The following is a 142,502-nucleotide window of genomic DNA, read 5'->3' as shown; positions in this document are numbered from 1 at the left end:
ATAAATGCAGAGTAGCAATGGCAGCTTGAGTCATCAGTCTAGTGAAGTGCTGATTCTGAGGACCAGCTTGTTCTCTGGGTCTGTTCATAGTAAGAGTGGTAACTTCTGGCAGATCCAAGGCACTTCCTTTGTGGGGAATCGGGCTAGGTTAGGGCAGGCTGCTTCCATCCGCAGGAGGTTGTTGAATGGAAGACATCCCTGGAGCCAGATGGGCTTCCCTTGGGCTTCCCCTGGATCTCTCTTCCTTCCAAGTGCAGACGCTTGATTGATTGAGGACCCAGAGGAACGGAGCTCCTGTCTCTTGAATGACCCATCATTTTCAGCTCTCCCCAGCACCTCTGGCAAAAGATATCCTCTCCCTACATCCACCTGAAGCTCTCCACTCTCAGGAAAACCAAATGCCGTCCTATCCAGCCCTGTTCCCAACATCCTTACAAAAGGATGCCAGTCTTGGCATTGGCCTCGTATGGCTTGCAGCAGTGCCACCCCTGCCCACTGAGTCACTGAGCCTGTCCTTTGGGCACACCTGTTGGGGCTCAAGAAAGCTGTCTCTTTTCCATGGTCTCTTACCACATCTTCTGTTGTTGTTGTTGTTGTTGTTATTCTGGCTATGCATCAGAGAATATGCTGTGAATGAAGTGGTGGCAGGCATCAAAGAATACTTCAACGTTATGCTGGGGACCCAACTGTTGTATAAATTTGAGCGGCCACAATACGCAGAAATCTTAGCGGATCATCCAGACGCACCCATGTCCCAGGTCTATGGAGCACCGCACCTCCTCCGGTTGTTCGGTATGGCACACATTTTATGCACAAGAGCATAAACCGTCTTTATGGAGAAATCTGTTCTGGCTTGTGCATATTTTCTACACATGCCATTGCCTCTGTCAAGATCTTACCTCCCCCTATTTGCATTACTTTTAAGCCTCCTTTAAAGCTGTCCATGTTGCAAAGCTGTAAGGCCAATTGAAGGCCTGTGGTAGCAAGATGGGAATATCCGGTAATCCTGAGAGGGGCTGTTTCCTAATCAAGCTTTCTTCATTCCCCTAGATGGAAAACCAAAGGGGGTTTCCGGCAAAGGAAAGTTCCTTTTCTACTGCCTAAGAAGTTCTGACTTCTGCTAATTACTGCTTTCCCCTAATTTCTTCCGTATTTTCCTACTCTCAGGAAATAGATGGGTATAAGTTAGATAGGATAGATAGTTGGCATAGGTAGTGCCATTGGCAGGGTGCAGATAGTTGGCATGACTGAGACGCTAAAAACTATTTTTTTTAGCACTCAAGGTCCTTTTTGGGAAGAAAGGTTCCTCATCTCATTGCCAGGCAACTTCAATCTAGCTGACAGTTGATAGAAAGTTAGAGGCAGTTCTATAAGATGGGCAGGACTAGGGGGCTGGGGACAGGAAAGAAGGAAGTGGTTGGGGCTGGCTGATCTCTCACACAGCATCTCTGGCCCTCTCAGCTGGAGAAAGTCTGCCTGTTAGACAAAGCAGGGCATCAGCCACTTTCCCGCAAGCACTCCCCCTATTTCTGGATCCCCCCCAAAAAAAAAAATTCAGCAGGTACTGAACTACCTCACCTCAAGTTCAGGTGAAGCCTTAGGGTTGGAATGGTTGCTGCCAAGAAGCCTGTAAACTTGTTTTCCTTGATGCATCTTTTTCTTGTGTGTTTGAAACAGTCAGGATTGGAGCAATGCTTGCTTACACACCTCTTGATGAGAAGAGCTTGGCTTTGCTGTTGAATTATTTGCACGACTTCCTAAAGTACGTATAAAGATTACTTTTAACCTCTCAAGAGCGAAGTATGTTGGTACTCATGGTTTGCAAAGACAGCACCAAGATCCAGGCAAAGCTACCACACCAGCATGTGATGTTAGGACTGGCCTGTCTTGGTCCTGGATGGTCTGCCTTGTGAGACATGGCCATTAATTTAGAAAATCTCTTCAGTGGTTGCTATTTTCCAGTGAGAGGAGATGGGCGGGGGGGGGGGTAGGAAACCCCAGAGTTCCCTAGCTCATTTGTAGCATCAAAACGGTGTTTTTTTCACATAAAAAGTTTTTATTTTCCATTTTCATAGCATATAATCACATGTATACTATTACATAGTCATTATCAAGTTGTATTATTAAGTACTTACATCAATTCATCTTACCATCAACTACCAAAGGGGAAAAAAAAGAAAAACCCAGTTATTGGCTCTTCTGCTCTCCATACACCATATTTATACCTTATCCGACATTTTCTTCCCCCCTTCTCCTCCCCCTTTCTACATCCTGTCTTCCCTCCATCATTTTCTACTCTACTTCCCCTTCCTTTCTCCTTCTACTCTCTCCCCTTACCACTCCTCCTTATAAACCTCATCTTCCCCCTTCACCCTCTCTCCTATCCCTCTCTTCCTGTCTTCTCTCCTCTGCTTCCCATTCTTCCTCTAATTCACTTGGTGTATTTCAGCTTCTGAGCAAACTCACTTTTGTGTTGATGGTATTTATAATTCTATTTCAATATACATAAAAAAGAAAAAAATAGCAGTATACATGTAAAATCATCCAGCACCCCTCCTCCAACTTAGTAAACTCCACTCCCTCCCACCCTCCCCCCCCCAACCTTCCCCCACCCTGACTTTCTAGAACCAATACAAGGTATAAATCTTTAACAAAAACAGTTTAAAATATACTTAAAGAGAAAGTAGAAAGTTAATAACATCTTTGAATTGAGCTTAGCTCCATCAAATCGGTGTTTTAAACGGTGATGTGACCAGGGGAGTCTTCCCGTTGGTGTTCGTACTTGGCAATTGCCTGGACTAGTCCCTGCAGTTTTCTTTTTTTTTATTAAAAGTTTTTTTATTTTAAATTTTCAAAACAAACACAACACAAAACAAAGAATCCTCCTTCTTTACATACTGTTTTTGTCCTTTCAATCTTCTTCCTAAGGGTCCATCAGGTGCTGGATTAGGGCAGCAATTTCCACTGCTTATCAGGCAAAGGGCGTTCAGGTGCCAGCTGGCATCACTGCTCACTCGATGAGTGTGGCGACCTCAGCAGGCTCCGTTTGAAGACATCTGTCGAGTGGCTGCCTGGGCATTGCCCATGCCATTCATCAAACACTGCCGTCTTGATACCTACCTGCTTTGACTGAAGCTTTATTTGGGCACAGGGTTTTGCAGACGGTCTTGGAAGCTGCCTTCTTATGCTTCTTAATTTCCCTCCCTTGGGGGGTAGCTTTGGCATCTCCCAATCCTGGAGATTTCCCCATTCCCTATGGAGAATGACAGTTGGACTTACCTGAACTGTATTCTCGTAGCATGGGGAAGCCTCCAGGTCCCGCCCTTTAGGTTGTTTCGGCAAGGATGGAGTGTAGCACTTAGACCTGAGGAGGTGGGTGCCTTTCCCGTCTGCCTTGTTTGCAGGTTTTCCATGGAGCCACAATTTTGTTGAAAGTGGAGTCACACAGAGGAAGCAGAGAGGCGTGGCTTCAAAACTAGGGTCTCTAACCACAAGGCGCGCATGCCATTGGCAGCCCCGGATAGATCTGCCAAGCGCAAAGATAGGGCCATTGGTGGCTGAACGCCATTCTCCTGCTCTCTCGCTTCCTCCAACAGGGATTCAAGGTTGGTCCCCCGATCTTCCCACACTCTGGGAATAGCTGCAGAGGAAGGGTGTTTAGGGCCCCGATCTACCCCAGAACTTCCTGCGGTCAGCCAGGCCACAATTCAGGCATCGTCGCGCTCAGAGCCCACGACCACCTTCACGCCCATGGCTGCAGGCCTCAGGCCCGAGGATGGGCCTGACTTTAACTTACCCCCAGAACTTCACAATATGATTTCTGCTGCCATTTCCCAGGGGATGGAAGCGGAATTGCAGCGCAGAGCCCAGCGCCTGCATCTGCCAGCCTTGCTAGAGGCCTCTCTGTTTCCCAGGCTGATCCTCCCTCACCACCAATTTAAAGACGTAAATATACAAGATCTCTTTAGATCTTGACAGGTAGCTGATGTAAAGAGATCTTACATATTTTCATTATATTTAAAGTAATTATTTATTTTTTCCTTATTGGAAAAGAACTCCCAAGATAGTTAATATAGAAATATTATATTTTTGTGTAAATAAAAACCAAACATACATTTCAGATACAAAATGATAATTGTTTAATGATTCAGTGAAGCCATTTTTACCTACTGTCTTGAGTTCCAACTTGAATATCCTGTTTCCTCAAACACATTTATCAGTCCAGCAAAGTTGGAACTGACTCATAAAATGCAGCCCTAATGAAGGTACACATTGATTTTATCTAGTAGTAGAATAATAGTAGTCTAAAGAACTATGTCAACCATGAATGTGGTAATGGTTGAAGTTCCAACAGGTGCTTTAAGGCGGAGGTTCATTTGTGCCTCGTGCCTTTCTAAAGTGGTTTCAGATAATGTTAAGTTTCACTTTGAATGTAGGAGGCGAATATATAAAGTGGATCCAATTTTCAGGAAATTCAATCAGAAATCAGAATGCGCAGAAATAAATGGATTGAAAAAAAATTATATTGTTCTTCAGGAAGTCCATCAAGACGCCTGCCTTGCCAGTCCTCATCACCCAGGCCACCCTTGTTTTAGTCCACCAGCAGCCAGGGCACCAGTTCTTGCTCTGAGAAGTCTAACTGTGGATTAGAACAATGGGCTTCTCTTGATGGGGGGGGGAGGGGGGAGCGACATTGCACCAGGTCCTTTTCACCTGAAGCTCTGCCTGGCATGCCCTCCCCTGTCCCAGGCACCTGGTTTTGGTTTTGCTACCTAGCTGAAGGAGGGCTTTGCAGTGCTTCCTCTGACAGGCTTGTCTTCTGCCCCTCTTTACAATGGGAGTGAGGTTTGCCCTTCTCTGATCATAATTCTCTGGTGCTCTTCCAATCCTCCCTGGTTTCTCTAGAGATCCAAAGAAGGGACAGGCCCTGTGTCTTTTAGGCCTGTCATAAACATTGGCTTTAAGAGGCAGGAGAGGGAGGCCACTGTAGCAAAGCTGCCTGAGCCTACAGAGGTGGCTGCTTAGACATTTGGCACTGATCTTTCCAGGACAGATCTGTAGGAAAGCAAGCTGGGCTGTCTCAGACCCTTTTCTCTCTGCAGAGGCAGCCAGAAGATGACAGGGCAACAGTGGGTTTTCCTTCAGTCACAATCTCAGCCATCATTTTTCTGTCTCCTACAGATTAACTAGATTAAAACCTGTGCTTGGATTTCCTCTCCCCAGCTTGGATGAGATGCTTGTTTGATTTCACAATAAGTATCAAATACTATTCCACAGGTCCTTGCGTGGCTTAAAGCTTGATTTAGACTTCAAGGATATAGGCCTCTTGTCATTTGGAGATGGTTGCTAAGTGTTGCATTTATACTTCTGCAAATATCAAGCTGGCCAGGGGCTGCTCACACCACAGTGTGCCTTGCCTTCCATCTTCCTCCCAACAGGAAGTCAGATTAACCAATTAACATGCAGGACGCAGACCTCCACCTTGTGTATTGTTGAGATTTGGGAGATGTGCACCTTAGCCCGTGTGCAACTTACCCATAGCCATCAATCCCTTTGCATGGAGATATGCCAGTGCCTCTGCACAGTTGCAGACAAGTCTAAATTGAACTTTAGTATAGGTGGATGCAAGAGTGCCATCCATCTTGCTCCTTCTAAGTTTGGACAAAGCCTTTTCGTTTGGGGAGCCGAGCTGGAGCCCCTTGAAGTACTGTTTCAGCTCACCTCAAGCCAAAGGAGTTGTCTGCTGATTCCTTGTCTTCAGCAGGCATCCTGCTTTTTCTTGATCACTATTTTTTGGAGAGTAATAAGCAGCATTTGGCACCTGTCCAAGCAAGTCTGATGGGCTGGAAGGTGGGGGTGAGGAGTGGGCAAGGAAGCCGCATTCCCCAGATGAGCTGCAGAGCCCCTTAGGGAAAAGGGCGGCATACAAATAAAGGCAAAAGTAAAAAGTAAAAGAGCCACAAATGGCATGGCCAGAAAGAACAGAACATTTCTAGATTGCTTGACTTCGAACAAATATTTAGGTGGAAATAGAAGTAGGAGCTGAATTGTTTCCATTTCCCCTCTTCATACTTTCTCCTCCCTCAGCACCACCCTTTGTTGTGGAAAATTGTATGTTGCCACTGCAGCAGCATTGTGTTGAAGGACTTGAAATGGTTTGTGTGGGGCCCTTCTCCCTGCCCCATTTCCACTGCTCCAGAGAGATCCTTAGCAGAGGTGGCCCTTGGTCTCAGTTCGGAGGAGGGATGTGGGTACAGCAGTGACCCAGGGAAATGCTGAGTGGGGTTGCTGTGAAGGTGATGATGGAGACCAGGTCCCCAAAGCCGGGCCTCTTTGGGGGTCAGTGTTAGAGTCACACTGGTCTTTTCCTTTCTTCGCAGGTATTTAGCCAAGAATTCTCCAGCACTGTTCAGTGCAAGCGACTATGAGGTGGCACCTCCAGAATATCACCGGAAAGCCGTGTGAGCCGCGTGCTGTAACAGCACACAGAAGATGGCAGATTACTGGAAGAGATCCTTTGGTCTCTGCAGCTGCCCACTAAGTTCCACGTTTGTCCACAGTCCCTTCCTTGCACATGCATCTCTGCACAAATGGCAAAAGTGTTTGTGTCATCAGTTGGAACTGCCACCATCTGAGTCCCAAGGCTGTTTCTTCAGTCCTGAAGGAAGGAAAACCGGCTCCTGGGATGCTTTACTGCAGCGGTTTGATGTCACTGGAAATGCACGGTGGTTTCATAGCCCAAACTCCTGCATGCTTCTTGGTCCGTTTTCTTTGGAGCAAAGCCTTACCTGCTGCTGGCGGTTTGATGTTGTGTTGTCAACCTTTCCCACAAACAAACTCTGGCCGCCAGTATTGGGGGGAGGGGGATCAAGCACAGATTGTGGGGGAGGGAAGGGTCCTTGTGTGCTTTCTTGGTGTTGGGAGGGTAAAATGTTAACGTGTCTGTTCTTTGCATAGCTGAAGAATTGTGGGATTAGTACGTGGGGCTGAATGCACCTTCTAGCATAGGAGGAATTTGCCATGGACCCTCCAGGTGTGGTGATACGATGTTCTCTGCAGGAGATAGGTACAAGTCTCCAAATAAAATTTTCTACTTCAGCTGTTAAAGGCTTAAGTCTGTTTGTACTTTTCTGCAAAACCACTTTTATCTTTAAATGTTAAAGGGTAACTGATTCTTGCCGTAGTTCATGGTAAATGATTTCATCAAACGCAAATTTAAGGCCAAGTGTCCGATAATCCAACAACCAGGTCCACGCTGGGGCAACCAAGCCAGAAGAAGAGGTTGCCACCAAATTGGACTTCCTGTCACCCCACTTCGATTCTCATTGTATTAGCCCAGTGGTTCCCAAACTTGGCAACTTTAAGACTTGTGGACTTCAACTCCCAGAATTCTCCAGCTAGCTCTTCTGTCTTAAAAGTTGCCAAGTTTGGGAACCACTGGGCTAATACATTAGCCTGATAATGACGGGATTCCACAGCTATGTTGTGCACCCCATATTCTTTTTTTAAAAAATATTTTTTATTGAACAGTTTTTTTCCAGTTTTATAACACAATTGTCATTTTCCCCTTTATTTCCATACATGTATACATATACTACTTTTACACATTAATCTACTAGTGTACTAATTTATATACATCTTAACATTTTGTATCATGTCCAGTTATATGGCTTTGTAACTATTTTCTAACTCCTTAATCTTTCTTGCCTTGTTGCTTTCCTAATTTTTACATCTTTCCTCTAACCATTTATACCATACCAAGTAATACTCCGATTCTCCTTTATCTTTTATTTCTTTTGTAAGTCTATCCCTCTCGGTGCACTCATATTTTCCTCTGATGGTATATTTTTATTCTTCCAATTTTGTGCATAAGTAATTCTAGCTGCAGTTATGACATGTAATATTAAATATTGCACTCCATATTCTAATACCCCCCCCCCCAGCACAGAGCAGAGAGATTGGAGAGGAAGAAATTTCAAGAGAGTAAGCTGTTTGTTCTTCTACACTTCAGAGCAATCCAATTGTGCTGGCAGTGGGGAATAGCGAAACAAAGGGGAGATTACTTACAGAAATTGCTTGGGTTCCCCCACCCACCCAGAACAAAGATTGGAGAGGAGGAGATTGCAAGAGTGTACTGTAAGTGAGGGGTCCACCAACGTCCAGGTCGTGGACTGATACCGGTCTGTGGCCTATTAGGAACCAGCCATGCAAGTGGCAGATGGGCAAAGCTTCATCTGTGCATGTGCAGGTTCTAGGTAGCATATGAAACTATCCTGGTCTGTGGAAAAATTGTCTTCCATGAAACTCTTTCCTGGTGCCAGAAAGGTTGGGTCCTGCTGCTGTCAGCTGTTTGTATGGCTCACCTGCAGCTCCGTTTTCTGGTGATGTTGCTTTTGATGTGCAGAAGAACAAAACTGCTTTCGTGCAATCCCTTCCTCTCCAACTGCTGCCCTTCAAAGTGGGGGGGAACCACGGTTCAGGCAAGATCAGTGCTATTGATTGTACTGTAATAGTGATCCCATGGCTGAGGGAAGCTGAGAAGATCAGAAATAGGCTGTAACATTATTTTTCCAATACCCTAAGGGAGGACTTTCCATATAGTATCTAAGCTCTTCAAAGAGGGGTCACTGGGAATCCACCCAGAACCATTCTTTGACCCTAAAATAGCCACTTCTCCCAGAGACCTGGGTGCCCTGAGCTTCAGATCGCTGCTGGCAGACTGCTTTTTAGGGGACTCCCTGGCTGGCCCCTGTGAACAAGAGGCTCAGACCTTTGCTCCCGTTGGCCCCAGCATTCACAAACACTCTAAAGGACCTGGTTCCTCTCCCTGCAGTTGCTTCAATCTGTGAAGGCCTGCCCCCAGGAAAAGCCCACTCTCCCAGATGCAACGGCAACAGCTACAACTTGCCACCCCAAACATGCCGTCACTGATCGTCTTGGCTCCAAACCAGTCCCCCCTCTTCACTTCCCTTGCTGGTCTTCTCAGCTCACGTCTGTCTTTCGGGCTACTGTTCTCCCAATCAAGCAACTTTTTCCACTGGTCCAGTTGGTCTTCCAGACCAAATCCTCTCCACCTTCCTTTAACCATACAACTATGAAAGTTCCATCATTAATCACAAAATGAATATTTAAGCTACAGCCCCTCTTCCAAAACTCCAACCTTGCATATGTGAACTGTTTGTCCCTCTAATACCATCTCGGAGTAAAATCTTATTTCACTATCCCCTTATCTGCACAGCCATTGTTGCTCCAATGGAGAAGTCGGATCTCCAGCAACAGCATAACTGGAGTTTCTGTGACAATCCTAGTCACGCTTGGGTGGCACTGTCAACTAAGGGACGTTAGCATAGTGGCAACACACTGTGCCACTGATGGCTAACCTTTTTCTAAAGGTGTGCCAAAAATGTGTGTGCGTACGCATGCCCACTCACCTGCACATGCGCAAATGACTACCCCACCTGTGTATGTGCGCTGTGGGGGGTACAGGGGCCCCTGCATAGAGGGGTTTTGCCCTCCCCAGGCTCCGTAGGATTTCCTGAAGCCTGGGGAGGATGAAAAACTCCCCCCCCCCCCGCTGGCCCTCCAGAAGGCTGAAAATCAGCTGGCTGGTGCATGCATGTGTGCCGGAGCTGAGGGCTGCCGTGCTGACAAATATGGCTCCGTGTGCCACCTGTGGCATGCCTGCCATAAGTTCGCCATCACCGCTCTATGCCAATGAATGACATTTTCTAATTAAATAACATAAGGGAAAACAGTATGCTATGATTATGTCATAAAATTGAATTCAGGCCACTCAAAATATTTTGTTATTCAGACAAAAAGCAAAGCAAGTATGCAACTAAGCTCCTTTATATTTGTACATATACTTGTCTAATTTCAAAGTTATCTTACTACAATAAGTTATGCCCAACAAGGCTACTCAAGTTGCTCTAGGTATTGTTGACCAACTAGGCTACCCATTCACACAATATTTACGTACACTCTCAATGCAGGTGATTAGGCTGTGTTAGAGTGGGCTGGGAAGCAGATGTCAACAAGAGTCATCTCTTCAGGGTTCTGGGTTCATTCGAGTCTTCTCTTCATACCCAGCTCGTTTACTCTGAATCCATGGGTATGGTACATATTATCCAGTCTTGTTAGGAACGTCACATTCTAACTCCCTGTTCAATGACTCTATAAAAACTGCAATGTAATGACATTCCGTATGCCCACTGATGTAATACCTAGTATCACCAACAATAAATCCTTCGTACAGGCACTCAGAATCTTTCCTTATCGGTAGTACACATATTCCAGCAATGCGAGTTTCCCAGTGAGATCATGAAAAGGCTAACTGTGGTTGTATTACAAACAACCCTTCTATATTCATATTTGTGATATTTTAATCACATATAGCATAAAATATACTGGAGTAACCAAGGGTTTAAATAATCCACCTCTTCTCCAACTACAGTCTAGAACTAGCCACACAAATTGGAGTGAAATCATAAGAATACAAGTGCCTCCAACTCCTGATCCTTATACTTCATCCAGCAAGATACCATATGGTAGTTGATGGTATCAGAACTGCCACTAGATCTAAGAGAAATTAGGAGGACCACCGTCTTCTACCCTGCAAAAACCATCAAATCATTTTTGTCCTTTGACCATGAACCCTGACAGAAAGAACTCTCTGTCTTCTGGGGTTTTCTGTAGCTTAAGTCACTACCAACATTACAACATCCTTTCCTAAATCGTATTGAGGAGGAGGAAACGGCAACAGATATTAATGAGAGTAGAAAATTTGGAATAAGCTACAAGGACAAATGGCTGATTTACTTTAGGATCAAGTAGAATGTCCAGATAATTTCTGAGAGTATCTGAAAATACTGAAGGTTTTTTGGGGAAGTGGGGGGGAATGTTATTGTGAAGTTTGCCTCCTACTTGAGTTAAAGGGTGTGTGTGTTTGGATCTTCAGTCTGGTGGGCATCCAGAGTTTTCTTCTGGCAACTCTGAGCAGTTTGGAGGCTAAGAGGCTTTAGGTCTGCCACTTGCACATGACATAATGGGGTAGAGGATGGCAGGATGGAAAAGTTAAAGGATGGGGGTTTAAGTGTCCCCTTCCCTGCTTAGAGGAAGATGAGCAGGCTGGAAATGTAACCCAGATGTCTGTGGACTGGGTTATATTAGCTGGAGACAGGCTTCCTCTGCCCTGAAGTATTTGGAAAAGTGATCCGGCAGCTGCTGCCTGAATGGCCAGAAGGCCTGGAAGCTCAAAACAGGCTTTGGTTTCAGTCCTCCTGACTTTCTCTGGATGAGGAATTGTCAGGAACATGAGAGGTTCCACTGGTCTGACAAATGTTCTAAGTCGGATACAAAAAAGATGCTTTTTATTCTGGAGTGTTTTATTCTCAGTTCAAATCTTTCTGAATTGCCAGCACTACCTGACTGCATGTCATTGAAATAAAAATAATGCTGCCTGTCCATGTATTCAGTTGTGCCTGAAATAGCCTCTGCTTGTGACCCAGAGCCGCCTGTCTGCCGGACTAAGTGATGTATGTGCTACCCAATAGCAAGGTTTCCTGGATAATCTGCAATAAAAATGTAAACCACAGTTAAAATCTAAAAACTACAAAAAGAAATATTTAACACCAAATATTAGTGGATGATCCATGACACAGGATGAATAGGAAAGCTCTTCAGATGATTACTGCAAAGGAGCACATGGCTGGGCATGTCTGTGTAGTCCATCACTGGAGGTTCTTACAAGGAGATTGGACAGTCATTTCTCCTGAAGGGAATAGGACAGTCTTGGCGAACCTTTTCGGCACCGAGTGCGAGCATATGCTAGAAACCAGAAGAGCAGCCGCCCGGCATGCATATGCGCGCTGGGAAGACTATCTTCTGGTTTCTGGCATGCATATGTGCATCGGCCACCTGGTCGTCTGGTTTCAGCCACACATGCACGGGTGAAGACTAGCTGGCCAGCGTGCATGCGTGCTCTGGAAACTGGAAGATCATCTTCCTGGTGTGCACATGCGCACCGTGCGGCTGCTCTTCCAGTTTCCGGTGCTCCTGCACGCGTGAAGACCAGCTGGTCTGCACACTGGAACCTGGAAGAGCAACGGGAGATGGCTTGTGTGTCACTTCTGACATGTGTGCCATAGGTTCGCCATCACAGGTCTAGGAGGTCTCCTGCTGGGGCGGGGATGGGACTAGAACAGTGGTGGCTAACCTTTTTCTAAAGGTGCGCCAAAAATGTGGAGCCTCCCATTCTGCAGGGGCTTGGTGGGCTAAAGAAGTCTCCAAGTAGGACACTGTCAAGATATTCTGCAGTTGTTGGGTCTAATGTTCTGCCTTTGCTGGAAAAATTGGGACACATTCCTCTGCTTTGAAAATAATTCCATATGATTCAGATCATTCATTTTGGAAAATATTATTATCAAATTTATATCCTTCAGTTAACCCCTCTCCCCAGCTGTAACCTCCTGGCTGCTGCCCCCAGTTCAAGGCTATTTGAGTCATTGTCCAGCATCTGTGACTTCTTGGAAGTGTGGTGGTAAAGGGTACCCTCCCCCCTCCCACACAGACACCTGCCCTGCTGTGGTGGTAAAGGGTACCCTCCCACCTCCCACACAGACACCTGCTTAAAATCCTGTAAGAAAACATTCACAACAAGCTGGTTTGACTCTGAATGGCAGCCAGGAGAGCAGGCTCTTTGCTCTCAGCTAAAGGTGCTGTGGTTGAGCTGAGCTTTTCTGAAGCCCAGTAGGTGTATCCTGTTTATTGAGTGCATGTACCTTGGGATTTGGCTACTTTAAGTGAGCCAAGTTTTGGTCACACCAGAACATTCCTGTTAGAATACCTGAGACCACAAGTTGCTTTCAGAGGTGCAGAATTTTGAAAGTCCATGTTGATTTGACTAACAATAAATAGTCCTCTAAATTCAAATTTGCTAGTTCTGTTCTGAACGAAGGAATAAATTGGATTTAGATTGTTTAAGAAGATGAATACTGAAATCTGAGGGTAAAATTTATTTGTCTTCTGTTTTACTGTTACACCCCTAGTCCTCATTTAGGGTTTCGGGTGCCTCCCTTTTCTAAAAAAAATCTCTAAATTCAATTTATTCCTTAGTTCAGAACAGAACTAACAAATTTGAATTTAGACTGCACATGTTAAACATGTTAAAAATGATTATAGGAGGCTGGAGGTTAAAACATATGAAGAACGGTTACAGGAATTGGGTTTGTCTAGTCTGGTGAAAAGAAGAATTATGGGGGACATTATAGCAGTATTCCAATACCCGAGGGGCTGCCAGAAAGACGAGGGCATCAACCTATTTTCCAATGCACCAAAAGGAAAGATGAGAAACAAAGGATGGAAACTAACCAAGGAGAAATTTCCTAACAGAGAGCAATCATCCAATGGAAGTTGTGGCTCCTGAGGCTTTCAAACAGAGACTTTTCTCTGGAATGCAGAGGTGGGTTGCTACTGGTTTGCTTGAACCAGTGCAAACCAATAGTGGAAATTGCGACTGTGTTGCCGAACTGGTAGCAACGGCAGGCGCATCACGCCCCCAAACGGGTTCCCTGGTCACTGCAGCATGGTTTTTGAAAATTTTAATATTCTGCACATGCACAAACCTATTTCCAGACAATTGCGCATGCATGCAGACTGCACATCAGGTGCGCGCATGCACCAAACCAGCAGTAATGCCAGCAGCAACCCACCTCTGCTGGAATGGTATAGCTCTGCTTGAGCAGTGGGTTGGAGCAGAAGACCCAATTCTATTATTCTATGTTCTAAAATATTCAGAAGAAGAAAGGGCACAAAAAGAAATACAAATCAGCTTAGGAAATTTGGATTATGTCACAAAGTACTTTATGGTAATTTTTATGTCATAAAATGTTTTATAAAATTTCCCATACTTTCCCACTCCCCCCTTGGGAGTGAAAGCAAACTAAGAAACTATATTGTTAAATATTCAGAGGAAGAAAGGGCACAAAAAGAAATACAAATCAGCTTAGGAAATTGATAAGTTTAGTAATTAATAATTTTTAACTGGCTTCATGATTCAGTGAACTAAACTCGACATGCTATCACCAAATGTTGTGCTAAGTGTTCTATTCATTGAACCAAAGGCAGATTTTTCTATTGCTTGCTTTTATTGCAGAATTCAGAACCCATCCCTCCAGCCGGACTGCAAGAATTATAAGCTAGATAGCCAAAGGTAAATATATGGCAGGAACCAAGTATGAGCTTGCTTAATCACTGTAATATTAGTAATACATTAGTAAATACTTTTCCCTGCTAAGATAAAATCCATATTACGCTGGCATCTATGGAGAGTGATGAAATGGAGTAAGGAAATGGATTCCCAGAGGGAGAGTGCATTCCAGAGGAGGAAGAGGCAACTCGGTCAGAATAAGATGTGCAAGAGAAAGCGAGTGAAGAGAAGACAACCCTCATGAATGCTCCTCAGAGTACAGCAGTGGTGGGATTCACATTTTTTTACTACCGGTTCTCAGCTGGGACTCGGGAGGCAGAGAATAGATGGGGGCAGGGGCAGTCAGAGGTGGTATTTACCGGTTCTCCAAACTACTCAAAATTTCCGCTCCTGGTTCTCCAGAACTGGTCAGAACCTGCTGAGTACCACCTCTAGTACAGGGTGCTGTACGGTAGAGTCCTCCATCCAGCAAGATTTTGTCTATGGATTTGAAACTTTAAATAAAGCTTGGAATCACCACATGTTCTTGGTTTGTGACTCAACAGGAGTAACCTGATTGCATGTCTGGCTATTTAAAAGGTAGGTGCTACTGGTGGTAACTCAAGAATTACACCTGAGTCTCCAACCAAATGAATTGCTTCTTTTTACAACTCTTGCCTTGTGTTGTTATGAGTGATCGCTACTGGCAAGAAAAAGAACTTGGTTCTTTCTTTGATCGTCCTCCATTGCTGAGGGTGTGATGTGAAAGCTCTCAGGCATTCCCTTCAACATTTGATGAATAATGCCATATAATGAGGCAGCCCAAGCCAATTTCATTGTAACTTATGGATTATAATTGGGACCTCTGGTCTGAAATCACCATTTTCTTAGCTTCTGTGAAAGCTGCTTCATCCTGATTTTCTGCAGCCATTGTGTCGCCCTTGCAGGGTATACAAACATACCACTGTAATAGAGCCTGTCCATTATGGTCATGAGTGGTGATCATTGTTAAGCCAGGCATTCACATGATTGTCTCACTTAATGACTTCCATCTGTGCTGCCCCCAGTGCAGTTGTTAAGTAGCCACATGGGTTGTTAAGCAGAGCATGAGGTACCTCAGGCATGGGAGGCCTAACACAGGCCAAGGCCTGCCAGTTCTGGACCCCAGGACCTCTGATTGCCACAGGCCTTGCACCTGCTTTCCTGGGTCCCAACAAACCGTCGGCCTGCTCCCCACCTTGCCGGACCCCACAAGCTCCTCCTCAACTGGCCACTTAGCTTACTGTGCATCTTCTGGAAGCAGCCACTGACCTGTGCAGCTTTTCTCCCAGTGGAGGCTTGTTTTATAATTTGCAAGTTGCCTAGAATCACCTTGTAGGGGAAATGGGCAGAATAAAAATTTAATAAATAAAAAAATAGAGTAGTTTGTTGGAACATAGCTGCGACATCCTGAATATGCATTCTGGTAATAATGATATAATTATCGGCCAAAAAGAGGCACATGAAATGGGAGCTGTCAATATGTTTTAAGTTAGCCATGGAGATACTTGCCGTGGTATCATGATACCATATGTTTGCTCTGAATATAGATGGTTTTCCCCAAAGTAAAATATTTGTGAAGGAGAAATTGGAAGAGACAGGTGCGCAAATCAGCTTCAGCATCCTGGTGATGATATTGTCAATGAATTAAAATCCATTGTTATAGGAAGTTGTTATAGAGAATATCAACATCCACGGCAATATGAAACTGCTGATGGATTGCAATTTCTTCAGAAGAAATCCTGTATAATACCTGGACTATTGGTTACATTAAGTGTGTCAATGAGCCCATATAAACCACCAGGCAACCCAATTATGATGATATTAATTTCAAGAACAAAAGACTCTCTAAGGCCATCTGGTCTCTCTCTCTCTCTCTCTTTTGAGTGGTAAAGATTGATGTTGAAGAGGATCCCAAGCTCTCTATAGCTGAGTGTGGAGGTTTCCTCTTGGCTTCCCGTATGTTGTCCAACTTGTTCAGAAGGACAATCATTCCGCTTTTGTGTGCTGCTTTAATTATGGTATCAGTGTTATTTTTGAGACTCTGGATGGCATTACATTTACTATGGGTGTGACTGGGGGGGGGGGGATCAGACTCTGCTGCTTATCTGCACCTGGGTGTGGCAACAGCAGCAAGGTGCGGCTGGTAGGTAGACCTGCTGTGGGAGAACGTCCTTTGACATTGCAAGGAGCACTTGTCTCTGAGTGTCAGAGTGGTTTTCCAAAGGAGTTGTGCACACCTGGCACTCTGATAATGTGCCAGGTGTGCACAACTCCTTTGGAAAACCACTTTAATTGCTCTAAAGGCTGAGCTCCTTTAGAGCAATTAAAGCCTCCCTTACATAAAGACGCCTGAAGTTGGCCAGAGCTCTTGGACTAGATCTAGGCTAAGGGCTTGCTTTTGCTTCCTGCCAAATGGATGTTTGAAGTAGGACCAGAGCAGCTGCTTCCATTCTGATTCAAGGACTCCCATCCTCGGAAGAATAGAGTCAATCATGGGAGAAATTAATAAAAAATAAATGTTTATGATAGCAGGCTTTAAGATGAGCTGGGCTAAATTAAAAGCAAAATACTTAATTGTGTTAACACACAATTTTCTCTCCCACCCCATTTTATCTGTTGAATATACACTATATTCTGGGACTCTTTCTGATCTGTGGACTCCACAAGCTGTGTTCCAAATTATATTATTATTTTGGAAACTGGGCCCTGTTCTGTGGTAATAAAGGTTAGGTTAAGCACTATTAAGTGATAAAAATATGTTTTGAAAAACAAAGGGTTATTTCAGGAAATCCTAAATGAATTTTGTTTATATGAGCAAGTTTAAAATAAATATGTTTTTACCTCTGATAACCCTTAATGTTGTTTTGACTGAAGGACTAAACTGATGAGGCTTCATGAATTTGTTTCAGTATACTGTAGACAAGAGATGATATATGGGAAGAAGGCATCATTACTTTATTTTAAGAAAAGGTGGTAAGTTACTAAAAATATTTATTACAGAATTAGAGAATGACAAGAGTTGGAAACAACCTTGGAGGTCTTCTACTCCAACCTACTTCCACCTATATAATTTCAGATAAAAAGCCTATCCAGTCTCTCTTCTTAAAAACCTTCAATGTTAAAGAACTCACAACTTCTGGAGGAAAGCTGTTCCACTGATTCATTGTTCTATCAGGAAATGTCTCCTTATTTCTAGGTTGGATCTCAAGGAGAGATACCAACCCTTCATATCTTATATCACTGCCTAGTTCCATGATGGAGAACCTATGACACGCATGCAACAGGTGGAGCCATATTTGCTGGCACGACAGTCGTTGCCGAAGTTTATTCCTGAACTTCCGGTTGGCCCGTTGGGGGCGTTTTTCACCCTCCCCAGGTTTCAGGAAAGCCTCCGGAGCCTGGGGGATGGCACATGCATGTGCAGGTGAGCGGGGAGGATTGAATTGGTGTGAGCACATGTGCACGTGCGATAGCACACAATTGTGGCACTCCATAAGAAAAAGGTTCACCATCATTGCCCTAGTTGTTCCTTTTGTTAGACCAGACAGTTCAGGGGTGGAGCACGGAGGGGGCCGTCTGCTTGCCAACAGCCTTGGTGTGAGGAGCCAGTCTCGGCTTCCAAGCTGCTGGGGCGAATGTTTGCCCTAATCCTTCTGGGAGAAGGGAAGAGACCGGCTAGTGCACAGAGCTGTTCTTTTCCCAGCCCAAACTGTAGGGGCAGAGGAGGAGGAGGAGGGCCTCCTCTTCCAACTCTTCCTGACTTTTCCCCTTCAACAGAGGCCGGCTGGGTGGCCCTCCAGTTGAAAGGAAGCCTCGAGGCAGTGCAGAAGCTTTGACCCCAAAGAAGGATGCCTGGGATGGTTGTGGCTGTGTGTCACCCGCAGGATAGGTTGCAGCATTTAACAGACTGCCTTATTTGTATTCTCCCCATCCTGGATCAGCATATCAGGAGAGGAAAAATAAACAACCCGAGAGACTGCAGGAGGCTGTCTGGTATGCCCCATTCTGGCTCCCCCACTACAAATAGCCCACAAGGCATATCAGCTACCAGCAGGATGCTACTTTTAAAACGATAAATATCACGTCTGTAACCTGCTATAATTTTAGGTCATTCACAAGCATAGCCGGAATGCCTCGCCTGAAGGCATCACTGCAGGTATAAAATTAGAGGCATTATATTTCAAGTCCTTTGGGGCTGTAGAATATGGTTTTACTCTTAATGGATACTGCTCAACTGGCAAAATTCTTAAGAATCTATTTGTAACCAAGACATTTTCTGAGAGAGAGAGGGAGGGAGAGACTTGCACATAGTAGTTTGCAGGAAAGGGGATAGAAATCTGGGCCTCCCAGGCCAAAGCCTTCTTTCCCCAAGTGAACACGGCAAATGAGAGAGATAGAAGGACCTTAAGAGGTTACACCTAACCTCTTGCTCATTCTGGAAGATGACTGTGGCTTGGGGACAGAGCAGGCAGAGGCATCATGATGATGGTGGTGATATCAGTGATGGGATTCAAAAATATTTTACTACTGGTTCTGTGAGTGTGGTTTGGTGAGCATGGCCATATGGCCATGTGACTGGGTGGGTGTAGCCAGGTTGTCATGTGACTGGGTGGGTATGGCCAATTTAGCAGTCCATTTTTACCAGGGAGCAGCAGTTGGACTAGATGACCTCGAAGGTCCTTCGGCCCTGGATTGCTGTGCTGTTTCAAAGAATCCCCTGAAGCTGCATCTAGTGCCAGCCAGGTTTGTGGTCCTTCCTTCCTCTCTCTTTCTTTCTCCCTTCCCTCTGTGGGAAGCACCCCCACCCCCAAATAAAATATTACTCATAAGAAAAGCAAGGAAAATCAAGCTGCTAACAAAGAAACTGCCTTAGGCTCATTCCACATTCCTGCCAGATAGAGATAATGAGCCTATAGAAAGTGGAAGCCTGATGTTTGGCTCCATTCACAGAAAACCCATTCAAGACAGGATATTTTGAAATTTCCCCATGGCAAGATTTGGCAGCTAACAAAACAGAGTAGTAGAATCAGAATAAGCAGCCCCACACTCAAGACCCAATATAGGACAAAAGTCATTTAACCACAATGGGAATCACCCAAACCCTTTTAGAAACACACAGCCCATATTGCATAACGGCCAAACTTAAAAAACATAGAACTATATAAGAATCCTTCCTTTTATCCAGTTTGTTGCTTAGCTAACCCAGAAACTAACTGCTGAATGTCACTTCTGCCATTAAAAACCTCCTTTCGAAGGCTTTTCAATTTAAAGCAGGCGTCTCCAAAGTTTGCAACATTAAGACTTGTGGACTTCCAGAAATGAGAAGAGAAAGAGAAATGAACATCTTCTAATTCAACCAAAGCTTGGGAAAATGTTTTCAACACTGGCGAACTGCAAGAAAAGAGGAGTGATCTTCTATTTTAAAGGCAATATTCCAGCAAAATGAATCTACGCAGAGGAAGAGGGAAGAATTTTGAACTGAAGGAGTTAAATGATAACACAATCATGCTGTGAAATAAATTAATAATGATACAATGGAAAACTAATATATCTATGAATTGAATACTCTAGAACTTTTTGCTTTAAATCATTATTTAAAATAATGATTTTATGTATATTCAATAAGAGGACTGGTGATATAATGTATAACGTTAAGAATGTACTACAATGATATCTTGTTATTGATAATAATTCTAACTGTTATCAAATAGATAATGAAGAATGTATGGAAAGCATGATTTTTTGAAAAAAATAATACTAATGGTAACTGAATATATAATGTCCAATGAAAGGGAGGTATTGAGTTATACTAGATGGAAAATCTGAGATGGTAAATATTATTTGAGAATATGGATGCTAAAATACCTGTAACCAAACAACATGCTATATGTGGTGATGATTTTTTTTCTTTTTGTGTTTTTTTTTGTTTTTATTGTGTGTACCAAATATATAAGTATATATACAACAGAGAAATACAATATGTGTGTGTGTGGGGGGGAAGTATAGTTAGGACAGGTTAGCAAAAGTAAGGGAATACGAAATGATACTAAATTATGTCTGGGTTGGCGGAAATACCATCCCAAGGAAACATAAACTGAGATTTAAAATAGACACACCAACAACAATAGAAAAAAAAAGGGAGAGAGGAGAAGAGAATGAAAGAAAGACGGGGGAAAGAAGAAAGAGGTAAGGAGAGGAGGATGGAAAGGAGAGAAAGAGGAGGAGAGAGGGAAGAAAGGGGAAGAGGAAGAGCAGGAGTAGGAGAAAGGTATGGGAAGAAGGAAGGGGAAGGAGAGGAGGAAGGAGGAAAGTAGAGAAGGGAGGGAGGGAGAAAGAGGGGAAAGAAAAGGAGGATGGAAGGGAGAGAAAAGGAAGGAGAAAGGGTAGGAAGGGAAAGAGGAAGAGGGGGAGCAAAGGAGAGGTAAGGGAAGAAGGAAGGGGAAGGAGAGGAGGAAGGAAGAAAGTAGAGAAGGGAGAGAGGGTGAAAAGAAAGAGGTAAGGAGAGGAGGATGGAAAGGAGGAGGAGAGAGGGTAGAAAGGGGAAGAGGAAGAGCGGGAGTAGGAGAAAGGTACAGGAAGAAGGGAAAGGAGAGGAGGAAGAAAGAAAGTAGAGAAGGGAGGGAGGGAGAAAAGAAAGGGAAAATAAGGTGGTGTTACAATAGGAGGAAAGGATGGTAAATAAAGCAACCCAAACAGTATATTATAACCTATTAAATGAAATAATACATGTATAAGAATGATAAATGTTAAAACACCTGTAACCAAACAACATGCTGTATGTGATGATGGTTTTTTTTTTGTCTGTCTGTTTTTTTTTCCTTATTTTATTATTGTGTGTATGTGTGATTTATGTAATAAAAAATTAAAAAAAATTTTTTAAAAAAGACTTGTGGACTTCAACTCCCAGAATTCCCCAGCCAGCCATGCTGCTAAGTTTGGAGACTTCTGATTTAAAGTGAGGGCATTTCTTCTTTGCCAAATGATCTCCCATCTGAAAAGTGAGCCCTGATTTTTTCCTTCTAACACCTCCCTCTTTATTTCTTTCCTTCCTTCTTTCTTTCTTTCTTTCACCTGATGAAAGAAATGTCCTTCTGGGTTCGGCTCCAAGTGTGGAAAAAGACACTGGAGACATGGAGGCTGCTTGGAAAGATGGTTTATTGTTGGACAGGACCACATGGCTTGAGTCCTGAACAGAAAAGCTGATCATATGCTTCAATGTTGGTGGAGAAGAAGGCCCGAGGGAGGGGCTTGCTAGGCTTTTTATAACCTGTTCAGTCCCACCTCTCTGTTTCCTGTTCCTGTGTAAGAAATGTATTCTGATTGGTTGTCAGATTCCCATGGGGCCATGCAGGGGCAACTCTCTAGGCTGTGTTTTGAATCCAGGTTTGGTTGAGTTCTCAGATGCCATGTGGTCAGTTGGGGCCAATATTATCATGCTTTCCTGTAGCTGAAGTGGAGAAGTCTTTATTATGTAAAGTGGACTAGCTTGGTCTTCTTAATGGCCCATTAACAAAGTGGGGATGGGCAGGAAGCTACAGGCAGCTATTCTGTCTTTTAAAACATGTTTCTTTCTTTTCACATCCAGAGAAATATTCTGCCTTTTCAATATTTCCTAGGATATTTCATTTTTCTGGGAGAGGGCTGGATGATAACTTCCTACACACCCTTTCCTTCCTTCCTTTCCCCCCTCCCTCCTTCCTTTTTCTCATTCTTTCTTTCTCCCTTTAAGGCTTACTTTCTCCCTTGAAGCCTCCACCACCCACCGCACCCAAGGGGCTGCAAGGAGGCTTGCTAGGCACACCCACCCCGCATGCCCCATTTTGCTAGCAGGTGTCCCTGCAGCTCCCTGGGAGCCAAAATGGGGTGGGGGACTCCACAACCCTCCCCCACACCCCATTTTGGGCCTAGCAAGCCTCCCTGCACTTACCTGGGAGCCAAAGCATGGGGACTCCCGGAAGGGGCGGGGTGGGATGGGCAGAGCCAGCCAAAGGTGGTATTTACCAGTTCTCTGAACCAGGCAAAATTTCTGCTACCGGTTCGCAAGAACCGGTTAGAACTGTCTGAATACCACCTCTGGGAGATACGATGGGAGAGGAGGGTGGTTCCCTCTCAGGTTCCCTCCCTTGGCTTCAGCGTTAAGCAGCAATCCTGCTTTCCTGAGTCCTGTGCTCAGACCCAAGGCCCAGTCTGCAGAGTTTCAGTAATCTTACTCCCTGTCTGCTGCTACTGGATGCAAGTCCGGCCTGTAATAGAGTCACCTCCTCTATGGTCTAATCATGGATATTCTGCACTATTGAAACCTGGTTGGGGACAGTTGGAGGGAGACTCTCCTCTTGGAAATGTACCCACTTGGCTTTCAAGCATGATGTCAGCCCTGATCCAAGCTCCAGAGAGGAGGTATAAGCAGGTGTCATCCAGAGAGTTCTAGTGGCTCTCAGAGCTGCTGTGCTGGACATAGCTAGATGTAAAGCCATTTGTAGCTAAGAGTGGCACAAAGAGCTATGGGAAGATACATGTTCGGCATCACAAGACAAGATAAAAAGACCTGCACATGGATTAGAGAACAAGCAAGCATACGAGGCCATCAAAAGAGTCAAAGAATCTCACACCAAAAAAATTGAGGGAAGGTGGACCAAAGCAGTCATAGAATGGATCCCACTTGATAAAAAGCATCACAAGAGAGACTTAAAACCAATGGTTGGATTCAAATTTTTTTACTGCCGGTTCTGTGGGCGTGGCTTGGTGGGCATGTAACTGGGTGAGCATGGCTTGGTGATCAAAAGAGCCAAGGTGGTGCAGTGGTTAGAGTGCAGTACTACAGGTTACTTCAGCTGACTGCTAGCTGCAGTTTGGCAGTTCAAATCTCACCGGCTCAAGGTTGACTTAACCTTCCATCCTTCCGAGGTGGGTAAAATGAGGAGCCAGATTGTTGGAACAATATGCTGACTCTGTAAAACCACTTAGAAAGGGCTATAAAAGCACTATGAAGCAGTATATAAGTCTAAGTGCTCTTGCTATCATGTTACTGAGTGGGCGTGGCCCTTGACTCACGTCAGGGAGGCCTTGCCTGGCCTCTCCTCACCTCAAAGGCCTCAACGAGATACAATTTCACTGTCTATTTATTTACTATTACTGAATATCCAAAATATACTATTTAATATATATAGGGTGACCAGACGTCCCGCATTTGGCGGGACAGGCACGCTTCCTTATAATTTTCCCCGCATCCCGGGCCGTTCCCAAAAGATCCCGCTTAATTTTGGCGCCTTATTCAATGGCTCGCTCCCCCGCCCATCCACTGCACTCGAATGGGCGGGGTAGCGTAGCGAGTGAGCGGGCGGATGGCTGTGGGATGGCCGCCTGGAAGCCGCCAGAAACCTTCCTGCCCACCACTGGCTGCACTGCAGCTGACTCGCCCCAGGCGGGCTGGGAGGCTTTGGGCGTCCGGGCGGGAAGAGCCGCGAGCGGATGGTGGTGGGATCGCCGCCCGGGAGCCACCAGAAGCCGATCCCGGCCGCGGGCCCCTGCCCTGCCGCATCCAGCGTGTCTTCAACAGCAAGCGGGTTGCCCGCCCGGCTCGCTGCCGCTGCCCCTCCCTGGCCGGGTCATCCCAAATGTGCACGACCCGGAGCTCCCCGCGCCTAGCTGCGTGGCACACACGGGCGGGCATTCAAGGAATCCGGCCGGATACCTTGAATCCCCATGCGTGTGCGCAACGCAGCTAGGGGGGGGGGAGCTTCGCTTGAGATGACCAGGCTATGCCCTCCATAGCCTGGTCATCCCAAGCAGAGCCCGCCTAGCTGCGTTGCCCACACGTGCGGGGATTCAAGGAATCCGGCCGGATACATTGAATCCCCGCCCGTGTGCGCAACGCAGCTATGCGGGGGGGGGGAGCTTCACTTGAGATGACTAGGCTATGCCCTCCATAGCCTGGTCATCCCAAGCGGAGCCCACCTAGCTGCGTTGCCCACACGCACAGGGATTCAAGGAATCCGGCTGGATACCTTGAATCCCTGCGCGTGTGCGCAATGCAGCTAGGCGAGGGGGGGAACTCCGCTTGGGATGCCGGGTCATGCTGTTGAAGACACGCTGGATGTGGCAGGTCAGGGGCCCGCGGCCAGGAGCAGAGCCAGCCACTGCTGCAGGGATCGGGTGCCGCAGCAGCAGTAGTTCCCAGTTGGGATCGGGCGCCCTTAACGTAGCAACCCTGCATTGCTCGTAATCTTGAGGCTCCACGCAATACGCGGAGGAAAGGAAGGTGCGTCGGGCATCCAGATCGCAGCGAGGAGAAGGAGAAGGAAGGTATTTATTATACTTGTATTTATTATACTGTGGATTTGGTCTGCATCAACCTGCCCCTTCCCCTCACCAGGCAAATCACAGTAAAAACTCTGGGTGAGTCTCCGCGGAGAGCTTGGCGGGCAGCTGGCTGGACTTCTAAGAGGTGGGGGGGAGGGGGAGGTGGTGGAAGAAGCGCCAGCTCCTTGAAATGGGGGAGCAGGCCTTTCTCCATTCAACAGATCCAATATACAGAGTTTTATTTTTTGGCCCTAAAAATATTGTCACTGAGGATGACAGAAATTTCTTCATCATTGCTATTGGCCTCAAGTAGCAAATAATTAAACATGGTATTTAGTTTACTTAGTTAGCCATCTGCTTTTTAACATTACATGGTATCAGTTTCAAGAATGCATGCATTCCTGAAAACTTGTAACAAACTTGTTGAAGGGCCTATGAAATATTTTCTAGTTTAATGTAGAATAAGTATTCTTAATAAAAGAAAAAGTTATTTTTATTTAATCAATTGCATTCCTTTTTATAATGACATTAATTAACTAAACTGGAAATAAATCTATGTTTTGCTAGAGTTTTAAAATTAAAAAACCTTACATTTTGTTGCTATTATTTTAATCAGAGTTTTGCCAAGTGAAATTATATAATGGTTCCTCATGTCTCTGTAATTTTCTAAATCTCATCCAGAAGTACCACAGAATCTGGCATTTTCAGCAGAATGATGCTGATGCTAATAAAACATCCTGATTTTTGGTGAAAGGATGGAAAGAGGAAGGAAGGAGGAAGAGAGATCTAAAGAGCAGAAAGACAGAAGGCAGATAGGCAAGAGGAAGGAAGGAGAAAGAATGGAAAGGAAGGAAGGCTAAAAGGAAGAAAGTGGGAGGGAGGGAAGGAGGGAAGGAAGGAAGGAAGGAAGGAAGGAAGGAAGGAAGGAAGGAAGGAAGGAAGGTGAAAGGAGGAAGGAAGGAAGGAAGGGGTACTTCCACTTGTAGGCCTGGGACTGAATGCAGGAGGAGACTCTCCATAGGATCAGCTGCTCCTCTGATCATGGTCTATGAAAATGTTACTGCCTGCCTGATGCAAATTTAGACAGATGGTGCTTTGGGCTGCCCCTCAAATCCCCCCTTTACTCCTCCCCCTGTAGAATTCAGCCCCCTGAGTTTTGCCTTTGAGGGGCATGTGTGGTTATGGCGGATGGCAGAGTCAGCTGGAGGTTGAGAGGGGATTGGGGGCTTTTGTCCGCCTGTGGAGTTCTCCCCATGGACAGGATGGGATGTTGGCATGAAAGGGATGCGGGCACAATCTCACCTGTTCCAAGTAAAGTTGCCTTTTGCAATTGGCTACCGGTAATCCTCGACTTACGACCAGGATTGATCCCCCAATTTCTGTTGCTAAGGGAGACGTTTGTTAAATGATTTTTGCCTCATTTTGCGACCTTTTATTGCCATGTTAAGTGAATCATGGTGGTTGTTAAGTCAGGAACATGGCTGTTTAGTGACCAAAGTTACAATGGCATTGAAAAAAGTGACTGATGACCATTTTTCACACTTAGTGACCATTTTCACACTTAGCGACTGTTGCAGCATCCTCATGGTCACGCGATCAAAATTTTGATGTTTGGCAACAGATTCATATTTATGATGGTTTCAGTGTCCTGGGGTCATGTAATTGCTTTTTGTGACCTTTTGACAAAGTCAAATGGGGAAACCAGATTCACTTATGTTACTAACTCTTTACCAATCTGAAAATCTGGCCACCTTAAATATATACCATAAAGGTTAATTGGGATGTGGTTGCTCAGTGGCTCAGACGCTGAGCTTGTCCATCAGAAAGGTCAGCTGTTTGGCGGTTCAAATCCCTTGTGCCGCATAACGGAGTGAACTGTTACTTATCCCAGCTTCTGCCAACCTAGCAGTTCGAAAGCTTGTAAAAATGCAAGTAGAAAAATAGGGACCACCTTTGGTGGGACGGTAACAGCGTTCCGTGTGGTTCGGCATTTAGTCATGCTGGCCACATGACCACGGAAAGAAAGCGCTGGGCTCTTCGGCTTTGTAACGGAGATGAACACCACCCCCTAGATTTGGGAACGACTAGCACACATGTGCGAAGGGAACCTTTACCTTTATATATCATATGTGTACATATACATATTACATAGTATAGAGTAGGTATAGGCACACAAAAAGATACATCTACTACACACACAAACACACACACACGCACACACACACACACAACCTCTCTTCTAAAACTATACACATTCAACTTCACACTTACTGCATTTGGAAAAACACACCCAGAGTCCACTTTCTGCCACACATTTAACTATAACTTCTGTATATTAGAACATTACACATGCCTTCAGATGTTCTTCCCTAGTCCGCATATGACTGTTAGAGTCAGGAGATGTCATCTTTAAGAGATCGAGGCAGGAACGACGCGAGAGCCAGGACTTCAACAAGAACAGATTTATTGGAAGCAAGCAGGAGCTGACAGCGATTCAAAATGTCAAAATCCGCGCCAAGGTATTTATACAACATTTGTTCAATGGGAAACCAATGGGAGGCCGGGTAGCGTCCAGCAACTGCTGACGCAGTACCCTGGCCAATCAGAACGGCTTGGCTGGCTAGCAACAGTCTATTCTGCGCCTCAGCCAATCAGGGCTCAGCATAGACTGTTGCTGGCCTCCCGGTCGTAAGTGGAGGATTTTATTAATCCTCAACACCATCGATTGAGTAAAATGTGGTGAAACACACTTAACAACGCTCTTGCTTAGCAAGCAAAATTATGGGCTCAATTGTGGTCATATGTCAAGGACTACCTCTGCCTTCCTCTGCATGGCAGCCTTGTCCTAGTAAACTTCTTCTTCTTTCTGGCAATTTTCTTCTGTGTTAGAGGCACCAAAATAATTCTGACGATATAAAGTTTCCTGCTGGAGCAGGGAGTGGAACTAGATGACCTCCAAGGTCCTTTCTGACCCTGCTATCCTATGATTCTGTAAGGATTTCTGGGCAAGGAGCATTGACCCTCTTTTCCCACCTCACCATCTCACCTCTCCCCAACAATCACTGCGTGTGCATGTCAGTCACTCATCCCCCTAATGGACTCCCTCACTCGCTCTTCCCCTCTATCATGCACACTCTCCCACTGCCCCACGCTACCGGCTTCTAGGCGAACTCCAGCTAACCTCAACTCAGGCAGCAACTCAATTGACGTGGCAACTCTGGGAGGACAGTACGTGGCTTCTCCTTTGGTAGTGAAATCTCCTTCATTGCACCGCCTCACTTTGTACCCTCACGAGATGGGAAAATGATATATGCCCGTCCACCCAGGGTCACACATGTCTGGAATTGTTTTTGGTTTTTGTATATTTGGCACATTGCTTCCCTGTTTCTTTGTTTTCTCCCATTTATGAAGATGAGTTTTCTAAATCTCCCCCCCCCGCCCCTCCCCACCCCATGCAGCACAGCAACATTTACTTTAGCAACCAGGAGTTGCCGTTTTGGGTCCTCCTGTTAAGTCTTAGTCCAGAAAAAGCTGTGGGTGGCAGAGAGAAACAGCAAAATTTAGCTTTGGGTTCAACCTCACTCCCATCGGGAAAGTGCTGTGAGTGGCAGAGAAAAACAGCCAGGTTGAATGCAGTTTCTCTCTGCCACCCAGAGCATTTTCTGGATGGGACCCAAAGTGGCAACTCCTGGTTGCTAAGATAAATTTTACTGTAAATTTCACTTCGCTGCACAAGACAGCACAGCAAGAGCAGCAGGGAAGAGAATTGCAAACAGGTCACTGGTGACTACGTGGAGCAGCTCCATGTGCTCTCCGGGTCAGCAGCTGCTTTTCTCCGCTGCAGCGCTTTACAGATGGGACAGTAAGGTAAGAGCCTTACCCAAACCGCTTCAGCCACCTGTGCTCTTGCCACCCCCACCTGCACTGACCCCATCTACAGCCCTTTGGCCAAGTGCGGCAGACCACAGGCCAGGTAAATTATTTTGGCCTGGGGGGGGAGGATGTAGTTTGAGGACTGCCTGGGTTCTCTAGGCAAGCGTGGGCAATGGACCTGGCCACAGGGACCGCTGGGAAGGCAGGGAAGCATGGTGGGGCCACGGGCCATGTGGAAGAAGGCAGGAGAAGGCAGGCGTGAACAGTGGGGGAAGGAAGCTAGCTAAGTCACAGCCAGTGCCACCACCTGAGACGGGGCTCTGCTGGCGGCTTAGCTAGCCAAATGAGCCCAGGGACAGTGGAGGGGGGGACCGCAAGCTCTGGAGACAGTGGGGGGATAGCGCGACTCACAGACTTACCTGTAACAGGCAGATCAGGGCAGCTGATACAGATATCATGGTGCAGGCACCGCATGGTAAGGCAGCTTAGAAAGGCAAACTGCAGAGCAAAGACACTGCGTATGGACAAGCGAGGACCCAGTGTGCCCCATAGGAGGTGAGGACTGACTGGGTGGGGCAAGCAGGTGAGGAAGGCAAGCGGTGAGCAGGCGGGTGGAGAGAGTGGGTAACCGGCGACTTGGCTGGCAGGGGCCAGGTCAAATTTCTGCTTCTGGTTTGCCTGAACTGGTCCGAACCGGTTGAATACTACCTCCGCCTAAAACAAGATGGATTGAGGACACCAACGAGTATTGTGGGCCAAATTGCAAAAGAAAGCTCAGGACTGTATTGGTTGGAAACAGTGGAAGAGGCCTTCATTCTGCCATGGATAGACAATGGCTAAGGTGATGATGATGAAAGCCATTCATGAAACTGTTCCATAATCAGTTGGGATTACTGCTACACTCTCTCTGCGGCACACTGGCTTCCCTGCTTGTGCTCATTGTCTGTGGGCTCCTTGACACGGAGTTTCCCTGGCTTATCATTCTGGCACACTTCTACCTGCCTTCTGTGGCCCCAGAGCAGAGGTGGTTTGAGAGCTCATGATCACCATGGACCTGCTTCGCAATACTGCCCCCCCCCCCTCATGGGGTGCATGTTTGGCATGCTCTTGATGTAGCTTTTGTTTTGGTCACCAGAGCTGTTTGCTTAAGGTCACAAATTATTTTCTAATTTTCTAAATAAATAAATAAATGGACTAAAACCTATATTCACTCAAGGAAGTTTTCTATCAAGTGTGTATTGTCCCTCTCTATTTAAATTCAATTGTCCCCCCTGTTAATATTGCCTCCTGTTTTTGTGTCAAATTCTCTTAAAGATGTTAAGATGGTCTGGAATCTCACCTGGCCTATAAGAAAGCAATTGGTGACTAACTGGGCCTTTTTGTCAGCTCAGTAGCTCCCAGTCGGTTTCTAGTCTGTTGCCCAGCTTTAAAGACATTAATAGTTGGATGTAAAAACATTTATATCTGAGCAGATCCTTAGATCATATTGGAGTCCATCTAGAAGTCCAGACTGAGATTAAGAGATGGTCCACCACTGGCAAAGTGCTCTTTTTCCCAGAGTCCCTTGCTTCTCTCAGTACCTGTTGTCCCGACCTTTAGAACAGCCTGCCTCGACATGAAAGCCTCAGGCTTGTCAGACTGCAACACCCATAATTTCAGTCAATATAGCCTTAGAGACACCAGCTGGAGGACAGCTGCCTTATGAGACCATTTCTCAACCTCTGCAAAAGGCTTTGCTTTAAAATCACCTGGCTCAGATACCACATAGGTAAGACAGACAGGCTCCATAAATGAGCCAGGTTAATGACTCCAAGTGCATTTTAACAGCTCCTAGCCAATTAATTCTTATTTGTCAGCTGCTGCAACTTCTAGAATAATTGAAAAAGAGGAAGAGCAGGTGGATAAAAGTTCTTCTTTCTGCTCAACCCTTTTTCTGCTGGTGCTTCTGCAGCTTGGAGAAGGTTAACTTGCTTTTCTCGGGAAACTGTCTTAATGTGAAAGACCATCCTGGCATGCAGAAAAAAAGATCCCGCACTGTGAATATTTGCTTGATCTGGGATAGGTCCCTGATTGCCCCACTCCCCAGCTGAAGAAAGTGCTCCTATCTAGAGAACGTTACTAGCATGCCTTTCTCAGAGAGATAAACACCATAAATCAGATAATCATATTTTAACCCATGGTGTTGTACAAATCCAGTGCATATGTTTAAGTGTATGGTTAAATCAGGCATCAATTTAATTATGCATGGAGGATTAGTTCAATGTATACAACACACAGAGTATGTGGAGATAAATTTTGCAAAAATCCTATTGGGGTCATATACCACACCAAGCAATAATATGTTCTGTCTTTGGCTCTTTTCTCTCACCTACCACTATCCAAAATTGAACCTTTGCCTGATGAAGGCCACATTTCTTTGAATTATAGAATTGGAGGAGACCTTGGAGGTCTTCAAGTCCCTGCTCACAGCAGGAATTCCCCTACCATTCTGGACTAATGGTATTGTTTTTTTTTCTTGGAAAGCCCCTGTGATTAGAAATAAGCTGCTCCATTGCTTCATAACTCTCTGTTAGAAATTTTCTCCTTATTTTAAACCACTCTCTTTAAAGTTGCCAATCATTTGTTCTTAGACAATCCACATCATCTTAATCTGTGGCCATTGGGGACAAGATCTATCTAACAATCTATCCAATGATGCAGTTCAATAGTGAGTAAAGTCAACAGCAACAGGTGGAAACTTGTTAAAGAGAGATACAACCTAGAAGTAAAAAGGAAATGAGAACAATTAATCAGTGGAATAGTTTGCTTCCTAGAATTGTGAGTGCTCCTTCACCATAGGTTTTCAAAAATAGACTGGACAACCATTTGATTAGGATTAAATGAGGCTCCTGCTATGAATAGGGAGTTGGACTAGAACAACACCATGGGCCCTTCCAGCCCTATGATAAGTGTGTTCTGTGACACCCATTCCTTTTCACAAGGACTTTGTGAGATTGGTGTAATCAAATGGTGTATCCCTCATGTTGATTTCACTCCTAAGCTACAAAGCATATTGCAAATCCAGTGACAGTGGAGCTTAAGTTGCCGAAAAGCCTCAGACGGGATCATCCAGTATTTCATTCAAACCTTTTCAGGAGCCTGGGTTGAGATCAGTTAGAGAACTACCTCCTCCATCCATCCTAGTCAAGGGAGAGGAGCACTATGAGGTCAAAAAGATTCTTGATTCCAGGTATCTCAAGGGAAAGTTACGATATCTAGTATGGTGGAGGGGCTATCATTTAGCAGGTGGGTGGCTGTTCCAGATGTTAGATAGCAAGGTTAGTTATGGTTTTATACTAAGTACCCTCAGCAGCCCCAATAGGAATTAGGCGTTGTAATTATTGTTTCATGTCTGTAGATGTGCTGCACAAACATCTTGGCTTGGACATGGGCTGAGGGATTCTTTGGACATGCCACAAAGTATGCTTGCTTCAAGAACAGGTCAATCACAGTCCAGATTAATGTATTCCCAGCACTCTCAGGCAACTCCACAATAAAGTCCATGGATATCTTCTCTCACGGGTTAGCAGAGTTGGCTACTGACTGTAGCAAACCTGGAAGCTTCCCAGGAAGGTGCTTCATAGAGGCACACACATGGCAACTGGCCACATAGGCTTCTATGTCCTTTTTCATTTTTGGCCACCAAAACTGTCTCTTTACCAAATGGTCTTCACAGAGGCAAAATGCCCTGCGATTTTCGTGTCATGGCTCCCCTGCAGGACTAAGGTTGGCTGGGATGTACAACTTACTCCCCTTCCATGCCAAGCCATTATTTACCATATGTCTTTGGAACCACTTGTTCCCTCTCCCCCAAGGCATCTTTTAGCAGCTGCATCAAGTCTCTACCTGACTGCAGGCAGACCATTCTCTGCTGTCTCATAAGCACTGGTGCTGTGAGCTGCCTGAATGGGATGATGACTTTTACTACTTCCTCTTGGGCATTTCTGTACTGGAGCATCTGCTAAGAACTCCCCCCCCCCAATTGAAGCTGTTAAAATACTGAGCCCATCATACCTGCTTAGCGGATAGCTTCCTTGGGGTGTTTAATGTCTTTAGGTTCTTGTGGTCTGTCCACACCTCAAATGGGAACTGTTCTGACCCAGCCTTAGCAGAAGCAAGAAATAGACTCATCATGGAAAAAACCCTTTATTTACCTCTTGTGAATTAATTGCATTCACCCACCTAAAAATCCAGGCAATAGTCCTTCAAGGAATTAATTGTAGTTTCATACCTTATCAGTTACTTGGGATAATTGCTATGAGCTCCCAGCCGAAAGGCTGCAAATTAAGTTCTGGCAAGGAGTCTCTGGCACAAAACACAATGAACAAATCTTCAGAAATACAAACTATTGCCTCCTACGATAACCATTCCTTCTATTTATTCCCCAGGCAGGAAGGAGCACCCACATGTGCTTTGCTTCCCGAGTTGACTCCTTGTCCTCTGTTGTTCACCTCTCCTAACTGCTCTGCGCATACATCTATCTGGAACATGCCCCAGCTGTTCTCCCTCATATAAGCCTCTAAAGACAGCCCCCTCTCCGGTGGCTGGGAAATGTCAGACAGCCCTGGCTCTATCTCTGTGTCTGACACAGAGCATCCATCAGAGCCTTCCCCAGGCTCCAGAACTGGCCCATGTTCCTCCCCAACCTCATCGTCTGAGTCTGATGGACCACAACAGAAACTTATTAACTTCTAAAACTGCCCCACCCCCAATCTGTTATTGTCAAGCTACAAGTGAAGGAAAAATGTAGGTAAAAGTGAGAATCAGTCTTGATACAGATCTGGTGATTTATCTGAACTCACTATAAAACAACTTATCTCTATGGATCAAAAATGACTCTAGCAGATGTTAGTAAGTTTTAATCAAAGACATCATAAAACCAGAACTCTGGTGCATTGGTCCAGCACAGCCACAGGTAAAAATGATGGAATGGGTTCTCATGACACCTCATGGGCAATAAAGATTTTTATGCAGGCTTCAGTTGAAACACCCAGAGATGCCATCCACTGATCCAAATGATGTTCATGCAGAGGGAGATGTCACCATTGGTTAAGTAGGTGGTGATTTACTCCTTCTGCAAGAAGACATGATTGGATCCACCACATTAGAGAATGTCTGTCCTGTCTCCAATTTTTCCTTTTTGGGAAGGATGTTGAAAAAGTGGCTGCACTGCCATTTAGAGAACCCTGGAAGAAGCAGATTATTCAGAACCCTTTCGTCGGGCGTCAGGTCTGGATATGGGCCTCAAGCAGCATTGATCTCACATGTATTGACCTCTGGTAGGAGCTGGGTTTGGCCTCTCTATCCTGGCCCTCCTTGATCTCGCAATGACCCTTGATATCCTTAACCATGATATCTTCCTGGGCCAGGTTTGGGAGTTAAGAATGGAGACGTGGTGCTGTGCTGTTATCTTTTTTCCTTTGGAGTCAGTTCCAGGTGGTGCTGATTGCAGAGAAGACTTTAGGCTTTAGCATTCCCTGGATCTAATGACTTTCCACCCATAGTTTGGATTGGCATTATCGCTAACAGAACCAGCAAGCAAACTGGGGAGCCCGCCCTGAACTCCTGTTCCATTAACACATGGTAGCTGCGGTCAAGAGGACTTCTGCAGACTCACTAGGTGTGCCGATTGCTCCTTTTGATAGATTGGGAGGCAGCGTTCATGGGCAAGCACGCGTTGGCCAGCTTCACCGAGGATGACTGCAAGGCTGGTAGACGGGCTTCCCTTGAAGAAAACCCTGCAGCTGCAATTGGACGAGGGGACCAAGCCGTTGGCACATGAGGCTGCTCTGTGAGCTCCAATAGTTCCCTGTGGAAATTAGGGTGTCGGCTGCCACAAGCCCTTCCGCGCATGGAGCTGCAAGGCCACCACTCGCAGGCTGATTCTCCCCGTCTCACCAGCCGTGAGAGGAGCGGGGAGCTCCAGGTCCCCCCTATTAGTGTCAGCAGGTGGGACTCGGCAAGCAGGCCCTTCCGGTCGCGCTCCGGACCCCCCCCCCCCCGCTTGGTCGCTCCTCATCCTGCCGGCTTCCGGTTTAGGAGCTGGGAGAATCCCTGGGCTCTTTGCCGTTGTACGAGGCCGAGGAGGCGCTTCCCAGCCCCGTTTTCCCCAAGGACCGCTCGCGGGGAGGGAAGGAGAGAGATAGAGGGAGGAGGGAGGGAGCGGCCCTTCGAAGGCCCCGCCGGCTCCGCCCAGAGGCCAGGCAAGGAAGTCCCGCCCCCCTCGCGGCCCGATTGGCCGGGGCTGTCTGACACGGCGCCTGCGCTCCTCCCGCGCGGCTGAGGAAAGTGGTGGTGCTCCGTCCCGCCGGGCGGCGGCGGCTCCGGTACCGGCACCATGAAGAGCCTCAAGTCGCGTCTGAGGAAGCCGGAGGCCTCGCCCGCCGGGAGCGGCCTCGGAGGGGTGAGCGGGGAAGCGCGGACGGGGTCGTTCTCGGCGGCCGCCGGCGTTCCCGGTGCGGCTCGGCCGCCGGAGCTCCCTGGACAGGCGGAGGGGGGTCTCCGTGGCTGCCCAGAAGCCGCTCGCTCGCTTAGCCCTCTGCGCCGGAGGCCAGGCCTCCCTCCTCCCCCCCGAAAGTCCGGGCGGGCTGGCGCCAAGGGGTACGGCCGGCTCCTGCGGGTAGGGCAAAGCGTCCGGGATCGCGACGGCGGCGGCCGAGGGGAGGCGGGGAGGGGAGGCGAGGAAGCGCGCCGGGGAAAACCCGGCTCTCTTGGCAGCGGCGCAACCTCTTCAGCCCGTCCCAGAGGAGGTTCCCGGAGGCCGCGGCGGGAAGGCCGGGTCGGGGGAGGCGCCTTCTTTCCCCGGACTTTCCCACCTCCCGGAGCCCACTCGGTCTGCAGCCCGCAGGTCCCGCCTTTCACGGAAGGGGGGCCGGGAAAGCGCCCTGCAGGGCGGCAGTGAAGCCGCTTGTTCGTCTGGAGAAACGGTTCCTGTGAAAGCGATGCAGGGGCCTCTTCTCAGCGGGGAGGTTTTGCTGCCGCCTGAAGTGGCGTTTCTGCAGTTTCTGAACTTTGGACCGACCGCTCAACAGTTTTTATTTCTTAACTGTTGTCCGGTCAAGGCTGGATTTTAAAGTATGGATTCTGTCTGTTGAAAAATGGAGTTTGAGGCCGTTTTTGTACCTTTTTTTCTTAGAGAGGATCTCTCTTGGTGTATGAGCTTTTTCTGTTCTTACTGATCAAAGTAGCTCTGGGGGTGTTACCTTTGCCCTAATATTATCCATTATCTTGCATGCCAATTGAAGGGAATCCAAAATCAAACTTGCAGCTTTTACAATAGGCTTCTTTGGAATGCCTGTTTTTCATCCTACATTCTCTGTGCTTTACCAGATTAGGGCTACATCTCAAGATGCCACTTTGACAGATGTGGATTAGAATGTTGCATGTGAATGTTGAGTCTTCTCTAAGCAATACCAAACAACTGTTGTAAGCTGCCCATGGGATACAGCAGAATACGAACTCTGGTCACATATGTTTCTTCCATGTAGAACTCTGGCCCATGAAGTCGAATTAGGCTGCAAGGTCCTCAGCACAATGAAGGCAGTATTTTTGTTTTGTGTTCAGTAACCACCTGAATATTGCTGATGCTTGACATACTGAATGAACAGAACAGGTACACCTTGGATGCATACTCAAAATCGGATGTAAAGAGAGCAAAGACAAGATTAACTGTCCTGCAAAATACTTGGCCAAGTGTTGCAATTTGTCGTAATCTACATTTGGTTAGCAGATGGCTGTACTGCCAGTGTGTGGTTTTAATATTCTCGGAAGGTGCTGAGGTGCGTTTGTTGAGGAGTTTTAGATCTTGTGCAGTAGATTCATCACTATACTCAGTAATCTTTGTCACAACTGATAGTGGGGTTTTTTCCCCATGGCATTTAGGTTAGTAATGTTGAAGTAGAAGAGAGGTTTATAAAATTTGTTAAATAACACTAATGTAGGGAAATTGGCTAATGCCTTAAAGGACAAAATCACAATTCAAATTACCTTACAAATGTTTGAACATTACGGCCAGTACACTTTCACCTGTGTAAAGTGTGGGGCCTTGCATCTGAATAGGAAAAACCAAATACATAGAGACCCCGGAAAAGTGGTTTGATAACGCATGTGAGACGGATCAAAGAGTCCATGCAAACTAGTGGATGAACTTTTTCCAACTGATACATTCCATGTATTCTGTAAAAAGAGTATCCCAGCAAAGACATTGAACTTTTTGTTGTTGATGTTGATATAAAATTGCTTATTTTATTGGAATAACTATCTCAAAGGTGTAATCTTGCAAGGATATTCTACTATTCTTGTAGAATAATATTTGCACCCATGTTTATTCTTTTAGTCTCTACTGTGCACATTGTGTAATAGATTGTCTTGTATTGTTTGAAATGGTGCATGAAGTCATATTTTAAGTTATGCTGCTTTTTGTGCATAAAACATGCTTCTTGTATACTTTTGAAGTACTATCTGGAATCTAGTGACTAGCCTGTAAATTATTGTAGATTTTCTGGAATTATATAATGCCAAGAAAAAAACAATATAGGAAAAGTGAACTATAGGTGGCTCTGTTTTTAATGACCAACAGTTATTCAGCAATTGAACAAAAGGTAATTGTGACGACTCCTTATATCCTTATGGAATATCCCACCTCATATGTGATCTCAATTTGCCATAAATTGAGTGGGGAAGCCATCAGAAGGTTGCAAATCACATAATGCCCCAGTTGCCATCATTATTTGATGATAACATGTAATTATGATTAATGATTACATTAAATTTCCTTTGAAATGTTTCTGTTCAGTTTGGGGACATAGTACTTCTGTACTATGTGGTTATATGCTAGTTATGCCACAATTTGGGTCTGGTTCTGAATGTGGCCAAACTGACTCTAATTCCAAATTCTGTAATATTCTGGGGGGAATGAATTTAGCAATTCATGAGAAAGATTAGAATTTTAGTTTAAGATGAACCGAAGGTGTGTCCATTTAATCAGCACAACAATATCTTGGTTGAGGATTATTTGTTGGAGAGTGCAATTGAATACATAGCAAGCTCATTTTTTCAAGGGATTTTGGCTATAGGTGTTACGGCTTTGAAATAGCTTCAAAGACTCTTCTGTGAATAATTAGTTTGTTTTCAGGAGGCAGTCTTACTGGGTTGTTTACTTTTTTAAAATACAAAGAGTACATGTTTATCCACTAATTTATCCACTAATAATACTTCATAGTAGGTGTTCAGCTTTCCAACACAGTTGCATAATTAGTGGATAAATGAGTTAAGACTTGTCTGTATTAATTATAGGGTGTAAAGGAGGCTCATTCTAAAACCTGCTGTTCTAGAGTTCAAGAATTCAAAATTTTCTCCTTCCCCAGAAGAAGAGCTGTATTCCATGAGGAGAAACCCTTTGCATCAGGAAGACTTAATCCTTTAAAAGCTGTAGGCAATGGGGGGCCCATTATTTCAGTCTGGGGTTTAGCACGGGAGTGAAGACATTTGTTGGGGGTAGGGGGAGGCTTTAAGTCTATACCTCTCAACAGTCTCAGTGAAGCAAGATGTGGACAGTTGTTTTCTTGATTCCAAAAGGCAGGAAAAGAAACAATGGCTTATTCGACATGATCCTTTTAGCCATTGTCTATCCATTGCAGGATGAAGACCTCTTCCGTTGTTTCCAACCAATACAGTCCTGAGCTTTCTTTTGCAATTGGGCTCGCAATACTTGTTGGTGTCCTCCATCCATCTTGTTTTAGGTCTCTCTTGTGGATGCTTTTTATCAAGTGGGATCCATTCTATGGCTGCCTTGGTCCACCTGCCCTCAGTTCTTCTTGCTATGTGACCAGGCCATTTCCATTGCAATTCCTTGACTCTCTTGATGGCCTCGTATGCTTTGCGTTTGTTCTCTTTCTGTCTTATCTTGTAAGAAAGGAAATTTCACTTGGACTTCAGAAAAGATGGTTTACTACTAAGTGCTATTCAGTAATGGACAAGGAGGTAGTACACTATCCTTTGCAAAGAGGTTTAAAGAGAGGTTGTCTTGACTGGCTATTGTGGTCAATTCCTATCCTGCACAGGGGCTCAGGACAATTCTCTGTGGCCAGCTTGTCACCACTAACTCACCTCTGCCAAGTCACCGCAGGACAATTCCTCATGGCCAACTTGCCACAGGCAGGTGGAGAGAGAGCCAGGTGGTTGAGCAAGCAGGTGGGCAGAGCACAAGGCGGAGTGGACGATGGGGAGGTCACCGGGGGCTTCCCCTTTTCACACCCATCACCGCTGCTGCCACACTAAGCTGCAAGGGGAAGAGGCCAGGATGGTGGTGATGGCAGTCATGGTGGGCAGCAGGGAGACAATGGAGACTGGGGGCTTCCCATTTGCACACCCACTGTCACTGCTTCTGCGGAGCCACTGCTTCATTGAACTCACACAGGGCATTGGTGGCAGCTTTGAGCCTGGCACAGTGCCTGGTGCGGCATTACCAGCAGCTCTGAGCCTGGCATGGCTGTAGTATCAGCAGTGGTTCTGAGCCCTTCAGCTGCCTATGGTGAGTTGTCCCTGTGGCAAGTTGGCTGCATGGAGTTGTCCTGTGGTGACTTAGCGGCAGTGACTTGGTGTGGCAATGGTGCTATCCGCGGTGAGTTATGCCATTCTGTTGGTCAATGGGTTGGACTACCGTAGCTGATACCCCAAATCTCTTCTAACCTTCAGAATCAATAGATAATAACCAGGAATCGATAATTAGAACAGGGTATAAAGCTTTCCCCCCACACCATTTTTAATGAAAGTTATATGGGAAAAATTAGGTTACAAGGAAACCTTTGATTTTGATTGTTTGCATAGAAGGTTCAGTTCTATCAAGTGAGACTGGGAAGCAGGATTAGTTGCCTTTGACTGGCAGAAAACTTCTTCAGTTGGGCAAAACACACACTTCCAAGTCCATTTGCCAGTAATCATCTTCTTAAAGGAGTGTCTCCATTTGTATTTTGATTTATAACGCAAAGGGAAGTTTTCCTATAATCACAAGTGATGGTGTATAGCTATCAACTGGATTTAGTTTTTCTTGTTCCTCAGAGTCAATGGGTGTGTTATCTGGTATGTGTTTGGAGGGAGTGTCGTTGCTTTTGGAAATAGATTGTAACTTTTCCGGTATACAGAATTGCCTAACTTCTAACTCCCTTTTCCTGAAGAAGTATGTAAAGCTATTTAGGCTCATAGGAGTGCATCTCAAGCCATCTTTAATTGGCATCATTTTTTTTGTATAAAATAACTATACTTTCCTTGTTCATAAACTTTTTTCTCAGTGGCAAAGTTATGAAATTGACAAAGCACATGCTTAAAAGAGTCAAATAATAAATGGAAAAAACTAGCAACAGGCTAGTATGTATTGATTGCTCTCGATCCCTTCTTTTCCTTACATGAGACAGGAATAATATTTATGTGTTAGCGATGCTTCTAGCATTGGAAAGTAGTTCACTGAAAAAATGACACAGTGCCAGGCGTGACAAGTCAAAGTGTTCACTTAAGTGGAGCAAACTTTGCCATCCTTCCAGAATATTCTCTCCCATCTCTACTTTTGATTTTTTTTCTGGATATACCATTACATCTCTAAATCTGATTATCTGGATACATTTCAATCGGGTTCATCTGGGAAATGATCCTGAGACTGTTTTGTTCACTTGGTGGATGATCTACATTGGAAAGTCGATGATAGGAATGCATGCCAAGGCCCAGCCCAAGAATGCCAGCAATACAGCCAAGCTTCCGTTTTTATTTGCTCACACCCAATAGAAGACTAAATCTTTCCTACTCTCAGCCTAATGGATAAGTCCTTTGAGATTCTTAGGGAGTGGCTATCCTAACACACTTCCTCTCCAGATCCAGACTGTGTTGTGTCTTGTCTGTGCCCTGCCTTGGATTGTGCTCTGTCTTTCCTAGGAAATGGCTGCTTCACTGTACTCCATCACAGTGCAGCTCTGTTAGTTTTGGACCTCTTCACTGCTTTTCATCTCATCAACTATGGTGACCTTCTACTGTAGGTTGTCTGGTGGAGTTGAAGCGGGGAGATATTTCTGCAGTGATTCCATCCACTCCTAGAAGATGGTGCTGTGGGGGACTCATGTTCATCCCCTTGATCATTGATTGGTGCTGCTCCACAGACCTCTGTCGTGTCCCTGGGCTGACATCTGTCCAAAACAATCTCAACAACTGCAATAGGGCTTCCTTTGTAAAGTGGCCAAAATTGCATTTGGTGCAAAAGGCAGTGACCAGATTGGTACAAGAAGCAGGGATCATATAGCACCTATCCTGAGAGATTGGCAGAGGTTACTGGCTGCTAACCAGGCATGATTTAAGATGCTGTATGGCCACATGGCTTCCCATGAACCTCTCCCTTTACTTGGATCAGCAGAAGAGGCCCTTCTGCCTCTTGATGACCCCATTGCCAGAAGCTCTTCTCCCGCCAATGAGAAGAAGATCCTCTCCTGTGTGGCTCCCAGACTGTGCAATCATTCCTCAAAGAAGTATGTTTGGAAGCTCTCTTTGACTATTCAGGATGGAGACTGCAAAATCAAGTCTTAACTGATAACTGAACAATATGATGAGACTGATTTTAATGGTTCCACCACAAAACCGCGATGCCCTTATCCGCGCCGACAAAAGTGCAGAGGCAAATCCGCGGCATCCGAAGCGCTAAGAAAAAAACGACCCTACCGCCGCGACAACAGCGCGGTGACAGAAGGGCGTTCTACATGCTTCGTTCTTTGCCTCCAAAGGTAGCCCTCCTCCTCCAGCTGACAGCGGCAGCGGGCATGGGGCAAAGCGGGTTGCCCAGCAGCAGCAGCTCAGCCGCGGGGGGGCAGCAGGAAGCGGAGGAGGACGCGGCAGCGGCGGCGGCTGAGGCTCTCCCGGGCCGGCGAAGCGGGCTTGCCCGGCGGAGGCAGGCTGCCCTCTTCTTCCTCAACAACATCTCCTTGGACGGGCGGCCTCCGCCGCCGGTGCCTCCCCCGGAGGAAGAGGCAGGGCGGGCGGCGGCGGCGGCTGAGGCTCTCCCGGGGCCGGCGAAGCGGGCTTGCCTGGTGGCGGCGGCCGCCCATCCAAGGAGATGTTGTTGAGGAAGAAGAGGGCAGCCTGCCTCTGCCAGGCAAGCCCGCTTCGCCGGCCCCGGGAGAGCCTCAGCCGCCACCGCTGCTGCGTCCTCCTCCGCCGCCAGCGTCGGCGGCCCTGCTCGGGCCCCCCGCGGGCTTCCTGCTGCCCCCCGTGGCTGTGCTGGACCCTTCCCGCAGGCTGCTGCTGGGCAGCTCGCTTTGCCCCGTGCCCGCTGCCGCTGTCAGCTGGAGGAGGAGGGCTACCTTTGGAGGCAAAGAACGCCCTTCTGTCGCTGCGCTGTTGTCCCTGCGGTGATGACGCGCGGTGATGACGTCGCGACTTTAGCGACGTGATTTAATCTCCGCTATTTTGCGTAGCGCGGTTTTGTCGTGCCACGGATTTTAATTGCATTTTTGGCTTGCATTTTTGGATTCTTGTAAGGCCCTTTTGAGAACTAGAATGGTGCAATTGTTAAGACATCAGGCTAGAAGCTGGAAGACTGGGAGTTCTAGTCCCACTTGAGACACAAAACCAGTTGGTGATTCTGCACCAGTCCTGTTTTCTACAATCTCTTCTCTCCTCTCTGTCTTTTTGTTATCTGCAAATGGTGATTGGGTTCTCCCATTGTGTAAGGCTGTTGTGTACTTAATTCAGCCATTGACTCTGGCTCAGTCTTTTCTTAAGTTCATCATTCCTAAAGTGTATTTTACTTTACATGTAATTTTTTGACTCACAGTTACTGAAAGGAAAGGTAAAAAGATGAGAGGAAGTAGGATAGGATGCTCTTAAACTTCTGAAGAAAAGCAAAGAGCACAGAACCGTTCCAAATGCAGAAAGTGAGAAGCAGGGTGCCCTCAGTAATAAGATCATGGATAAAGTCTGGAGTTTTCTAATTCTCAAGCTCTTCATTGAGTCCATTTTTTCATTCTGCAGATCTCCGAATCTGTGTATTAAATTTTGACCACAAATAGCTATTTTCATTCCAAGAAAAGTAATAGTACATCCTATTTCTGTGATGGTGAACTATGGCACACGTGCCAAAAGTGGCACGCGAATCCATGTTGCCCAGCACATGCAGCTTTGCCTGTTTGTCTTCCGAGTTTCTGGGCCACATGCACCGGTGATGATCAGCTGTCCTTCGCGTGAGGGACAGTGCCGAAAATCAGTGCGCACATGCCCGCCAGCCAGCTGATTGTTGGGTGCGCGTGCATGCCAGAACCCGGAAGTTCAACTTTTCCGGAATGCGGTCCCTTCACGCGCATGGCAGTGCCAAAAACCAGTATGCGCATGCATGCTGGCTAGATGATTGTCGAGCGTGAATGCAGGCTAGAACCCAGAAGCTTGGCTTTTCCAGAGTGCGGACCTGATGAGTGCATGCACCATTTCTACACGACCTTTTCGGCAGTCGATGTTGAATAGGTTCGCCATCAATGCCCTATTTTGTAATATGTAGCCCTCTTCAGCTATCAATACAGCTGCCACTGGCTGATCAGAGGACAATCAGAGATCATCTATCTGCAGATCCCTGAAAAATCCTAGAGAACAAGTGACAGCTGATCTGACAAGAACTTTTTTTTAAAGACAGAAAAGAGGAGAGACCAATCAGTCTGACATAAGCACCTAGGAAGACGAGAACAGATAATAAAGCTATTTGATCCTATAAATAATGCAGTCATTCCAATAATCAGTAAACATTTACCAGTAACAAATCTCAGATTAACGTTATTCATTTTTGACTGCTAATTTCCTAAGTAAATTGTGGGGATTGTGTGGACATTATATATTTCAATTTTAGCAAAGCACTTCTTGAAATATTCCATGCTAATTGAGTTACAAGCCATTTCATATAGATGGCACATCTATTAGGTGGATGTTCACCATTATGAGAGAGAGGAGAGAGAGAGTGCATATTTTTCATTGAGTATTTTCACAAGCCTTTTCAACAAGCCTATAGAAAACCAACAAAGTTTAGCTGAACCTTTCTTTCTGAATGGAAACTTCTTTTTATTTTTTAAAAGGCAAAAGCATTTTCTAAGTTAACTTCTGAGAAGTTTTTTCCAAAATAGATTTGTAGATTCCTTCTGTTAGACTAGAGGTGTCAAACGCAAGGCCCGTGGGGCCGACCTGGAAACAGTGAAGGACCAGCCCGTGGTGCTTCTGCCAGTGAAAAGATACTCTGGAGGGTTGTGGGCAGCCTCCCAAGCTCCGTTTTCGCTGGCAGAAGGTTGCAGGAGGCAGTTGCAGCCAAAAATGAAGCTTGGGAGCCTGTTTTCGCAGGCAAAACCCTCGGACCACCACAGGTGCCCCCAACACGAGTGATGTCAAGCTGGCCACACTCACCTGGTCACACCCGGCCCGCCAAAGTCAAGACATAGCTCTGATGCAGCCCTCAATGAAATTGAATTTGACACCTTTGTGTTAGATAGTCATCATTCACTTTTTTCAGTGCTGTTGCAATTTGGTCACTAAACGGACGGTTGTAAGGGCTACGTGTACCCGAAGGCCGTGCTGTGCCAGTCCATCTGGCTAGTATCTTGAAAGCCAGTGGCTTCCCTTGGAGCTGCTCTTGTTCAAAGCCGCTCAAAGGACTGACACAGCGTCCCCTGTTTTTGGAGAATGTTGCCTACTTGTGGCGGTAGCAACATATGCATTCTTGCCTTACTAGTTGACACATTACTCACTGGTTGAGCATGCACTGATTGTATTATTAGCCCTTTTTTCCCTATCACCCTGCTATCAAGTACCAAGAGAATCAGAAAATAGCTCTGGACCCATGTGAGACTGTCTGCGTATTGTTTACAGGATATTTTGGACCTAGGTAATACTTACTATGTCAGAATTGCTGCAGTAATACTTGGTGCCACTGCAAAATACAGCCAGAGCCTCCGCGTAGGTTCCTTCCCAGGGCAGGCAGGACATGCTGGGGAGACTGTTGGGCTTGGCAAAGTTCTGGAGTCCTTTCAGTCATGAGGTCTGAAGAAGGAGCCGGGGCTGAAGAGAGCCTGGCTGAGGATCCAAGCTAAGGAAAGCAGGGCCAAGATGCTCACAGCAGGGCAGCAGAGTCCCAGATGACATCGTGTCTCCTCCTTGGACTCAGGCGGGCTCTTGGGTTCTGTAGCGGCTGCATTGTTTGTGCTTGGATTCAAGGATTTGGAATTCTAGGATGAGTTGCTGGTTTTCATGTGCTCTTAAAAACATAGTAGGTACCATGTATTTGATAATAAACCAAGCAATTTTTGGCATGCAATCTTAAATTTGTTCCAATAAACCTTATCCCTTTTTAATTTTGGTTGACTTACACCGTTGTAAATATTTGTTTATAATTTTTTTCAATTATTGCTTAATTTACAACTACTTTTACATGAAAGATTCTGGATAAATTTTCATAATAAGCTATTTAGTGTAGAAAAAAATTGATTTTACAGACATATGCTTCCAAGTATTTGTAGAATGTGTAATTTTTAAATGTATTCTAACTATAAGCAGTTACTGTTACAAGCCCAACAGAATTTTTTTTTAATGTTACTTTTGACATAATTGCAATTTACAGAAAAGCTTAGATCATTTTGGAACACTTATGAACTGTTGCAAAGTTAACTAAAGGAAGCATTTATTGCCCTAGGATTGGAACTTCAAGACATGTTTTTGGAAGAAGCTAATATATGTGTTTAAATCTGGAATATGTAGATAATGCGAAGAGGAAAGTGGCTGAAATAACATCTTTCTTAGATTCAAAATGTCCCTACCTTGCTCCTGTAGATGCTTGGTTTATTTGAATGTTTGGTTTAAGAATCTGGCTGCAGTTTGAAAGGAATGGAAGACAATCTGCTGGACATTTTGGGAAGGCTCATTAGTGCTGTGTTTTCCATCATTTCCTTAGTGCTTTGAGGAATTGCGCGAGACTTCCAGTCTCATGTTTGTGAAGCTCTTGCAGTATCTGATTTGGTTTTGAAAGGGTTATTTCAGATAACAGATTAACAGAGTTGGAAGGGATCTTGTAGGTCATCTAGTCCAACCCCTTGCCCAAGGAGGACCATTTGATTTGATTTGATTTGATTTGATTTGGCTTGGAAAGGATACAAATGGATCTGAATGGGGTTATGAAGTCTGTTTGGCAAGCGGGAGACCCTTTGAAAAGTGCTAGAAGGAGAAGGTTTAGAGAGCAAGAGGGCCGGGAGATGGAGTGACCCCAGGCCACCCATGTCCAATAAAGGCCACCAATAGTTGTGGGATCATGAACTAAAATGCCTGCATCAATTTTGCTCATGGATTTTGAGCAGAGGAAATTGAGCAGGCTCTTGCCTGAGTCTAAAGGCACTTGGCACACAGACAGATGATGGCCTCGTCCTATTTTGTTTAAGCCATTTAGACAACAAATGCAGGTGTTTGTTTTTAAATTGGATTGTGGAGATGGGAAAGATGCATGTATAATTGTGTACATCTCATTTTAATTGCTCTCTCCTCCCACAAAGGAGGTTCTTCTTCACAAAGAAAGTTCTGTTACATATGAGGAAACCAGAAGAATAGTTTGTAAATGGTGGCTGCAGTACAGATTGGACAATACTTCTTCCTTGATGCATGGATGTGAATGCACTTGCTTCAAAAAATGTCACTTACTCTATTCCTCCTCTGGCAGCTCCTGTCCTCTTCAGCTTTTCTTTTTATGTAGTGCTTTCCGCAGTATTGGCTGAAGAAAACAGACACATTGAATGGAGACTATGGTGCTTATGCCTTTTGTTTCTGTATCATCTACTAGATGAGACAGATTCTCTGCTATTCAGATGGTTATTTTTTCCTTGAGGTTTAATTTCCAAGGAGTCTGGAGAACAGGAGGAATCTCATGAACAATATTAGTTTGAATTGCAGTTCAGGTGCTGTTACTATCATGTAAGAAGCTGTGGTTTCACACACAGATATTACTCTTTCATCAGAGCTGGGGAGGATGAGAATATTTTGAGGGGGGAAAAGACTGATTAAAAACCAAATAATACACTGTGTGCACAATTATTAGGCAAGTTCTATTTTGAAGGATTAATTTCATTATTGAATAACTGCAGTGATCTTGCTCAATCCAAAATGTTAATAAACCACAAACCTGAATATTGAAGAAAGTAAAAGTGAGGTTTTGGCTGTTTTAGGAGAATATCTATGTGTCTACAATTGTGAGGCAACTATTAGTGTGCAGAATTATTATGCAAATAAATGCAAAATGAAAAATTACCCATCTCATTTGTTTATTTGCATCTGTTAAAGTGAACAATAAACAAACACTTCAAAATGTACAAATAAACATTTCTGACATTTCAAAATGTTGATCTGTTGACAATCAACTTTTTGTGCAGCAGCAACCACAGCCTCCCAGACACCATTCAGAGAGAGGTACTGTTTTCCTTCACCATAAATCTCCCATTTAAGAAGAGCCCTCAAGTTCTCAATAGGGTTTAGGTCAGGTCATTATTCTGTCACCTTTAAGGCCTTTACTGGCTAGTCACACAGTGGAGTACCTTGATGCCCGCAATGGAGCATTGCCCTGCATAAAAATCATGGTCTTCTTGAAAGATGGAGACTTTTCCTGTTCCACTGCTTGAAGAAAGTGTCTTCTAAAAACTGGCAGTAGGTTTGGGAGTTGATTTTGAGTCCATCTTCAACCCGAAAAGGTCCAGCTAGCTCACCTTCAATAATACCAGCCCATACCAGTCCCCCACCTCCACCTTGCTGGCGTCTTGAGTAGCTCTGTGCCCATCACTGATCCAGCCACAGGCCCTTCCATCTGGTCCGTCAAGAGTCACTCTCATCTCATCAGTCCCTAAAACCGTTGGAAAATATTCAGCTATGTCTTGGCCCAGTCTTGCCGTTTCAACCTGTGTGTCTTGTTCAGTGGTGGTTAGGTTTCAGCCTTCCTCACCTTGGCCATGTCTCTGAGCGCTCAACACCTTGTACCTCTGAGCACTCCAGGTGGGTTGCAGTTCTGGAAGATGACAGCCCTGGAGGAGGATGGGTATCCTGGCAGTCTCACATTTGATTCTTCTCAAATCTTTGGCAGTTAATTTGCGTTTTTTTCTCAACACATTTCTTGCGGCAACAAAACATTGGATGGTTCTGTGATCCCACTCCAATATCTTAACAAGAGTGCTGCATCCCCCTGAAAGACTTTTTACAACTTTTGACTTATCAGAGTCAGTTAAATCTCTTTTTTCACCCATTTTGCCTGAGGAAAAGAAGTTATAAATAATACTAAATAGTACTAAAAGAAATAATACTAATAAACTAAAATAATAATCAGTTTAAGGTGGCTGCTAAAAATGTAATTGAGTACATTTATTTCTTGTATTTTTAGACCAGAGTAACACTTCCTCCAGGGCGTTTGCCTGCGAAACAAGTCAGGTTGTTTCGCCTTTTAGCAATGTGCCGGATGAGAAACAATTCTTTTAGCTCATTGATTTTTATTGGAGACGCTCACTACTTGCTTAGAACAAATATTTTCTGGAATTCTTGCTAGATTTTCCAATACTGATGTTTATTATATTTTTTCTGCATTTTTCAAACAGTTGTCTGCAGATTGGAACAAATATGATGATCGTTTGATGAAAGCAGCTGAAAGGGGTGATTTGGAGAAGATCTTGTCTGTCCTTGCTAAAAAAGGGGTGAACCCTACAAAACTGGATCTGGAAGGGAGATCTGCGTAAGTAGAAGGATAAGTTTGATAGCAACTATCCCCCCCCACCTCTGTGCAATTTGGGGGGAAACTTGCATGGGCCACTCTTCATCTAAACTAGATTTTCCAGAGGGATATTGTTCCTTAATATACCATATTTTTCAGAGTATAAGATGCTCCAAGATTTTGAAGAGGTAATTTGTTTTTTAAAAAAGTTTTGCACTCTGCAGGCCTCCCAAACCCTCTTCACACTTCGTTTTTTTGCAAAAACAAAACGGGCATGCAGAGCTTTGGGAGACCTGTAAAGTGCTCTGGGGGGCTGGGGGGGGGCAAAAACTAGCAAAAAATGGCCTGTTTTTTGCAAAAAGGCGCATTCAGAGCTTTGGGAGGCTTGAAGAAGTGCTTCTGGGGGCTGGGAGGGGGGCAAAATCGAGCAAAAATGGCCTATTTTTTGCTCATTTTTGCCCTCTCCAGCCCCCAGGAGCACTTTGCGAGCCTTCTAAACATTCTGCATGGCCATTTTTGCAAAGGGGATGGGATTTCGGTTGGCCAAAAATGCTGTATTCAGTGTATAAGATGCACCCAGATTTTCACCCTCTTTTTGGGGGGGAAAAAGGTGTGTCTTATACTCTGAAAAATACAGTAGATTTGATTTAGTATTTATTTCTTAGGAAACCTCCTTAACCCTTACAAAAAATGTAATTTTTTTAAAAAAACAAAATAGACATTAGGGCTTTTATCCTGGGAAAAGAATCCCATATTTATAACTTGTTTTGTGTTTTGGAATAAACAGCCTTATTTGAAATTCTGAAATTTAGAAATATTTAGACAAGCAATGGAGGAACCATTTTTGCAAACATTCTATTACATGCTGACAAAATTGCTTAGCCTTAAACCTTTTTCTTCAAGCAACATCTGGAAATTCAAATGTTTTTTTATTTAAGCTAAACTATTTCACAATATGAAAAGTTCTCTGAAAAAAACTCAGATGTATAGTTATGCAGTGAAGGATACCTGACATGATATTGTGCATGAAAAGAATTTCATGTTGTAATGAAGCAGGAAATGAGTGAAATGTAGTCCTCAGATAATCCTCAGTTTGTGTTCATTTGTTCAACCATGGCAGACCTGAAAACAGGAATGTATGACCGGCTGTGAGATTCCAGCTGTTGCAGCACCCCCACAAATGCATGATCCTGATCTGGGCGCCTAGCTCATGATTACGACGTCATAGGAGCCACAGTAACCTTTGCAAGCCATTACCAGGGAAGGAGGGTCCGCTACATCACAGCGATCCCGTCTTCCGGCCCTATTAGTTCCACTCCAAGGCCAGATGGCTTGAGTAGTCAGGGCCCTGGTCTCAGGCTGCTGTTGCTAAATGCCAGGTCTGTGGTTCACAAGGCTCCCCTCGTCCGGGACCTAATATTAGACGAGAGGGCAAACCTGGCATGTATTACTGAAACCTGGCTGGGCCCGGAGGGAGGAGTCCCCCTCACTGAAATGTGCCCAGAGGGTTTTCAGGTGCTTCATCAGCCGCGACCCCAGAGAAGGGGTGGGGGAGTGGCTATCATTATCCAAGTGCCTTTAGTTCCTTGTAGGATCCCTGCTCCGGAGCTTGTCGGGTGTGAGTCCTTGCTGGTGAAGTTGGACCTTGCGGGTCAAGTGGGCCTGTTGCTAACGTACCTGCCTCCCAACAGCGTTGCAACAACCCTCCCCTCGCTCCTCGAGTCAGTAGCCGAGCTGGCAGTTGAGTTCCCCAGGCTTATGATACTGGGGGATTTCAATCTGCCTTCGCTAGGTGATCACGCTGATGGAGCGCAGGAGTTCATGGCTTCCATGACAGCCATGGACTTGACCCAAGTAATCCAGGGCCCGACTCACTCAGCAGGTCACGCACTTGACCTCGTATTTCTCTCGGAGCAGTGGAGACGTGATCTGGATTTGAGGGGTACTGAGATCTTGCCCCTGTCATGGTCAGATCACTTCCTACTGAGGCTTGACTTTCGGAGGCCAATCCCCCACTGTAGGGAGGAGGAACCGATTAGGTGGTTCCACCCCAGGCACCTGATGGACCCTATCAGTTTTCAGACGGTGCTTGGTGTTATACCTGACGCTCTCGTCCACAGTCCGGTGGAGACCTTGGTTGCTGCTTGGAACTCAGCAGCGGCGAGGGCTCTAAACCGGATTGCGCCTTTACGGCCTCTCCGAGGTAGCGGATCCAGGAGAGCTCCTTGGTTCACCGAGGAACTCCGGGAGATGAAGCGCCAAAAGAGACGCCTAGAGCGCCGCTGGAGGGCCAGTAAGTCTGAGTCAGACCGAGCACTGATGAGAGCCTCTATCAGAGCCTATCTCATGGCAATACGGGTGTCGAAATGTGCTTATTTTGCCGCTCTTATTGCGTCCGCTGAATCGCGCCCAGCCGCCTTGCTTAGAATAACCCGCTCCCTCTTGAAAGGGAGGGATCCGGATGACCCTTTACAAGGTAGAGCTGAGGAGTTTGTTCAGTTTCTAGCAGATAAAGTCGCTCGGATTCGGACAGATGTGGACTCCAATTGCTCAGAGCCAGCCGAGGTACCGGGGGAAGGTCTTGAGCGAAATTTATGGACTGAGTTTCAACTTGTCACGCCTGAGGAAGTGGACAAGGCCATGGGAGCTGTGAGCGCCTCCACTTGTATACTGGACCCATGTCCCTCCTGGCTGGTCGCGAACAGCAGGGAGGTGACACGTGGCTGGATCCAGACGATAGTTAGCACCTCTCTCCGGGAGGGATCCTTCCCACCCCTCCTAAAGGCAGCGGTGGTGAGACCCCTCCTGAAGAAGCCGTCTTTGGATCCAGCCATCTTGAGTAACTATCGTCCAGTTTCCAACCTCCCCTTTGTTGGGAAGGTTGTTGAGAAAGTGGTGGCCTTTCAGCTCCGGCAGTCCTTGGATGAAACCGATTATCTGGATTCCTTTCAGTCCGGTTTCAGGCCTGGCTACAGCACGGAAACTGCTTTGGCCGCGCTGATCAATCTCTGGAGAGCCAGGGATGGGGGCCATGCCTCCATCCTAGTGCGCCTTGACCTCTCAGCGGCTTTCGATACCATCAACCATGGTATCCTTCTGCGACGGTTGCGGGAGGTGGGGGTGGGAGGCACCGTTCTTCGGTGGTTCTCCTCCTACCTCTCGGGCAGGTCGCAGTCGGTGTTGGTCGGAGGGCAGAGATCGACCCCTAGGCCCCTTAACTATGGGGTGCCGCAGGATTCGGTCCTGTCCCCCCTCCTGTTTAATATCTACATGAAGCCACTGGGTGAGATCATTTGACGGCACGGGATAAAATACCACCAATATGCGGACAATACACAGTTGTATCTGTCCGCCCCGTGCCAACTCAGTGAAGCGGTTGAAGTGATGTGTCAGTGCCTGGAGGCTGTCAGGATCTGGATGGGGATGAACAAGCTTGTACTCAATCCCGACAAGACCGAGTAGCTATTACTGTTCCCTCCCAAAGATTGGCCTTGTACTCCATCTCTCAGGCTGGGGGGTGAAATTATACACCCCTCAGACAGGGTTCGCAATTTGGGAGTCCTCCTGGACCCACAGCTGTCTTTAGAACATCATTTGTCGGCTGTGACCAGGGAGGCATTTGCCCAGGTTCGACTGGTACACCAATTGCGACCCTACCTGAACCGGGAGGCCCTTAGAACAGTCACTCACACCCTTGTGACCTCAAGGCTGGACTACTGTAACATGCTCTACATGGGGCTGCCCTTGAAGAGACTTCATTCGGAGACTTCAGCTTGTCCAGACTGCAGCCGCGCGAGCGATTGTTGTTGAACCTCGGTACACCCACATCACACCTATCCTCCACGAGCTGCACTGGCTGCCTGTTGGTCTCCGGACGCGCTTCAAGGTGCTAGTCGTTACTTTTAAAGCCCTACATGGTATTGGACCTGGGTACTTGAGAGACCGCCTCCTGCCAATCACCTCCCTACGACCAATTAGACCCCACAGATTAGGCCTCCTCCGAATACCATCCACTAGCCAATGTCGACTGTCGAGCCCTTGGGGGAGGGCCTTCTCTGTGGCTGCTCTGGCCCTCTGGAACGATCTCCCCGTGGAGATCCGGACCCTCACCACCCTTCCGGCTTTCCGTAAAGCCACTAAGACCTGGCTGTTCCGGCAGGCCTGGGGCTGATGAGTTCCTGGCCCCACTTAAACTGTTGTGACTGTTGCTCTGTTTTAACTTGCCTGTTTTGTCTTTTGTTTGTATTCCCCTTCCCCCATTGCTTGTTAGCCGCCCTGAGTCTCTCGGGATAGGGCGGCATACAAATGAAATAAACATTTCAAACATTTCAACCTTCCCTGCTGACTCTCCACAGCCAAAGACAATGGGGAAGTCAGCAAGAAGTTTGCAAGTCCCTCCAGATTTTTCTCCCACCTGTTCTCCATCCTCCGCCCTCCCCCAGGATTTCCAGGCGGACCTTCCGACGCGCCCTAAAAAGTTGGCTTTTCCAGCAAGCCAGCCTGGCCTGAACAAAACGAAATAAATTATTGATCATTGTTAATTTTAATTGAATTTTTAAAAAAATGTTATTGTTAATTCGAATTGGGTTTGTTTGGGATATTCTATTTAATTCTTTTTAACTTTTGTAATATGTGTTTTTTTAATGTTGTACACTGCCCTGGCGTACAACATTAGTACAGCATATAGGGAGAGAAGGGAGAAGGGCAGCATATAAATTCAATAAACCTAAACCTAAACCAGACGACCTGTGCCAGCCCTGCAGGCCCTTCCCTGAGGCACTCACTAAAAAGGAAAGATGTTGGTAATTTCCAAATCTTCTAACATCCAAAGAATATCAGCTGTAAATGACTCCACATAATGACTTTCTCTCTGAGGTTGAAAAGGGTGAGAATGATGATTGCTTGGAATATTCTGTATAAGGTTTCTTGAATCCTTTGTGGCAAGTGAGCCTAGGAACAGAGCTAGTGGAATGGACTTCAGGTTAGCATCTCTTGGCAATATCAAGCCTTAGGGGGCTCAAGGGCCATGGCAGCTATTCAAAACTAAACAAGGTAGGAAAGGTAGTAAAATGTGCCCACACTGCTCTGGGGGGATTCTTTGTCTATGTGAGGAGTCTGGCACACCTTTTGCCCCCTGGCAGCATCTCACAGGGCCACTTCCTGGTTGGGATTGCACACTTCAGTAAGATTCCCCTCCTTAATCTATTGGGGTTGATCATTCAATCCTAACAACACCATAAGCTTTACAGGCATGTTGTTGCATATATTAATGGGTTATAAAAAGTGCAGGATTTCATTCTACTTTAGCTGGAGCTCAGGAAGGTCATGTTCTAAAGTCCAGCAGCTACTGGAACGTTATTTATTTGGATATTTTTCTTATATAATGTTTATTTCTTCCAACTCACATATTGGAATAATTTCAGCTCTAGAACTGGGAGCAAATTATCTTGGACTCGGTAGGATTTACTTGTACAGAATGAAATTGTGCAGGTGATCAAGACATTAATTCTCCCCCTTTTGTTTCAATCAGATTCCATGTTGTAGCCTCAAAGGGTAACCTCGATTGTCTGAATGCTCTTCTTGTTCATGGAGTTGACATAGTTGCCACTGATATAGCAGGTATGATTTCCTTGTTTAAAAAGAACAATTGCATGTTGTTAGTTAAACAGCTTTGAAAGGCCAACTAATGTATTGTGTGTAAGCCTGTTGGGTTCTATGGTGCTTGTTTTATTGCTTTGAACTATAGTATCTTATTGACACCCCCCCCCCCAAACCCCACCAAAACAGGGGTGTGGTAGTATTTATTCTGCACTACAAATCAATTTAAATTAATTTTAAAAAACCCAGTTTTCTCTCTTTTCCTTGAGGTATATAATGCAGTTAAAATACAGCAATCAATTTAACCTGCAATTGGAGTTACACAGGGTTATCTATATATGTATAAATCTCTGGGTGTTTGGGGAGGGGGAATAGGCATTTCTTTGCTTATGTATGTAGCATATATATTCTGGTTATGTTCAGAATTTATTTGTTAATTCTTCTCTTCAGGAAGGACTGCTCTACATTTAGCAGCAAAATATGGACATGCGCTTTGTCTGCAAAAACTGTTGCAGGTATTAAATAGTTGACAAATTGTTAAATGTTATGTCGAAAAGAAAGCATGATAGGGAATTTTATTTCTTTGCATGGGGAAAATTTAGGATCTTTATTAGCTATATATAGTAGTTATCAAAGGTCCAGTGGGATTTCAAAAAAATGTAAAATAATTAAGCAGAAGCTGAGTAACTTTGCATGATAGAGGTGATTTCTCTGCATATGCAGGGTCCTTTTTCTTTGAGGAGGTCAGTGGAGGTCAATGCAGGTTTTGTGTGTAGCAAATCTCTCCATGGGGCAGGTGGGAAAACACCTGGAAAGGAAGTCTTACAGATCCATGTGGAGCTCATGGACTGATTTCGTAGGTAGGATGTTACATAATGACATCTTAAATGAGTGTTCCTGATCCATGCATGTAACATTTTTGAATGAAAATGTATTTGAAATGTCGCTTGACGTGTCGCCAGGTTTAGATTTTGTTATTATTAAACTGTAATGGTAAATATTGAAGGTATTGAATCTCAACACAATGGTAATAAGATACTCTTGGCTCTTCTACAGTACAACTGCTCAACAGAAAATGTGGATCTGCAAGGACGGACTGCTCTTCATGATGCGGGTAAGGGACAGGCTGTATATGCAACCAGGATTCCTAATTTAATGAGAAAACTAGCAGAGCTACTAACAACATGGAAAAGCCAATGATTAATGCAGATGCTGCTTGTGTTTCACCAAAAGATGGATGATAATTGTTAAGGAACTTTTTAAATTACCTCAGTACTTTGAAACAGGTGCATTCTGATTGAGAAATTGACTATTAGATATTAGTAGGTATTATTAAAACAGTCCAGAGACTTGTTCCATGGATCCTGCAGCCAATAAATAACCTACCAGCAGTTAAACCTTGAATTTTCCACCAGTAATATCTGTTGTTTTGCTTCCCAAAGCAATGTCGGACTGTACATCCAGCATACAGTTGCTATGTGACCATGGAGCCTTGGTGAATGCCAAAGATGCTGTAAGTTCTTTCAGAATCTTCTTTCAGGAATAGCCAAGTTCCTGGTGCTTTTTCTTTCTTAGTAAATAAAATTTTATTAAACAGTACAATTACAGTGGTACTCATCCTTATATGGTTCTTGGAGGTGCAATGAGTACCAAACATTTTTTCCTATAAGGAATAATTTAGTGAGTCATAAGGCAGCCGACATTAACAAGTTTGTGCATTGAGTACCAAACGAACAATGAATACTGGGACAGGATTTTCATGTCAACATGCATCAAGTACCAAATTTGATGAGTTTCAAAGCAGTTGAGTACCAAGGTACCACTGTACATCAATAAAAACAAATACAAGCCAAAAGAAAAAAAAGGAAAATATTAGGACGTGTGGAAAAGAAAAAAAAATAGAACAGAAAGAAATAAGAATATAATAAAGAATGAAGTAAATGAAAAAGAGACTCCTGCATTATCTACAAATTTAGTAGCTTAAATACAACAAATGATCTTTTCTTCCTGTATTCCTTCTTTTGTCTAAACAAATCCATAAAACCTCATTTCAGTCCTGATGTCAGCAAAAGTCCATTAAGGATTATTGGAGATAACAACTTGCCTATTTAACTTTGATCAAATAAACCAAATTATATTTCTTCCTTTTACTTCTAACAGTCTTAATCTTTAGTGCTTTCAAATAATGTTGCTAAACTTGATTTCTTTTCATTTTTTCTTTGGCCCTGCTCACAAAATTCTTCAAAATGTTAACAAGCTTATTTTGTAAATCCAATATAAGAAAATTTAAATCACTTTCTTGATTTGTTACTTGTATATCTTATTTTTAAAGAAATTCAAAACAAAAACATTTTCTCATGGGAAGGATTGTTTTATAATGAATAAAATCTTATTTCAAATTTATCTGGACCCTAAATCCATTTGCAACTTTCTAAAATTGACGCTTGCTTTTGCTGTTTGTTCCCAAAAGTCTTTTTAAAAAAGTTCTTAAACTTGCAGTTAAAACTTTTTTCATTAAAGATTGAAGGAAAATCATAGCTGAAAAACAGTTAGCAAACAGTTTCTGAAGGAAGTGTTGTATGTGTACTTAATGACGTTTCAAAGGCACCAATTGTGCTTCGAGCAAGATGGCTTTCACTTTTCTCCTGGAGCTCTAAACACACTGAAGATGGCTGTCCTGCATTCTCTTTGTGAGCTTTCTGGAGCACTTGTGGGTGATCTCAAGTCCACCACTTGTCTGCGGAGGAATTCTCGAAGAACAGGTCTACTTATCAGTACTTCATTCTGCACAGGCATTAGCTCTCCTTTTCATGATGCTGCCTGCCATTTCTTTCCCAGAAGTTCAAGTTTCTTGTTCTTTTGCCAGGATGGAAGGACACCACTTGTGCTGGCCACTCAGATGTGCCGTCCAACTATATGCCAGTTTCTGCTGGATAGAGGTGCTGAACTTAATGCAAGAGATAAGCAAAATCGGTAAGATATCTTCCTGCAAGTCATCTGCAGATAATCTACCTATATGCTTCTGGAAGACATTAGAGTTAGTTTCTCTGTAGTAAAACCCTACTGAGACCAAGAAATTGTGAGTTTTGGACCCTGTGGATTCTGTAACTGGAAATATTTATACTTGACTCAGAAAGATCTTGACTTGCCTTCCTTGAATTTGGTATCCAATTTGGAGGTTCTCCTGGATTTACAGCTCCTACTAGAAGAGCAAGCTGCCAACTTTGGCAGAGCAGTCTTTGTGTACTCCATAATATGTGCCACTTCTGCCTATTTCTGGGATGTTCTTAGCCATTAATGTCTCATTCACTTCCTTGTGGGTTATTCAACACTTTGTGGACTGCCCTTGAAGACTGTGTGGAAGCTATAATTGGTTCAAAATGCAATGAGGTGGATAGTTTTAGGTATCTTTTGTAATAGCCATGTGGCATCTGTATTATGTGACCTGCACTGGCTGTCAGTGGGCTTCTGAGAACAGTCCAAGGTGCTAGTTACACCTCTAAAGCCCTGTATGTCATATAAGTAGGGCATTTGTGGGACCACATGCCCAGAAGCATATCTGAATGTCCCACACAATCCTTCCATGAATCAGGACCACCTTACAGGACCCAGGAGGAGTGTCTTCTTGCTGGAAGCTTCTGCCTTGACCTATTAGCAGACGGTCAAGATCTGGCTTGTTCCTTGGCCCTGTGGGGCAGGAGAAACAGAATTTCTGTGTTTCTATAAGTCCCTTCTGTAAGTCACCTTGAGCAGCCACATAGATTTTCTTAATAAATAAATAATACATCAATGATGCGCGTGTTGGGAGCCTTTGGATTTGGGTTGACCAGGCTGAGCTCCCAACTCCCACAGTTGCTGCCTTTCCCTTTTTCCTTTCAGGCTCCTCCGGCTCCCCAAGTGGGGAAGGGAGGAGAAGCAGCAGCGGCACTTGAGGACCCCAGGTGCCAGGCGTTCCTCCACCCCCCCATCCCGCCTACAGGGAACTAAGCCCAAAGGGTATCAGAGGGGCATCTGCCTTTGGAGCACTCCCCCCCCCCATTACAATATTGAATTTTTCTTTCATAGTTTTTTCATAATTCTGTTTGTTCCAGTTCTGTTTGTTTAGCAACCACTCAAAGCTACAAGGGCACTGAAAAAAGTGATTTACAGGTGATCCTCACTCTTAGGACTATCATAGCAACCTCATGGTCCCATGTTCAAAATTCAGGGACTTGGCAACCGGCATGAACTGTATTTGCATGCTTTCTCCTTTCTCCTGCAGGACCGCTTTGATGTTGGGCTGTGAATATGGCTGTAAGGATGCTGTAGAGGTTTTGCTCAAAAATGGGGCCGATGTTTCTCTGGTTGATGCGCTAGGGCATGATGGTTTTTATTATGCACGAATTGGGGACAATGCTGAAATCCTGTCTCTGATTAAGGCTGCCTTTGAAGAATCCAGCAAAGGTACATCAGCTTTCTTTTATATTGTCAGGGGAAATTTCTTCTTCACTCATGATACTGCCATCTCCTCGTTGTTTCTGCCCATCTGATAAGATCTGGTGGAATTTGATCCTTTTGTTCATTGTCAGAGGCTCAGAAGGGTTTTTTTTTAGTCGTTGCCCTCCTTCTTTGGAAGTGCCTTTGCCCTAAGATCCCAAAAGCCACCAAAACTGTTTTTTTTCCCTAGATGACAAAACTTGGTGACTCTTGTAATTTGGGGGGGGTGTTAATTGATATGGAGCTTGTCAAGATTGAAAAACACTTAAGCTTCCTGTGACTATTATTGCTTTTCATTCTGCCAAAGAACTGGGGGGAGGGAAGGGTTAGATGGAATGCAGAGGTCACAGTCTTCAGCTGTGAGAGCCAAGGACACTTCTTCAGGTGTTGGCCAAGATGTGGAACAAAAGGCTGATTCCTAACTGGACAAGGTGACCTGTTCCATGGGAGGAGGGGATGAAACTCATTTTTAACTATGCAGGGTTGTGCAGGAAAATTTAGAGTTGGTTTTGCTTTCTTCAGTGCTGAAATGATGTACTCAATAAAGTTTTGCTTTTGGGATTTTAAAGTTCCTGAAAATGCCTGCTTTTATTGGGTTTGTTAGTTGGACAGTTGACAGAGCTATTTTCTTCCTTTCTGCCATGAAACTTTGTAATTGTTTACTTAATGATTCTGCGTTTTATGGTTCTATCATTTTATTGTTACTCTGAGCCGCCGAGATTTTAAGATGGGCAGCTACACAAATATAATCAATCAATAAATAAAGCAAGCAAGCTGGTGGTTTATTTATGAAAACAGGGTTTGTAAGCTGCTCATAGGGCACCTTCAAGGAAGCAGGAATTAACTGGTATGGTTTTAATGCAAAGTTTAGAGGTTAGGTACGGAATCTTGAAAAATTTATAGGAGGTTCCAGTTGTCTTTGATTAGTGAGTTCCTCAAGGCAGAATGTCTTCTTAGACTCATTGTAAGCCAGACTCTTCTGATACTTTTGAGATGAACCACTAATTAACTTCTTTTTCATTTGTACATTGTTTATGTCTAGTATTACTCCTGTTCCTCCTGAGCCTCAGAGGCTTTGTTGATGTAAGAGGCACATAAGCTCTTTAAATAAACCAGCTATGTTCTTTTCTTGTTTGCCAGGTGTTGTTAGAGTTTTTATCAATTTCCCTTCAGGCTTTACCCTCAACATATCGAGCTCATGTGATTAGTGGGTTTGTAATCCATTGAATCCGAAAGGGTGTCAGCTTGAGGCGGCTATTCTAAATCATCTTTGGAATTGATGTTCTGTATTGTTGGATATAAAACATTAATGAAGATGCAGACTAGTAGCTTTTAAAGAATAAGTTTGTTTTTCTTCACATTCTCCCTGAGCTTGGACGGAATATCTAAACAGAATCTTTGTTTTTAAGCAGGTTACGAAGTAATGAAGAAAGGGCAGCAACTATTGAAGGTAAGGATTCTAGGTGATGTCCAATGTATGCCTCTAATTTCTGCCCCTTGGAGGTGGTTTGGAGGAAGATCTGCCCTCTGGGGAAGATATTATATTTTTGACATCACCAATGATTGTGGCCTTTCTCAATGTGATCAGCTCTCTTTATCAGTATCTGTGGTCAAACCTGTCATCTCTGTCCAGTCTGCAGTTGCTTAATGTGACTGTAAGGAATGGGGGACTTGTGCAGATGAAGTAATTAGTATTTCTGAAATATTTCCTTACTGAAGATGAACTTCAACATTCTTTTCAGGTGCCCAGTATGCTACCCAAATGGACTCAACCTAATATCTTAGACGAAGTGAGCAATAAACCATTTCTGAAGGAGCACCAGAATGTACAGGTGAAGGAAGTGCCTTTGAAAAGAATATGACACTTAATCTATCAGCTCTTGAAAACTCTCATTTTGTTCCTAACCTACTACTCAGAATCCTGTGGTGTCTGGTGCAAACGTTAGTTGCTCGCCTTGGCAGGATATTTGCGCAGCTCTGCAAAAGGAACGCATACAAACGAACCACCAAAAGAGAAAGATAATAATGGTCTTTGCAAACATGTCTAACTTGCACAAATGTCTCATTGATGGACATAAAAGAACAGGATAACATCTTTTGAATTCTTGGAGTGGCATGGTGCTTTCTGGGCCATGGCAGGCCAATTACATACAAGCAGAAACTCGTTAGGTAGCCGACATTTTTCCACATGGGGTGTGATGGTGGTGATACCAGAACACCATTTTAGGAATATCATTGGTACAATTTCTTTATGGAGCCATCATTGGTCCTTAGTCCAGCTGAAGGTCCTTTAACAAACAAAGCTCTTTAGAGCAGGTTTACAATTGCTTAGATGTATCACAAATGCTTCTTTGTCATTGAAGGTTGGTCATCAGAGAGTGAGAACAAGAGTTTGGTTAGCAATTGGCAACTGATGAGTGAAAATACATGATTTCCACTAGGTCAGGTCTTACATGTATTTTTTTCCAATTTTTTTTAAATTAACAAACATAAAATACACACACACAAGACGTACACCACATTTACACAATACAATACGAACAGGAGCTTCCTGTTCTTTCCAATAGCAATTATCAATCGATACCGCTCACCTTATATTATTTCCCCTTCTATTGTATTTCATTTGGATTTCACCATTCTTAACCCTCTTATTTTCTTCATAACTATTATTTTTGAGTTTTGTTATATTCCTTCATTAATTCTTATTTCTTTCCTCCATCCACTTATACCATTTATCTCATATCTGGTAGAATTCTGATTCTTCTTTTCCCTGAATTTCTTTAGTTAGTTTGTCAATTTAAGCACAATCTTTTCTTATTATTTCATCTTTGCTTGGAGTTAATTTGTTTTTCCATTTCTGGGCAAAGGCAATCCTTGCCGCCATAATTATGTGTAGTATTAAATACTGGATTTCTTTTTTGTATTTCGCAGACATTATTCCTAATAAAAAAACTTCCATTCTATTTTAACCCCTGTTATTGCCTCCAGCCAATTTTTGATCCTTTTCCAAAAAAATTTAGCCTCCTCACAGGTCCGTGTAATATGTTCCGTGTATTAATTCGCATTTCCAACATTTTGGGGAGGTATTTGTTACGATTTTAGCTAACCTTGTTGGTGCCAGGTGCCATCTGTAAAACATTTTGTACTGGTTTTCCTTGTATGCAACTGATAGTGTCATTTTTAATTTTGTTCCCCCAAATTTTTCCCATTTGTCTAATTCAATATTATAGCCAAAGTTCTGTGCCCATTTTATCATTTGTTCTTTCACAATTTCCTCTTCCATTTTATACTTCAGGAGAAATTTATATATTCTCCCTATCATCTTTCTATCTGAGCTTTGAATAATTTTATCCAATTCATGTGGTTCTGTTTCGATGTCATATAATTTAGTATCATTATTGTATTTAGTTTTGATTTGGAGATAAGTTACCCAGTCAAGTTTCATGTTTCGTTCTGCCAATTCTTCACTTGTTTTTAAATTTCCCTGTCTATCAATTAAGTCTCTCTATCTTAGCATTTTGTTCAAATCTATAAAATTTGGATGGTTCGTCCTTTCTGTCGGTGATAGATAATTTGGGATTTTCACATAGTGAAAAAATAGTGGATTTTTTTTTTTGAGCCATTTTTGCATTAATGCTCTTCTAATTAAATGATTTTGAAAGTATTTGTGCATTTTATTTTTATCATCCCATAGGAATGTATGCCAGCCTGCTTACAAATCATGGCCTTCTTAGGTCAAAAGTCTTTTATTCTTAGCTCTATCCAATCCTTCACCCATGTTGTTACTGCAGATGCATATAAATCCCAATTTGGTAATGCTAAACCTCCCCTCTCTTTGCTGTCTTGCATTGACTTTAGTTTAATCCTCGCTTTTCGTCCCTGCCAAATGAACCTAGTGATTATTTTATTTAATTCTTGAAAGAATTTTTTACCCGGATTAATAGGTGCGGCTTGCAACAAGAATAAGATTCTTTGTAAAATATTCATTTTAATTGTCGCTATACGTCCCATGAGTGATTGCTGAATATTTTCCCAATTTTCTACATCTTTATTTGTATCACTAATTTATTATAATTATCATCTTTAATTGTGGAACATTTTGCCAACACCCAGATCCCCAAGTATTTCACTTTCTTAGTTATTTGCATTCTGGTGGCTACTTCCAGTTCCTCTTCTTGCTTTTTTGTCATGTTCTTGGTTATCATTTTTGTTTTGCCTTTATTGACCTTTAGTCCTGCCACTTCGCCATATTCTTCTAATGTTTGAATTAATTTCAGGCTGGATTCTAATGGAACCTCTAGAACAAATACTAAGTCATCGGCATAGGCTTGGGCCTTATATTCTTCATTTTTGAGAAGCCTTTTATTAAATTTCATTTAATAAAATTTCCAAATTTAATATAAACAGCAAAGGAGAGAGGGGGCATCCCTGTCTGACTCCTTTTTTTATTTCAATCTTCTCTGTTAGATCTCCATTCATCAGAACTTTGGCTGTCTGACTGTTATAAAATCCTTCTATCATTTTTATAAATTTTTCTCCAAATTTCATCTTGTCCAATAGTGTTATTATAAATTTCCAGATTACGTTGTCAAATGCTTTTTGTGCATCAAGGAAAACCAGTACCATTTGTTTTTTGGGGATGCGCCTCGTAATACTCTATTATGTCTGGGATGACTGTTGTATTATTTTTAATGTGTCTGTGAGGTAAAAATCCGTTTTGGTCCGGGTGTATTCGTTCATTTAAAACCTGTTTAATTCTTCCTGACATAATTGCTGCAAATATTTTATAATCAGAGTTTAGTAATGAAATTGGCCTGTAATTTTGAATTTCTTGTAGGTTGATTTCTTCATTTGGCATTAGCGATATTATTGCTTCTGTCCATGACTCAGGTATCTTGGCTTTTCCTAAAACTTTGTTAAACATTTCCACTCCTAGCTCTTCCAATATTATTTTATTATATTTGTATAGCTCCACCGGAATTCCATCTGGTCCTGGGGTTTTATTATTTTTCTGATTTTTCAGGACTAATTCCACTTCGGCTAAGGTTATTGGCCTGTTTATCGCCTCCCTTTGTTCTTTTGAGATTGGTATTATCTTTTCTGTGTTTAAATCATGTTTTATTTTGATTTCCTCCATACTATCGTGCGCGTATAGTTTTGCGAAGTATTTATGAATAATATGCTTCTTTTCTTCCGCTTTGTATTGAATTCTTCCCTCATCATCTTTTAATTGATATATCATCCTTTTTTCTCTTTCATTCTTCAATCTGTATCCCAGCCATCGTCCAGGTATGTTGGCTTGTTCAGAGTAATTTTGTCTAGCCGCTTTAATTTTCTGTGCTAATTCCTTTTGAGTTATTAAGTTGATCTTATGTTTTATCATCTCTCTTTTTTCTTTTTTAATTTTATTATTTGGGTCTTTCTGTAGTTCATCTTTGGCTTCCCTAAGTTCTTTTTACATACATTCTTGTTGCTCTTTTTGTTTTCTAGTTTTTCTCACCATGTCGGCAATTGTAAGACCTCTTGTGTATGCTTTCATAGTGTCCCAGAGATTTTCAATTGAGGTATCTTCTTGTTTCCAGAGTGAGGTGTGGGAGGAGTAACCATTGGGTATTAACCCAGCCTTCTTGCCCTTGGAGTCTGAGGATAATCTTTTGAAGCCATGCCTCTGATCCTCCTCTTGCTCTCCCAGATTAACCTCAGACTCCAGCCCAGAAGGAGTGTTTTCCAGACTCTCCCTCACCTGGAAGTTTAGAGTTTTTTTCCTTCAGGTTTTTCTAGGATTGCATCATCTAAGAATCCCCCAGGATTCTTCAGGCTGCATCACCTTGCCTTAGGATTAAGGCCTTTTTTCCTTACAGCATTTTTTTCTCCTAAGAAGATTTCTGTGGATTACTCACCCCACCTGCTGTGCTCTCAGTGCTAGACAGCCGCGCTGCCGGCTAGCACGATCCCCAGCAACCGGGCGGTTGCGTAAGAGGGCGAAAGGAGCCGCGTGGGCCGTTTGGAGGCCCCTTCGCACCCAGGAGCCCAGCGGAGGACCAGGAAGCCGACGAATCAGCATTTAAGTGTATTCTATTTCATTTACAATATTTGAATTCATCATCCATCTTTTTCTTCTTCTTTGACCTTTCCATCTTAATTTTATTGGATTATGATCTGCCCACTCATTTGCTTCTATTTCAATTTTGTCTAATTGATTACATAGACCACATGAAATCTAAGCCATGTCACTTCTTGATAGAGACAGGGGTTCGAATAAAAAGGTATATTGCTTTCTTGTTTTGTCCCTTTCTCTCCAAATATCATGTAATTTATATTCCATTGGCATCTCAAAAAAAGATTTGGGTAATGTATGTTTTTTTGTTTTATTTTTCTTTTTGCTTTCATAGTCCATTTTTTTTATCCACTATTGCATTATAATCCCCAATTAAGAAAATATTTTTATTTTCTAATTCGTTTATTTTGTTGTGTAATTTCCTATAGAATTCCTCTTGTTTCTGATTTTGGTGCATATATATTACTATTAATAATATCGGTTTTTTTGTTGTCTCTAATTCATTCATTAGCATCCTGCCTTCTTCATCAGAGTAGACTTCTTTGGAATCTATTTTTTCCTTTATATAGGTTGCTATCCCTCTTCTTTTTTTTAATCTGCCAGTGCTGTATATAATTTCCCTAGTTTTTTGTTTTCCAGAAAGTTCCTATGTTCCTTTTTAATATGCACTTCCTGTATACAGGTTATATCTACCTTCAGTTTCTTAAGTTTATTAAACATCTACGCTCTTTTTTTTGTGTGCATTCAGTCCATTCAAGTTTATCGAAATAATTGTTATTTCCTGGTCCATCTGTAGATGGGGTGTTTTTTGTTGCTTCTGGTTTGTATCTGACTTTTCCCTCTCACGCCTTCCTTTTCTGCTCTCTCTCTTTCTTGCCTCTGTTCTTCTTTCCTGTTTATTTCCTTGTCTTCTGATGTTTCTTCCTCTTGACTTCTACTTTCTAGGTCTTCTTTACTTCCTTGTTCTTCTTCCCCTGTGCAGTATTTTTCATAGAATTCCTGCGCTTCTTCTATATTCTCTATCTTATATCTTTTTCCTTGCCAAGATACCAGTACCCCTTCTGGTACCAATCACCTGTACATTATTCTGTTTTTATTTAACTGATTTGTTAAAAATTGGTATTGTCTACGTTGTTCACGAATTCTCCGTGGAATCTGTTTAAGCATGACCAACTCTTTTCCCTGGAATGTAATCATCCCTTCTCTGGTTTTTTTGTACACTTCATCTCTAATTGTTTTTTTGGCAAATGTTACGTGCACTTCTCTCGGGAGCCTATGTCTTCTGGCATAATTAGTATGCACACGGTAAGCTTCATCGATGTCCCCTCTCAACTCTTGTTCTTTTCTCTGTAGAATTTTGGTGAAGATTTCGATCATTTTTCCTTTCAGGTCTTCCTCCTTCTCTTCCGGTATGTTTTGGAATTGTCAGGTGCTGCTTCATATAATAATCAGGAAAGAAACCACTCAACTCCATTCTTGAAATTAAGTGTACTTTTACTAATTACAAACGATAAGGAGCAAAGCAAAGCTGAGTCTGGATAAATTGGCGCGAAAGCAATGGATATCATGTATAGTTCAATCCCCTCCCCTTGGCACCCCATTTCATAGTCCAATAATAATTCATCCAACTGTCAGGTGGGAGATATTTTCAAAAAGCATCATCAGAGTGGAATGCTGGACAGTTAGCCTTGGCGGGAAACTCCCTTTCTCCACATGCGCAAAGAGATGGTCAGGACAGCTTCTAGAACACTCCTCCAGCACATAATGATTCCCCTCCCAAATACCATGCTTTATCAGAAATATCAATGGTATCAATAATTATATATCTCAGTATTTAACAATAATTAACTTTCCTTAATATCACATTTCAATATCTAAACATTCCTACGTATTATTTTATTCTGTTTTTGATCCTTAATTATTATATATCATAGAGTTATATATCACAATGTTATCTTATACAAATAGATGTCTCTCAATTGTATCATTTATACAGGTATTCAATTCTAGTAATTAGTTTTTCTCTATGTATATATATATATCAGCTTATATCACCGTTGGTTTTCTTGCATCAGACTTCACGGTTCAAATTTATAATCCACTAGGTGTCACCCTCTCCTCAGTATCACTGTTAGTGTCAATCAGTTAATACAACAAGTCCAGCGACAAAGGAAAATAAAGTGGGGTGAGTAAAGAAGCCCTCTAATCGTTCCAAATCAGTTCTCTCTCTACTGTCTCTGGTACCGTTCCAAGTTCTGAGGAGAATAAATACCATATACTTGTAAGTTCAACTCTTCTTTGGAAAAACAAAACAGTAGAAGGACGAGCAAGAAAAAAAAAGTAAACAACCAACTCGACTGTTAAACAATCCTTTCTATGCTTTCCAAGTCTTCTCAGCAGTTACTATGTCCTACTCCTGTTGTCCATGCCGGGTTTTCGTTCTCACTGTGGTCACTTTCTTTCAAGTTATTCACCCTGTCAATTTCAACTCAGTGTCTCTGCTCTCACTACTTTTCGGCAAAAATCTGAACTGCAAAAACAGTCTCCTTCCCAGAGCCTCTTTCTTTCCAGCTCACCTTCTCTGCCAATTTTGCGTTGTCCTCCTTTTCTTTGGGTTGTCAATAATAGTAACAGATGTCTCAATTTCAACTGCTTTCTCTCTCTGCTTCCTTCTTATGTGGTTGCCATTGCTCCGGTCCTGACCAAGTGGCAGGATAGATCCTCGTCCGTTTAGTGAGTTTCTGCTACCTGCTGGGGGATTTACCTTATCACCCCAGCGTCTTCAGAGTTTCCCCCTTAATCTTCTGGTCCCTTCAAGATCCACAGCACTCGGAAATAAGCTCAAACGAAGAAGTTAGAGTTAGAGGTTAGGAGAACTCCCGTTCCTCAGCTCCAAGCACGATGATGTCACCACAGGAAGACCCTGACATGTATTTTTAGTAACTATATTACAGTTAGTCTAGGTCAGTTTTTGTGAAGTGTTTCGTTCTAGGACTCCTCTAAGACCCTCTCAAGGGACCTTCAAATCAAAATTAAGTATCTAATTAATATTAAAATTTGATCAAACAATCATGAGAAAAAGTAATGGCAGCAAATGCATCAATTTTCATTTGGAGGGTTCCATTTTTTTATTAGTTTATTAACATATAAAATACAAAGCCATATAAAAATAATGAGAAACTAAGGGAAGGGAGAAGTGTGGGGAAAAGGGGGAAAAGAATCAAGCATCAAAATACAATTTGAAATTGTTAGAATCAACCCCTTCTCAGTTTAGCATCATGCAAAAGTTTATATCTAATTCTTGGTGTTTTCGCTTGCTATGTGGAAATAGACTTCTGTCATTGTTTAAACGGAGTATCAGTTGCAAGTATTGGTAACGTCTGAAAGAAATTTTTTTTTGGGTAAAATATCTTCTGCATCTTTCCCTGGGATTTTTTCTTCTTCTCTAGGTGATAGCATTGTATAAAATAACCCCTCATAACTGCTTTGCTGGCATCCCACACAATCATTAAATTTGTTCCTTTACCCAAATTATTATCAAAATATTCATTCAGCTTCTTTTTACAGTCCTTTACAATCTCCTTTTAAAAATTAAATGAGTATTTTTAAATACTCCATTTAGAGTTCAAATTCTTTTTTCTAAGTACCAGAAGAACTGGATTATGATCAGAAAAGATTTAGGTAAAATATCAACTTTTAGGATTTTATTTGCAAGAATTTTAGGAATCTGCATCATATCAATCCCTGATAAATACTTGTATTATTCTGAAAAAAAAGTACATGCTCTAGCAGAGCCATTTCTTTGTGTCTGTTAATGCTAAATTAATCATCATCTCAAAAAATGTCTTTGGTAGTTTACCATGGGAGAATTTAAACCTTTATAGATGTTCTATCCAAAACTGGGGAAATCATCCCATTCCAATCTCCCAGAATAAGCCAATTTTCACACATAAAAGGTAGTAATTGAGCCATAAGATATTCAAAAAAATAACTTTTATCACCATTTGATAAAATCCACCTATTGCTTTTATTCCATTAAACTCAATTTCCATTTCTGCAAATTTACCATGTTCATCTGTAACAGTTTTAAATCAGGGTTTTATATATAAAGCAATTCCATTAATCTTTTTTATACCAGCAGATATAAATTCCTCCCGATGTCTTTTATTTATTAAATACTTTTTGTTTTGTTTCTTAATAGAAACATTAAGTTTCCTTCAGTAATGAAATATTTTAATGCTTAGATGGGGCATTTTTCCCATTAATATTCCATGTTGTAAACCTAATATCCATGCTTGGATAAAGTAGTAAGTTCCTGTATGGACATATCAGCCATATCTTCTTCCGTGTCGACTTTTTGAGGTCGATCTACTTCTAGTTGCTTGTCTGTATCAATTTCTCCAGCTGGGTCCAAAATTAGTTTATGATCAAGAAGTCTTTAGCTTTTTCTGTACAATTCAATCTGAATCTTTGCTTTTGATAAGTAATCACTCCTTCAAGTTTATCCCAGCAGAAGGGAATTTTTCTCTTCAGGATATCAATAAAGAAGAAATAAGCTTTCCTTTTTCTCAAGATTCTGACAGGAATTTCCTTCAAAAAAATATATCCACATTTTCCATTCTTAATTTAGATTTGAAGTGGCAATCCAAAATAGGATCCATTTTAGTTCTTAAAAAATGGACTAAGACTCTTCTTGATAATTTTCTTGTAGTAGCAAATCTGGAATTTACTCTATAAATTTTATCTATTTCAAAGTCGCGGGTCTTTTCTTCCCAATGAATTAACCGGGCCAAGGCTTTAATCATACTTTCTCTAATATCCTTTCCAGACCGTTCAGGATCCATTCAAAATCTTAATTGGAGTTGTTTGCTGCTTCTGTCTATGGAAACTTTACTTTTCCTGCTCCATAGATCAATTGAGGATGTATTGAAGTAACCAGAGCCAGCTTCCCAATCGGTTTACATGTTCCTGAGGAAAGCCCACCAACCCTATTTCCCCTTCTTTTTCTCAAAGAGCATTTATTAAAGAAAAATGAGTGCAAAGACCTTCCTTCCGCAGTTATTCAGGATTGATTCCAAAACATTCCCTGTAAGAACAGCACCTCCTCTTCTGGATTGGGAATTACAGGCAATCCCAGCCTTGTTTATTCCACTGGCCTCCTGTAGAGATGCGCTGGGTTCATCACAGTCTTCTTGTTGCATTAGCCAAACCAACCAGAATAATTCTATGTGTCTCTGCTGCTTTCAGAATAAAAAAATATATTACTTACAGTGCTGCAAAGTTTTCTGCAATAGCATGTAGGGTTTTTTTTACTATAATTATTAAGAATTTTAATTACAATAGTAAAAAATTAATACAAATAAAAGTTAAAGAAAATGGAAAGAAAGAATAAAAAGGGCAGGAAAATATATAAATATGAATATAAAGAAATGACTTCCAGTATTTTGGGGGATGGGGATGAATCAGCCAGCAGACTGAAATCACTGGCTGCTTTCTGCCAGTGAGGAGGTGGGGGAAGTGTCCTGTTTTCCTCTGCTCAGATGTAGCTTCAGGGAGAAGTCAGGTCTTTTGCCCTTGGCAAGTGGTCAATGGGAAAACAGGAAAGAGAAGATCTCACTTGGGGAGGGAGCTAAGATTAGCTGCAATGTCCGATGACATCCTCACTTTAAGATTTTTTTGTTCCCAGGAATTAGAAAGAGAAAACGAAGACTTGAAAGGAAGAATGAGGGAAATCCAACAGGAACAGCGAATCTTACTAGACAGAATAAGTGGATTGCAGTTGCAGCTAAATGAGGTAACAAGCCCCAGTTTGTGCCACAAACATGTAATTGAGATTGCTGGTATAAAATACCAAGCCTCAATCCCCAGATTTACCTTTCTTTTTTTCTTTTTACCTACCATCCCTTTCTGAAGAATGGTTAGAATAAAGGTGATGACATTTTTTTTACTCTGAGGCATGTTCTCTGACAGAAGAGTTCCCAGTCTGCCCTTTGAAGTGGAGTCCCCATTGCTGGAATCTGGCACCACTTTCAGCAGCAGGGACAAAGCTGCAGCAGTGGCCAATGTGCCCAAGGGGAAGCTTTGCTTCATCTGGAGAGGAATGATAAATTAGCAGTTGAGGCCAGGAGACATTGCTATGGTCTCACCCTGGCAGCCCTCTGCAGCATGCTTCTCGTGATGATTAGATTGAGGGATGTATTCATTTCTCCTGGTTTTTCATTTTAAACAGAGTGCTCTACAAGTTTAAATGCTAATCTGCATTTGGGGATCAAGCCATATTGTTGTTACCAAATAGTTGTTCTTCTGGCTTTGATTGATTGTTCTACCTCTTGTGTCAGAACAGTATTTTTAAAAAGAAGCAGTACTGGCATGGCTTCCAAGTCAATTGATGTGCTTTATTAAGCTTTTCTTTATTATGTGGAAGGAAGGAAGGTAATTTCAGGAGAGGCTGATCTCTTTCTTGCTTTCTCTCTTTGGCAACTTTGGCCTCAGAATTGTGGCTTCTTTAAACTGTCAGAAAATTTGCTAGGAGTTGGCATTGTAAAGGACAGGATTTGTCCTTTGTCTAAAATTCTAGTTCTTGTGGTTATTTTTGTGGGGGCATGAATGCAAGGCAGAAGAAGTCTCTGTAGAGAATATTTTTGCCAAATCTGGGACAATATATGAAATACAGAAGAAAAGTATCCTTTGCCAGGTGAATTATAGCACTAACCATTCATGAATGATAGAAGAAACAATAATTTCAAATATCTGAATATGTGTGCTGTTTTGTTTTTAGGAGCAAATGGTTGCTGATGATCTTGAAACTGAGGTAAAAAAGGAAATTCTTTCTTTTGTTCATTCTCATTAACTTGAAAGGAAAACATTTTTCCATCTCCTTGGATGGAGATGGAATTGCCCAATAGATCTAAAATAATAAAATAATGGGAAGGGGTGCTTTAAAAACATTTTGGGTTAATTGTGCCAACACACCAGGATTTATGTAATGGCAGCATATGTTAAGTCTCAAATAACTTTAGCTATACACTGCGGGATATTTGTGTACATCAAATCTATAAAGGTATATTATCCCAGAAAGAGAATCAGATATTTCTGGCTCCCCATAGCAGTGACTGTTGCTCTCTTCTAGAAAGATGAGCTGAGGAGGCTTCTGGCCACAAAGGAAAAGCAACAAGAAGAGAGTCTGCGGATGCTTGAAGCTCTGAAGTCAAAACTCAGGTTCCATGAGGTAATGTCCCTTTCTTCAGTTCTAGCAGTCCTTTGCAGAACCAGAAAGTGTTTGTGTGTGTGTGTGTGTGTGTGTGTGTGTGTGTGTGAGAGAGAGAGAGAGAGAGAGAGAGAGAGAGAGAGAGAAGGAAGAAATAATTGGGTGTGAGATAATCACAGACTGTATCTAATCTGATCCTCTGCAGAGATCCACAATTACAACATCCTCAGCAGATGACACATGAACAGTGTCATCTGTTGATGAACAGGGACGTGGTGGCTCAGTGACTAAGACTCTGAGCTTGTTGATCAGAAGGTCAGCAGTTCGAATCCCTAGTGCCATGTAACAGAGTGAGCCCCCGTTACTTGTCCCAGCTTCTGTCAACCTAGCAGTTCGAAAGCACGTAAAAAATGCAAGTAGAAAAATAGGGACCATTTTGGTGGGAAGGTAACAGTGCTCCATGTGCCTTTGGTATTTAGTCATGCCAGCTACGTGACCACGGAGATGTCTTTGGACAGCACTGGCTCTTCAGCTTTGAAAGGGAGATGAGCACCGCCCCCTAGAGCCGGGAACGACTAGCACGCATGTGCGGGGAAACCTTTACCTTTACAACAGATGACTTTGGTTTCAGTACTTGCAGTGAAGAAGAGTCCATCCCACCTCCTGCCCCAACAAAGCATTCTGTTTCATGGCTGAATGGCTCTTGCCGTTACAGATTTTTTCCATGATAAATCTACTTCTTGTATTTTAAACCATTGTTTCTTGCCTATTTTCTGGGTCAGTTCTACCCAGTTGCCTGTATGACAGCCCTTCAGAAAGAAATTGGCCTTTTCTTTCTGCAGTCTCCTCTGTCCAGGCTAAAAGCAGCTAATGCTTTCCACTGTTCCTCACCCTGAGCCTCTTGGCTGTTATCCTCTAGGTGTGTGCCAGTTTGTAAATATCCATCCCCAAATGCAGAGCCCGGAACTGGGCATACTAATCTGGCTTTAGTCTGATCAGTGCAGAATAGGGTGAAATTGTAGCTTCTCGAGCGCTAGTTAAAGAGCTCGGTTGTGTGCTACTATCTTGTGCATCCATTTTGTTGATATGAATGAAACTTCTGTACATTTTACCTTGAATTTTATCATTGGTAATTCTGAAGGAATTTAAGGAAGGAAAGAAGTCTCATTTAAAAAAAAGAGCCGAGGTGGCGCAGTGGTTAAATGCAATACTGCAGGCTACTTCAGCTGACTGCAGTTCTGCAGTTCGGCTGTTCAAATCTCACCGGCTCAGGGTTGACTCAGCCTTCCATCCTTCCGAGGTGGGTAAAATGAGGACCCGGATTGTTGTTGGGGGCAATATGCTGACTCTGTAAACCGCTTAGAGAGGGCTGAAAGCCCTATGAAGCGGTATATAAGTCTAACTGCTATTGCTATTGCTATTGCTAAAGTTCCTGATTGGCAACCAATTAGCTATGTGAAACCATGTCTGTTTTTTGTGATTTCAGAGTGACCATGCAGGATCTGGAAGCAACCTTAATAACAGTAGGTAGCTTTTGATATCTTCTTCAGCATGCCAGGCAGCCTTTCTGTACAGTTTTGCAGTTGCTTATTTCTGCAGCCTGTAATTGTGTTTGTCTTCCAGGAAGCAGATGAATTCCTAGCAGACTTCTTCCAAAACAATGTGTGGGTTTTTTTCAGTGGGCAGGCAGTGGGAGGCAAGTTGAGGAAATGTGGGTTTGGTAGGCTTCTCAGTAGAATTGCGTCCATGTGCAGAAGGAATAGGGATGTGCCCATTGCAGTCAGATGCTGGTGAAGCCTCTCAAGGGATGGACAACAGGAGGATGCTAGATAGCCCAGGGTGGGACATTTTGTACCTTTCAGAGTAGGCTGGTTCTTCTAACACCACATGACATTCTGCCCTCCTTGTCTCTCCTTTATCTTCTACTCTCTGCCTCTTTTCTGGAGGAACGTTTTACCCTCAATGTTGATGTTCATGAGTCTTCTGACATAGTTTTTAGATTTGTATATGTGGAGGTAAACAAGGCTTCCATTTCAGACAAGTGACTGTCCAGTCTCTTCTTAAAAACCTCCAGTGATGAAACACCCAAAACTCCTGGTGGCAAGTTGTTAATTGTTCTAACTGTCAGGAAATTTTTCCTTAATTCCAGGTTGCCTCTCTTCTTAATTAGTTTCCATCCATTGTTTCTTGTCTTGCCTTCTGTTACTTTGGAAAATAAGTTGACCTCCTCTTCTTTGTGGCAGCCTCTCAAATGCTGGAATACTGCTATCATGTCACCTCTAGTCCTTCTTTTCTCACGACTGGCCATAAACAAATCCTGCAACCGTTCTGTCAAGCCTGCCTCCATTCAAAACTCAAGAAAGAAAACCCCCAACTCCAGCGATTTAGGGAAGAGGTACTTTTACTAAGTTTGAAAAGTTAGCAGCGAAAGCGAGGAAGTTCTAATTCAAAACACTCGAAGGTTACAGATTGAAAGTCACCCAAATCCCTCCTCCCAGGGTCCAGCACTGGAAATCCAATCAACATCCACTATGATATTGTGAAAAAAACTGTCTTCAGGTATTTCTCCCATCTGGAATCTTAGGACAGTTTGCCTTGATGGAGTGTAAACAATTCCACTCAGCAGTGCCGTAATGCATGAGTGCAAACCTCCCTTTCAGTTCTCATGGGACTACACCAGCTCCCAAATACCCAAGGGCCCCTGTCCCCGTTTTTATGGCAGCTAAAGTAAGCACACTGAAGAAACCCATGCTGGAGATCCAGCTGACACATTCGTCTTATATTTTAGTCTCCAGGGCCTTAATCAACTTAGTTGTTGTTCTTTGCACTTTTTCCAAGTCTCAACATCTTTTTCATAATGTGGTGACCAAAACTGGATGTAATATTCCAGCTGTGGTCTTACTAAGGAGACAAAAACCTGGACTTCCATGGCAGCTTTCTAATAGGGATTCTTTTTTAAAATATTTTTTTATTTTTTATTTTCAAAACAAACACAACACATCCTTCTTTACATGCTGTAGAAAGTGTATCAGTTGGTTACAAAAAGACTTTCGTGCATTTTTTTAATTAACCCTTATATATAATCCAAAGGGATTTCTAATCTTCCTTTCATGGGTACCATTCAATATTCATATCCAATTATTACTCATCATGACATTATATATAATAGTAACATTATCAAATATTTATTTGACTATATCTCTTATCACTAAATTTCATTAAGTTTAACTAGTTTTAAATTATACTCTTCCATCTATCAACCTGTATCTTTCCAGTGACAAAACAGTCTCATGTCTTTTGCCATTTGTGGTATTAATCTAAACATCTTCTTGATCAGCTTTGTATAGACTTCTCTTAGCAACTCCTTGCTTGTAAGATCTCTCATATAATCTTGATGCCCTATTTCTGTTTCTTTATTCTGCTTATCTTTGATTGTCAGCAGTGTTATCAATATTTTTGCTGATAAGGTTTCATACTCCATAAATTCTTTAATTTTTCATTCTTCTTCTACATCTTGCCCTTTGAGATAGATTTCCTCTCCATTTATTTCCTCTTTCAATATTCCATTCTTTGCATTTTCAAAAACAAACCAATTGCCATAAATATCAGCAAGTTTAATCCCTTTATATTCATTTTCCACTTCAATTTTTTGGGTTTCAATCCCCTCATTTTGCATTTGATAAACATCTTCAATTTTTTCATCATATTTTACTGTTAGCTGCTCCAAATATTCCAGTTTTTGTTCTATTTTTTTCATATGTATTTGATAATTTAAGTAATTCTAAAAATATTGTCTGCAAGCTTACGGTCTCTATATTTTGACATTGTGCCATCTTAACAAGCACAGCTGCTCTCGCTTGGAAGATTATTAAAGTTAAAACATGAATTCACAAAAGCTGTTTTTTCCCCTCTTCTCTGGTTGAAAACACACTTCAAAGGGACATCTGGCTTACCCCTTTCGCTCTGTAATGAGCAGTCAAAACAAACCGTGAAGAACAGAAAAGGTTCCGCTTGAATACACAAAGCTCCAATCAACAAAACCTCCCAGCATTCGAGCAGCGTAGCACTGTTAAGATGTTTCTTTTTTATATCTATTTTATATTTCAAATTATAAAAAGAGGTGCATTTTTAAATGGTTTTTTTAAAAAAATACCCACGGCAATGAAAGAGGAAAACTTTGGTCTTTAAATCACAGAGAGTCACAGAGAGAAAGTAGAAAAAGAAGACTAAATCTATCCATTTTAAAAGGCTTGTAAAGATTCCATCCATAAAGATAGTATTTAAAAAAGTGAGATAACCACTGTCCAGAACCATTAGAAGTTTAATTTCCCCGCTTGATTCTTCTTCAATTTAAATCGATTTTTAAGTTTTTATAGGCAGTCTCTCTTTTAAAACGATAAAAATTCCTCACCAGCTGGAAACACTTTCACTTTCCATTCCTTCCGTTTTGGGGCCACCCCGACCTCATTAACCTTGGCTGGAATTTTCATCACCGGCTTGAAGAACCTCTCTTGCTTTTTTCGGGGATTTTGCGATATCCCCAAGATAAGCAAGACATATTCTTCCTGTTCACTGTCTATTCGGGACAGTTTAGATCCGTTTGGACCCCCCAGTGGCAAAAGTGTCGACTGCGATCTCAGAGCATTGAGATCGCACGTTGTGTTGTCGTGACTTTAGTCATGCCCAGCCACTTCTGAGTAATGAAAAGATACAGATTCCAGCACAGGGAGAATGAATGGTTATGCCTTTGTTATCATGGCAATATTCAGAATTTGAAAATGACATTTCATAGAACATAGTGTAACAAGGTTGGAAGTGACTTGGAAGTCTTCTAGTCCAACCTCCTGCTCAAGACAGAAGACCTAATACCACACTAGACAAATGGCCAACCAGTCTCCTCTTGAAAAACCTCCAGTGATGGAGCATCCACAACTTCTGGAGGCAAGCCATTTCACCGATTGTTCTCACTGTCAGAAAATTTCTCCTTAATTCTGGTTGGATCTCTCTTTAATGATGTTCCACCTGTTAATTCTTGTTCTGCTCTCAAGTACTTTGCAGAATATGTTGACTCCCCTCTTCTCTGTGTTAGCTCCTCAGATATTGGAGGACTGCTATCATGTGGATAATCTTTCTCTTCGTTGGACTCGGTTTAACCTGCAGACTTCTTCTTGTCTTTATTATACTTTATATCTTTCTAGGCTCTCAACATCTTTTTTGTATCATGGGGACCAGAACTTTATGTAGAATGCCAAGTGTAATCTTATCAGTGCAGTATCAAGTGGCACTTTCACTTCTCGTGATCTTGATACTATTCCTCTGTTGATGTATCCTAGGATTGCATTGGCTTTTTTGGCAGTTGCAGCACATTGATGGCTCATACTTAATTGATTGTTCTCCAGGTCCCTTTCACAAATACTGCTGTTAAGCCATGTACTACCTATTCGATACCTATGCATTTGATTTTTCTTGCCTAAGTGTAAAACCTTACATTTCTCACCACTTAATTGAATTTTGTTGTATAGGGCCCAGTCTTCAAGTCTGTCAAAATTCTTCTGGATCTCAAATCTACTTTTAAAATGTTAGCTGTTCCTCCCCAGCTTGGTGTCATCTGCAAATTTGATGAGACCCCTTTCTATCCCCTTATTTACGTAATTTATGACGATATTGAAGAGCACTGGGCCCAAGACAGAACCTTGGGGTACCCCACTACATGCTTCCCTCCATGCAGATGTAGTTCCATTTTGGACTATATGCTGAGTGTGGTTGATCAGTCAACTTGAATCCATCTGGTTGTGATTCTGTCTAACAAATATTATGACCAAGAAGTAGACTATGTTCTACTTTGTCAAATGCCTTGTTGAAGTAAACTCTGTCCACAGCATTTCCTTGATCCACTAATTTAGTCACTTTGTTGAAGAAAGAATAAGGTTTCTCTGGCAAATTTTGTTTTTTAAAACCCATGTTGGCTTCTAGTAATTGCCTTGATAGTTTCTAGGATTTCACCCAGGTATCAGTGTCAAGTTGATTGGTCAGTAGTTTCCTGGATCCACACCTTTTCCCTTTTTGAAGTTTGAAACCACATTAACTCTTTTCCAGTCCTCTAATAGTTCCACAGTGCTCCAGTAGCATTGTCGGCCTATCGTTTCTCGGCCTTTTGGCTAAGATCAAGTGTAGTATCCAATGCTCCAGGAGCTCTGAAAGATATGGTCCAGTTGTTCTGAGAGCACATCTGGCAGCTCTTTCAAAACCCTGGGATGTAATCCATCTGGTTTCAGCTGCTAACTTTAAAGTAGCCATTAATATTTGGAGTCTCAGAGGAGATTCCACTCTGGAACTGCTAAACTATCTTGATTTTCAGATCTATCACTTGCAGCTGAAATAAAATAATATTTTATATCTCACAATAGTAATAGCTTACTATTGCCAGGATGTTTGTGGTAACAACTCTTCTGTATAAAGCCAGTGCTAGATTATTAATATTGCTTTAATAAGCTTAATATAAGTACTGTGTAAGTACTGTGTTTTTCACCTCCCAAATGTATATGGAAATACTTTGTGCATCTGAAGAGATGGAATACCATTTCAAAATTGTTGTGCAACCAATGTGTGCATTTGATTTTCTTTTCTTTTTGAAAATATAATATGTGGACATTTGTTTCAAATTAAAGAAGGAACGTGTTCTGTTTTTCTTAAGGAAAAGAAAATGTACTAATGATGGACCCAGGCTATTCTGCAGGATCCCAGGTACCTACCTGAATGTTCTTGGTTCCAATGCAACTCGAGTTTGCTTTTCAAATGCGATCCATGTATTATTTGGCATCTAAGTCTGTTATTGGGCAACCCCTGGAGATGCCGCATTCCTCAGCAGAGCTTCCTGTAGCTCCACCTGTGAGGAGGCTGGGGCTTTGAGAAGTGAGAACATGCCCACAAAATTGCCCTCTCCCCCCTGCCTTTTTTTGCTGTCAGTACCCCCCTGCAACTGTGGCTGTCGGCAGTTGGCTTTTTCTGCCCTTTTGAGGTGAGAAATTCATAAAACTATAAATTCACCACAAAAATAGCGATGAAATGTTGGTTTAATGCTATTTAAAAACAAGGCCTTTCAAAAAAAGGGAACATAATCTAGGCCAGGGGTGTCAAATGATTTCATTGACAACCACATCAGGGCTGTGTTTGACCTCAGGGAGCTGGGGGGGGGGGAGGGGGGGCATGACCACCTCGGCATCAGTCATTGAGGCTCCGTTTTTGGCCGCATTGGCTTTCTGCGGCCCTCTGGCAGTGAAAGGTTTTCACTGGTAGAGGCACCATGGGCTGGTCCTTTCCAGGGCACCCCCACGGGCCAGATCTAAGCATCCTGTGGGCCAGATCCAACCCACGGGCCTTGAGTTTGACAACCCTGATCTCGGCTATCTCTTTTTCTTTGTTGCCCCACTTGCTGCAGCCTCTGAACCAGTGCTGAAATTCAATTTTTTTTACTGCCAGTTTTGTGGGCGTGGCTTGGTGGGCATGGCAGGGGAAGAATACTGCAAAATCCCCATTCCCTCCCCACTCTGGGGCCAGCCAGAGGTGGCATTTGCCGGTTGTCCGAACTACTCAAAATTTCCGCTCCCGGTTTCCCAGAACCTGTCGGAACCTGCTGAATTTCACCCCTGCTCCGAATCCTTCTCAAATGCTTTGCATGGCCATTGGCTACAAACATTGGCCCACTTGTGCTCTCTCTGAGCTGGGGAGTTGTTGAACTTCACACTCTTCCAGTGCTGGCAATTTAAATCTGGAAATGAGGATGCTATTTTAATCTCCAAGTTAAGTAAAATTTAGAGGCAATACATTTGTTATTTAAATCTGGAAATGAGGATGCTATTTTAATCTCCAAGTTAAGTAAAATTTAGAGGCAATACATTTGTTAGTGGAGGGATGTCCTTATACCTATTTTCTACTTTTTATCCTAAGTATAATTGGTGATCCAACAAGGCATCATATTTTTCATCCTAAGCAACATTAGCCTGCCTTTTAATCTGAAAAATGATGGAATGAACTTGGGAGTATAGCATTCAAAACACCAGAGTTGAACTAGATGGAAGCTTTTCCTTTTACATAAAAAATGTTAAAGTTACTGTTTTATAGAAACAATTGTATGAAACTTAACGAATACCTTTATTTCGTTTAAAGCAAACTCTTGCTTTGCCGCCTGCTAATCTCCAGAGCCGGTCAATGGTGAGGCCTTTGGAGCTCTTAAGCCCAACACAGTGTGGAACCTCGGAGACTGAGACTCTCAAGCGAGAGCTCAGCAGCATCAAGAGCTGTTATGAGGCAGGAAGAGGTGACCTCAGCAGGCTTCAGGCAGAGCTGTCCCACAAGACTGCAGAATGCAAAGCCCTGGTCTCCGAGTGTGAAAGAATTAAGCAAGAGTCGGATCAGCAGATAAAACAACTGGAAGATGCTTTAAAAGATGTGCAGAAGAGAATGTTTGATTCAGAAGGGAAAGTGAAGCAGATGCAGACCCACTTTCTTGCCTTGAAGGATCACCTGACAAATGAAGCTGCTGCAGGTGGCACTAAGGTGGCTGAGGAGCTGAAGGAGCAACTGAAAGACATGAAGGCTAAGTATGAGGGAGCTTCAGCTGAAGTGGGCAAGTTGAGGAACCAGTTGAAGCAGAATGAGCTATTAGTGGAAGAATTCAGACGAGACGAAGCAAGGCTGGTGGAGGAAAACAAAAAGTTGCAGAAAGGACTTGGTATGTTGAAGGTGGAACGTGAAAAAAGGGAGAGGACTTTTTCCGAAGCAGAAGAGCAGCTGAAGGAAACGGCAGGGAAATTGGCTAGCAAATTTGAAAAGATGAAGAGTTCTCTGTCCAATGAAATTGATGAGAAGGGCTGGAAGCTAGCAGAGTTGGAGAAAGAGCGTGAAAAGCTGTGCATAGAAGTTCAGCATCTTAGGACGGAGCTTGAGAAGCAGAAAGCTCAGTTTGCTCACTATGTGAAGCCAGAGGAACATAAGCATGTCAGAAGCAGATATGAGCAAAGGGCCCGTGAGCTTGAGAAGGGGCACTTGGAACTGAAACAGAAAAACCAAGCCTTGCAGAAGGCGGTAGACAGGGCTCAGATGGACCATAGTCTCCTAAAGCAGCAGATGGAGACCCTCAGGGGTGAGGTGAAGACCCAGTATGTTCCTTTGAAGATCAATGAAGACACAAGGAAAGTGGTAGGAGAGCTGAACAAGAAGGTGACGGAAACCACTGAAAAATATCACCGGTATAAAGGAGAAACAGAGAAACTACTAGCGGAGAAGCTGTGCCTGCAGGAGAAGGTCAGTAAGCTTCAGACAGGTTACATTCCTCCTGAAAAGCATGAGAAGGAAATAGGAATCTTAAAATCTACCTTGGCAGACTTGCAAAAGCAGCTTAATGAACTTAGCAAAAGATATGAAAAAGAGCAGGCCAAAGTTTCTGAATTGGTAACTAAAAATGCAGCTCTCCAAGATGTTATGAAGGAACAGTATGTCTCTTCAGAAACTCACGAAGAGACAAAAACTGCCTTGAACATCATGCTAGAAAGAACAGATGAAGAATTGTCAGACCTGAAAGGGAAGATGGAAGAGGTGAAGCAGGAATATTTGAAAGTAAATGAAGAGAACGGTGAACTGAAGCAGAGGTTGAGGGGGTTGCAAAGTCAAATGCAGGCTGAATATCTCAGTACAAAAGACCATGACAGTAAAGTCGCTGCTCTGAATAAAAATATTCAAGACCTTCAGAGAAGCAACTCTGCAGTGCTGGCAAAGTACCAAGAAAAGCAAGAAGAAGTGGTCCAATTGCATGCAGAAATTGAAGCCCAGAAGAAGGAGATTGACTTGATTCAAGAATGTATCAAGTCGAAATATGCTCCCCTTGCCAGTCTAGATGAAAAGAAGCGGGACTTTGAAGCAACTGTGATGGAGCTGAAAAACCAGCTCCTGGAACAGGGGGAACAGCTCAGGATAAAAGAGGAAGAAATCCAGAAACACATAGAGGAAATCAGAACGTTAACAGCTGGGATCCTGACTGTCCAAACTGATCTGCAGCAAAACTATATCCTTGCAGAGAAATATCATAAAATGGAGGGAATGTTGGCAAGCAAGGTGGATGACCTGAACAAGGAGTTAAGGGAGCTGCAACAAACATTTGCTGAGGTCACAGGAGAGAAGGAGAGGCTTCAGGAGGAGAGTGCCAGGCAGCACTCAGAGGTGCTCCTGCTGCAGAGCCGCTTGCAGGGCCAGTATGTTCCTCTGGAGCATGTGGAGGCCCTGGAGAGGAAGCTCAGCTGCACCATTGAGGACCTGAAAGCAGAACTCCACAGCCAGGCAACCAGAAACCAGCAAGAGCTGCAGAGAGCTCAAGAGCTGCAGCAGGAACTGGTCCATCTACAGGCCACCTCGGTGCCTCTGGCAGAACACTCCCAAATCAAAGAAAGGCTAGAGAAGGAAATGGCAATTCTCCAGTCCGGATGGAGAGAGAAGGAGGAAGAAAACCAAACCAGAAAAGAAGAGGTCTCCCAGCTGCAGTCTGAACTTCAGAGTACAAAGCAAGCACTAAGCAAGCTGGAGAAGAGAGAGGTGGTGGAGGCATCTGAGCACAAGAGGATGAGAAGCAGGCTAGAAGGCCAGGTGAGCAGCATGGCTGAGAAACTGGCTGAGCTGACTAACAAAATGGAAAAGCTGCAGCAGGATTCACTGAAGGCAAATGCAGAGGAGCCATCCTTGAAAGATGAGAAGGAGCTGCTTCAGCCAAGAAATATCAACATTGAGCAGGAAATCAAAGACCAGAAAGAGCGCTGTGACAAGTCTCTGAGCACCATTGTGGAGTTGCAGAAAAGGATCCAGGAGTCTGCCAAGCAGGTGGAGGCCAAAGATAACAAGGTGAGCCAGTTGAAACGGGGAAGTTGAGATGCCTGAGGAGGCGCAGAGGAGAGCCAGGCTGACTCCTTTCAGTAGCTTTGGAATGGAGTCGCATTAGAGAAGCATTGCTTGTTTTATCTAGCACACATGATTACACAAAGCTGCATTTATAAATCCCACACAAGTACTTTATAGAAACCCCTGAGGACATTAAATTGCCAGAAGCTGCCCTGAACTCTTGGGGACCTTTACAGGGATCTCCAGGTGAGCAAAAGCTGCACCATCAGGTTTTGGTGCCAGCCTTACATTTTCCTCTGAGACATTTGGGGTCATGTGTGGGGAATTTGAAAAAAACTGCTATAATTTGTGGAAGCTCTTCCTGGAGTTTTTCCGCAATGAAAACATCTAGCTTGTGAAAAACTGAATAGGACCCTACTCTAGGTTAAAAGGACTATCTAAACCTGCCATTGTTTCTTCACATATTTTTAAATTACAGTAGTCATATGCCCACCATCTCCATTTAGGCTCCTGGACGCTTCCATGTAGTCACTAGCATAGCTGCTGGCAAGTTCTGAGGGGACATTGCATTATCACAGCATTGCGATTTAATAAAAAATAACATTGGTCAGTCATCATCTTAAAACTCTCAGGAATTTGATTTTCTGACCTGAGGTCTCCCTGGAGTTGGGTGGCTTCTTCCTTCTGCAGTTGGGATTGGTGGGGTAGCTGTCAAGAGCTGCTCAGTGTGGAGATGTCTGCAGTTGTTTCCTACTTCCTGCCTTTTGATTTTATGCAAGAATTCCATGTAAAAACAGGGTCAACCCTCTTTTGTGGGCAAAGCTAAATTTCTGTCCTCTTCTAGATGAACGTGCCCAAATCCCAGGGATTTGGTTGTATTTTTTCTCCTTATTTGTGGTCCAGGGGTGATGGGAGGACAGGGCTTTCTTGTTCTTTTCATTGGAATTTTATCAATATCTCTCTTGAAGATAACAGAGCTTCTCAATGATGTGGAACGGCTCAAACAGGCTCTTAATGGCCTCTCACAGCTTACCCACAACATTCCTGCAAAGAGACAAAATCCACAGATGGAAGTACTCCAGAACCAGGTGAAGACTCTGCAGCAGCAGCTGGCTGTAAGTAGGGATCTGGGACATGAGGACCCATTGCAGCGTGTTAGGAGCACCAGGCTTAGATATGGTGGGAAAATAATCTCTCAGTCCTTGCATGACTTGCAACTCTGCACATCTGCAGAAAAACCTGAATGCTGTTCGTGAGTGCATGCCCCCCCCCACTTTCCATTAGCACTTGTTTCCTATAAAAGACAATATATATTGCAGTGCTGCCTCTCTCACTCAAACACACAAGTGTGGTTGTAGAGAGCTTATTAATGTTCCCCAGCAATTCCCTCCACCCAGCCTCAGAATTGTCCTAAATCGAGCCACAAGCAGGCCAAGGTTAGTCTACAAAGCAATGGCCAATAGTCCCTAAAACAGTGAAAAGTTACTCCAATGAATAAGTCCACCAAACAAACCTAACTCCACCAGGCTAATGGAGTCTCCAAGGCACAAAGTCAAGCAGGAAGCACAAGGAACTCGCAGCCATAAATGAAATATATTGTTTGCAGCAACACTTCCCTCTGCTTTTATCCCTCTGTGACTTGCACTTCCAGTGCAACCCATCAAGACAAGCAAGGGTTTTCTCCTGAGTAATCTGGCAGATCTCCATTGCTCTTGTCTTTTCTCTGTCTTGTGTGCTCTCGGATCTATTATGAAAGGTAGCTCTTCCTCACTGACCTGCAAGCTGTCCCCAGCCGAAGCCTCCTGTAAATGTCTTTTGGCTGGCCGTTCAGAGTCATTAATTAACCCAGTTCCTGACATGGCAGGAATGAACTCAGCCTCCGAGGAAGAATTGGAGGAGTCGTCCAAGGGACACATCACAATAGCTTCGGTGGAGCTTTGGGTCCTCTCTGACGGTTGTTCCTTGCAGATGTTTCATGACCTGACTAGATCCCATCAGTGCACTGCTAGTTTGCAAGCAAACAGCCAAGCTCAGAGAGCACCAAGGGTTCCTTGACTGGCTGTCTTGTTTGTCTGTCTATCAAATTTATTTGCCACCGATCTTATAGTCAACAACTTTGGCTTACAGCATAAAAAAATTAAAAGCATTAAAATCAACAAGCATAGAACACAGTGGATAAAATCATTAAATAAAATCATTAAGATTCGATGGGAAAGGCTGGACACACGGGTGGGGAGGTGGGCTTAAGTTTTAATTCATCAACCACCTCCAGTATGAAGCTCCTTCATTGGATCCCCAGGCATAGCCAGATTTGAAGGCACTTAGAAAATGTCGGGAGGGAAGGGGGAAGATGTTCCAGAGGGCAGAAGGCTCTTCTCCTGGAGCCTGTCAGCTTTTTAAATATTTTCCTTTTAAATATGTTTTTTTTCCTGGTGTACGCCAATATTTTACTCTGCAAGAAAACAAGCAAGCTCAGAGAGCACCTAGGAGTGCTCCTCACTGTCAGCAGTGGATCAAAACCTCAGAAGGAATTTCTAGGGGTCTTGAAGGCATCAGTCTCTTGTGTAACTTCTCACCCCTCCTCCACGAGTGAAGCCAATCAGTTGGATCATTGCAGGTAGAAAATTAATGGAAGATTCCTTTGCTTTAGGATGCTGACAGGCAGCACCAAGAAGTCATCTCAATATACCGGACACACCTTCTTAGCGCTGTTCAGGTGCGTGACCTTGCAGGGACTTTGGGGAGGGGGTCGCTTAGCCTGGGTGACTTCTTCCAAGACAATGGCTCTCATGCTTGAGCGTGACACCTGCCTCCTTTAAAGAGACTTAGCCAAGCAACAAGAATGGAGTGTCTTAAATGTTTAGTAGTTTACTTTTTTAAAGGTCTCCTTTTACTTTTACAGGGTCATATGGATGAAGATGTGCAGGCAGCCTTGCTCCAGATCATCCGCATGCGACAGGGACTGATTTGCTAGGGGAACTGAGGCTCTGGCTGGCTCCTCAGGCTGCAGGCAACTTTGCCAATTTCTTAACCTCCCTTAATGCTTAGGAGTTGGTAAACCCCGCCTACCAGCTTCTTGTAACAGGAATATGATTTTTTTTTTACACAAACCCATTGTTAAACAAAATGAAAGATCACTCGTGATTTGAAAAATTAGAAGTTTTTATTTATAGGTAGTCAAAATGATGACCAAAGCGAAGTTCTCCTGAATGTCGGATTGACGGCCCTAAAAGAATGCTGATCCTGCCCTGCCCAGACATCTCCCCTCCCCCTCCTGTCAGGGGGCTCAGAGAGGTGGGCCTGCATCTTCGGGGGTGGGTGGACCCTCCTGGAACTGGCCCTCTGTTCCACAGCAGCTTGGCTGGCCAAGCTGCCTCTCTGAAGACTAGGTAAAAGTATCCATGCCTTTTTCTTGCTGTTTTCATGAGAGAAAAATACATCAGATAATATTTTGCTTTTTACAATAGTTTTTCACAGAGTGTTGATTACTGATTTATTTGTAGTTTTCAGGACAGCAGGACTGGGATAGATAAAAATGAGAAGCTGTTATGAAACTTTGAAATACAGTAGCCTAAGATTTGTGTTCGATCATTCATTACTTTTTAAAAAAAGAATAAACTGTTTACAGATAAGCTAATTAAGAACTAAAGTAGTTGGGAAAATTTAAAGAAGTTTTTTTTTAAAAAAATGCAAAAACAAAAGAATACCTGTGCCTCTTGTAGTGAGCTTGGCTGTACTGCTGGACCCCCCTTTGCAGCCAGGAAGGGTCAAGGGCCAAAGACCAGTTTGTCCTTTCCAGATCTGTGGCTTGCTGAGTGGGGGGGGGGGGGGAATCTCTCTCCTAGAGCGGCAAGTCTTTTCAGTTACCCAGGGAACTTAATTGTGTCCTTACATAGATTTGATGAATGGGTGGCCGCGGCTGTCAGCTGTGGCTCCATTCAACTTGGATTGGGGAACTCTGCTGAAAGGGGCACCCAGAAAGACCCCTTCCTGCTGTGAGGCCTGTGTCTTAGCTTGTGCAAGTTGGATTCAAACAATGGACCCCAATTGCTCAAATTCTTTGATTTTATGCTAAGGTGATTAAAAGCATCTTAAAATACAGTATTTTGTAAATTGTGTATGATAATCCACTCTAAAGGATATTATTTATGCAGGAAAAGCCTTTTGGTGAGAAAATTAAGTTGGCATAGATGTTATGTGTTTTAAGAATAAATATAAAGGACTGGAAAATTTGGTGTTGCTTTTTAAGTAACTTTGGAATAATTCCAAAAGCAGATATATGGTGTTCTGGGTTTCTAGGGGAAAAAAAAAGACCTTTTTACATGGAAATATTAAAAGCAGATTGCTTCAAAAATGCTAGTTACTTATGTTAAGCATCTGAAGTTGAGCATGATCTTGAAAAATTGCAAAGCCATATTGTGCCTGTTGGAGGTATTTGTGTGCTAAGACAGGATGTTGCCCTGATGGACTTCTGAAGATGGCTCCTTGATTGGCAAGAGTCACTCTTACCATAAGCTTCCCAGTTGGAGATAGGCTGTGGTGCTGCTTTAACAAACTGACAGCTGATTTTGCCATACACAATGCTGATCAAACACAAAGGCCTGGATTTCCAGAGTTGCAGATAACTGGGCATTCCTGCCCTTTGCCTACTTGCAAAGAGGACCTTCCAAGCACAGGGAATTAGAGTGTGTTGGACTGCAATGGACTGCTGGCTCTATTGCCATTTTTCTGAGGTGGCAGGAATTGTCACCTCAGAAAATTTGATTGTGAACAGAGGAAAGGAAATGGGGAAGGTTAACCTGTGCATAGATTGGGTGGGCTTAAAATGTCTTTGGGGAAGGTTGACTCTGAGAACTTCAGAGAATGCCTCTTCTTTTGCTCTTCTGGAAGAGCAATTCACCAAGTGCTCTTGTTCTCAGCAACTTGATTAACTGACAATAATTGTCTGGTTTTGATGTACGAATACTTAAAAGTATTATCATTCTCTTTTTTCTGGGAGGCATTGTATTTCTATTCTCCCTTTTACACTACATATCAATAAACATTTATTTTCTGTGTCACTTCTCCTGTGCTTTATTGAAATGACATGCTGCCGTTTTGGGTGGGTGAGCTGGGATATAGCAAAAATTCCTCGAGCACCGGGGAACTACCAGAGGACTGAAAAAGAGCTGATGTGGTTCCCATCTTCAAAAAAGAAAAGGAAAAACCACCATACTCAGGAAACTACAGACCAATTATCCTCCCATCAATACCCGGGAAGATACTGGAAAAAATAATTTAAAAAAAAAACAGATTTGTGAACATCTAGAAATGAGTATAGTAATAACTAGAAGTCAGCATGGATCTGTTAAAAACATCATGCCAAACCAATCTTATTTCATTCTTTGACATAGTGACTAACTTAGACCACCAGCAAAATGCTGTGGACATAATATACTTAGACTTTAGCAAGGCATTCGACAAAGTAGACTACAACCTACTTCTTGGTAAGCTAGAAAAAAGTGGAATGGACAACATCACCACCAGATGGATTTGTAACTGGCTGTAAAACTAGTAGTCCTTAATGGAACTACATCTACATGGAGGGACGTAAGCAGTGGGATACCGCAAGGTTCTGTCCTAGGCCCAATACTCTTCAATATCTTCATAAACAATTTAGATGGGGGAATAGAAAGGGAACTCGTCAAATTTGTGAATGATATTAAGCTGGCAGGAATAGTCAGCACCCTAGATGATAGGCTCCAGATCCAGATGGATCTTGACTGACTTGAACACGGGGTTCGAACTAACAAAATGAAATTCAATGTAGAGAAAAGTAAGGTCTTACACTTAGGCAAGAAAAACCAAAAGGACACATATAGACTGGGTGAAACCAGGTTTAATAGCGGTAACTATGAGAGGGATCATGGAGTCTCAGTGGATAACCAATTAAATATGAGCCAACTGCAGCGGCAGCCAAAAAAGCCAATGCAATCCTAAATTGCTTTAACAGAGGGATACAATCAAGATCAAGTGAGGTACTAATAACACTCTATAAAGCCTTAGTAAGACTACACCTAGATACTGCATCCAGTTTTGGTCACTACGCAATAAAAAATGTTGAGACTAGAAAGAGTGCAGAGAAGAGCAACCAGCATGATTTGGGGACTGGAGGCTAAAATATCCGATGGACAGTTGCAGGAACTGGGCCTGGCTAGTCTAGTGAAGAGAGTCATGATAGCAGTCTTCCAATATTTCAAGGGCTGCCACAGAGAAGATGGGTCAAACTATTCTCCAAAACACCTGAAGGCCAGGCAAGTAATAATGAATGGAAAACTCAAGGAGAGATTTAACTTAAAATAAGGAAAAATGTTCTGATCGTGAGAACAACCTATAGAACAGAAGTTGCCTTCAGAAGTTGTGGGAGCTTCATCACTAGAAGCTTTCAAGAAGAGACTGGACTGCCATCTGTCAGAAATAGTGTAGGGTTTGCATAGATGGGGTGGGGGTAGAGAGTTGGACTAGATGACCTTCCAATTCTGTTATTCTGTTAAAATGGTGACTGCTTTTTATTTCTGGCTTATAACTAATAACTTCAAATAGCACAATACAGTAACCAGAACGCAAAGTAAGCAGAAAAGCACTTATGTCTATAAAATCTGCATTCAAGCATCACCAGACTCGAGTTATTCTTTGAGATGGAGTTTGGTTGCACTATGCCTGCAAGGCAAATCTCAGGAGTCTTCTGGCTTTCCCTACAAGGAAATTAACTTGTCAATTGACTTTGAGCTTGCTGAAATGGCCAGAAGTGCCTGGAAGAGAGAGTAGCCCACCCCGGTTTCCCCCCCCAATTCGTGGATCTAGGAGGCTGGGTTACTGAGTTGGAGGATGTTGATGAAAACTAGGCGCACAACTGCATTTATTCAATGGAGTGGCAGGCCTGGGGTCCTACCAATGTTTGTCCTCCTGAGTTTCAGGTGCATCCATGGCCATGACTCCAAGACCTGGCAGAGGAGTGAAGATGTAAGAGCTGAAGATGGTGGATGTGGCTATTGGTTCTTTGCTTAGTCCATATGTAGATTGCCTTCTGTGACACTGCAAGAGTAGGAAGCTAATTAGGATGTACCAGGAATTCTTGATTTATGACCAGTTGCTTAACAAAGTTGAAAGTTACGACAAACTTCCCCAGTACTATTTGTGATCTACTGTCAGGACCTGCCTCTCCTCCTTTCCCAAGAAAGTATAAACTCTTAAAAACGTGGCATTTCAAAAGGAATCTTTTATTGAGAAGTGATAGCAGGATAGGCGAAACAGACTCTAAATTCCCTCCCAAACTATACAGTTAAAAATAGGGGTTTAGAATCCTTCCCTCCAGTCCGAATGAGGGTTCAGCCAATCCACAGGTATAAATATGTTTTTGTAACGGCCGTCTTGAGAAACAGATAAGGAGCAGTTCCCAGGATCTTCTTCCACTTTCAGCAAACAGAAACAATCCACATGGCCTTCCCTCATTACATTCCAAAGAAAGTGAGAATACTGCAAGGTGCTTAGCCGCCAAGAAAAACGTTATAAAAACACAGCTTATCCCCATGCTGCCCCCTCCCTCCATTTGAATGGCAGTATCATGCTATGGATCTGACATGCCGCCCTCTTTAGAAAAAAGATAGATCTAAAATACTAAAAATACTATAATGGCTCCTTCTAAAATATTTTGAAGTCCATCCAGGATGTTTTGAACTTTTAAGTTTTCCTCATCTGAATATTGATCCATTTTTCCAAAAGAAAAGAGATGTAAAGAAAAAGAAAAAAAAGGAATCTGATATCTCTGCCACACTAGCCTGTCAAAAAGGAAAACTTTCTTGAAGAATATATTTGAGCATGTTCTTTTGTGGTTTTCAAAGTAGAAGGGTTCTTGCCTTTTTCTTTCCTTTTCCTTCTTTTGCCAAAATATTTTCCAAACGCACCTGGAGGAGGACTAGGAAGCATCAAAGAATTCATAGTTTATGAAATACCATCTGCAAAACATTTGATACCACTACTGAGAATTAGACAAGCTGATAAAGGAAATAAAAAGAGGGCGGCAACATTATATGAGAGGCACTACAGACGAAAAGGTGCAAAGATTTCTTCGTATGGACTTGTTCATAAAGACGTTTGGAGAATTGGACCCACAAATGGCAGCAGATATAAGACTGTTCTGTTATTGGAGAGATATAGGTTGATAGATGGAAGAGTATAATTCAAAATTAGCTAAACTTAGTTAAATCCATTTGCAATAGGTATAGATGAATAAAAATTGATAATGATAGTAATGTATACAATGTTGAGTTGATATGATAAGTAATAATTGGATATGAGAAGGGAAGGTTAGAAATATATTTGGACTATATATAAAGATACAGTTAAATCTTAATAGGGGGAAATGCTATGATATAGGATATAATTAAATAAAGAAAGGAAAATGATAATAAATTATATACATAGAGGATTAGAAATCTTTGGTATTAAATATTATGGATGTTTAGCTAAAACAGGATATGAGGACTTAATGTTAATGGAGGATTTTATAAATAAGTAAATGAAATGCCAGCATGTGGTTATGGATTGAATTTTTGGTATAGTTAAGGATGAAGGATGTTTAAATAACTGTAGTCAACTAAAAGTGGAGGTATGATTATGTTAATATAGATAAACATTTGAGTTAAGACGTTCAAATTAATATGAATTAATGGAAGAGATGCACAAAAACTTTTTGTAACCAGCTGATATACTTTTTTATAACATATGTTTGTTGTGGGATTTTTTTGTGTTTTTTCAATTGTTGTGTGTATTAAATATATAAGTATATATACAATAGATACAAAGTGTGTCTGTGGGGGGAAATATAGTTAGGATAGATTAGCAAAGGTAAGGGTTAAGAAATGATACTAAATTATATCTGGGTTGGCGGAAGTACCATCCCAAGGAAACATAAACTGAGATTTAAAATAGACACACCAACAATAGTAGAAAAAGAAAGGGAGAAAGGAGGAGAATGAAAGGAAGATGGGGGAAAGAAGAAAGAGGTAAGGAGAGGAGGATGGAAAGGAGAGAAAGAGGAGAGGGTAGAAAGGGGAAGAGGAAGAGCAGGAATAAGAGAAAGGTACGGGAAGAAGAAAGGGGAAGGAGAGGAGGAAGGAGGAAAGTAGAGAAGGGAGAGAGGGAGAAAGGAAAGGAAGATGGAAGGGAGAGAAATGGAAGGAGAGGGGGTAGGAAGGAAAAGAGGAAGAGTAGGAGCAAAGGAGAGGCAAGGGAAGAAGGGGAAGGAGAGGAGGAAGGAAGAAAGTAGAGAAGGGAGAGAGGGTGAAAAGAAAGAGGTAAGGAGAGGAGGATGGAAAGGAGAGAAAGAGGAGGAGAGAGGGTAGGAAGGGGAGGAGGAAGACCAGGAGTAGGAGAAAGGTACAGGGAGAAGGAAGGGAAAGGAGAGCAGGAAGGAAGAAAGTAGAGAAGGGAGGAAGGGAGAAAAGAAAGGGAAAATAAGGTGGTGTTGTAACAGGAGGAAGGGATGGTAAACAAAGCAACCCAAACTGTATATTATAACCTATTAAATGAAATAATAAATGTGTAAGAATGATAAATGTTAAAACACTTGTAACCAAACGACATGCTATATGTGATGATGGGTTTTTTTTCTGTTTTTTTTTTCATTGTTGTGGGTATGTGTTGTCTATGTAACAAACAAAAAAATAAAATAAAAATATTTAAAAAAAGTAAAATATTTTGAAGTCCATCCAGGATGTTTTGAACTTTTAAGTTTTCCTCATCTGAATATTGATCCATTTTTCCAAAAGAAAAGAGATGTAAAGAAAAGGGAAAAAAAAGGAATCTGATATCTCTGCCACACTAGCCTGTCAAAAAGGAAAAATTTCTGGAAGAATATATCTATATTGAGCATAAGTTCTTTTGTGGTTTTCAAAGTAGAAAGGTTCTTGCCTTTTTCTTTCCCTTTCCCTCTTTTGCCAAATATTTTCCAAACGCACCTGCAAGACACTGTTCGTGCCCTTGAGTCTTTATCAAGTTTTATAAACAAATTCCAAACCCTTCCTTTGCAAAGTCAGTGAAGTCAAATAGGAATGAACAAAGGATACATTGTTTCAAGAAAAAAAAACTTCAGGCTCAGGCTTCCCCAGATTTAACTTTTTAAAAAACTTTTCTTCAAGTGTCTTTAATATGATTTTATAACAAATAGAAGGAGGAATTGTTAAAATAAAAAAATGTTTTAGTTTAAGCCAAAGAATTAAGGTAGTAAAAAATAAGGGGAAAAAATCAGTCCATTCACTTCAAGCGGAGAAACAGGAGACATTGCAATCACTTCAATCCACAAAACATTGTTACAAGCAAAAGCAAAGAACTTTCTAAGGAGTCCAATAAAGATTAAATTCGCTGCTTTATTCTTACTTAGAGGACTAATATCTTTAAAGAAAAAAAAGGTTTCTTAGGGCAGTCTTCTGAAAGTAAAAAAAAAAAAACAACCCTCACTAGATGGAACACTTTCACTTCTTCTTTCCTTCCGGAGACTTTGTCAGCCTGGGGACTGCCTGTTTGCCGCCGTTGGAAGCGCTTTCCTTGGATCGATCAGGGACTTTGCGATGTCCCTGCGACCAGCAAGGTTTTGTCTTCCTAGTCACTATCTCTTCGGGACGGTTTAGGTCCTACCGGACTGTCCAGAGGCAAAAGTGTCATCGGCGGACTCAGACTGTTGGGTCTGCACGATGTACCGTCACTGGCTCCTCCTCAGAGGAAGAACAATGACTTCAAGCACCACCCTCCTTGTAAAGCTTCCAGTCTGTTAGTCTAACCTCATCAGCATGACAAGAGTGGTCTCCAAGACTGGTGCCTGTATTAAGGATGGCATCACTGATAGGATATCAGCTGCTCCTGTTGAGGCAGGGCTGAAATGCAGTGGAGATGTTTTGGGGGCATTAAATTCATTTTCATGGCACAGAGGGACTTTGCAATTAATTTGATCATTCTTCCTAACATCCTGGAGTATATGCACATTGTCATCTTCCACACTGGATCAGCACTTTGTGAGAATTAATCTTCAGGTCATTCTCACAACTTTTGGCCAGGACTGTATATTTCCCCACTCCAAATCCGCTTTCCTTTCAGTCAGCTAAAAAGTTATAATGAATGAACTATTTTGAGGACTCTCATTCCTTTTCAATGCCAGCAGCGCCATATTGCAATGAAGATTCCCGACAACATTGGTTCCTTGAACGATCATTTCTTATATCTGCCGGAGGGAATTGCGGGCATCACGACCCCTTCCTCCCCACTTCCCGCAAGAAACAGCGTTCCCCCGAGTCTCACTTGGCGGAGCTCACCGTTGCCACTGCTGCAGCGAGTCTTGGCTTGGCCCGGCGGGCGGCCAAACCCGCTTCCCGTCGCTCATCCCGGCCTTCTTCAAACAAGTGAGAAGCTGGAAAGGCCTCTCCGTGCCGCGCGCACTCGGGCCCTTGGCGGCTTAGCCGGGTACCTGACGGCGGGAGCGCTCCGGGCCTCCGACAGCCGAAGCGACCTCCGTGTCAGCCCGGGCTGGCCCGGCGCCCGCAGTCCTCAGCCGTGGCTTCCTCTCCGGCTTTGCAACGGCGCCTTTTGCGGCACTGCGCGGGAGGGGAGGGCGAGGCTGCCGAGCGGCGGCCGCTCTAGTGCGGGCGCCTCCGTCACTCGCAGTGGCCGACGGATCCGGCTGGAGGGAGACGCCGCCCCGAGCCAATTAAGCACCTTCCCGGGCAAGAGTTGCGCGCGCACCCGCAGGAAAGCCGCCCAATCGGCAGCGCTTGACTCCGCGGCCCGCGTGGGTTCGACGTATAGCCGACTCCGAGTGGCAGCAGACGGTCAAGAGGGCCAATAGGCGGCCGGGAAGCGCTTGCCAGGACGCCGATTGGCCATCCTTCCCTAGCGCGCCCGTGCTCCACGTGGGGTGGGGCGCCACCCTCCCTAATGACGTCATGCCAGAAGCCATTTTGGCTGGGCAGGGGGCGGGGGCCTCTCACGTGAGGGAAGTCCCCCGGGGGGGGGTAGCTTGGCGCGCGTCCAGGAGCTCCGTTGCTTCAGGCGGCCGAGCCACGGGCGACCCTCCGGCACAGCGACCGCCCTCGCCTGGGAGGCAGCGCTCGGCGCCTTCTCTGACCGGCCCTTCCTGGCAACGGGAGGGGAAGCTCCGCGGCGCTCTTCGCTGTGGAAATGTCCCGCGGGCGAAGCGCGGCTGCTTCCTCCTCCCGGCGCCTCGACAACCCCACGCGCCCAGCGCTTCGCGAAGGCCGCCGCCACCCCGGCCCTCCGTCAGTGGCCCGCCCGGGATTGGGCGCCGAGAAGCCGAGTCCGAGGGAAGCGGGAGCGGATCTCTGGTTGGCGCGTCCCGTGAGCCGCCCGGCGCTTAGCTTAACTGGGGCGGCTACAGCAAACGGGAGGCTCGGTGCGGTGCAGCAACCGTGGTTAAGGAAGCGGCCTCGGTTCTCCCTTCCCCGCGGGACGTCTGTCCTCTCGCCCGGCGCCGAGCCTTGGACGGCCCCGAAATTCCTCGGCTAGAAGGGACGGGAGGGGCCCCGGCGATGACAGGGAGGGAGCCAGCGGGGGCCCTGAAACGCTCCCGCCCCCTCCGCCCAGGCCCCAATCAGAGCGGGAGCTCCCCACGTGGGATCCCTGCGCGGTGATTGGCGCAGAGTGGCGAGGACACCCTCCTCCCGCTCGCCTCGCTTCCCTCTTTCTTCCTCCGGCCGCCGCCGCCGCCGCCGTTTCCCCCCCACGCGCAGCTGGAGCGGAGCCCGACGGTGCGGGGCAACCTGGGAAAGGAGCCGGCGCCGCTTGCGCCCCGCCCGGACACCGCCGCTGCGAGTGCGCGCGGCTCTCCGGCTTGACTGAGCGGCGCCGGATCGGGATCGGGCCGGCGAGAATCCTCGCGAGCCTGGGGAGCTAGGATGCCTGGGAGCGGCGGCGCAGCCAACTCGGCCGCCGCCCGCCCGGGGGAAGGTCGGCCGCCGCTGCCGCTCCACCCGGAGGAGAAGGACGACGAGGAGGCACGCCAGGCTCCCGGGGTCGGCGGGGGGGCGTGAGGGGGCCGCCGGGTGCTGAGCCGCCCGCGCTCGCCTCTTTTGTCCCGGCTTCAGAGGAGTCCTGGTTCCCGTGGCGGTGGGCCTGCTGGGGCGGGCCATGTATCCGCAGGGGCGGCACCCGGTGAGTGGTGCTGGGCCTTGCCCGGAAAACCTTCCTTTCTTGGGCAGAGGGCCGCCAAGGTTCAAAGCAGCCCCCCACTCCCCTCGCCCCCGCCGGCTGGGCTAGCGATGCTTTCCCTCCCTCCCTTGCAATCAGTTAAACTGGGCGGGGAAAGACGAAGCGATAGATTCGCCCGGGCCGGCTCTTTGAATGTCTCCAGGGTCCTGGCAAGCTGGTTTATTTGACTTTTGAATCAATGTTTGTAAACCACATCTCGGGTGTCAGGGAGGGTCTGGAGTATTAGTATTAATATATTATTTGTTGTCATTTGCTCATTAAGGGCCCCTTCCAATAGTCCTTTCTTTTCAAGGAGCCCCTCCCCAAGCTAGCCAGCCCAATGCTCTTTTGGGAAGGGAGCCCAGATGGTTCTCCCGTGATGCTGGAAGCGGAAGGGTCTGAAGTCCCACCCCCAGTGGTGCTGGCATAGGGAGGGGTGGCTGGGCTCCCCTGGCCTCCAGTCAACGTGTCTCTTCCTTAGGGCCCCCACCAGCCTGGACAGCCTGGCTTTAAATTCACAGTGGCTGAATCCTGTGACAGGATTAAGGACGAGTTCCAGTTTTCTGCAGGCCCAGTACCACAGGTGAGCATCCTCCACTCATCCCCTGGGTCCTGCAGCCTATAAGGGTGGCAAGAAGTAGGCTTTCCCTGTGGAAAGCCCCCTCCCCCTTCAAATGCAGTTTTCTGCCTCCCTTTCTCCTCCAGCGGCTCCCTTGAGAAATGCTTTGGATTTCAAGCTGTGCCCTAAAGCTTCTGGGCCTCAGGGCCCCCATTTGCTTGGGAGTAAAATCCCATCATTTCTCCTGCTCCTCCTCACCCCAGGTTCTGCCCTCCTAGCAGTTCAAAAGCAGGCAAATGCAAGGAGATGAATAGGTACCACTTCAGTGGGAAGGTAACAGCGTTCCGTGCACTTTTGACATGTAACCATGCTGGCCACATGACCATGGAAATTGTCTTCGGACAACGTTGGCTCCCTTGGCCAAGAAGCGGAGATGAGCCTGTGGCCCAGAGTCGGACATGGCTGACAGGGAAACCTTTACCTTAGGAAATCCTGGCAGTGCCGGAGCCTTGGCTCTTGAATGAAGGGCTGCTGGCTCTTTTGCCTTGGCATTCCGATCTTCTGGCTTGCTAAGGAAGCCCAAAGCAGCTGGTGGCTTCCTCCCCACTCCCTCCACTGGCTTTGCCTGCTGTTTGCTTTACCTGTACAGGTAGTCCTTGACTTAACAACAGTTTATTTAGTGACGGTTCAAAGTTACAGTGGCACTGAAAAAAGTGACTTATGACCGTCTTTCAGTTATGACCGTTGCAGCATCCCCATCATCGTGATCAAAATTCAGATGCTTGGCAACTGATTCATACTTATGACCATTGCTGTGGTCCAAGGTTCAATGATCACCTTTGTGACCTGACAAGCAAAGTCAATGGGGAAACCAGATTCATTTATCAACTGGGTTACCAACTAATCAACTGCAATGACTCACTTAACAATTTTGGCAAGAAAGGTGATAAAATGGGGCAAAATTCACTTAACAAATGTCTTACTTAACAGAAATGTTGGGCTCCATTGTTGTCATAAGTCGAGGATTACCTGTATGAAAAGAAACTCCAGGAATGGTGGCTCTTTAACTGAAACCTCCAAGGATTTCCTTTTTTCCCAGCCTGAGTATGCTTTCTCTGGCTGGATACTTGGCAGGCTGGGCTTCGGACAGTTAAGGACAGTCAGGCCGGGCGCTTTAGCTTTAGACCATGGAGAATCTTTCTCTAGGCCTTTGGGCCTCCAGTTCTGAGTGCCAGAGTTCATTTTTGTGAAGGCTTAAAACTTTTTATGTGCACAGCTAGTAACATGCAGGAAGGAAGGAAGGGTTTCATGTCACATATTGGATTTGTGGCATATTTTTCTTGTTTCCTTTCTTCGTATTTGAAGGGATGATGGTTGTATATCGTGTCACTTTAAAAATTCCTATTTTTTTAGTCTGAAAGTGGAGTATGACAAGCTTGCAAATGAAAAGACGGAAATGCAGCGCCACTATGTCATGGTAAGAGACATCTTTTCTGGCTCTGCAGGAACAGAACTGGGAGGGATCTCCTTGCTCATCGCATTTGAGTCCCACTTATTGGGGTTCTCAAAAGTAGCCCCAATAGTCATTCTCTGGAGGGGAGGGGAGAGACAGAGCGGCTAAATTGCAGTCTGTGATCTCTAGCTGCGGTGCCTGGGTGCTCTCCCACGCACAGCCCTGCACGGAAGGCACTGAAAATTCTCTGGTTAACAGGGGCCCGTTGCTCAAAAGATGCCCTGACTGCCCTGGTTGTGTGACCTGAAAACTGTTTGTTGTATTGTGGATCCTGGTTTGAGGTTCCTGGCCTGCTCTTTGTTTCTCTTAAGGCTCGTGTGGCAGGGGCTCTGTGTGGTCTGTGGGTTTTGCAGGCTCTGAGCTTCAGGTCCTTCTGCTGCCTCTGAGCAGATTGCTGGTGTATGTCAAAGTTCTACTTGAAGAATACGTCAGGAAGAGCTGCTCTGCCAAACTACCAAAATTGTGTTCAGTGTCACTTCTCTTTTTGGGACTCACCAGAAGGATTACTGGGCTGGAGATGGCCTCATAATGTTCCCAGGGAGAATATAAGATCAGTGGTGGGTAAATGTTTGAACACTGTGCTATGTAGTCAGCTGCTTTTGCTCCGGCCATCCTTTCCCACAACACACTCACTGCTGCCACAAATCACCCCTACGGTTGTGGCTGTTCAATAATTATTCCAGGCACTTGGGTGGCATGGCCTGTACAATGACATTTGGGTATATGGAGCTTGCTGAGATTTTAAGGCAGCTGAAGCTGTCCCAAAACTCCCTATTTGTCTCTGGGAGTCTAAAGATTTGCTTTGGGTCAGAAGCTTCTCTCTCCAGTGGCTTCATCTGGCTGGGAAACCTGGGGCAGTCTGACTTCAGAGCAGTGGCTGAGTCTCCTACCAAGCCTCCAAATAACACAGACTGGCATGTCTGTGGCCATTTTCTTGCATGTTGAAAGGGCTTTGTAAAAAAAAAATAGGTTGGTTATGTATTCTTTGAAAGACTCTCAACTGATTTCCTCTTCCTGCTCGGCTCTTGAGTTGTGAATTGAGTCTTTCCCAGATAATTATTGTCTAAGCATTGTATTGTGTCCCTCTATGTAGGAAAGCCTGGCCGAGTTGGCATTGTTTGTAAATTGGGTACTTGCGGCAGGGAGCTTATGCTGTCCTTGATCATTACGTCCTGAGTTGATGGGAGGTGATGGTATCCAACCCCATGGCTTCCTCTGTGCTGAGCACCTTATGCCTTACTTTGTACCGTTGGAGGGAGCCCCAGCGAGGCTTCCCAGAACTGCCTAGGCTGTGCACTTCCTGGAGACAGCAGGGGCTCAGTTTGGGTCTGGGTAGCTGAGAGTTCAGCTCAAGGGAAGAGATGTTTTATGACAGCCTTTTTCTAGTTTTGCTAGGGTGACTGTACAGAACTGAGGTGTTCAAGGCCCTAATAAATCCAGTTTTGTCATTTTGATGTTGAATTTTGGGCACGCTTAGTTTCTTCCAAACATTTCTTGCATTATTGGTAAAAAGTTTGTGCCTCTTTTGTTTTTCAGTACTATGAAATGTCTTACGGGTTGAACATTGAAATGCACAAGCAGGTGAGTGCCTTCCTTGAAAGTCCCTGCCTTTCCCAAGGGAGTCTCGGAATGAACCCTGTAGACTTTGGGGTGCAATTGTGGGTGGGGAGTGCTTTTTTTTCCTGGGCCTGAATTCAGGATGACTAAAGGATCCACAGAACAATGGGGCTTCCTTGACTTTGGGAGTAAACTTCATTTCAGCTGTTGTAGCCACATTCTGGCAGTATTTTTTCAACTGTAATATTTTGGAATTTCAAGAGTGCATTTTACTATATTTATTTCTTTATTGGGAAAATCCCACCATTCAGGAGCTCAGGCCAGATCCTAGCATGCTGTCCTTCATTTCCGCTTCTGACAGCTCTGCCGAATTGGTTGGCAAACAGAAGGGGACCTGCTTGACACCCCTGTGAGCCTCTCCAATTGGAACCCAGATTCCCCTTTCCGGTTCCCTCCCCTCCACCATCTGCTGGGCATCTTGCAGTTAGCAGAGATGGCACTCATCTGGCTGATGGCTATGAATTGGTTTCACCCCATCAGATGCTTCACAAAGGTCACAAAGCCATCTGGTTGCTGCTTTTTGCAGGTGCCTTGAAAAGCAGGTTTCTGATTATTTGTTTTTATTAAGCAGTCAAAAGTGAGGAGCCAACTGCTTATCTCATAAGGAAATGCTTTTCACTAGTGTTTGATTGGAAATAGTGGAAGAGCTCTATGCTCTGTATGTAAAGCGGGTGTCCTGTATTGTAAGAAAGGTCTGGCAAAGAGGATGGCTTTGAAAAGAAACCTATATGATGTGACATATAGCAGAGGCTGTGAAATTACACAGCCTGTTCAGCAGTCCACTGTGTTTGGGGAAGTAATGAAGTTTCTCATTCTTCCCCAGGCACTTAAGGGCCATCCGTGGGCCCTTGATTGAGTGGTCTCCTTAGGAGCCTCCAGACTGCCTGGCCATCAGGGCAGGCAGGTGAGTTCCGAGGGAGAGAGATGTATGTTGGCTTTGCCCCCTCCTAAAGAGAGAAAGATGTGAGGGGGGGGCTTATCCAGCACTCTTGTTTGGCTGCCTTCCCTTGAGCAAAACAAAATGAGGGGAGGCGTTTTCTCCCTTGATGAGCCTGAAGTCTCCCTTGTGAGAATAAAACGTAAAGGAATTGTTATTGAGATTCAGTCTGATGAAATGTGGAGGTGGGGTGTTTTTTTTTTAATAAGCACTGCCTCTGCAGAAGCCTCTTGGTAAAGCCTGGCCTATGGCTCAAGCAGGCTAGGCCCATCCTCCAGTCCTGATCTGCAGCCCTGGGACAAAGTTTGTTCAACAGAGGGGAGGAGGCATTGGAGAGCACCGTCCTTGCTGAAGGCTTCCCCTGTCACCCTGCTTTCAGCTGCTTTCTCTGTAAGGTGCATGCAAACCACACTGGCCACTTGTCAGAAATGGGACTCTTTCCTGCATCAATTTTCTGGCCTTTCTCCTTCACAATCCAGTCAGATAGATGTCCTTCGTTGCACCTGATGCTTTCTGATTTTACCTTCAAGTTACCTGATCCTTTCCCCTAAACTACTACAGATTAATGCCGCCTTTCCCCCAGCTGGATGCCTTCCAGAGATGCCAATTATAAAGTTCTAGCTGGCTCAGGCCTCTGGGAAATAATGTTTCATCATATTTCAGGTCCCAGACTGAAGAAGGCTGATTTATTGTTATGGGTACCTAATAGATAGATTTGGGGCAAGGAAATGAGGTTGGGGTTATTTTTTCCTTTCTGCTGTCCACATTCAATCTGTGGCTTCTTATGGGCGACGGTCTCTTTGATGGACCGTTGGCTCCCTTGCTGATTGTTACAGGTGTATCTGGAGGGCATTTGGATTTTTTAATGGGGAAAGATTGCTGGATGACATCAAATGAGCATCTCTGCTTTTATCTTTTTCTTCCTGAATGCTATGCTAGACTTTCTTGAACCAGAGCGCACAGTTCTGTCTTCAGGCCCATCCGTGACCGAGTGGTTTTGACTTTGAGGGACTGAACCTGGAGGCAAATATTGGGGCTGAGGAGAGAGGACAGTACAGTGTGGCTTCAGGATTTTTTAAAAACCAGGCATCTTGGGGTTGTCTTGAGTAGCGCAGTACCTGTCAGATACAAGAAATGTGTTTAATTATTGAGGACACTTGAAACCTTTGAAGTTCTTCCAAGCTTCCCAAATGAAGCTGTAATCGGACATGTGTGGCAGTTCTGTGCTTGTTTGCCTACTAGCAAGTCTGGTGAGACTCGAGTGTCCTTCTGAGGAAGTGTGCTTGGGCATCTTTCATGCAGCCCTGTGATTTCTTATTGGAAGACGGGAGTACCAAGCAGCCGTGGTTCACTTTGAGTAAGACTGTAGAAGAGGCTGGTGCTGTTGGGCAGTAGCTGGCACGGAGTTTGGCAGATTGTGTGATGATTTGACAGCAGTGTGGCTGCCATTCCATCCAAGCAAAGGTGGCTGTGGAAAAACCACATGGCTGGAGTACGAGGGTTGTGTGCTTAGGCTGCACTCTGTGACGTTCTTAATCAAATGTGGAGCAGATAAACCACCTCTATACTTGTTCCCCAAAAGGAAACGTTCAGGTTGTGCCTCAGCTACTGTTGGGGGCAAAAGGGGGGTGCGTGTGGCTAACCTTAGAGGAAATCAATCTTGAGAACCTGGCTTATTTCCCATGGCTCCTTCTGACCACATCCTCAAAGAATAAAGCCTAAATGGATATAAATGGATATAGTTATTTAATTTGGTCAGCTATAGATGTTTGGCTGCAAATAGGTTGGGGGGGGGGGGAATGAGAGATTTTTGGGAATCTCTGGTATGCAGGTGAAATGAACATACTTTATGTTAAAAGCCTTGAGAATAAGAATAGTGTGAACTAAAGTTCTCTTCTCAAGTTTGTGCTGTTGCCTCTGCTTTCGGGGTTGGCTGTCTTTAACTACTTGTGATTCTGGGGAAATTGACACAAGCTGGCTGAGGAAACCAGCCAAGGAGAGAGACATGAAAGTTAAAGGGCACAGCAGCTTTAATGAAAAGCTGTCTTCTTGTGCTCTCCCAGTTTTTGTCAGATTTTCAACAAGTAAATCGGTGTGAAATTCTGTAGGCTTTCCAGCCAAGTTTTGAACTAATGAGCATCTGCTCAGGTGACCAGCTGTCGTTTCTCTGCACACAGTTCCTGGGTCTTGAGTCCCAGAATAATTCATGCAGTTTTATGTCTACTGGAGCCGAGCCCTTCCTGATGGATGGATAGGTATCTGATTGGCTTTGATTCTTTGGAAATAGATGACTAAACAAACTATGTTGGAGCCCCCCCACCCCAACCCCATTGGACATTACATTCCAGAGATTCTTAGAGCACAATTCCCAAACCCAAGTTTGCTATTTCAGAACCTGGCCATGAGGCCTGTATAGCACAATTGCTCATTGGTGGAGGGTCCAGTCTAGCCTCTGGGCATCTGTTCTGCACTATCATTGGGCTAGCATGGGGTTGGAGCCCAGTAAATGCCAGTGGAGGAGGGACAATGTGTTGTAACCCTGGGAGTTGTTTCTCTAGAGTTGGTATTTCTGCTTTTGTGCAATGGGCTATGAGAATCGCCTTGGGAGACGGGAGAAAGAGCCACAACCTACAGCAGCATTTCTCAGGGTGAAAATTGAGCTTGAGAAACTCTGACTTAGACAGTGGCCTGACAAGAGAGAAGAGTAGGGATGGAGTAAGCATCTCAGAAGGGACTCTCTCTAGTTCTATGGGAAATAAAGGCAGAGGAGGGGGAAAGCACTTTCAGACTTACACATTTCTGTTACAGAAATTCTGTTACTTACTATTGAGATAGTATTAGTATTCATAGTTTGGGTTTCCTATTCTGACTACATTGAAGGCTGACATTTTGTGAGTTCCCCAGGGCTATGGTATTTCATTTCATTTATTAATACTTATAGGCCGCCCTTTTCCCTGAGGGGACTCAGGGCGGCTTACATAAAATGAGGGGGGGGGTATACAGACAATAGACACAAACAATACATAGAAGTAAAATAGTAAGCAACATTCATTCATCATTCGGGTGGGGACAGTTATCTTTGTCCCCAGGCCTGACGGGCTAGCCAGGTCTTAAGGGCTGTGCGGAAGGTCTGGACGGTGGTGAGGGTACGAATCTCCACGGGGAGATCGTTCCAAAGGGTCGGAGCTACTACTGAAAAGGCTCTCCTCCGTGTAGTTGCCAGTCGGCACTGACTGGCAGATGGAACTCGGAGGAGGCCTAATCTATGTGATCTAATTGGTCGCAGGGAGGTAATTGGCAGGAGGCGGTCTCTCAAGTACGCAGACCCACTACCATGAAGGGCTTTATGAGTGACAAGTAGCACCTTGAAGTGCACCCGGAGATCAACAGGTAGCCAGCGCAGCTCGCGGAGGATAGGTGTTATGTGGGTGAACCGAGGTGCACCCACAATCACTCGCGCGGCTGCGTTCTGGACTAGCTGAAGTTGCCGGATGCTCTTCAAGGGCAGCCCCATGTAGAGCACATTGCTATATGGTATATAAGGAGGATGGCCATATAGGTCTCTTACATAAATATATTACATTTTTTGGCTGCTGGATTCCTGAGCTTTCATTTAATACTATTCCCTATTGTTGCATTAAATAAGAAAGTGGACCAATTGACAACTCTGAAGTCTACAGTGTCATTATTATAAGCTTTGTTTGATCACCTTCCAGAGCAGTGTCAGGTCCTTCACAGCATTAGTATCAATCTGTCAGTCGATCAATCAATCAGAATAGAGCTGGAAGGAATCTTGGAAGTCTTCTAGTAGTCCAACCATCTGCTCAAGTAGGAGATGTAAGGACCTCCCAAGTTGGTCCGTCAGGAAAGCAAAACTCTTGACTCCATTGAGTTGAATCAAAATAACTTTTACTGAGAGAAAAGTGGCAGTAAAGTCAGGTGAAATCTGAAGGTTCTTGCATAAAGGAATTCTTCCGTTTCCTCAAACCCAATCCTTCTGACCAGTCCACGGGCAGCCAACGTGATGCCAGAAGGTTGCTTTGAGAACTGCAAGGTGCTTGGCAGATAATGGTTCACTCTCAGGGCACAATGGCCTTGGAACTAGGCTGGGATGGAGTCTGTTCCATTTCCGCAAACAATCCCCCTCCTTAATTCCCAAACATTTATAGCAAAAGCATGCAAAAATGCCATCAAACCTTCCTCCTCCCCCTCTCCTTCCAACAGAATGGCAGGAGATGATGACACGCCTGACAGGAGACCCTTATACCATGCCTCCCTGAAAATAAGACCAGGAATTATATTTATTTTTGGTCCAAAAGACCCATTAGGGCTTATTTGGGAGGTTGGGGGTAGAGTCTTATTGTTCTATATATGAGAGGCGGCAAGCAAGTGGGGGCCAAAGGTGTCAGGCAGCAGCTGCAGCCCCCCAGCCCTTTGGCCAGTGCACTCTGGGGCTGTGAAGCCCATACTGCGCAAGTGAGTGGGATCATTGCTATTGCCTGGCCAGCCCTTGCTGGACATGCACAGCCATCCGCCCGCTCCTGCCCAATGTCTGCTTGCCCACAGCCGCAATGGCCCAGGTAACTATACAGCGCGTCGTGTGGGCCGGTGCGTGAGACAGGGTGAGGCGGCTGGTCCGGCTCCCACCTGCTCCTGGGGGAGGGTGCCATGGCAATGGACGGGACTCCTGCTGCTGCTGTGCCGCTGCCACCTCCCCCCGCCAGCATCAGGGCTCTGCAGGCCCCACTACCCCAAGAGTATCATTGGCTACCTGTTCAGATGGGGCCTGCATGGAGATAGGCCTCGGGGGCTGCAGCTGTAGGAAGGATGGGCATACCAGGGGTTGTGACACAATACATACATACATACATACATACATACATACATACATACATACATACATGTAAGATATATTATGTGCTTTGCTAGATGGGACTGAATGGCAGACAAATAACAGATATTATGAGGACCCAGATTGTTGAAGGCCATATGCTGACTCTAAACCACTAGAGAAGGCTATAAAGCACTAGGAAGTGCTATATAAGTCTTAAGTGCTAGTGCTATTGTTAATATTCAGGCCGTCCATTTCCCATTTCTGAGCTTAATTCAAGGATGGCAACTTGTGTCCTTGTATCTTTATGATTGTATTGGGAGGGTTTTTATGTAACATGCTGTAAGACCAGGGTAGGACATCAAAGATGCTTCTTTACTAATAGGACTTTTTGAGCAGTCTAGGAGAGAGAAGGCAAAGCACCATCCATATTGTATCTTGTAAGTTGCCCAGAGTCATTCTAGGAGATTGGATGGCCACATAAATCAAATCAGCCAATCAATAAAATAAACTTCAGGGATGTGTTTGTGAAATCGCCTGGTGCTGAGCTTGGCTCAAAGGAAGCCAAACCTTTTACTTCCATCAGTTGCACCTTTCACTCCTGCCTTGTTTTCTTGGGGAATGACTCTCATGAAACAAATATATATTGGGGAGTGGGGGGGATTCTAGAAGAAAATCAGATTTCTGACCCCTAATCATTTGGTACAGGTGTCCTGGTGATCATTTACTGATGAGGCCGATTAAAGAGCTACCTAGGCTAGGGGCTCCCACTGCACAGGAGGGGGATGTTGACATGCGTTTTAAATATGAAGGGATCCTTTAACAAAAGTAAACTGCTCCAACTTAAAGTTGTGCAAAAGTGCCCTCCCTGTCTGTGCAGTCCATCAACCGTACCACGCTCACAGTCTGCCGGGGGTGCATCTTCCTTTCAGATAGCCTTCTTCCTTCCCCATGTCTGCTCTTAAAAATCCTGTCCTTGCAGATCCATGGCCTCAAGCTAAAGGATCTGGGCCTGATTTTCTCATTTTTGTTTCCACGTTGGTCCTCTTTGCCCTGTGCATTTGGGAACTCCATAACATCTGTTTGTGCCTGCATGCAGACTCCTACCTGTGAATAATTCTCATCAGCAGGGTTCTCCACAAATAGCAACCACAAATAGCTTTCAACATGCCCTGGAGTGTTTGACACTAGAGAGCACTTGAATGTGTGCTAGACAGCTGGAAGTGTCACTAATTGTCTGCCTGAGTGAGAATGGCCAATGCTCAAGGATTTATTTTCATCTGTTTAGAGAGACAATATTCTGCTTTCAGCAAGTACTGGAGACACTTGAGTAGATGGCTGCATCTCTCTTAACTCTGGGACTTGGGAAACAAGTGGCAGTGAACGAAAGCCACAACGAAGGCCTTTGAGGAGTATCCAGTATTTCCAGCAGGGGTGAGAAGCTTCAGTTTCCTTCAGAATGTGATAGTCAAGTGATGGTCCAGGGACCTTGCAGTCTTCCTTAGCAGCACCTTACCTGTCAGGCCTGTGGTGCAAATAGGGGAAGATTGGTGAGAAATACAGGGTGCTAAACTGTCCTGGGCCTTGGGGGCTCTAGGACCAGGGACAGAATAGGCTTTGACAGAGGGGCTGCAGTGGCTGCTGTGTACAGAAAAGAGGAGATCCTGGTGGGGAAAGGATGATTAAAACACAGGAGATGATACTTTGGTTGCTTTCAGTCACTAAGCTCCTGCAAGAGAGATTTGTTCCGAGACTTACAAGAATAAATGGAAGGGCTGCCAAGGCAATGAGGGTTGTGAAGAACTCTTAAAAGTAGCAGGATATGTTCTGTTGGCTGAAGAAAAGTCTGTCTTCAGATGTTTCCCTTCATTGGAGATCTTCAGGCAGAGACTGAATGGCCATCTATCCAAAATACTTTAGCAGATCCTGGACTGTTTCACTCTATCGTTGCCCTGTGTGGGTGATTGGCAGTTGGACTTACCTGAACTGCATGTTTCATAGAGATGCGTGGGAGGAGTAACACCAAGCCTTCTTGCCTATTGGAGACTGAGGTATTAATCTTTTGGAGCCACACCTCCATACCTCCTCCGACTCTCCCAGATTACCGATGGATCGTAGCAGAAACTAAAAGGAAGGACAAACAAAAAACAGCCAACACATATCCTTCCTAATAGCTAACACTGAACCTGGACTCGCTCAGCCCCCCCCCTAGGCCCCCTAGGCGCGGGGGCGCCCAGACGGGAGGGAAGTGACTCCTCCCACGCATCTCTACGAAACATGCAGTTCAAGTAAGTCCAACTGCCAGTTTCCGAAGAGAAGGCGTGGGAGGAGTAACACGTGGGACATACCAAAGCTAGATGTCCTGGGAGGGATTCGCTGGGCTTGAGCCCCCCGGGGAGTCCAGAACCCGCTGTAGAACCCTCCTGCCGAAGGCAGCCTCCGCAGAGGCGGAGGCGTCCAGTCTGTAGTGTTTAATGAAGGGAGAAGGAGAAGCCCCGGCGGCCGCCCGGCAGATCTCCTCTATGGGGGCCTGGGTGGACCAGGCTGCAGAGGTGGCTGCACTTCTAGTGGAATGAGCCGTGATGCCCTCAGGGACCGGAAGACCTTGTGCCCTGTAGGCTGTGAGATGGCCGCCCTAATCCATCTACTGATGGTGGCCGGAGAGACCTTGGCTCCCCGGGAGGAAGGCTGATAAGACACGAACAGAGCCTCCGAGCGTCTAAAGGGGGCCGTGCGTTTCAGATATATGTGCAAGGCTCTCCTGACATCCAGCTTGTGCCAGGATTTCTCCCTGTCACCTGAGGGGTGAGGACAGAAGTCTGGGAGAATAATCTCGAGAGCCCTGTGAAAGGGGGAATTAACCTTGGGCATGAAAGCGGGGTCGAGTCTGAAGATGACCCGGTTATCTAAGAAGGTGCAGAGATCCGCCCTACTAGAGAGGGCGTTGATTTCGGAAACTCTCCTGGCCGAGGTGATGGCGACCAGGAAGACAACCTTGAGAGTTAGGAGCTGAAAAGAGACCTCTCTCAGGGGCTCAAACGGGGCTTCGGTGAGGGCCTGAAGGACGGTAGGAAGGTCCCAGGTGGGGAATCGATGGACCACGGAGGGTTTCAGATTTGCTGCCCCCTTGAGAAAGCGCTTTAGGACCGGATGTTGGGCATTCACCACCACCACCACCCCAGGACTGTGGATAGGGCGGAGACTTGTCTCCTGAGCGTACTAGTGGCTAGACCCTTTTTGTGCCCTTCCTGGAGGAAGTCCAGGACCTGTGGAACCGAGGCTGCAGCTGGACGGAGACCCTTGGTTCGGCACCAGTCCGCAAAGGCCACCCAAGAGGTGTTGTAGATGCGAGTGGTGGACTGTCTCCTGGATGCTTCCACAGTTCTGATGACCCTTTCGGAATATTGAGCCTCCCTTAATTGTTCCCGCTCAATCGCCAGACGGTCAGATGAAGCCACTCCGGGTTCGGATGCTCCAGAGACCCCTGGCGCAGGGCCAGCACCCCCACTGGGATCCTCCAGTGGGGAGCTGTGGACAGATCCACGAGGTCTGCCAACCAGGGACGACGAGGCCAGAAGGGGGCCACCATTATCATCTCCGCTCCCTCCGCCACCACCCTCCTCAGGACCCGGGAATGAGGGGAAGGAGGGGAAAGGCATAAAGAAGACCTGGTGGCCACCTGCAACGAAGGGCATCTGTGTCCATGGCTCCCCTGGTCGGAAACCTCGAAACGAACTCTGGCAGCTGGGCGTTCTGCGGGGTCGCGAAGAGGTCCACGTCGGATGGCCGAACCTCTCGCAGATCTGACGGAAGATCGAGGGATGGAGCTGCCACTCTCCGTTGTCCACCGTCTCCCTGCTGAGCCAGTCTGCTTGATGGTTGTCCGTTCCAGAGATGTGTTCGGCTTTTATGGACTGAAGGTGCCTCTCTGCCCAGTTCCCCAACCACAGGGCCTTGTGCGCAGGGCCCTGGAGTGGGTGCCGCCCTGTCGGTTCACGTGAGCCTTGGTCGCTACGTTGTCGGTCAGAACCAGGATGTGTTGACCGGCTACCGAGTCCTTGAAGTGTCGAAGGGCCAGATGGATGGCTCTGAGCTCCAGCCAGTTGATGTTGTTTCGCAGATCTGACGGGGTCCAGCGGCCCTGGGTGATCTGATTCTCCAGGTGGCTCCAGGTGGCCGAAGAGACTTGCGTCTGTGGTGAGGATCCTCCTCGTCGGTTCTCTGAAGAGGCATCCTCTGTTCAGTGCTGGGGAGAGCCACCAACAGAGGGATAGCCGTACGGGGGGGTCACTCTGATCCTGAAGGTAGCATCGCTGTCCCGACTCTCTGGTGAGGTAGCAGGAACCACTGGAGCTCCCTGGCGTGCAGTCGGGCCCACGGTACGATTCCTATGCACGAGATGAACTTCCCAGGAGCCTGGAAAGAAGAACTACAGGGACAGAGCGTAACTTGCGAACTTCATGGATCATCTTAACAATGCTGTCCTTGCGATCTTGGGACAGAAAACCTCCCCAGCCACTGAATCAATGATGGACCCTAGGTGAAGGAGCCTGGTGGAAGGAACCAGGTGACTCTTCCAAATTGATGGAAAACCCCAGGGCCCTAAAGGTGTCTATGGTGATTCTCAGGTCTCGCTCAGCCAGGGGGGAGACCTGGCTAAGACGAGGATGTCATCCAAATAACAAAACAAACTGACTGGGAGGGAGCGTAGGTGACCGGCTGCTGCTGCTAGGATCTTGGTGAAAGTCCTGGGGGCTGATGCCAGCCAAAAGGGAAGGGCCCTGTATTGGAAATTTTGCCCTTCATGTGAAAACCTGAGGAATTTACGGGGTTCCGGGGCGATCCTGATGTGTAAGTATGCCTCGTGAGGTCGATAGAGGCTAGGAAGTCGCCCGGTTGAATGCCCTCCAGAATGGATTTTAGGGAGGCCATTTTAAATTTGTAGTATACCACCCTGGAATTTAGGAGCTTAAGGTCCAGGATGGCCCTCCATCCCCCTGAGCTCTTAGGGACTAAGAAGAAGGTTCGAATAGAACCTGGATCCCTCCTCCCCTCTGGGACTCTTTCAATGGCCCTGATGTCAAGTAGATGTTTAATGGCTTTGGCCTTAAGGCCCGCTTGGCCGGGTCTGTAGAGGGGGCGAAGGTGCGGAATCTGCTGGGGGGAAGAGACGAACCTCCAGTGTAGCCCGAGCCTTACAGTCGGAGAACCCACTCGTCCGAGGTGACGCGTTTCCCAGCATCCGCCAACAGGGAGAGGCGACCGCCGATGGGAAATCCGGGCCCGGATTACCTGAATCTGCGGAAGGGACGACTGGCCTCCCCCTCGAAAGGGCCGCTTGCCTTGCTGCTGGCCCCTGAATCTGTCCCTCTGAACTGTCTATCCCCTTGCCTGGTGGAATCTAGGGTTCATGGTACCTCTGATTCTGGTTGTCCCCATCGGGTGGTCAATACTGGGCCCTCCTAGGGTATGGCGCATGCGAAGTCCGATCGCTTAGTTGTTGTTGGGAGCACCTTCCGCTTGTTCTTATCCTCTACGAGGAGAGGATCCAGCGCCGTCCCGAATAGCTTCTCCCCGGTGTAGTCTGCGCCCGTTAGGTGCCACTTCATCCGGATTCCGCCTGCCAGTGACGTAGCCAGAGCATGCGCCTAGAAGCAACTGAGGAAGACATAGCTCAGGGCCGCATACTTTACCGCATCCAGCGTGGCGTCTGCTGAGAACTGCGTTGCCGCCAGCATCTTGGATATTCTTGTAGCAGGCGCACATCTGAGGCCGGAGTCCTGTCCCTCAGCTGCTCCAACCATAGGACTGTGGACCTGTTAAAGAAAGAGGCGGAGGCAGCCGCCCTGATAGCCCAGGTATAGCCTGAAACGTTTTGCGCAGGACAATGTCTGCCTTCTTGTCCTCAGGTTTGAGGCAATTGGCAGTGTCTCCTGCGACCACTGTTGAGGATGAAGCCAGAATGGCCACTGGGTTGTCCACCCTCCGGTACCTGGAGAGCCTGGGCAAAAGTTTGATTAAGGTTGTAGAACTTTCTTTCATTCCCACCTGGGGTGGGGAGGACCCTGGTTTTACCCACTGCGATTTAAGGACTTCCATGAACCTCTCCGGAATGGGAATCTCCTCCTGGCCACGGGGGGTCTATGGAAGGGCCCCTTTTTCTTTTGCTCTTACCCTTGTCCGATGATTCTGCTGCCGGTTTGGGATCCGGGGGGAGGATCCAGATCAGCTGTGGCCGCTGCCTTGCGAAATAAGGAGCTAAATACGGAAGGGGGGAAAAGCCCTGCCACGGTAGAATCATCCTCTGTCTGGGGATCCTCATCTTCTGAGAACCCCACCTCTTTAATTCTCCTTCTTCTAGGTCAGAAGCCTCGCTAGCCGTGGAAGGGAGGAGAGACCTGGCTTCCCTGGCAGCTGAGGTGCTGGGACGTTCCTGCTGGATTCTAGGGGGATCCTGTGGGGCCCTGCTCCTGGAACCTTGAGGTTGCTGACCTAAGCTAGAAGCCATTACCTGGGCCAGAGCCCTGGCTAGCATGTCCTGGAAACTGTTGTTAAGTCAGGTAGAGCAGGCTGTAGTTCTGGAGGCTGGGGATATTCCCTGGGCTCTGGAGAAAGTGGAGCCAGGCAAGGCCTGGTTGGGCTGGTGGTTCTGCGCCCAAAGAGATCTGCTCTGGAGTCCGCAGGGGGAGCAGGCGAAAGGGGGGGGGGGGCGATAAAGAGCTATGCCTTCTAAAGGAGCCCCCTGGAGAGGCTGGGGATGCTGCCCAGGCCTCCACCGGGCTGGGGCCCTGCAAGGGGAACGAGACCTGGAAGGAGAAGGGCTGATGGTCGCCCTGAATTCCCTGGCCATGGCCCTGGTGCTTCTGGCCTCCTTCCTGGGGGCTGCCTGTTTGGGGCCCTGGCCTTATCCCTCCTCAGTGGGGATCTCCCCTAGGTGGTGGGGAAAAACCTCTGGAGTTCCCTCGCCGGGATCCTCACCCCCTGGGGCCTTGGGCCTTGGTGCCTTGCTCCTGGTCGCCTCTGCCATTACTCACGGTTAGATGCACACCACCTCCTCCTCCATTAGCCGGCTGCAAGGTCGAATTCTGCTCTCAGAGGCTGGATCCGCTCCTGAAGCCCTTGTGCTGATCCTCTGAGGCAGTGCCGGCAGGCCCAGCTCTGGATTACCCCCCCGAATCACCGGCGGGTGGAGCCTAGAAGAAGCCTCTTCCGGCTTGCGGAGCCTTCTGAGCACTTTGGGCCTCTGTAGGGAAGCTCCGATCACGTGCTCGACCACGTGGTCTTTTCAAATGGCGACCGGACCGATCTCCTGCTGCTGGAGATCGTAGGGGAAGCTCCTGGAAGTCCCTGAGCCTCGCAGGTCCTCTTCTGCCTCCCACAGGCCTGGGCTTCGCCTGGATCGATCGTGCCAGGCAGAGGCTTCTTTGCCCTCTCTTACGTGACCAGCCGGTCGCACGGGCGCGTGCGCACACGCTGGTTTGCAACGAGGCCTTTCCAGCAGCGCGGAGCACAGCAGAGGAGAGGTGGAGAAAGGCAAGGTCCTTATCCGGAAACCTTTGTAGCTGGAGATCGCTGATCCAATCTTGAGGGAAAAAACTCTAAGTCTTCGAAGAGAAGGGAGAGAAGAACAAAACACTCCTTTTCAGGCCGCAGACTGAGGTAATCTGGGAGAGTTGGAGGAAGTACGGAGGTGTGGCTCCAAAAGATTAATACCTCAGTCTCCAATAGGCAAGAAGGCTTGGGTAACACCCACGTGTTACTCCTCCCACGCCTTCTCTTCGGAAACTGTAGCTGTTTTCTGCTGGATAAAGAGGAATAACATGAGTCTTTGGACTGGAATTGATCAGGAATTTAAAGGGAGCCCACACCTTCTTCTGACATACAGGTTTGCACTGGCATGATGAAAGCCTGAAGCAGCAAATGACCACAGTATCGCCGATAAGAAAAGGTTAGGATAGATGAGTTCAAAGAAGGACATTCTGTAGCTGGAATTGGCAGCAGAAGCAATTCTCTGTCAGAGGCTGCCTAGTAAAGAGTGGGCAAGGAGGTGGTCTCAACAGACACAGAAGAATATCCTGTATCACTGGAGCTAGAAACAAATGCTTTCAAGTCCTGTGGGGTGAAACAGGTTTTGTCCAGAAGAACACCCTCCTGGGACAAGAGGTTGTGTTGCTAAAAAGCAGGGAAGGGGCACCTGTGCCCTGAAGAAAAAGAGCCAACGTTCTTACAGAGGCCTAAGGGATAAAGATCAGGAGCAAGACAAAATATCACATTGGCAAAACTAATGCTGCAGTGGACAGACTCTGAAATTCAACGATGGATAAAATGTGAAGTTGACCAGGAATGAAAACCTGAGTTGAGGACCTCAGGTAAAGACCGGCTTCTGTATAAGTCTCCCCACTAACACCAAGAGCCAGGGGCATGAACAAGAGAGCCAAATGTAATTTAACAGGTAAAGCGAAGACCTGAAGGGGGGATTCCATGGAAATACAGGGAATGAAAGACAGTGTTCAGAAGGAGCAGAAACACCAGATCAGCCAGCACTGGAAGTTAACTTCACCCATGAAACGCCATGAAATGCCACGGGAATGAATTTGGCAGACAGGTACATTTTCTCTGGGTTGGAAAAAGTGAAGGAACAAACCGGCAACCTTTGTATCTTCTAAGGGGAAGACTTCCACAGGACATTGCAGTTCTTTACAAAGACAAGAGTCTTTAATTATCTTAATATCTGTTGGGAGACAAACTCAGGCAGGATTGGAACTGATCAAGTTATCACTCTTTACTTTGAATTTGAGTCTCTGGGACCAGATGAATTATTTCCTGTAGTGCTGAAGCAAATAGCTGACGATTTGGCTGGCTCTTTATGTGCAGTCCTTAAATGCTGTGATACCGATGAAGAGCAACGTTTTCCCCCCATCTTCTAAAAAGAGAAGGAGGACGATTCAGCAGACCAATTAGCCTGATGCTGATGCCTTCTGGAGTACATTATAAAGACGTGTAAAACAAAAAGGGATTACCAGAGTCAGGCTAGATTTGTCATAAAGAATATTGCCAAATTAATCTTGGTTTCATATTCTGATCTGGTAACTTCCTTAACTGATGGTGTGGATTGGGGTGCTGTGGAGATTCTCAGTCACCAAGGTATCATCTCAAAGGTACTTTTCCAAAAGGTAACCAGACTCTCTTGCTTTTAAAAAAAAACATTTCACTTCTCATCCAAGAAGTTTCTTTAGTTCTAGCTTGGCTTAGTTAGAAATGAACACGTTTTCTTGGTTGAGAAGGGAAACTTTTTTTTCCTCCAGCCTCCTGTGGTGAATTAGCCAGGTGAACTTGTCCTGCAGCAACTTGGTGGCCCTGAGTTGGCAAAAGCGACTTGGCAGTGGATGCTGGCCGCAGGGAGCTAGCTGTGGTGAGTTGTCCTAGACCCGTGATGACACGTGTGCCAGAGCTGACACACAGAGCCCTTGCTGTGGGCACGCACGCTGTTTGCCAGCTACTCTTCTGGTTTCCGACAAGCACATGCGCACCAGCCAGCTGATCTTTGTAGATGCCGGAGTGCCAGAAAACAGCCTGAAAAACAGCCAAAAAACATGGCCATTTCCGGCCATTTTCACCCCCCCAAAGTGCCCTGAAAATGGCCATAATACAGGCATGTGCTGGTCGTCGGGTTTCTGGCACTCCAGCACACATGCACAAGCACGGACATGCACATGTATGCATGCCGTTCCAGTTTGGGCACTCGGTGCCGAAAAGGTTGCCATCTCTTGTCCTAGACCCTACCTGAAAGGGTGTCGACCCAGAAGACCAAGACAGGTCTTGCATTCTCTGTGGCAGGACACAACAGTATAGATAAAAATTACCAGAGGCAGATTCTGACTAAAACAAACAAATGACGTACTTTGACAGATAGGCACTGCCTGGGAGGTGTGGCTCTCATTCATTGGGGGTGCTGTATAGTTTGGATTCCTGAATGAGCAGGAGATTAGTCTTGATGGCCATCTCCAACTTGACTGTTTTCTAACTCCACATAAGCAGGAGAACAAAGTAATGTATTGCACTCTGTGAGGTACAATATATGTAGTGCTTTGGGATTGGGGTTTTGCCAAAAGAAACCTGAATTTGGTCATTGGTGTGGGTTTAAAAGGATATTCTCTCAAGGGGTTCTCCCCACACCCCCACACACGGGTACTGGGCCAAAAATTACAGGTTGCTGTCAACTGTTCAACTAGTGAATCCAAAGCAAGGAAACACTCTTAGGAGAATTGAATTCCCAAAAGTAAAACTTCATTGGATACACCATGTTGGTACCAGCTCTGGTTTTCCCATGCAAATGCTTCCCCAGTTAAACAATAACTGCGCTTCTCCCCCACTGGCAGGGAGCAAGTTGCCTTGGACTTCCAGATCTCTGTTCAGGAGGAAGGTGATGGCACCCTGAGGCCTTTTCTCCTTTCTCTGGGGGTCCTTCCTCCTGGTTTACATGGGATTTGGGCGGGGTTGGTAAGATGTCTCTGCAGAAAGAAGCAATTTGGGTGTGAGTGTCACTTGAAGAGCTGACTCCCAAGGGAGCAAGAGCCACCTGTTCCTCCTCCTTGCCTCTTCTCATCCTGATCTCCCAGTGATGGGCAGCCCCAGTGTAGCCAATGACTTGGCTTAGCCAGGTGATTTTGCAGTTCCCTGCAGTCCGTCAAAGAGCATTGGTTGTCCTCTGATGGGGATTAGGTGGATGTGGCTGCCATAGAAACTAGAAGGTTGACGAATGAAGGTCCATTTGGGATAAGGCTCATGTTCCAGGGAAGGTGCCTGTGAGGACTCCTCTGGCTTTGCCACCTGAGTCTCCCTTCAGTCTGAAAGGGGGGGGGCATCTCCCGAACCTATGGAAAATCACAACCTTTTGGGAAGGAAGCTTCCATAACAGCCACGTGAAAGTGTGTCAAATCCTTCTCAGAAATGAATGGCTTTGAGGCCTTTGTGTGCTTCTCTGCAGCAGTTTCAGCTCGTGGAGCAAATTGTTTAGGCTTCCTCTCACTGTTTTTCATGGTTGGGCTGCCTTGAGGGCAGACATTTGGGATCGAAATGCAAACCTGGAAGGTTATATGACAAAGATGCTCACAACTCGACCGAAGCCCTAGTGGAAGCCTGGGATAGGTGGCCACTGGGGGCTTTGGATCATGTTGTGCCTTTGCAGCCTCGACCCGGTGTCAATCCCGGGTAGCTTCCCTGGTTTACCGAGGAGCTCCGGGAGATGAAACACCGGAAAAGACGCCCTAGAGAGTGGTTGGAGGGCCAGCCGGTCCGAATCTGATTGAACACTAGTAAGAATTCATAGTAAATCTACTTTGTGGCGATAAAAATGGCAAAACGGCACATTTTTCCACTCTTATCGCGTCCGCAGATAACTGCCCAGCCTCCCTGTTTAGGGTGACCCGCTCCTTACTTAATCAAGGAATTGGGAAAGACCCGTTGCATGGTAAGGCTGAAGAATTTGTTCAGTATCTGCAGGATAAAATTGCTCAGATCTGGATAGGTTTGGACTCTGACTGGGTAGATTCGGGCGAGTCGACAGGGATGAATCTTGTGGAAACCATCTGGGAATGAATTGACCCTGTGACCCCCGAGGGCATGGACAGGATTATGGGAGACTCAGTGCTACCACTTGTGTGCTGGACCTGTGTCCCTCTTGGTTAGTCTCGGCTTCCTGGGAGGTGACATGAGGCTGGCTCTGGGCGATTACTAACACTTCATTGAGAGAGGGGTTCTTTCCCACCGCCTTGAAGGAGGCGGTGGTGAGGCCCCTCCTTAAGAAGCCTTCCCTGGACCCATCTTCTTTAGCCAACTATCATCCGGTCTCCAACCTTCACTTTGTAGTGAAGGTTGTTGAGAGTGCGGTAGCATGTCAGCTTCTCCAGTTTCTGGGTGAAGCTGTCTACCTGGATCCGTTTCAGTCGGGTTTCAGGCCCGGATACAGCACGGAGACGGCATTGGTCGCGTTGGTCGATGATCTCTGGCGGGCCCGGGACAGGTGCTGCTCCTCAGTCCTGGTCCTGTTAGACCTCTCAACAATACCATCCTCAACCTTTCGATACCATTGACCATGGTATCCTACTGCGACGACTCGGGGGGTTGGGAGTGGGGGACACCGTTTTACGGTGGTTCTCCTACCTGTCGGATCAGTCGCAGTTTGTGTTGACTGGAGGGCAGGGATCAACCCCGAGGCGCGTCACTTGTGGGATGCCCCAGGGGTCGGTTCTCTCACCCCTCCTGTTCAACATATATGAAACCACTGGGTGAGATCATCCGTGGTTTTGGGGTATGGTATCATCAATATGCTGATGATACCCAACTTTTCATCTCTATCCCAAACCACCCAAACGATGCCCTCGACGTGATGTCCTGATGCCTGGAGGCTGTGCGGATCTGGATGGGAGGAACAGGCTCAAGCTCAATCCCTCCAAGACTGAGTGGGCTGTGGTTTCCGTCATCCCGATTTGTGCATCTTGTTCCATCTTTGATGATAGGGGGAGAAATGTTAGCCCCCTCAGAGAGGGCCCGCAATCTGGGCATCCTCCTGAATACGCGGCTTAGTTTAGAAGAACACCTGATAGCTGTGACTAGGGGGGCCTTTTACCAGGTTTGCCTGGTATGTCAATTGCGCCCCTTTCTGGATCGGGATGCTCTGTGCACAGTCACTCATGCCCTTGTCCTTTCTCGCCTGGACTACTGTAATGCTCTCTACATGGGGCTGCCCTTGAAGAGCACCCGGAGGCTTCAACTGGTCCAGAATGCGGCTGCACGGGTTATCATTGGAGCACCTAGGTGGTCCCATGTTACACCCCTTTTAGGCAGCCTGCACTGGTTGCCGGTTGTCTTCCGGGTGCGATTCAAGGTACTAATTATGACCTTTAAAGCGCTCCATGGCTTAGGCCCAGGGTACCTGTGAGACCACCTACTGCCACCGGTAGCCTCCCAGCGTCCAGTGCGATCCCACAGAGTTGGCCTCCTCAGGGTGCCAACGGCCAGACAGTGTCGGCTAGCGACCCCCAGGGGGAGAGCCTTCTCTGTGGCAACGCCTTCCCTCTGGAATGAGCTGCCCCTGGAGCTTCGTATAATCCCCGACCTCCGGTCCTTCCAACGCGCGCTAAAAAGTTGGCTTTTGCAGCAAGCCAGCCTGGCCTGAACAAAACAAAATAAATTATTGATCATTGTTAATTTTAATCAATTTTTTTTTAAAAAAGTTATTGTTAATCCGAATTGGGTTTGTTTGGGATATTCTATTTAATTCTTTTTAACTTTTGTAATATGTGTTTTTTTAATGTTGTACGCCGCCCTGAGTCCTTGGGAGAAGGGCGGCATATAAATCCAATAAACCAAACCAAACCAAACCAAAGATGCAAGCCTCTCTGCATCTGGGAATACGTTTCCCTCCCTCCTAATGACCTTGCAGAGCAATCCACAGATACACAGTGGTTTTGCTTTCGGGAAGGAGAAGAAGAGATCAAACGATACAGAATCTGAGTCTTCCTGGTGAAGATGTCCCAGCCTTGACCGACAGTTAGCTCTTGTGTCTTGTTCTGGCCAGGCAGCTGGCCGAGGCTGAGCAGGAGACAAGCATCTTCCCCAGGAATCCTGGACAGAAAGTGTCAGGCATGAACGACCAGGTGTCCCCACAGTGGAGTCCAAAGCAGCTGCTCTCCTATTGTACTCAGCCTACTTCACAGGAATCTCCCCACACTGGCAGCTTCTGCCTGGCCAAGGCTAAAGGATAGGAATCGGGGGGGGGGGGGGTTCCTCCTGAATGGGACGCTCTTACTCCCACCACAGCCATTCAGATGCCATGGCACTGAAAAATGGGATTGATGACCACTTCCCACATATATAATCACTGTAGTATAACCATTGTCATATGGCCAGAATTTGGGCACTTGGCCACTGACATGTATTTGTGACAATTGCCCTGTCCCAGGATCATGTGATCACCAGTTGCAACTTTCCCAGCTGGTTTCCACCTGACAAAGTCAATGGGGGAAGCAGATTCACTTAACGACCGCATAATTCACTTGTGCAGTGATTCACTTAACAAATATGGCTAAAAAAGGTCATAAAATGGGCCAAAAAGTCACTTAACGATTGCCTTGCTTAGCAACAGAAGAATTGGTCTCAATTGTGATCATAAGTCAAGGAGTACCTGTATATTTTAAATGCATTTCCATTTTATTCATACTATTTATTTTACCTTTATGGTTATTCTAATTAGAGCAACTTTTACTAATAAAAATAGAGACATCTTGATTTTTTAAAAATTATGTCATTGTTATTTGTTGGTTGCTTTGTGAGCAGCGGGAGATGGTTGTCTGTTGCCTGGCCTTGTAAGAAGCGGCCAATTTGAAACCCGGCAGGCGATCCCAGGAGTAATACGTAGCGTGATGTAATTTTTTCCAATGCAGCTCTGCTCCTCCAGCTCTGAGGATGGAGCTTCCACAAACGGCTCCACTTTCTCAAGCTTAGGCAGACCTCCTTGGATGAAGGCTGCTCCACTTGGCTCATTTCAGTGCCCAGCTGCGGGGGTGGTTGTGGCTGAGGGCAGGTGTGTTTAGATGCTTGCACATTTTTAGCTTCTGGGGTCTGCAAGTGGACCTGAGAATGATGCCCCATCCCAGGTTTGACTCCATTTTTCAAGTACTTGCAGTCTCTATAAATGCTGATTCCAGAAGTTTTTTTCTTCTGAAAAACGCAGTTGCCAATGACAGTCAATTGATTCTTTCTCTCCTCACTTTCAGACAGAGATTGCCAAGAGACTCAACACGATTCTTGCCCAAATCATGCCTTTTCTATCACAAGAGGTAAGACGCTCTTTGGAATGTGGGGAGACTTTGCAGGGCGGAAAGTCTAAGCCGGACTTGGGATGCCCTTCCACAGCGCCCACTGTCAAAATCTGTCTCCTGCATCTTACCTGGGCACTCCTAAGGAGCAAGGCAGGAGCAGGCCTGTGGCAGGAATGTCTTGGGCCCAGTTTGGCTTTTGCCTGGAGACAAGCATCTGTCCTCTCCCTTCTGTACCAAGCACTTTGGAACACTTTCCCCTCTTCTAAGGCCACCTGCTTGCAAAGCTTCCTGAGCCTGTCACAGTCCTGGTGGCCTGTTTCCTGTGCCAGGCCAGATGGCAGCCTGGTTTCCATATGCCCCTTAATAGCCTGGTTTTCTTGAATGAGGTGCGTGTGGGGCAAAGACCCAGAGACCCCATCTGCCAGCTTCTTAGCTATTGGTAACCACTTCGTTTCTGCGGCATTGGTTGCCTGCCTGCCCCTTCCACCCCCTTCCTTTTTGCTCTAGGGCAGCTTCTTTGTTTAGGCATGTTGGATGGTGATATTTAAGCTTCCCTTCCCCAAATATTGCTGTTTTAAAGTCTTGCCCACTAGACGCAATTGGCTTGAGCCAATTATGGGCCCTAATGCACTATTTACTTTTTCTCTTGCCAAGTCTAGCACATTTTTCCACTCTCTAAGCTACCATGTTTCCCCCAAAATACAACATGTCCTCATAATACAGCCATGCCACATTTTTCTGGTGGGCAAAAATATAAGTACCCCCCCCCATATAAGCCACCCACCTCCGGCCAGGCAGAGCGCCTCTCACCAACCTAGCAGTATCCCGAAGCCGCAGGAACCTGTGGGGAGGCAAAGGTGATCGCGTTGCTTGGTGCCTTCGGAATACTGCTAGATTGGTGAGCAGCGCTGTGCCCAGCTGAAGAGGCGGGTTGCCGGGCAGCTGCTCTCTTGCGAGCAGGCTCCCAAAGAGCCGGGCACAGCCTCATGGGCGAATGGCTGTGTTGCGCTGTCGCGGCTTGGCAATACCCCTAGTTCAGTGAATGGCGCTGTGCCCAGCTGCAAAGGGGTTTGCCGGGTGGCTGCTCGGGAGCGTAGTCGCTTCATGGATGTTGTGTTGCGCTGCTATGACAGTGCAACACAGCCATTCCCCATGAGGCTGTGCCTGGATCTTTGGGAGCCCACTTGCAAGAGAGCAGCCGCCCGGCAACCCCAAAACAATAAACCCTCTCCCCATAATAATGCCCAAGCCATATTTTGTAGGTAAAAAGAAAATAAGACCCTGTTGTATTTTTGGGGAAACACGGTAGTAATAGAGCTGCAATATTGAGAAATCTGTGACTGGTTCCTCTCATCCCTCACCCACCAGTCTGCCTGCTAGGGGCACAGCACTCCACCATCTGGACAGCCACAGATGCTCCCCCCCCCTTTTCTTCCTCCCTCCCTGTCAGTGCCATTTTCTTAATGACCAAGCAAGGACCCTCAAAAGTGTGGCTTGAGAATCCAGTGAGTTTTCTCTTTCTCACCAAGTTGCAAGAGCTCTGGACTTTTTCTGGGGCGATACCTCCAACTGCTGAATTGGCTGACTTCTGAATCACAGGTGTGCCCTCGGGAGGCTTCCATCTTTCTGCCTGTCTTTCCACAGCACCAGCAGCAAGTGGCTCAGGCAATTGAGCGGGCCAAGCAAGTGACCATGACGGAGCTGAATGCCATCATTGGGGTAGGTGGAGTTGTGATTGCCTCTCATTGAGGGCACTCACTCTGTTTCTGTTGGGTACCATGAACCGAGGAAGAAGGGCAGAATAAATGACAGATGAAGGAATAGCAGGGGGACTCATCAAATTTGCAAATGACACTAAACTGGCAGGAATAGCCAATACCCCAGAAGACAAGCTAAGGATCCAAAAAGATATTGACAGACTTGAACCCTGGGCCCTATCCAACGAAATGAATTTCAATGTGGAGAAAAGCAAAGTTTTACATTTAGTCAGGAAAAAAATGAATGACTTAAGTGTAGATTGGCAAAAGCTGGCTCAAAAACAGTAACTGTGAGAGGGACCTTGGAGTCCTAGTGGATGATCATTTGAATATGAGCCAGCAGTGTGTAGCTGCCGCCAAAAAGTTAATACAATCTGGGTAGTATAAACAGAGGCATAGAATCAAAATCACCTGAAGTATTAATACCACAATAAAGCTTTAGTAAAGCCACACCTGGAATACTGCAAATAGGTTTGGTCACCACACTACAAAAAAGATCTTGAGACTTTGGAAAAGGTTGAGAGAAGAGCAACTGAGATGATCAAAGGCCTGGAGACAAAAACATATGAAGGACAGTTGCAGGATTTGGGTTTGGCTAGCCTAGAGAAAAGAAGAATTAGGGGGTGACATGATAGCAGTGTTCTAATATTTGGGGGGCTGCCACAGAGAAGAAGGAGGTCAACCTATTTTCCAAAGCACCAGAGGGCAGGACAAGAAACAATGGATGGAAACTGACAAAGAGAGAAGAAACCTGGAATTAAGGAGAAACTTCCCAACAGGGAGGACAATTAACCAGTGGAACAGAAGTTGCCTTCAGAAATCGTGGGTGCTTCATCACTGGAGGTTTTTAAGAAAGGACCATTTGTCTGAAATGGTGTAGGATCTCCTGGACTAGAAGACCTCCAGGGTCCCTTCCAGCTCTGTTCTGTTCTATTCTCTCATCCCTCTGGGGAAGCATGTGTGAGCTGGCTGGCTGGCTGGCTGCCTTGGCCTGCTGGATTGTGGGCCTCCTACTTTATAGGACTCCTAGAAAGGGCACAGGGGGAAAGAAGGGGACAAATGCATCTTTAGCAAGTGATGGTGATATGCCAGTCAAAATGTGGGCATGGATTGTGCCACAGCAGGAAGCATCAGCTTTGGGTTACGGGTTCTCTGCTGTTGCACTGATGAAGGGAGTTGCTGCTTGTGGCCTTCGTTCCCTGGCTGTCCAACAGCGCATCTTGAAAAGCTGTCTTTATCCAGCAGTCATGGGGTTAATGGGAATTCCCCCAGAGCCATGTTCAAGCATTGCATTCATACATACATTCAGCCTAATATTAAGTTCACAAGATTTGCTCAGAGACCTCAGATATACAGATTAACAAAGTTGGAAGGGACCTTTGTAGGTCATCTAGTCCAACCCCCTGCCCAAGCAGGAGACCCTACACCATTTCCGACAGAGGGCAGTCCAGTCACTTCTTGAAAGCCTCCAGGGATGAAGTTCCCATCACTTCTGAAGGCAACTTCTGTTCTACTGGCTGATTCTTCTCTGTGTCAGGAAATTTATCCTTATTTCTGGGTTGAATCTCTCCTTGACCAGTTTCCATCCATTATTCCAGTAAGGTTCCTATGACTTCCCGTTCATCCCCCTGAGGTGATTGTTCTCTTTCTCTAATTAAAAATTGTCCTGAAACCCTCAGCCCTTCTGCTTTTATTGGGCTTGGTCTGTCTCTCTTTTCCCACCCTGGTGAAAGTGAACTTCTCTCAGATGGGGGGCTGAAAGCGAGGCCCCACCTTTGTAGGACTTGGCCAGCCAGTCCTGCTGGAGAAAAGACCGCCATTCTTAATGCCACGCATGTTAGCTAGGATCTTCGCCTCAGTGCTGGGAAGTTCTGCTTTGGGATTCTTGTTTGAAGGTCCTTGGGAGGGGCCAGGAATCAGAAAGGTCCCCCCAGTTGTATCGGCTTGGATGGGAAGAAACCAACTTGGTTGCTTTTGTTTTTGAATCATCCTTAGGTATTGGGAGCCTATCCCACAGAGGGCAAAAGGCCCTTTTTCCTTTTCTGCCTCCCCAGGACTGAATCCGTCCCTGCTCCAAAGCCTGAGTCTCTGCCTTATGCAGGCTGCAGGCTTTTCCTGTTTTGGTCCAACATGAGAGGCTTCCTCATAGATGGTTTTTTGGGAATTGTGCCAAGTGTTTTTTCCAATCTTTTGCAAGCCCATTTTTACAACCCTAAGAATGATCAGCTTGGTGGGATTTTTTTGCGGGGGGAGATGATCTCAAGCTGAAATTCTCAGGATAGCATTCCTCCTCTGCCTTTCAGAGTAGGATTGCCATTTCTGCCTCCTGATAGTTTGGGAAAGCATCGTCCTCCTTCTGGTCTTGCAGGAAGCAGAGGGAAGGCTGATGGGAGTAAAAACTCCACAGCTCTATCTGGCACATTAGAGAGTAGTTGAGTTACTAGTTTGTCTTTAAAATGCCACAAATACTTACGTTTTCCCCTCCTTTGAAAACTTTCCAAATAGGAATAGGATAGAAATCCTATTGCGGTAGCTTAAAATGCAGATGGAGTTACAGCCCCTCCCAGAACATTTCCTTCCCAGTTAGTGGGGGGTCTCTTGGACTGGGCATCCTGTTGAACCCACATCCCTAGTTAGTACTAACCTCCTGGCATGCAAGGAGCCCAAAGCCAGAAGGAAGCAAAACAAAGTGGGAGGGAGGGGCCGCTCCAGGCCAGCCTTTCTTCATGACCCTAACTGGGCTTCCCTCCCTCCCTCCCCTCCCCTCCCCTGCCCCCTTTGCTTCAGGCCTTTGAAGGGGAGCCTGATTCACTTTGTAGCTCTGGAAATGATTAGAGGGCTTGAGCAAATTTAATGAAAGTGATGAACCATTAAATCAGCTAACAAAGCCATGAAGCAGGATGTGCATAATCCAATTAAAACTGTTCAACATACCAAGATGTTCCACTGCCAGACTTCCTTACACATTCTTCCTGCCTCTTTGCCGAATACAGTGTATCTTTGGAGTGAACAATATGTCTGTTGATTGCTAGTTTTCCCTCCAGTAGGAACTGGCTCCAAGGCCAAGGTAGAGCTAGAGATATTTTTTGGGGGGTGGGGGGAGGATTGGAGCTCAGCAGTTGTCCAGCTGTGCAGATCAATCCTTTGACAGTGATATAAGAAGAAACACAACGTGGTGGCAGCTGACCAGGGCTGGGCATGATGTTTGATGAGCAAGAGGGTTGCAGAGTCCTGCCAGGGAGAACTGGAGGAATTGGGAAGAGATGAGCGGAAGGGCTTCTAGTTGGATGCCAGAGCAGTCCTGTCCTCCATTCCTTTAGAAGACCAGAACGCTTGGATGCCCTGCAGGGAGGCTGGCTTTGATAGAAGTTGGGGAAACGGGCCCTTTGGAACCAGCTGCTTCAAGAGAACCCTCCTTGCTTTGCGGAACAGGTTAACTTGATCTGGACCCAGGAGCCTACCTATTCCTATTCTGCAAATCCTCCTGCTTTGCTTTTGGGGGCAACCTGATCTGGCTGGGTTTTGGAGGTGGGAATGGAAGTGCCCTGCCTCCCAAAGGCCCTGTATGCCATTGTGTCATTTTGTCTTGTGTCTGATACTGAACAAACAGGAATAGTGAGAAATAAGTTCTGGTGTCCCCACTCCCAGTTCTTTTGGCAGCAGGAGTGCAAAAAGAGAATATGTTAACCGTAATATAACCACAGGTAAATGAACCAAGTCAGACTAGTGTTTTAGGCCCCTGCCTGCCTTCAACAAGCCAAGAGAGGGCGAAAGACCCTTCAGATAAGCCAATGGTCATTTAAGTAATAGTAAGTTATATGTAACATTTTAATCTTTATTCCACATAATCTCCCATTTTGCAAGCATTACATCCAAAGTTCCTTACCCACTGTCCATATTCAAAGCTTTACTTGCTCATTTTCCAGATTTAAGTTTCAATAACATTTTGTAGACTTTAGCAATAATATGTTCAACACTACCACACAATAGGATTTCCAAAACGTCTTCCAAGAAAAAACAGGAAGTCCAGTTGCCTCTTGAAAAAGCACCTTTGGGATATAGGATACCGTTCAGCTTTCAGCTGTTTGACAAACAGATGACCTGGCTGAAGGTTTCGCTCTAGCCTTTTGCTCATGCTGTAATGTCCAGCTCTTCTCAATGGTCTTTTTCCGAGACCTTTTTTAATGCTGTCTTAGGCAGAAATCTAGATTTTCTCTTGAAGTAAGAAATGTTTCACTAATGCTGAAACAATCCCTACCCTGAAATTGAATGAACACACCGAAACTGGTGATTTGCCTGTTTTCTAAGGCCTTTTGTGGAAGCTCCAGGAAGTCCTAAATCGTGAACTTAACAGTGGTCCCTCCTAATGTGCTCTCAATTCATTTGAATTCCGCCGTAGCTCTTCCTTCAGTGGCCTTGCAGGCGGGTGTTCTGGGAGGGGTGAACCTTCCCCCCCCCCCCGTCCCTCTGGTGAAGCGAAGGGGTCTCTGCAGTGTTTGGACTTCCTGCTGTTTCTCACTTTTGGCTTTTTCCCAGCAGCAGCAGCTCCAGGCCCAGCACCTCTCCCACACCCCTCACGGGCCCCAGGTACAGCTGCCGCCTCACCCATCAGGCCTGCCACCCCCAGGAATGCCCACTATCACAGGGAGCAGTTCGGGGCTCTTGGCCCTCGGGGCCTTCGGCAGCCAAGCACACTTGGCTGTGAAAGACGAGAAGCATCTGCACGATTTGGACCCTCGAGGTGAGGACATGCAAGCTGGCTTCCTCCTTCAGACTTTGGCCTGCCAGCCTCTTGCTTTCGAGTCTCTGGAGGCTCTTGAGTACCCTGGGAGGGAGGGGCTAAGGGTCAGCCAGTGCCCTCTCCCCAGAGTTCTTCCCAGACTAATGGGACTCTACCCAACAGCAACGTGAACGTTGCACTGGCTTCTCCCACTTCTTCCAGGTGTGTGCAAAGCGCTTGGTCTTCCTCTCCACTATTTTGTCTGGGCCCTGGTTGCTTCTCCAGAACAAAAGCCCAAATGGAACTTTTATTGAGCCAAGCCAGAAAGGCCCCCTTTGCAAGACTGATGTTCTCTTTTGTGCTTGTTTCTCTCCTGCCCCCTCTTGTCTTTCCTCTCCACTGCTGTGCCTTTGGCTGCATTCTGGAAAGACCGTGACTCCAGTGCGGTAAGTCTTTGTTTAGCCACCTCTATTTTTTGACCTTGGGTTGCTTTGTTAGTTGTCTGTCTTCTGAATCTGGCTGCCTGTCCCGTCCCGTCCCCCCCTTTCATCTAGGTAAAATCAAATTTTCTGGCCATTGAAGCGGTTGATTCCTGGGGAGTGTGTGTGCCCTTCTCTGCTCCTTTTTGATTCTGTCTTCCTGGCTGCTGACGTTTTGGACATAAACAGCAGCAGGATCCAGAGCCGAGGTGGCGCAGTGGTTAAATGCAGCACTGCAGGCTACTTCAGCTGACTGCAGTTCAGCAGTTCGGCTGTTCAAATCTCACCGGCTCAAGGTTGACTCAGCCTTCCATCCTTCCGAGGTGGGTAAAATGAGGACCCGGATTGTTGTTGGGGGCAATATGCTGACTCTGTAAACCGCTTAGAGAGGGCTGAAAGCCCTATGAAGCGGAATATAAGTCTAACTATTGCTATAATTAAGAACACGCCCCATTGGCTCCCCTTTTTCCTTGGGTCCTTTTCCCTCCATTTCCTACAATTTTGGCTGGATTGAGTGGAAGCACGTTGTGGCCATTAGGTTGTTTCTATGTTCAGTTGATCAACTGCCTTTCATTCAAGTGCCCAAGGTGGTGTGGAGAGCATGATCCATTGTGAGGTGGCTTGGACTGAGACCGAATGGCTGGCCTGCCCATCATCCCCTAGCAAGTTTCTAGGGCTGAGGGTGGATTGGACCCTGGTCTGTCCTGTGCCAGTCTTCTGTCATAGCATGGAACCATGCCCCAATCACTTCCCAGAATAGAATCAAGAGGCTTCTGCAATTTTCTAAAAGCTTCTCTCTATCTCCCTCCCTCCCTCCCTCCCTCCCTCCCTCCCTCTCCCGACACTGATTTCCGTATTCCTGATGTGAAAACATTTCTGGATCTGGGATCTGATTTATCACTGGCATTTTCTCCTGCTTCCCCAGAACACCTCCATTTCCCCATTGGAGAGCCTGCGTGCCGGCGAGAAGCACAGGGGCTGCTCAGACTATGCCGGCATTGAGCCCAAAAAGCGGAAGGCGGAGGAGAAGGAGGGCTTGAGCCGCTATGTGAGTCTTCTGCTCCAGTTGTCTTTTTGGGTCACTATTATCCAGTTGGCGGCAGCCACCAATCGCTCTTGTCAAGGAGGGCTCCGAATACTAGCCAAGCATTCTTCCCATGTCCCGTTTGGAAGATGAATGGCTGCGGCAGGGGGATGGAGGGGTGCGTGGAAGGTGCAGCCAGAGCAGTTAGGGGAGCTGCCTGGGGGCTGCTTCTGGACCTGGGCCTGGCTTCCTTTGACAAGCCCTCAATGGTTTCCTGTTTTAGGATAGTGATGGTGACAAGAGTGATGACCTGGTGGTCGATGTCTCCAATGAGGTAGGCCTGGCAGGGGCCCTTTCTTGCCCCTGGCACTGCACCCCATTCCCCAGAAGAGCGGTGGCAGCATCTGCAGAGGGAATGCCAGGGAACGAGGGCAGGCTATCCACCCCACGGAGACTGCTGAGGAGGAGCAGGCTTCCCTAGTTTCTTCCCTTACAATTTCTCGTGCCTTGTCAGTGCAAAAGAACTCAGAGGGTCTGGAGTCGCACTTGCAACCTCTCCAGTTAGGGGAAGGGGCCTTGGAGGGCTGCTTGTGCTGAGCCCTTGCTTTTGTTGCCAGGATCCGGCCACCCCCCGGGTGAGCCCCGCCCACTCACCTCCAGAGAATGGGCTGGATAAATCCCGTGGACTGAAGAAGGATGCCCCTAGCAGCCCAGCCTCCATTGCCTCCTCCAGCAGTATCCCTTCTTCCAAGACGAAAGACCAGGTGAGCCACAGCATGAACAGCCCCCACCTTTGTGGGGGGGGCTCCATCCCTCAAGTGTTTGTAGGGGGGGGCTCCATCTCCAGGTTCTCTGCTTGAACCTAAAAAAAGTTTATGCTGCCCGTCTCCCCTCCCAGGTGGTTAGGAGAGCCAGGCCTGTGAAAGAGCCGTAATGAACCAACTGTCAAAATAAAGCTTGCTTTCCCCACATCTAGAGACTAATTAACATACGATAAAGTATCTTCATTAGGCACTCGAATGGGAAACTCCCAACTTCTTTGAAGTAATTTTGGGAAAATTAATCCCATCTCCAATCTTCATTTATGGTTCAGAGAATACAGAGAAATTTCTCACCGGTGAATCTCAGTGTCAGCGTTCCAGAAAGACCCAATTCCAGTGAAAAACTCCCGAGGGTGGCATTTTCTCAAAGCTCCCATTTAGGCACATACAGGCACATCTGGGAAAACCCAAATCTGAGATTTCCGGGCTTTCCCTCAGTAAGTCAAAAGTCCAAACCCAACCCCTGCACCCCTCAGTCCTTCCCATGGTCCAATCCCCATCCGTCCCAACTCGAGAGGTCACTCCAGCCACTCCTCCTCCAGATGCAGGAATACCCTGACCTTGACCGAAAGAAGAATGCTATTATGTCTAACTACATTCCCTCTACTAAATCTCCCCTCCTTAATTTCCAAAGCAGAAAAATGTGGCAGCGTGGAAGCTTCCAGGGTTAATATGGCTTCCAAAGCTGATACTCAGTTCTGATTCCTTTTGACTCAGGATGGTGTAATGAAAAATCTTTAGCAAAATCTAAGATGTTTTACAATGTTTGCATCCTGTTTAAAGAAAGTGAATTTTAGAATTGAGTTTGAGTTTGAAAGGCAACCATATATTTTGTCCCTACTTAAAAACAGAAAAAGTTTAAATGCAACAGGAATAGTCAAACCTTCCCTCAAATCTTGTTTTGACTCAGAATGATAAATCCTCTACACCTGGTTTAAAGTCCAACACTCCCACGCCAAGGAGTGATGTACCAACGCCTGGGACAAGCAGCACTCCAGGCCTCCGACCGGCGCCAGGGAAGCCCCCTGGAATGGATCCCTTGGGTAGGTTGTGTTTCTCCTTGATCCACGGCTCTGCTTGCATCAAAAGATGGAGGGAGAGGTTTGGATTTTGAGGGCGGTTCATAAGACTCAGAATGGCGGACAAGAGGGGATCATCCAGACCCAGTTCAAGACCCAGCTGTTACAGCCCCTTCTCTTTAAAAGCCTCCAGTGCTCCATCAACTCCTGTCTCAGCTGGTCTGGGACTGAACAGCTCTTGCTCCTCAGAATTTTTTCTTGCACCCTGGCCGAAATTGGCTTCCTTGTCCTCTCCTCAGGGACCTTCCCCTGGGACTTCGGACAAATCACGGTACCAGCCTTGTTTCTTTTGCTCAATTTGATTGCGCAATCTTGCATTTTGTTTTTGACCGTTTGCCTATTCTTTGACTCTTTCTAGCATCTGCCTTAAGGACCCCCATCTCCCTCGCTAGCTCTTATGCTGCCCCCTTTGCCATGATGGGGCATCACGAGATGAATGGTTCCCTTGCCAGCCCTGGGGCCTATGCAGGATTGCACAACATCCCCCCTCAAATGACAGCTGCCGCCGTAGCCTATGGCCGGTCACCCATGGTGAGCTTTGAAGCTGTACGTAGGCCTTTACGCTCCTATCTATAGGGGGGCGGGGGGGCACATGGTTACCCCTGCAGGAAAGGAGAATGCTCGTTTCTTTTTTTTTTCATTGTTAAAATGCAAACTTAAAAAAAGGGGGGGACACAAAACAAAGCAAAACTAGAAATGTGCATAAAAAGAAGAAAAATCATATGCCTGAATTGTTCCCCCAATTGGAATACCGATAAATACATTTCAAGAATAATACCCACCCACCCCTACAAAACAGGACACAGTTTATGAACTTCTACAGCTCCGTTTACCCTGGGAAGTGGGCTGGGGGCTCCAGAAGGGCCTGGGGGCTGTGGCTTACCTTCAAAGCCAGAGCCACTCAAGGAGGAGGTCAGGGTATCTTGGATCAGTGGATCTGAGCTACTGCCAGCCTCTCACCTGAGGGGAGGCCTAGTTTTAGGACCAAGGGATCTGGATGAAGGCTTTCTTTATGGATGCCCAGATGTTCTGCAATTAAAACAACATCATGCAGATAACCTAGCGGGGAATTGGTATCTGTGCCATGCATTCTCCAAGTGGCATCTTAGGAGCCTTTGAGATGGAGGACCTGCACTGCAGATCTCTTGATTGGGATAGTTCTTCTCTGTCCTGCCTCTGATCGCTTGTGTTGAAATTCCAGGGGTTGAGGGGAAGACCCTTGTCTCCCTAGGATCAGAAATTGAGGCTGAAATCTTGTTTCTAGGTTGGCTTTGACCCCCATCCACCAATGAGGACGCCTGTCCTGCCCTCCATTTCTGGCGGCAAACCGTAAGTTGCTCTAAGCCTTTGTCCCCAAGTTCAAACTAAGAAAGGCAGCTTCTTAATAAAGATGGGGGTGGGATGGCTTCCAGAATGTGGCAAGTGCCACAAAGAAAGCCTGTAGGTGAGAATGATCTGTGGGTCTTTCCCAACAAGAACCAGCAGAGTCTTGAGGATGGAGCCTAAGGCGACCCTTGGTTTGTGGGTCGCGGTTAATTCAATTGTTGAAAAGGCTCTGGACAACAAGAGCTGTCCTTGTCTTCTCCCCCCCACCCCCCGTCCTCTTCCCCAGAGCTTACTCCTTCCACCTCAGCACAGATGGGCAGATGCAGCCGGTTCCCTTCCCTCAGGATGCCCTTGCTGGCCCTGGCATCCCCCGCCACGCCCGTCAGATCAATACCCTGAGCCATGGTGAGGTGGTGTGTGCCGTGACTATCAGCAACCCTACCAGGCATGTGTACACAGGGGGAAAGGGCTGTGTGAAGATTTGGGATATCAGCCAGCTGGGCACCAAGAACCCCGTCTCCCAGCTAGATTGCTTGGTAAGTGGCAGGGCTGGCAATTGTTTGAGCCTTGATTATAACCTGCATCAAGATCTGCACAAGGACGTCAGGCTGTCATTACCTACTGAGCTGTCAAGCAGGCTACTTGTGAGGCTCCCACCTCCAGTGGCTTCTGCTTGAAACAAACAACACATACACACACACACACACACACACACCACACAAAATCATCATCTTACATTACATCTTGTAGAAAGCCTTCCTACTGAGGCTTGACTTTCGGAAACCAATCCCCCACTGTAGGGAGGAGGAACTGATTAGTGGTTCCGCCCCAGACGCCTGATGGACCCCATGGGTTTTCAGACGGCGCTTGGGGTGATACCTGACACTCTCGTCCACAGTCCGGTCGAGTCCTTAGTCACTGCTTGGAATACAGCGGCTACGGAGGCTCTAAACCGGATTGCGCCTTTGCGGCCTCTCCGAGGTAGCGGATCCAGGAGAGCTCCTTGGTTTACTGAGGAACTCCAGGAGATGAAGCACCAAAAGAGACGCCTAGAGCGCCGCTAGAGGACCAGTAAATCTGAGTCAGACCGAGCACTGATGAGAGCCTATATCAGAGCCTATCTCGTGGCAATACGGGCGGCGAAATGTTCGCATTTTGCCGCTCTTATTGCATCTGCTGAATCGCGCCCACCCGCCTTGTTTAGGATAACCCGCTCCCTCCTGAAAGGGAGGGACGCGGATGAACCTTTACAAGGTAGAGCTGAGGAATTTGTTCAGTATTTAACGGATAATGTCACTCGGATTCGGACAGAGCTGGACTCCAATTGCACGGTACCAGTCAAGGTACCGGGGGAAGGTCTTGAGCGGAGTTTATGGACTGAGTTTCAACTTTTCGCGCCTGAGGAATTGGACAAGGCCATGGGAGCGGTGAGTGCCTCCACTTGTATACTGGACCCGTGCCCCTCCTGGCTGGTTTCGACCAGCAGGGAGGTGACACGTGGCTACATCCAAATGATAATTAATACCTCTCTCCTGGAGGGATCCTTCCCGCTCCTCCTAAAGGATGCGGTGGTGAGACCCCTCCTGAAGAAACCGTCTTTGAACCCAGCCATCTTGAGCAACTATCGTCCAGTCTCCAACCTGCCCTTTGTAGGGAAGGTTGTTGAGAAAGTGGTGGCCTCTCAACTCCGACAGTCCTTGGATGAAACCGATTATCTGGATCCCTTTCAGTCCGGTTTCAGGCCTGGTTACAGCACGGAAACTGCTTTGGTCGCACTGATCGATGATCTCTGGTGAGCCAGGGATAGGGGTCAGTCCTCTATCCTGGTGCTCCTTGACCTCTCAGCGGCCTTCGATACCATCGACCATGGTATCCTTCTGCGACAGTTGCGGGAGGTGGGAGTGGGAGGCACCCTCCTACGGTAGTTCTCCTCCTACCTCTCGGACAGGTCGCAGTCGGTGTTGGGCAGAGGGCAGAGGTCGACTCCTAGGCCCCTCAACTATGGGGTGCCGCAGGGTTCGGTCCTGTCCCCCCTCCTATTTAACATCTACATGAAGCCCCTGGGTGAGATCATACGACGGCACGGGATTAAATACCACCAATATGCGGACGACACACAATTGTATCTGTCCGCCCCGTGCAAACTCAGTGAAGCGGTAGAAGTGATGTGCCAGTGCCTGGAGGCTGTTAGGGTCTGGATGGGAACGAACAAGCTTGCGCTCAATCCCAACAAGACTGAATGGCTATTGATGCTCCCTCCCAAAGATTGGCAAACTATTCCATCTCTCAGGCTGGGGGGTGAAATTATATGCCCCTCAGAGAGGGTTCACAATTTGGGAGTCCTCCTGGACCCACAGCTGACTTTAGATCACCATTTGTCGGCTGTGACCAGGGGGGTCTTTGCCCAGGTTTGCCTGGTGCACCAATTGCGACCCTACCTGGACCGGGAGGCACTTCAGATAGTCACTCATGCCCTTGTCACCTTAAGACTGGATTACTGTAGCACGCTCTACATGGGGCTGCCCTTGAAAAGTGTTCAAAGACTTCAGTTAGTCCAGAATGCAGCCACGCGAGCGATTGTGGGTGCATCCAGGCACACCCACGTTACACCTATCTTCCGCAAGCTGCACTGGTGCTAGTCGTTACTTATAAAGCCCTGCATGGCATCGGACCTGGGTACCTGAGAGACCGCCTCCTGCCAATTACCTCCCAAAGATCGATTCGATCTCACAAGCTTGGCCTTCTCCGGGTTCCATCGGCCAGCCAATGCTGGCTGGCAACCCCCTGGGGGAGAGCCTTCTCCGTTGCTGCGCTGGCCCTCTGGAATGAGCTCCCCGTGGAGATCCGGACCCTTACTACCCTCCCGGCCTTCTGTAAAGCTACCAAGTCCTGGCTGTTCTGACAGCCTGGGGGCTTTGTAATATCCAGCCCCGTCTCAGTTGTGAATGTTGTGCATTTTTAAATTCTTTGTATTGTCTTATTTATTTCCCTTTCCCTGTTTATTGTGAGCCGCCCGGAGTCCTTCGGGAGTGGGCGGCATACAAAACTAATAAACAACAACAAACAACAATTGGTTCAATTAGCTTTCGTGCATCTCTTCCACAGTCATTACTTATATTCATATCAAATGTCAAAAATTCTTAATGAGTCTTACTATCAACATAGCATAGTTCTCATTTGACTGAAATTGTTTTAGTGTCCTTTTACCTAAAATAATCCATAGTTAAAAACACAACCACCTGATGGCATTCATTAATTATTACATTAATAATCATTAATCATCATTAATTCTTTTAACTGTGACATCTGATGGAAAAGGGAGGAGGACATCCCCCGCCCTTCCTGGCTTTGCTGGCCTTCCTGAAAGTGCCAAATACACAGCCATGCCTCTGAGTCATGGGCCAGGCGGTGGGGGGAGCCCCCCTTGAGGGGATGATTCCAGGTTTTGGCGACCATGAAGAGTGTTGGTGGGATTTCCTATCAGTTTTGTGGTCGTGGTTGTTGGCTGCCCAGAAACGAGGGTGGCTGGGAGGCCATAAGGAAAAATTCCTTCACTAGCTTCCTGCAGCAGCAGGATGGACGGCATGGCCTTTGGGGGGGGGGGGGGGGGAGAGGAAGAACATTAGTTTCTGAGAGTCAGAGAAGATGTAAGTGGAGATGAGAGCACTAATTAGGGTGAGCCAATCTCATTGCTCTTTTAGGGGAAAGAGATGGTGGTGGTGGTGGGTTTTTTTTAAAAAAATAACCAAGCTAACTGTGGCCCTTTTAGCCTTGCCGACATTTCAGCCTTGTCTTGCTTTTTCCACGAAGAGTTCTCCCAATATCATTCAAATGGGGGGCTCTTCCTGCCCTCATTTTCATTGCGGATATTTCTCTCTTCAGAACAGAGACAACTACATCCGTTCCTGCAAACTCCTTCCAGATGGGCGCACACTTATTGTGGGGGGAGAGGCCAGCACCCTCACCATTTGGGATCTGGCTTCCTCCACCCCCAGAATCAAGGCAGAATTGACCTCCTCCGCCCCTGCCTGCTATGCCTTGGCCATCAGCCCAGATGCCAAAGTCTGCTTCTCTTGCTGCAGTGATGGGAACATTGCTGTCTGGGATCTCCACAACCAGACCTTGGTTAGGTGAGCTTCTCCAAATCTGGGGGGTTGCTGGCATGAGGGGTTTTCAGGTGGCTTCCATGTTCTTTTGTTTAGAAGAAGGCTTCTCACAGTCTGGCATTACAAAATTATGTCCACTGGGAAATAAAGGAGGAGAAGCCGAGTAGGGACCAGAAGAGCCGCTTCTTCAAAGCCCTTCCTTGCTTGTCAGCATTCATCCTGTGCTCGTCCTCAGGACTCATTCCTTACCTTGCTTGGCTCTTCCGTCTTCCAGCCGGATACCTGAGAATTCCTCCGGGATGTCGCCCAAAGGCTTCTCATCCTTACAAGGGGAGAAATTTGGGCTCGTGAATCCCCAGATTCTGCTGGAGGAGAAAGTGGCCAAGGAAACCTTTGCCCAGGTTTATCTGCTCTGCCGATTGTGTCCTCATCTGGACCAGGGTTCCTTTCTCATAGCCACTCGTGTATGGAGTACTGCATTGGGCTGTTCTGGGGCTGCCATTGAAGACTACTCAGAAGCTGGGAGGGATCAGAATGCAGCCCTAGGGGTGATTACAAGCAGTCACGGTATCAGACTTGGGCTAGTTACCAGTGAGCATCTGGGTACAATTGAAGCCTATATTAAGCCATGGGGTCTGGTTATCCCAAGACTGCCCTTCTCCCTTTATGTCTGCCCAGGGTCCCGTCCTTAAAACAGGGTCATTTAATGCAGAGGTCACCAACTGGTTGTCCGCGAGAAAAGTTTGGTGGTCCACAGAAAAATTATTTGCATTATTTATATTGCACTAAATCAGGGGTCCTCAAACTACGGCCCTTGGGATGGATACATGCAATGAATGCTTGTGTTGCTGCAGAGAATCTCCCCCTTCGGGGTCTTTTTGTGAGGGTCGGAGGGGGGGCGAAATTCCCACTTGGGGTCTGCTTCAGCCTCTTGATGGGGGGCTTTGGGTGAAGGCTGGAGGGAAGCACCGCTGGTGGCAAAGAACCTGAGGGCCTCGTTCCAGTGGGACTGCTTCATGGCCTGGAACTGGCTGACCATCTCAGCCCTCTGAGCCTCCAGGCGCCGGTACCTGGCCTTGCACTCCCGCAGGTCTTCCCTCTGCTTGGAAAGCCTCTGCTCGTAGTCCTCAGTGAGGTGTTTCTGCTGAGCCTCCTTTTTGGTCATCCAATTTGAACTGAGCTGTTTTGCCAACTCTTTCTCCTGGTGGCTGCTTACCTCCAGCAACTGCTTCCTATTGGGACCCTAAGGAGCCCGGGTAGGCAGGCGAGGAGGGGCTGGGAGGGGAGGGGCGAGTAGAGGCTAGTAAGGTGCCCCACGTGAGTGACATTGAGTTGGCCACGTCCACCCAATGGACGTGGCCAACTCCTTTCATTAGGAAGATCATATTTAAAATTATGAATTTAGTGGCCCAAGAGTTCCGAAAGGTTGGTGACCCCTGATCTAATGAATCCTAGGATATGTACCGTCTGGGTGTTGTCACTTCCCCTCTGGAGCAACATCCCCCAGGGAGTTTGTGTGGCCTGACCGTGTGGTCCTTGGAGTGAAAGCCTGCCCTTCCCCAGGTGCTGAGGTGCCCTTTCCGTGGGCCTTTTGCATGATTAGACTTCGTTACTTGTTTTATTGCCCACCGTCTTACATGGGGGGGGGGGGGGTGTTATAGGGTTTTTATTGTAAACTGGCCAGAATGAACTGAATGGCTCTATAAATTTCATAAGAGAAGTAAGAAGAAATAAGAGAAGATTCAGAAACCCTCTTTCCTTCTCTTGGTTCCCTTCTCAGGCAGTTCCAGGGTCACACCGATGGTGCCAGCTGCATCGACATCTCCCACGACGGCACCAAACTCTGGACGGGGGGCTTGGATAACACCGTGCGCTCCTGGGACCTTCGGGAAGGCAGGCAGCTCCAGCAACATGACTTCACCTCCCAGGTGAGTTTTGCCTTGGCCACAAAGGCCCAACCTCTCTGAGCCAGAGTCTTTGCAGGGAGGAAGAGCTAAAAGGACCGTCCAAGAAGTGCCAGGTTGATGGAGGTTGATTCTAGGACCCAAAAGAGCCTGGTGGAGGCAGGGGGTTATTGGTGGCCCATCAAGCAGCTACCAAACTTGCTCCTGGAATCCCAGCCTGAGTTGGATTTAAAATTCATGAAACCCAACAAGGGGCCTCAGTTTGCAAGGCAAAGCCAGGCTGAAATAAGAAATAACCTGATGTAGGAAAAGAGGGAGGGCTGTCCTGGGGACATTTCCTTTTGGGGGACAGGCAGCCTGGCAGCAGAACCAGCCCTCCCCCCTTTCTCCTCCTTGCTTTGGTTGAGTCGAGAGGCACCTCGGAACAGCTGCCCCTTGTCTTCTTGGTAGATCTTCTCGCTTGGCTACTGCCCAACAGGCGAGTGGCTTGCAGTCGGATTGGAGAGCAGCAATGTGGAAGTGTTGCATCACACGAAGCCTGACAAATATCAGCTGCACCTGCATGAAAGCTGTGTCCTCTCCCTGAAGTTTGCCTATTGTGGTGAGTGCCTCTTGGGCCGAGGGTACAATTCAGTGGCAGGGATTGAATCTCGCAGCTTGGTGGTCCTGGATGCAGGAAAAGGCTGCTTGAGACCTGGGAGGAACCAGATGTTTCCTGAAGCTGCAATTAAGCATCTGCAGCTGGCTTTTTATCCCTGCAGCAGGAAGGGAAGGCAGGTAGATGTCCTGCCCATTTTGAGAACAGGTGCGAATAGGAGCAGGGAATAGGCCTGGGTCACCTGTAGCACAGGCTTCCTGGCAGGAAGTTAAGAAAGTCCTTTGGATTAATGGTGCTCTCCGCATTCTTGCCTTGTTTTCTTGTTGGGGAAGCTAACACCCGCTTTGTGTCTGTAGGAAAGTGGTTTGTGAGCACGGGTAAAGACAACCTTCTCAATGCCTGGAGGACCCCATATGGAGCCAGCATCTTCCAGGTGAGAGCCTTCCCCTGGGTTTGGGGAAGGGGGAAGGCTGATAGGGCAGCAAGCGTGGCTCCTCTGAGTCTTGGGTAGTCTGCAACGCCCCCTGTTCTGTGCCAAGAGAGCCACCTGCATGCTTGTTCTCCATTTTCTTGTGCCTACACACAGTTGCAGAGGCATGTGCATGCAAGCGCCGACAAGACACTTGCTGATATTACTGTCTGATCCTGTGAAAACTAAAAGGGATTGTTTTTTCTTTTTCTTTTCCCCATCAAGTCAAAAGAATCATCTTCCGTTTTAAGCTGTGACATTTCAGCAGATGACAAATACATTGTCACAGGTTCGGGTGACAAGAAGGCCACAGTTTACGAAGTAATCTACTGAGTAGCTATGACTTGGCTAATGACTCTGGCAGAAGAACGCAAAAGGAGAGCATCTGAAGAAGGGTCCTTTGATGCCCTCTGGAGGGCTTTATGACCTGGTTGGATCTTTTGGAAGGGACTTTGAAGCTCAATCCAGCTGATCAGTGGCAACGCATTGTCCATGCTGGTTTGTGTTTTTCTCTTGGTCCTTAGGCCTCACGCCAGTGATCAGAAGGTAGCTAACACCCTGGATGTGCATTCAGGAGGGGCCCCGGGGTCTCCTTTCCCCATCAGACTTGTAGGAACTGTAGATAACAGGAGCTTCATGCTGAGGCTTCCTTGGTCTGCTGGTCAGCAGCGTGTTGTCACCCTCTTTGATTTCTGCTGCTGCTTCCTTGGTCTGCTCTTGCTGTGAACTGCTTCTGTTTGGCTTCCATTCTGGTGGTAGCCACCATTATTTTTCTCCCAACCCTCCCCTCCCTTCCCCTTGAAAATATGCTTGGAGATACTCTTACCAGCCTCGTGACCAGCCTGAGCAAAGGTGTCCTCCATGAAATGGTTTTTTCTCTTGGATGTGTGAACTGGTTCTTCTGGCGTTGAGTCTTCTCAGGGCCAGGTTTGAGCCGTCAGCTGGACCCTTCTCTCCTGATTCTGATGGCAGCGGAGAAGTTGCCGTTTCCAAAGCACTTGTCAGTCGGGGCAACAGAATGCCTTGCCCCCCTCCCCCAGTGGGCCCTTGCCCATTGCAGCCTTCAGACCCAGACACTGAGAGGACGGGGGGGGGGGGTTTGGGGACGCAACCGTTAACTAATAACGCTCAGGGAGCAAAGAAATAGCAACTTGTGGTGGGTTTTTTTTTTTTTTACTCCAATGAAAATTAAGTAATAGATAATAATGTTTAAATGCAGGTTGTTTTTTAAGTTGACTAATGAACATGGTTTTTTTATGGGATGGTGGACAGTGGGATTTCTTTGGCTTTTGGCAATCTGTGTTTCAGCCTGTTGGCCTGAGTGAAAGTTGTATGTGGGGAAGGGAGCAGGGAGGGAGACCCGTTTCTGGCATTTTTGTACTAAAGGAGAAAATAAAATTAAAATTAAACACAGGAAATTACGTATTTGTGTAGCAGAAAATCTTGCCTTGTAATGTAGCATATGAAAAAGAATTTTTATACCACATTTTATGGATTATTTTTTAATTGTTGATTTTGATCTGGTTTTTAAAAAGGTAACTGTAGCTTGATGGTGAAAAAACTACCTGTTTCTATTAAAGGCCCTGCTGATACACAAAGGCAGATGGAGTGGAAGGTTCTTTGTCTGGGGGGCCAAATCCTTTTTCTTCCCCTGAAAAGAACCGGCAGGCCGAAGGGGCTGAAGCTAGATTGCGTGTGGCTGGGTTGGATCATGGAGATGCCCTCTGCATTTTTCTGCATGTGACCAAGATAAACAGGAGCATTCATGTATGTAGTTACGGGTTAGCTCCCCCAATGGAGGGCAGAATTGTTACAAATCATGATTCTGCTTTGTTCTGGTCTACATTTTTACGCTAATTAAACTTTGCAAATGAGCAGGTTTCCAATATCTTGAGGTGTGAAAAGTAATCACTTTTCAACCCAGCGATAGCTTCCCCAGTGACCTGCTTTCTAGCAGAAATTCATTCTTAGCATCCCACTTCAAGAATATCCATACCCCAAACGTTCCCTGTTTTCCCATCGTTTGTAGACTGTATCCCCTTATTATTCAAACTGTCCTGTTTCCCACCTTTATCATGATCAGCCTTTTTCAACAGACACTGGCAGACCTTTATGTCCCACTGTGAGTGGTCTCTGGAGAAAACGATACAGCATACCTCAGTCTGATGAGCCAAGGTGGCGCAGTGGTTAAATGCAGCACTGCAGGCTACTGCTAGATCAGCAGGTCAGCGGTTCAAATCTCACCGGCTCAGGGTTGACTCAGCCTTCCATCCTTCCGAGGTGGGTAAAATGAGGACCCAGATTGTTGGGGGCAATATGCTGACTCTCTGTAAACCGCTTAGAGAGGCCTGAAAGGCCTATGAAGCGGTATATAAGTCTACTGCTATTGCTATTGCTATTGCTATTGATACACTGTGATCCAGGCATTGTTTACTTCAGTTTTCTTTTGAAAATGTCAGTGCCATCATTTCCCCTTTACTGCACACTGTTCTCAGCAAAAGCAATGCACTGTCAATAAAAAACCTCCATCCAGAAGCGGAAGCATCCGTGAAAATGCAGCCCTCCAGGAGAGCATCTGCTGAGCCACTGCAGGGCCTCCTTTCTCTATCCAGAGGACATCAAGAAGAGGCTCTCCTGACTGTGGTATCCTTGAGTGCAAATAGCTGATCCACCTTCGGTTGCCTGCAACTTCTGAACAACCTTCAAAGACAGCAGAACGAAGAGCCGAGGTGGCACAGTGGTTAAATGCAGCACTGCAGGCTACTTCAGCTGACTGCAGTTCTGCAGTTTGGCTGTTCAAATCTCACTGGCTCAGGGTTGACTCAGCCTTCCATCCTTCTGAGGTGGGTAAAATGAGGACCCGGATTGTTGTTGGGGGCAATATGCTGACTCTGTAAACCGCTTAGAGAGGTCTGAAAGCCCTATGAAGCGGTATATAAGTCTAATTGCTATAAGTCTAATTGCTTTTCATAGCCAAACCAGTGCTCAAGACACCCCGATTCCAACTCAGCCATTTGTGGCCCAGGCTGATGCTAGTGATGTAGCAGTAGGGGCAGTAAAGGAAAAAGTCCCCCCGCACATATGTGCTAGTCGTTCCTGACTCTAGGAGGAGGTGCTCATTTTTTTACTTGCATTTTTACATGCTTTTGAATTGCTAGATTGGCAGAAGCTGGGACAAGTAAAGGAAGCTGTTATGCGGCACTAGGGATTCAAATTGCTGACCCATCTGATTGACAAGCTCAGCGTTTTAGCCACTGAGCCACCTTTCAGTAGGGGCAGTACTAATCCAGAAAAACCAACAGGGCAATCTGCAACCATAAGTCTACTCCTCTCATAAGCTTTATGAAGTAGAGGGGAGGTGGGCAGTGAGGGAGAAGGAGGCATACATCGTGAGATGGACACTCCTCACATGGAGGCAATTCCGAGAAGGCAGTAGAATACACTTCAAGGTCTATCTAGATGGATCTTAAAAACCTAGAAGCATTGAAAATCCCATGAAAACTTTCCCCCAAACAAGTTAGATGGATACAGTACTTCAGAGGTGGATTTCAAAAATTTTTACTACCGGTTCTGTGGATGTGATCTATTTTGTGGGCATGGCTCAGCAATCATGTGACTGGATGAGTGTGGGCAACTTGTAAAATGTGGTGAAACTCACCAACACTCTTGCTTACCAACCAAAATTTTGGGTCCTCGCCCTCTTCCTCCAACAGCGCCAGGGGGTCTGGGCGATTAACGGGGGAGGGATCCCCCTCCTCCAGAAGCCCAGCAGATCTGCCCTGGTGCTGAGCCTTTGGGGCTGCTTCCCCCGAGGCCTTGCTTTTGCCTGCCATCCTGCTCCTCCCTTTGGCCTTGTTCCTGGTGTTGGCCAGAGCTACCGTGTCCTGAAGGCCTGATGCCGTGGTGGGCATTCCAGCCCCAGCGTCTGGCTAGCTGATGCAGGCTTTGTTGGATTAGCCAGTTGGAGCCCTCTCACAGAAAGGTTGCTTGCATTGGGAAACACCACCCAAGCAAGCCGAGAGAAAACGCTCTTTGCGACTCATTAGCTCCGCTGTGGAAGGCGGAGGCTGCACGGCAATATCTGGATAGATGGATATCTTATAGAGATGCTGCATCAGTTTTGGTGGCCTGGCATGAAAAAGGACATAGGAAAATATGTGGCAAGCTGTCCTGTGTGTGCCAAGGCTAAAAGATGGCCTGGCAACCCCTCTGGCCTATTACAACCATTAGCTGATCCTGTAGCCCCACGAAAGGAAATACCCATGGGCTTCATTGTAGAGTTGCCTGAGAGCTCCAGCAATATGGTGATCTGAA

General features: G+C 45.7%; 3 protein-coding genes and 1 pseudogene across 6 annotated transcripts in view; all 4 read left to right on the top strand.

The window, feature by feature from the left end:
- MORF4L1 (mortality factor 4 like 1) overlaps nucleotides 1-7,107 on the top strand; it is a 22,485-nt gene extending 15,378 nt beyond the window's left edge. For both annotated transcript variants that reach the window (XM_032232617.1, XM_032232618.1), the window contains 3 exons: nucleotides 620-792; nucleotides 1,678-1,762; nucleotides 6,381-7,107. In XM_032232617.1, the coding sequence (XP_032088508.1) occupies nucleotides 620-792; nucleotides 1,678-1,762; nucleotides 6,381-6,465 (343 nt within the window). In that variant the 3' untranslated portion in view covers nucleotides 6,466-7,107. The remainder of the gene's footprint in view (nucleotides 1-619; nucleotides 793-1,677; nucleotides 1,763-6,380) is intronic.
- Nucleotides 7,108-34,675: 27,568 nt separating this feature from the next.
- UACA (uveal autoantigen with coiled-coil domains and ankyrin repeats) lies at nucleotides 34,676-87,453 on the top strand. 3 transcript variants are annotated; one of them, XM_032232451.1, is made up of 19 exons: nucleotides 34,676-34,841; nucleotides 48,058-48,191; nucleotides 53,701-53,789; nucleotides 54,219-54,283; nucleotides 54,825-54,882; nucleotides 55,211-55,281; nucleotides 56,635-56,741; nucleotides 58,030-58,211; nucleotides 59,657-59,694; nucleotides 59,987-60,076; nucleotides 69,989-70,096; nucleotides 71,081-71,113; nucleotides 71,432-71,530; nucleotides 72,996-73,032; nucleotides 78,204-78,253; nucleotides 79,676-82,396; nucleotides 83,362-83,508; nucleotides 85,044-85,109; nucleotides 85,296-87,453. In XM_032232451.1, the coding sequence occupies exons 1-19, from the start codon at nucleotides 34,776-34,778 to the stop codon at nucleotides 85,365-85,367; spliced, it is 4,233 nt and encodes a 1,410-aa protein (XP_032088342.1). In that variant the 5' UTR covers nucleotides 34,676-34,775; the 3' UTR covers nucleotides 85,368-87,453. The 3 variants fall into 3 exon arrangements, with proteins under 3 accessions (XP_032088342.1, XP_032088340.1, XP_032088339.1); XM_032232449.1 differs by having other exon boundaries at nucleotides 59,654-59,694; nucleotides 83,362-83,481; XM_032232448.1 differs by having other exon boundaries at nucleotides 59,654-59,694.
- Nucleotides 77,648-77,875, top strand: LOC116519712 (annotated as a pseudogene).
- Nucleotides 87,454-94,684: 7,231 nt separating the features above from the next.
- On the top strand, nucleotides 94,685-139,787 carry TLE3 (TLE family member 3, transcriptional corepressor). Its single transcript, XM_032232571.1, is given in 21 exon segments — nucleotides 94,685-95,590; nucleotides 96,108-96,185; nucleotides 96,187-96,209; nucleotides 97,599-97,662; nucleotides 99,235-99,279; nucleotides 119,861-119,923; nucleotides 121,550-121,624; nucleotides 126,199-126,403; nucleotides 126,812-126,828; nucleotides 127,787-127,909; nucleotides 128,169-128,219; nucleotides 128,503-128,649; nucleotides 129,617-129,749; nucleotides 130,144-130,331; nucleotides 131,050-131,114; nucleotides 131,398-131,647; nucleotides 134,994-135,241; nucleotides 136,998-137,145; nucleotides 137,572-137,722; nucleotides 138,076-138,152; nucleotides 138,414-139,787. Coding segments are annotated over 21 exon segments (2,283 nt in total). The 5' UTR covers nucleotides 94,685-95,566; the 3' UTR covers nucleotides 138,522-139,787.
- Nucleotides 139,788-142,502: the final 2,715 nt, after the last annotated feature.

The sequence above is a fragment of the Thamnophis elegans genome, chromosome 16 (assembly GCF_009769535.1).
Source record: "Thamnophis elegans isolate rThaEle1 chromosome 16, rThaEle1.pri, whole genome shotgun sequence".
Lineage (NCBI taxonomy): Eukaryota > Metazoa > Chordata > Lepidosauria > Squamata > Colubridae > Thamnophis > Thamnophis elegans.
Note: the sequence above shows the minus strand (reverse complement) of the source record. Positions and strands in the feature narration are given on the sequence as shown.

Excerpts from the sequence above, each read along its gene's own strand:
- UACA (XM_032232448.1), top strand. The coding sequence starts at position 34,776 with ATGAAGAGCCTCAAGTCGCGTCTGAGGAAGCCGGAGGCCTCGCCCGCC. Across the intron at positions 54,883-55,210 it reads GACTGCTCTTCATGATGCGG|CAATGTCGGACTGTACATCC; the intron begins GTAAGGGACAGG and ends TGCTTCCCAAAG. Across the intron at positions 56,742-58,029 it reads GCAAGAGATAAGCAAAATCG|GACCGCTTTGATGTTGGGCT; the intron begins GTAAGATATCTT and ends TTTCTCCTGCAG.